General features: G+C 33.7%; 3 protein-coding genes and 1 pseudogene across 5 annotated transcripts; 3 read left to right on the forward strand and 1 right to left on the reverse strand.

Moving 5' to 3' along the window:
• Positions 1-15,260: 15,260 nt before the first annotated feature.
• LOC145242011 (uncharacterized) lies at positions 15,261-46,838 on the reverse strand. 3 transcript variants are annotated; one of them, XM_080104903.1, is made up of 2 exons: positions 46,706-46,838; positions 15,261-26,038 (listed from the first exon to the last, which is right to left on the reverse strand). In XM_080104903.1, the coding sequence occupies exon 2, from the start codon at positions 25,523-25,525 to the stop codon at positions 24,152-24,154; it is 1,374 nt and encodes a 457-aa protein (XP_079961029.1). In that variant the 5' UTR covers positions 25,526-26,038; positions 46,706-46,838; the 3' UTR covers positions 15,261-24,151. The 3 variants fall into 3 exon arrangements, with proteins under 3 accessions (XP_079961029.1, XP_079961028.1, XP_079961030.1); XM_080104902.1 differs by lacking the exon at positions 46,706-46,838 and adding an exon at positions 46,304-46,619; XM_080104904.1 differs by lacking the exon at positions 46,706-46,838 and adding an exon at positions 45,634-46,157.
• On the forward strand, positions 21,904-22,041 carry LOC145243174 (U2 spliceosomal RNA; annotated as a pseudogene).
• On the forward strand, positions 43,034-113,107 carry LOC145242005 (uncharacterized). The gene is made up of 2 exons (XM_080104895.1): positions 43,034-43,110; positions 109,148-113,107. The coding sequence occupies exon 2, from the start codon at positions 110,095-110,097 to the stop codon at positions 112,117-112,119; it is 2,025 nt and encodes a 674-aa protein (XP_079961021.1). The 5' UTR covers positions 43,034-43,110; positions 109,148-110,094; the 3' UTR covers positions 112,120-113,107.
• Positions 76,954-81,122, forward strand: LOC145242006 (mRNA-decapping enzyme 1A-like). Its single transcript, XM_080104896.1, has one exon. The coding sequence runs from the start codon at positions 78,159-78,161 to the stop codon at positions 80,001-80,003; it is 1,845 nt and encodes a 614-aa protein (XP_079961022.1). The 5' UTR covers positions 76,954-78,158; the 3' UTR covers positions 80,004-81,122.
• Positions 113,108-144,179: the final 31,072 nt, after the last annotated feature.

The following is a 144,179-nucleotide window of genomic DNA, read 5'->3' on the forward strand; positions in this document are numbered from 1 at the left end:
TTATTAAGCCACTAGAAGGTGGCTGCCCAGTATTGCCCGTGCACTGGGAAAAAAACTCCCCCACCCTCCACAAAAAACAAATCAAAACAACTTTTCTTTCAGTCAAAATAGCCCGTGCTACCCCCCCCCCCAAAAAAAAACAAATGAGCCCTGGTGGCTCGGGTTCAAACGTGAAACGCAAAAGAGGGGAAAGCGTCAAAAACTTATGAGCAAACACTTTTGCCAACACGGCCATGAGTGTTTATGACATCGGAACAATACAAAATAAGCGTTGTAAACAATTTTAGTTTAATACGTGTGTGTGACATGTGAAAAAAAGAGATGCGAAAAATGGACCCCCCCCCCTTTCCAAAAAGTGGTGGGCAGTATTTAAGCATTGCAGTGGGACAAGAACCATGAAATAATCTGTAGGCAACAGAAGCAACTGTTACATTCTGATATGAAATACTTGAAGCATAAAACCTTTTTTCTAAAATTACTGGATTTGGCATTAAATAACTACAAGAGTTGCTATGCCATAGAACAAATTCAGCCAAACCTAATAGCGATAAAATAATTAACATGTTTCTATGAATAACATATGAACGTCTAATTAAACAGTAATGATGGGATTTGGGTTTTAAGTACTGATACTATTGGGAAAAGGTATGAACCCACACTTTCCACCCAGATATGGATACAATTAATCATCATGGCTGCTCCAAATCAGTGAGAAGATAGTTGTGTTCTTGTTTGGAATCAGGAAAAAAATGTTTGCGCATAAATTTTTATTTATATATATCACATACCATGCTTTGGGGTAATTGCGCCAAGTCCGGGGTAAATGCGCCAACTAACTAAAAGTGTTCTTTTGGCAATCATGTATATAAAGAGCACTTTTTTTTAGTGGGTTCAATTACCCCAAAGTATGGTGCTACTTCAATTGCATGGTATATTTTCATTTCTAATCCCAATCAGTATAAGAAAAATTTGTGTGTATTTTCCAAAAATGAACCTTTTTTTGTTTGTTTGTTTTTGTTTTTTTTTTATTTTGTTTAAAACAAAATCTTGCCACAGGACTTATGAAGAAGAACCTGAAGTCCTACCCAAGTAATATTCCTGGTGAACCAAGTGCAAAAGAGATTCAGACAATTGCACTTAAGGGAACAGCGAGGATACTAAAAAGAGCTCTCGGTTGGTTTCAATAAAAAAGCGGGGCAATGTTGGCAGCTGGTTTGGCTGCCCCATACCCAGCATTACAATCTTCAAAGGAAAAAAAAAAAAAAAAAAATAGTAATGATAAATAATGAATATTTATTGATTTTTCAAGTGTATTCTATGGTTGGATCAACACTGAAAGAAGTCGCTGAGTTTACGTATCTGGGCAGCAACATAATCTCCACAGAGAGAGATATCGGAATTCACATCTCAAAAGCATGGACCGCATTGGATGGGCTACATTCAGCATGGACTTCAAGACTGGTTGACAAACTGAAAAGGCAGTTCTTCAGGGCAGTGGTAGAGTCTGTCCTTGTTTACGGTACTACAACCTGGACACTCACCAAAAGATTGGAAAGAAAACTAGACGGCACATACTCCCGTATGCTAAGAACAATATTAAATATATCTTGGCAAAATCATCCCACGAAGCAGCAACTTTATGGCAATCTACCTACCATATCTAATACCATCAGAGAAAGACGCCTACGATTTGCCGGTCATTGTCTGAGGAGCAAGCATGAATTGGTGAGTGATGTATTGCTACGGACTCCACAACACGGCACGCAAGCAAAGGACGACCTAGATCCATGTACATCCAACAAATAGCACACGTCGCCAACTGTGAACCTGAAGATCTGAGGCAGCTGATGAAAGACAGGAAACTCTGGAGAGGAAGAGTCACATTGGTCCAGGCAAGGAGCCCATGATGATGATGATGCTATGGTGCACAAATCCATGTATTATATCTTATCGCAAGATCTTAGACGAATGGAGTAGATGTGTTAATTACTGACCTCGGCCACTTAATAGACCGTTAATTTCATTATACTTTTTTGCCCAGTTACATTATTCATATTCAGACGTGGGGATTGGACTGATCTTTGTCTGACTCCTTGTCTGAGCGTTTACCATTCTCTGTGGTCCTATCATTCAACGGTATTACTCATTGGTTTAACGAAGCACATTTTTTTTTTCAAGTGTAGTTAACAACTTTTCTATTAAAAAGACAAGATCAATTTTCTGTCTTTTTTTTTTTTTTTTTTTTTTTAAAAAGATGAGAATCTAAATTTAAGATACATCTTCCTTGTTTCTGAATTTTTGAGATGAGGATTGATAATTCATATTATTTGGATTATTTGGACTAATGTTCTTACCTTGAGTGTTATATGCACAACATTTCAGTCAATGTAAGCTCCGATGTATCGGGTATCTTGTCGAACTCGGGAACCTGCATGAAATTTTGAATGGAACCCTTCATTTAATCCACAGGATTAACATGCACTTATTCCGTAATTAATTCCCAATTGTACTTTTAGTGTTGCTCACACTGAGGATTGAATCTTCAACCTTCACAAGAGAATTACAACTTACAACTGAATTTTACCAAGTAAATTATTCACTATGACACAGGTCTTTTGCAGACAAGTTTTATTTTTGTTAAGATGTACACACACACACACACACACACACACACACAAACACATACATCTTAGCAGGGAGACCCGATGTTGCCCGGGATTGAATGATGATCAACAAGTATTTCACACTCCTATATTTTTATTGTCATCGAAATCCATGACATCGCCCGGGAGGAAGCTTCACATGCTTCCATGCAGTAACTTAGTCCAAAATATGTTATTCTACATTGCACTCTAGAGAACCTATAGTGTTTTTTTGGTTTTTTTTATTACATTTTCACCCCAAACAAGGCACATTGCCACTTTGATGTAGGTGGCTACTATTAGGGACACAGGCTACAGGGGTACTAGGTGGGGAGTTGGCCAGCAAGATATCGGTTCACGTTACACTTGAACTTCTGCATATCAGTACAGTTGGGGAAGCAGGAACCTGGCAGGGAGTTCCAAAGTCCAGCAGTTCTGGGGAAGAAACTACTGGAGTAGAAGGCTCTCTTACATCTAGGAATCTCTACTGTGAAGAGGTGGGATTGTACTGCTTGTCGGGTTTGTCGGGGGTATTTACGTAGAGGGGGTACAAGTGCTTGCAGCTCATTGGAACATACACCGTTAAAGTACTTGTAGAACAGGCAGAGGGATGCTACATTGCGTCGATGGGACAGAGGCTGAAGCTTGGATGACAGTTCAGGACCTATTAGGTTGGTGACTCTCTTTTGAACCTTGTCTAGGAGCGAGAGACTAGTAGCAGATGCAGTTTCTTTTATAAAATTATTTTAATATAAACTTCTTTCCAATTAAGAAAAAAAAAACTAAGAAATTTATGTGTGGGGTTTGAACCTACAGACTACGTCATGCATAAAAAAAACAAAAGAAAAACAAATTTTCAGGTCTTATAAAATTCTTTGCAGTTAATGAAAAAAAATTAACAAATTTAGGTGTGGAGTTTGAATCTACAAACCACGTCATGTAATAAAAAAAAGCACGCTATCAACTTGCCCACAGTAGAATTTTCATAGTCTGTTGTTCTATCATTGTTGCTAAGTAATGACATGGAAAAAAATGGCTTTAACGATGATAGATAAATTAAAATAATGGTTTTGATTATCGGTAATTATCAGGGGTATGCTGAGACAAAACTTAACTTAGATCACTCCAAGACTTATACACTAAAGTTCTGTAAATTTTAAAGAAAATCTGTTCAGCGATTTTGGAGTCTATAAGGAACGAACTCTCACACATACACACAGAGACAAAGTTGCATATATATATATATATATATATATATATATATAAGATAGGTGGTGCTTGATCAACGCTGCTGGAGAGCCATGATTTAATATACTGTTTTGTTTTTAAATCCATGAAACAGTGTTTCATGGTAAATAACTGATGATCTCTTTAAGAACATTGGTGTTCATGTAAGTAAAACTATTCAGTGATGCAGGAAATTAATTGATTTAATGACAAAATAATTTTTCAACGACGGACATTTTTTTTTATATAGTTTTAAAGAAACTTCCAAGACATATATATATATATATATACATATATATATATATTGTATTATTTATAATTAAGGGTGACCCGTGTTTTAATTTCTTTACTATGTCTGCTTAGTAGTTAATCATCGCACATCATATGTGCTGCTTTTTTGAGTCATCTTACTCTATCTGTAGTAATAAATAAAGATACACCTGAATATATATATATATATATATATATATATTGAGTTGTAAGCCATGTTTAGTTTCAGAACAGTTTCCGATGGTTAGTTGTTCTATACAAGTCCTGGAGGTGATTGGTTCTTAGTAGACAGTTCTTGAGTTGGAAGCCACAAAGCAACAGATTCTTCCCGTGTTGACATGAAAAAAACACATGCGAAGTTGCTACAGAAAAGGTTTAATTTTTATGGAGCAATTCTGGTTTCTGATTGGTTGATAGCAGAACGTGAATTAATTTGATTCGTCAGTTCCTATCAGCATCGTTTATAGATAGAATCTCCCAACTGTGAGGGACCATACCCCCATTATGCATAAAAAATATTGCAACATTATATATATGCGTGTGTGTGTGTGTGTGTGTTAGAAAAAGATTGGAGGTTAAAAGATGATCCAAATGATACAAACATTTTTGTTTTATTTGTTTTTCAAGTCAGATAGAAAGTAATTTTGTGTTCGATGAATTGTATACAATAAATTGTTTTCAATAACTGTGGTATTTCATATTAAACAATTGAAAATGGATGGACACAGCGTAAAACAGACAAGTCAAACACTTTATTGCGTTTCAGCAGTCAATAACCCCAAAAAGGGTTGATATAGCATAAAATTCAGAAGTCAAACCAAATATGATTTTAAAAAATAAAATAAACTTCCTCAAATTTTATTTTTACCTTGCAGAGAACATGACCCACTCTCTCTCTCCACCAGGTAAAGAATGTATGTACAGATGCAGGGCATGGCACTTGTCAAAAGACCAATCCGATTGCTCTGCTAGTTTTATCTTATTGTTTTTCTTTCTTCTAGATGAGTTCCTAAAAGCGTGAAAGTCTTTTCATTTTCTTCCTTTGAAGATTCTAACGCTAAGTATGGGACAGCCAACATTCCTTTGCTTTTTATTGAAACTAACCGAGAGCTCTTTTTAGTATTCTCGCTGTTCCCTTGTGTGTGTGTGTACATATGATGTATGTAATAGCTCAGTTGTTTTTATGTGTGTGTGTGTGTGTGTGTGTGTGTGTGTATGTATATATATGTTTGTATAAATGCTTATAAAGCGATCTATAACATAATACTTCAATTTCATGGTATATTTTCATTTCTCATACATGTTGTGTGATATATACATATATATATATATATATATATATATATATATATTTAAGTAACATTTTTTCATTTAAACAAACATGGAAAAATGCTGCCTAAATATACACGATTCAAATTACATGACCCTGCAGCATAACATAATACCAACACCCATGAATTCTGACCAATGTTTCTTTAAATATGTGTGTGTGTGTTGAGACGATTAATCGGAATCAGCATCAGAAAAATTTTTGCTTATTGGAAAAAATAATGGAATCGTCTCATCACTAATAGATATATTTATATATTATGTCGGCATAATATGTATTGAATACATTTGGATTTAAAAACACGCACATATTCATGTTGAAAAAATTGTATTAGCTCTGTAATATATTTTTTGTTTTGTTTTTTTTTCTTTATAACATTGAGCTTGTAAAATAATGTTTAAATAAATATTTCATTGTTTTTTTTTTTAAATGTCATTGTTTTTAAAATCTTTATTCTTATTGTTAATTTGTTTACAGAATATAAATCAAGTTCCGTCAATCTTTGTTTACATTCTTTGTCAGCTGATCTGAACTAATGTACATATTTGGAGGCCCTGCAAAAGTCTGATTAATGTTTTTTAATAATTATTAATATGAGAATATCCTGTTATTCTGAAAAGAAAATAAATAAATAAAATAAAACTAGCCAAATTCGTTTGCATATTTTAAAACTGGTAAACATTCAATCAGAAGTGACTTTTCCAGGGCATTCATATATGTAATAGCAATATACAAAAGCCATATATTGGCATGCATAGATTTATTTGTTTGAGATAATGAGGAAAAACATTTATTGGGAGGGGAGAGATGTTATATGTTCTTTATACCTAGCAATTATTGTTTTTCTTGGTTATATCAACAAATAACACTATGTATACCAATATACGGTTTTATCTTGTCTATAATGCTATTATTATACAGGGTGTCCAAAAAGTTACTGAAGGGTTTTGAACTTAAATAGATTCAATATTTTTGCTGATATCTTTCTGTAATTTTAACACAATCTGACTACGACATTGGCCATTTTTTATAACATGTAAAATTAAAAAAACCTTTATTTATGAAAAATAATCTCTTTTAAATGTTGCCCATTTTCAGCTTTGCATATTTGTGTTCCTTCCAAAACATTATTAATGACAGATTGCAGAATTTCTGTTTTGTTATTTAACGCCCTTATTTAATTCTGTGAGCTGGCAGACATCAAAATGTCAAACCACAAACACTGCAAGAACTGAAGGAAAACCATCGTGAAATAAGGGAGTTAAATCACACACTGCTTTACACAAGCTTTGAATACTTACTTCACCCTCTTCTGATATATATATATAATATATATATTATATACAATATATATATTATATATATAATAAATATATTATATATATACTATATATATATTATATATATATACTATATATATATTATATATATATATATTATATATTATATATATTATATAATATATATAATATATTATATAATATATATAATATATTATATATAATATATATAATATACTATATATAATATATATTATATATTATATATATTATATAATATATATAATATATTATATAATATATATAATATATTATATATAATATATATAATATACTATATATAATATATATTATATATTATATATATCATATAATATATATAATATATTATATAATATATATAATATATTATATATAATATATATAATATACTATATATAATATATAAAAAATATTATATATAAAACTTATATTATATATCATATATATATATTATATATAATATACTATATATATAATATACAATATATATAATATATTATATAATATATATATATTATATAATATATATATATTATATAATATATATTTTATATATAATATATATTTTATATATAATATATATTTTATATATAATATATATTATATATATATTATATATAATATATATATTATATATAATATATATATTATATATAATATATATATATTATATATAATATATATATATTATATATAATATATATATATTATATATAATATATATATTATATATAATATATATATTATATATAATATATATATTATATATAATATATATATATTATATATAATATATATATATTATATATAATATATATATATTATATATAATATATATATATTATATATAATATATATATTATATATAATATATATATTATATATAATATATATATTATATATATATTATATATAATATATATTTATATATAATATATTATATATATTATAGATAATATATATTTATATATAATATATTATATATATTATAGATAATATTATATATAATATATTATATATAATATATATATTATATACATTATATATATATTTTATATATATATTATATATATTATACACAATATATTATATATAATATATTATATATATATTATAATATATTTATTATATATAAAATATATATTATATATAAAATATAATATACATATATTATATATAATATAGTATATATAATATATATGTTATATATAATACATATATTATACATAATATATGTTATACATAATATATGTTATACATAATATATATGTTATACATAATATATATGTTATATATAATATATATGTTATATATAATACATATATTATACATAATATATATGTTATATATAATATATATGTTATATATAATATATATGTTATATATAATATAAATGTTATATATAATATAAATGTTATATATAATACATATATTATACATAATATATATGTTATATATAATATATATGTTATATATAATATATATGTTATATATAATATAAATGTTATATATAATATAAATGTTATATATAATATATATATATGTTATATATAATATAAATGTTATATATAATATATATATATGTTATATATAATATATATATATGTTATATATAATATATATGTTATATATAATATATATGTTATATATAATATATATATGTTTTATATATCATATATATGTTATATATAATATATATATTATATATAATATATTATATATAAAATATATATGTATTATATATAATATATATATATTATATATATAATATATATGTATTATATATAATATATATATTATATATAATATATATATAATATATAATATATTATATAATATATATATTATATAATATATATTATATATATAATATATATATTATACATATATAATATATATATTATATATATAATATATATATTATATATATAATATATATACAATATATATATTATATATATATTATATATATATATATTATATATATAATATATATATAATATATATATTATATATAGAATATATATTATATATATAGTATATATATAATATATATATTATATATATATTATATATATATTGTATATATAATATATATATTATACATATATAATATATATAATATATTATATATTTATAATGTATATATTATATAATATATATTATATATATATCATATAAATATTATATATATAATATATATTATATATTTATAATATATATATATCATATAATATATATTATATATATATGATATAAATATTATATATATAATATTTATAATATATATTATATATTATATATATCATATAATATATATATATATTATATATATAATATATATATTATATATATTATAAAATATATATATAATATATATTACATATAATATATATTATATAATATAACTTATATAATATATATTATATAATATATTATATATATGTATATATCATATACATATATATATCATATACATATATATATATCATATACATATATATATTTTATAATATATTATGTATATATTATATACATATATATATATATTATACATATATATTTAATATATTATATATAATATAATTTACATATCATTAAATTAATATATATAATATATATTATATATACATAATATAATATATATATATTATATATGTATATATTAGCAAATATATTATTATTATAAATCCAATATAAAATATATATATTATATATAATATATATATTATATATATATTATATGTATATGTATATATATAATATATATATAAAATATATTATATATATATTATATATAATATATTATATATATAATATATTATATATAATATATATATAATATATTATATATATAATATATTATATATAATATATTATATATATATATATATTATATATATAATATATATATATATTATATATATAATATATATATATATATATATATAATATATATTTAATATATATATATTATATGTATATAATATATATATTATATATGTATATAATATATATATTATATATATAATACATATATATATACTACATATAATATATATATATACTACATTTTATACTATATATTTTATATATCATATATATATTATATATATATAATATATATTATATATAGCATATATATAATATATATCATATATATATTGTATATATCATATATATATTATATATATAATATATATATTATATATATCATATATATATAATATATATATTATATATATCATATATATCATATATATATTATATATATCATATATATATTGTATATATCATATATATATTATATATATATAATATATATATTTATATATATCATATATATATAATATATATATTATATATATCATATATATATTATATATATCATATATATATATATTATATATTATATATATCATATATATATATATATATATATATTATATATATCATATATATATATATTATATATTATATATATCATATATATATATATTATATATTATATATATTATATATATATTATATATTATATATATTATATATATATTATATATATATCATATATATATTATATATATAATATATATATTATATATATAATATGTATATTATATATATAATATGTATATTATATATATAATATGTATATTATATATATAATATATTATATATATAATACATATATTATATATATAATATATATATAATACATATATAATATATTATATATATAATACATATATTATATATATAATATATATATAATATTATATATATATAATATATATATAATATATATATAATATATATTATATATATATTATATAGCCTCCATAGAATGGAAATAGGCACAAACTTTAATAAAGACTTTTCATATTTATCTGTGTAAGTATACTTTGATAATTATGTTTCCGTTTGAAAAAATATGGTATAATAAAATTATGGGGTGTTAGTTCGCGCCTGACCTGGAAATATGTCACAAAGTTTTTTAATATAGATCCACATAATATTGTGATAACGGTTTCAGTGTGAACAGGTATATTATGGGGTTTATCTATTTTTTTTTTTACTTTCATCGTATTTTGATTTGGTACCTCCAAATGCGAATCCATCTCTTTAGAATTCTTCCTTTACATAAGCTCTCATACTTTCATAAATCAGAGTCCATTTTCTGTAGGCTGTTTTTGAACCCAATCAACGACGGGTACTTTAGCTAGTATATATATGTATATATATATATATATATATATATATATAGATATAGATATATATATATTAGCAGGCTCCCCGCTCATAAAATATGGTTAGATATGATATTTTAATTTATGCAGATTCCGTATTTATTATTATAAATCCAATTCTCCATTGATTATTATATTGTACCCAATATATAATAGTGATTTCAAAAGTTTTTAAAAAATGACTTGGATGCCATCAGCTAGAATCAAAACCAAAGCATTTAGCTTTCTAGCAATATTTGCTACCATCTGAGCTAATGACACATATCAAAACTTTACAAATTAACCTAGTTAATTGTAGAAATATATATTTGCACATGTGTAGAGTATACGTATTATGTCAAACTACACCGGCCAAGTTTCAAATTTTTGCAATTTTATCCTCTTAGCAACTATTTTTCTGGCTAAAAACCAAATCAATTTTGTTCTACTGATCTGAATTCCATATATACCAACTTTCAAGTCTGTAGACTAAAATTGACTGAGTAGTTTGGTAGAGACCGTTCGACAGAGATATAAAGATTTACTCTCAGACGCAGCTGCAAATATTATGCGATTATGCATAATGTAAAAAATATGCATAGAATTGTGCCTAACAGTAAAATGGAACTAGTAAAACAAAGACAAAATGAACAGCAAATTAATAAAAGTTTGTTTTTAAAGGAATATGCAAATTAGTTATCTATTTTGAAGTAGCTGATATATTCACAGCTAAGTATATAAGGAAGTTGTGTTCACTTTTAAAGGAGAAAAGTGGGGTTTTAATATCAATGTCAGTGCAACAAATAACTTTATACATGTATAAATAGATGACTAGGAGTTTTCACGCAAATCAATATCATCATTAAAAATGAGTGATGTTTCCTGGACTGTCACATCGATAGTTAGGAGTAAGGACTATAATCAGATCGAGCAACTTCTAGATATGACAGAATTTCCAAACTGTTCAATTCATCACTCTTTTTGGTGATATTTCTCATGGTATACACCTTGACATTGTCTTATTGAAATAAAACATGTTTCTGATAAGACTTGGATACTTTTTAACTAATTTATGGTAAATCTGATTAAACTGCTCTTAATAAAATACAGCATCTGGTCTCCCTCTCGCCAATCTTTCACGAAAAACACCTGTCTAACTGAAACCACTGTCAGTAATTTTCTCCACTCTTTATCTGTGCCTAAATCAAAACGTAGATTCTATGAACAAAGCTTCTTTCTTAGAAGTGCACACCTGTGGAACTCTCTTCCGTTTGCCTGTTTCCCACCTGACTACAACTTGGATGTCTTCAAGTTCAACATAAACAAATTCCTGATGAATCGCCCACTTTAGTAAGACACTTTATCAAATCTCCAGTACTAACGATTACTACAATACTATCCCATTGATTACTGTACATGCAATAACCCTTATCCCCGAGTGGCTTCCGGGCCTTGATAAGTGGTAACCTCCATGTAAAAAAAAAAAAAAAAGCATTAATGGTGCAATCAGTTTGGCAGAAGATTAAAATATAAGGTTCTTCCTCAGTTCCACAAAACAGAAATCACTAATTTCCAAATTATTTTAAGAATATGGCGTAGACAAACTTTCTTTTTTTCAACCTTGTATTTAATTTGTTTTGTTAGATGTTAGACAAGTAAATCCACTCGTGAATAACAGTTGAGTGTTCAGTCAAGGTTAAAAAACTGACAAATCTGGGTGTAACAGAAATGACAAAATGAAGGCCAAGATCAGAAGAGCCTTTGAAGACTTAAATTGGAAGACAATGACAAAGGTTTGTGGCTGGTTGCAAGACTGGGCACTTCTATATTATACAAACAAAAAATATTGAAAAATATTCAATTAAAAGAAATATTACCTACGTAATTGTCATGTCTCAAATAGTAACATATCCAAAAATTACAAAAAACGACAAGATAATAAAAAAAAAGATATATAGCTATATTACACTTAATAAAAAAAAAAGAGATAAGTTGACAGGGGAGATAATTAAATTCTGTTGCTTACACCATTTGACGAACGTAATTCAAAATGTTAGACAAAATTTATTCCTCATATAAACCTTATCCAAAAGTTTTTCATTAATAATTGTCTACCTTAACGTTTTCCGTAATTTTTAGATATGTTACTATTTGTGACATGACAATTACATAGGTACCATTTGTTTTACTTGAAATTCAATATTTTTTCGTTTGTATAATATAGAAGCATCCAATGACTGTCTTAAAGCTGTCATTAAAGCGAAAGCTGGGGACGGGAGGGGGTAGGGTTAGGAAAGCCGGGGACGGGGGTGTTCATCAAATGAAATCAACACAAGTTAGAAAGACAAACTAACTCAAATTCGATGAATAAATTAAAAAAAAAAAAAAAAAAAAAAGAAAGAAAAAAGAAAGAAAGAAACTGTGTTATATTGCGAACAAATGTTAATCATATTATTTGGATTCTTCGGGCTACTGGTTTCATCTTGAGTGTTGTTTTCACAACGCTTTGATTGATGTAACGTCCAACCTTTTTTAGTTGTATTTTATCAAACTCTGGAATCTTTCTGTCAAACTTGGGAATTTTCACAAAATTTTGAAAGAAACCTCTTGCAATAGTTTTATATAAATGGAAGGTATGATTGAAGAAAATTGGAAGGTTCTACTTATAGACACTGGCAATGGGAACTGACCAATCAAATGGGGCCATGTTCTGCTGACAACCAATCAGAAACCAGAATTACTCCATAAAAATATTACATTTTTTAGAATTCTGGCACAGGATTTTTTCATGTCCACATCAGAAAGATCTTTGCTCTTTGTCTGCAAACTTTTAAAGTTCAAGACTTATACAGATAAGCTACCCACCAAAACTCTTTTTCATCTCCAGGACTTATACAACTTAGCTACCCATCGGAAACTTTTCTAAAATTAAAAATTGCTTTCAATTTAAAAGAACCCTTTATTTAGTCCATGGGGATAGTTCCTGTTCCATCAGCCATGACTGCATAGAAGTCATAACCTTCAACATCCAGAAAAGTATAACTTACAACTGAATTTTACTAAGTACTTTATCCACTACGCCAGTAGTCAGAAGAATCCAAATAATAGGAATAATCAATCTTCATCTAAAAAATTCAGAAAAATAACACATTTTAATGTTTAAATAAGTGACATTTGCGATCATTATGTGGTTTTATTAAAATACTAGATCATCCATGACCCATCTGATCAATGTTGGTACATTATACATTTGTGTATACATTACAGAATTGAAAATGAACAACACACACACATATATATATATATATATATATATATATATATATATATATATATTACTGTTCTTCTTTACATCATTTATTGATGTCTTGTGCAATGTTGAAATGTCCATAAATATTTTTTTTCTTGCTTTAATGACAAAATAAACATGGTACACAATAATAAATATAAAAAAAAAAAAAAAAAAAAAACAGCTGTTGCATGCTGGTGCTTTCTTCTTTTTATTTTTTTTTTAAATCAAACTTGTGAAGTTTAATTGAATTACTTGGCGCTATTGTTTGGTGACTACATTAATTGAATAAAACTGATTAAAAAAAAAAAGTTACGTTTAAACATGAATTGCCACAAACGTATGATATGTTGTCCGACAATTTTATTACATAGATGATAGAAGTTTTTAATCAAGTTGTACATACATAGTAGATTTGAGTTTGATGTACAGTTCTGGTCAAGATATCTCATGCTATAGAGTTCAATATAAGTGTAGAGTAAAAAATAAGTTTGAATTGAAAATCTCAAACCACCATGTCAGTCAAATGTAATATTTTACCTACTCCAGAAGGTTACTGAAAATGGGCAGTTAACATCTGACAATCCTATGGAGTAAATAAAATAAATTATTACAGCTGACTGACATGTTACTTTAAGGTTTTCAATTCAAATTTTTATGCATTATATATATATATATATATATATATATATATATATATATTTATGCAGGATACCCCAAAAAAGTTTTATTAAGAAACCCTTAATCTGCAAAGTTTCAAAGAACGCTATTCTTCTCTTCAGAGGAAAGAAAGACATTTGTAAATTAATAATTACGAATTATTAGTTGCACAGAATGTCCCCAAAACAAAACAAAACATTCTTTATGACTGCATACGGATTTCTTTTCCAGCTAAATTGGATTATTTACACTTTGGACTTACCTCGCTTGTTTGCCAACATTAAAAATCTGACCTTTTTGTTTTTATTTTATTTTTAACTTTTCTTCACTTCTTGGATTTACCATCATATCTTCATGCATTCTGAACTTTATGTATTCAGTTTGTTTTCCCATTTTCACATATTTCAACCGGTATAAACATATTACAATTTTTCTTTTTTAATGCCATAACCAACAAATTCTTAGCTAGTAATTTGCTAATGTCTTTTTTTTTACTCTGAAGAGAAGAATAGCATTCTTTGAAACTCCGTGGATTAAGGATCTATTAATAATATTTTTGGAGTATTCTCAATAACACTAAATTTCCTTGTAAACTTTTAATTTATAATCTTGATTTCTTTTCCTTATAATATATATATATATATATATATATATATATATATATATATATATATATAGATAGATATAGATATAGATATAGTGAATGGCTACACAAGTGCAATCTTATTCGGATCACAAATATCATACTGAGATGTATGATCGACACTCAATAGCATTTATATAACCATTCACCAGATCTGTTTTATTATTACTATTATAAAATTGTACTAATGTATTGAGAATGAAATAAATACTAAAATATATAGATATATATTACCAAATTTGGTTGCTTATGGTAAGTTTGGTAAATATTGAATCCCAAAAGTGCTCAATTCTATGAAAATAATAGGAATATATATATATATATATATATATATATATATATATATATATATATATAGTGTGTGTATTTAGGCAGTATTTTTTCATTTAAACAAACATTAATAAAAATAATAATTAGCTTCTGTTTAACCATCCCTTTCTTATTTTTTTCAATCTTTCTTATTGTTTTTGTGTGAAAATCAAAAGTTAATATGTTCCGTATGTGTCATGAACATTTTCAACTCGGTGTGGAATCATCTTCATGGGATGAGACGCAAATGAACAGTGAGCTGAGAAAACTAGAGAAAAAAGGGATTTTAGTAGTGGCACATGGTTAGTATAAAAACACCCCGGCGCCTTGCCATCTACGGAGTTGAAAACGTTCATAACACATATGGAACATGAATTAAAATTTTTTGATTTTCACACAAAAAAGACAAGAAAAACTGAAAAAATAAAAAAATTATAATTAAGTAGAAGCTCTGTTATTTTTAATAATGTTTGTTTATGTATGTATATATATATATATATATATATATATATATATATATATATTATCACAAATAATACTCATCATGATGATCATTAATTTGATCATCTAATGAAAATTGTTGTTTCATAGAAACACTGGAAATCCAGGCTGTTAAATATGGACCAAATCCATTCGATGGCCCAAAAAGTTATTCAACTCATTCAATAACCCTCTACTAAATTCTTGATAAAAAAAAAAAAAGAATTAAGAAAAAAAAAAGAAAGAAATTTTTAATGGAAAATTATAATTAAGAAAAAGAAATGTTTTCTTTCGCCCAATGGAACAGATTTCCAGTGTTGCCATATGTACTGATCAAATTAATGTACAGCATTTATATTATATTTATAAAATATTATGCTCTTACATGCATATAGTTGAGCACTATAATTTTCCTATACAAAAAATGCAGCATGATGCATATTATATATATATATATATATATATATATATATATATATAGGGTTCGCCATATGCATAAATATATATTTTATTTTATAACTTTGTCGATACTTATGTATATGTTTTTTTTTTTATTTCAAAGTAGAAATCACACATTTTTATTTGATATGAATTTTATATTCTTATTCAGAATTGAACCTAATAAAAAAATAGAAAAATACAGAAAAATCTTTATGATGTACATCATGGAACAAAAATGTCATATTCCAAAAATCACAGAAGTTGATCAAGTATTTTTTTTTATACTAGAAAATCATTTATTTTTACAATTTTTAGCAAATTATAGTAGCCATTACAAGACTGATTTTAAATCTCTGTAGTTCGAATTAAGTTGTGTCCATTGATTAAATATGGAAGATCAAGACACGGTCATAAAATTTGATCTTTTTAGTTAAAAAAAAAACAAACAAAAACACTTGATCAACTGACATGATTTTTGGAATATAACATTTTCATTCCGTGCCGAATACACGCATGATAAAGATATTTTTGTACATTTGTTTTTTAATTAGGTTAAATTCTGAATTTGCACCAATTTTAAAACATTTTCATTTTTATTTCAAATATACAATATTTCTACCTATCACATCTATCATGTTGAAATCAAATCAACTTACTTATGGCTAGCCCTGTATACGTATATAACACACAAAATCAATGAAGGAGATGGGAAATCTGTAATAAATACACGAGACATTAAACAAGAATGCGAGTTCGACGTTTTAGTCCCTATATATTCATCTCCCCTCAAAGGCAAAGTTAGACACAAGGTCCTTATTTTTATTTAATGGGGGGAGGAATACAGCTCCCTTAAAAAGGGGGCACTCTGGATTGGGACAAAAAAATAAAAATTGATCCAGTCTAGGAGGATTTCTCCTCTTCTGACCGAGAACAGAACAGTTACTACAATTTGATCGTCTTTTACAAACAATATTTTTTTTTTTTTTAAATGAGTATAAGAGTAAATAATCGAGATAACAAGGTCCCCAACAACATATGTGCGCATCTATGGATATATATATATATATATATATATATATAGTAGTGTGTGAATTAATAAATATCCCACATATTTTATTCAATGACATGTTTTCAAAGTAGATACATTGTACTTAACAGAAAAACCGTTTTTTCTGACAAAGGAAGAAAAATTTGTTTTCCGGGGTAGAATCTGTCTATATAACATTTATCACTAGGGCTATGACAACAGCATATTCTTTTCCTTGTGTTGATTCTCAGGTATATATCCATTGGTATCTTATGCTTTTATGTAGAATGATAGGTTCTCGATTGATTAATTGTGTCTAACTGTGTCGGATATATACCAGAGAGTCAAAACAATGAAAAGAATATGCTGTTGTCATAGCCCTACTCATCACTGGTTAGTTTTGAACTTTGAAGTGGTATTTTTATAGCTCCTTACATCAAGTGGTTTCATACCTTGTCTGAAGCAATTTCCATAAAACTGCATGCCCATACATGCAAATTGAACATTTTAACATGCCAAAAGAAATAAACGGTAAGCTGGACAACCTCTTGGAATTTGGAATATAGACTTTTTGTCATTTATTTGTATATGCTCTGTTAGTTACATCGAGCTTCATGAATTAAAGGATTAGTATAAATAAAGGATGAAATATAATTGAATAAGCATATTTTTCCCATAAACATATATATATACATTATATATATATATATATATATATATGAATGTGAGATAAGGCACACTTCCAAGAGACGTCTTTGGTTTGGCTTTACAGAAATTAAATTTGGTTAAAAGTTAACATATGGGAAACCAAAGCATTTTTTTTTTATGTCACTTACTTTTACTTATCTAAATACATTTTCAAAAAGAAATTAAAAATCACCCTTCCTTTTTCCTTGCTATTTTTCCATGTTTAAGGTTTCATACTCTTACCTCTAATACATAAATAATATAACTTCCTGATGTCTAATGAAGATTTTTTTTTGTTGTTTTTTACTAAAAACAGACAAATATTAAAATATCACCACACGAGTTGATTTGATCGTAGGCACTTTGTTCATCTCATCTCATCTACCTAAATTACTTACAAGACATTATTCTCGATTATCTTCGGTCTCTCTGTACAAGGCTTTGTCTGTACAACCTAACCTGAGGATACTTCACATTACAAGTAAACACTGACCAAATATTCAAAATAAAATTGTATTTTCAAAGTCCAAATAAAATCTCCTCGGCACTGCTATACGCTGATTCATACAAGGAATGTTGCATCTTCTACTAGAGACATTACTTCAAGCTTGATACTCCAATAGACTAGATGAATTCTTGTCTTAGAATCCAGTATAAGACCAAGAGACCACGAAAGATATACAATAACGTAGTTAACTGATCAATTGGTGAAAGGAAAATTATTTACTCAACTTTTGATTGGTAAATGCGAATTTTAATAGAACACATGACTATATATCTCTTTTCGAGATCAAGTGTTATAGTCCCTGGAAGTGGGACCCTCTAATTTCTGAGAACTGATTAAAATAAAATAAAATTACGTGAGAAAAATTGTTAAATCTAATTTATAAAAGTCACTATGTTTGTCTGTCTTTCTCCATATTTTCAAAACCCATCTCTTCAAAAATTAAAAGTCACAGAGCGGCACTAGGAGCCTCAAATGATTGAATATTTTTATGGACCATTCTTTATGGGCCTTTAGTTAAAATTGTTTTAAGGGGCCAAAAATAGGTCAAAATTGTAAAAATCGTTACACATTTTGCACATTCATCTTAGCTCATTTTTAATCAGTTCATATGTATGTCACGTTGGTACAGTGGTAACGTCACCAGCTTTGAATGCTACAGTTTTGTTTTTGGTTTCAATTCTAGCTGATGGCACCTAGATACTTTTATTAACTTTTGAAATAATGACTCTAATAATATATACAAAATCTGGACAAATTAAAAAAAATCATACTTAAGCGTATTTTATGATCGGGCATACATCTACAAGAGAAAAGCTGAATGTCTACAGGTGAAAACCTGAATGCTTACAGAAGACAGCTTTTATGCCCATTGGAGAGAACTGGAATGCCTACAGAAAATGAACTTGATTACCTACTGTGAAGAACTCGACTTCCTAGAAAACATTATCCTTGAGTGTCTAAAGTCTCTAAGTGCAGGAATTTTTCAAGAAAATCTTACATCATGATACTTGACTTTACAAGTGAATCGAGACACCATATTTAAAATAATTTGTTATTCCCAGCCAAAATATAATCACTTTGATATCGTTACTCTGCACATGATTATACAAGCAATGCTGCACATTCTTCAGGTGCGTTATCTCTATTAACAGCAACAAACTTAATACTCCATCAAATTCTGGAATCAGTTAAGACTAAGAGACCACATAAAAGAGAAATTATAATGTAGTTAAATGGTCAATTGAAGAGCAATTGCCCTAGAAAGGTTGCCTCTGTCAAGAGATTCGCTAATCCTATGAAATATAACTGTAAGCACATCTTCTGTAGATCTAGCAGAACGGAAACCATATTGTGTGTTACTAAGAAGGTTATTTTTGCTGAGATGGTGAATTGCTTCTCTATTTAACACAGATTCCAGCAACTTACTCATGACGCACAGTAGACTTATTGGTCTGCACTGAGAGTGAGATGAGCGATCACCTGAATTCTTAAATACAGGTCATACTGATGAGATTTTAAGACAACGTTTAAACAGTTTAGTAAGTATGGGCGCTAGTTCTGGTTGAAGTTTTTTTAGTACTATAATTGGAATTCTGTCATGGCCAGTTGCTTTACTGGAATCAAGATTTTTGATTAGCTTAGCAACATCATGTACAGATATTTGTATATCACATAGCGTGTTTTCTGATACAGGAGGAAATATTGGGGGTTGGCGGCCTTGGTCGCAAAGGGTAGAATTGGCTGCAAAGTTCTTGGTAAAGAGTTTGCCTTTGTATGATGCTGATGAGATTACCTCAGGTCCATTGATGATAGTTGGGATAGAGCACACGCTTCTGTTCAGGATTCTGTTTGCTATTTGCCAAAACTGGTGGGAACCAAGCCACTGCTTGCATTCTTTATTACTCTATATCGGATATGTTTGCCCTAGGAAAGAGGCCTTTTGATTTATGAGTCTTTACATTGAAGTAAAATAATACATAAATTAGGGTGAGCCAAAAGTAAAAATTGTTTAATAGAGAAAGGTAGTTTGCTTGAAGCATTGCTGATAAATAGATATTGAAGAGTATAAGAAGGCTATAGCAATGCAAGGAAATGGCTGTTGTATTATCACAACATATGAACAAAAATGGATAAACGAAAGAAGGTTTATTTGTTTCTGTTATTTTTATCGCTATATTTATTTATTTTTCAAGATAATCACAATACAAATCAGTAAATATGAAATTACTGTTTGATATAATTGTGATGTTTAAATATTTTTAGTTGCGTGCAAGTCACTCCGTCGGTCGTTCTGTCCGTAACACTTTTGTGCTTGGCCTTTTTGGTTAAGATCAAAGGTCTGTTGTTAATAGATGCTGTTCTTAGCTTTTTAAGCTTACGTCAATAAAAAATGTTTTAAAAATTGGGAGTTAAGTAGGACGTCCTCCAGTACGAAAGGGTGAATGCGGTATTATGGTGAAAGAAGATACTAGCTGGGAGAAACTTTTGATTTTGTTTAGTTCTGGAGTGACAAGGATGACCAACGACCCCCACAATCTCCCCTTTTGAGTTGGCCATGTGTCTAAGTTTTTTGTTCATTGTTGATTTTGACTGTACTTTTAACATGAATAAAGGATTTAATATCTCAAAGTGTAGTATCTGTTCCGGCAGATACTGCAAGCAAAGACCATATGTGGGGTTGCGCCCACATATAAGACCTTGGTCAATGTAGGGGCAACCCTTCATACCAATTGTCACTATCCAGCTCCACTACTCCCCGGGGAGTTGGTCCCCATTTCCCCTTCACTCCTCACATTAAAAATCGGCCTTGTGCCTAATTTGCTCAGTGGGGGAGCAAATAAATACCCTTTTCTTGGCCTTTTGGCCAAGATCAAAGTGTAGTATCTGTTCTTACTACATGCTGTACTTATGTTTGTAACTTTGTGATATAAAGTGGGGGATCACTTTTCTCTATTAATTTAATGTAAAATGATCACCCACTTTACAACCAGTCAGTCTCAAAGCCATTCAAGTCATTCTCCAGATCATTCAAGTTGTTTTTGAAGGATTCTAGTTATTTTTTAAGCATTCAAGTCATTCTTAAGGTCATTCAATTCATCCTTAAGTTCATTTAAAGTCATTCTAAGCCATTTATTTTTTTATTTATTTATGCCATTTCAGCCCATTTTTCGGTTATTTTAGTTTATCTTTAAGAATTTCATGTCAATCCTACATTAACGCATTCATTCATTACATGAAAGCACGCAACTAATGGCTATCGGCCTTGTTTAAAATAAAAGGGACCAAAGAATATCCCAAAAAAGGAAAAAAACAATTGAAAGGCGGAAATGGATGAATATGAAGTTAAAAATAACAAAAACAAATAATTTCGTTTATCCACATGTCATATCAATACAACATGTCATATCAATACATGTCATATCAATACAACAGCCGGTTCCCTGCATTGCTTTAGCCTTCTTATACTCTTCCATATCTAAAAAATGTTTATCGAAATGTAAGAGGCAGAATTCAAAGCTGTGTAAATCAAGAAGGAAAACAGTTTGAGCACTTGCGTTAATAAATAACATTTAATATTCATTAATATAATTGTCTTATTACATATAGTGGTACATATACATAATCTCTAAATAAATGTTTTTATTTGCTGCCCACTTACTTTTGGCTCACCCATTATATAAAATACTTATCTCCATGTGTTTCATCGGGAATGTGGCTCATCAGTGTGGTTGCCTATGACAGGATATATATATATGTATATATATATGATGGCAGCAAATTCGTTTTCGAACATTGCCATTACTTGATATAGCACAAAAAAAAAAAAAAAAAAAAAAAAGAAAGATATACAGAAACACAAAAACAAATCAGTGATGGGCCGCATGAAGGCGGCTTTTAAGCCCTACTAAACTCTGGCATACTTTGGCACACATTGTGCAGACATGTGCGACACTAGCAGCACGTTCTTGATGGTCACTTCTATGTATAATCAAATGCCGCTTCAAACCACCTGCTGTTTTGTACGCAGGTTAGATCTGGCAACATAAGACTGCTTTGTGGCCCACTGCGCTGATGAGTAGTCTGGTGGCTTATCAACCCAGCTCTGCTCAGACATAATCTTCCGCATACCTCACACTTCAGATATATATACATACATACATATAGAGAGAAGTTTAGCATTCTCTGATTTTCCCCCCGATTCTTTGAAAAGAAATTCTATATAATAAGCAACAAAAATTACAAGACAAGCTCGACAAGAACTATGAATTGTTATTGACAAAATAATAATAAATTGAATTTCAGATATGGATGATACCATTTTTTTTCTTAAAAAAGTTCTAAGTATCTTAAACATCATTCAATTGCTGGTCAGTTTTATCATTTAAATCTAAGAGATAAGGATCTGCCTGTCCGTCCAGGCCATGAAAATATTTTGTTTATTTAAAATTTTTATTGTCAAATTTTAAATTTGGAGAATGAAAAATAATTTTTTTTTTTTTCATTAAGGAACTCACTCCAGACAATGCATGAAGCCACTTGATGTAAGGAGCTAAAAAAAAAAAAAAAAAATTATTAGTTCAAGATTAAAATGTAGTTAACGATAAATAGATGGCTAGATTCTGATCTGGAATACAGCAATTCTCCCCTTCCCCCTGCCCTTTGTCAGAAACATCGCTCATGGAATGTGAGGATTAAAGGACAAAATAATAGAAATGAGAGTTATGAGGCTATGAAAAGTAAACCCAAGGTTCATTTTTGACTCTCACAAAAGTATTTCCATAAATATAAAAGTCAATTAAAAGAAATCCCCCCCCCCCCCATATTTTCTATAAGAACCAACAAATTCTTCGATTTTCCCTTCAGTTAATTTGCGTTTTCATTTTCTGGTGCCTATGAAACCTGCATATCCATAAATTAAAATGGCTTTCCTGTTAAATGCATTGTAGTTACTTTGAAACCATCTTATTAAATAATAATAATATATATATATATATATACATATATATATGAATGGGGATAATTATAAAATAAATAATATTTTGGAATAACAACAGAAAGAGAGAATAAATAATAAATATTGGTCATTTCTATTACTTGTCAATAATTTGGTCATCCTGTGCTACAATACAACAGTTTGGTGCAGTGGGGGCCAGAGTCCAGCCAGCTGTCCATGTAGAATTTAATGGAAATCCTCCCGCCCATGTGAATGAATTCTGGTCAAGGCCTGGCGTCGGGTTTAGAGAGATCGGCACTGCTGTCACTGGTTGGATACAGCAGGCCGTTTCCAAAGTCGTGATGGTCTGAGTTTCCTCTGGGGTCGGCGTCTGAGGATGCGGGTGAGACACGGGTTGGAGTGTCTGAAGTTGGGGCTGCGGCGATGAGTCAAGGGGCTGCGTTGGGGGAAACGGTTGAGCCTCAAGGGCCAGGTGTTGGTCTATCTGCTGGAGAGGCTGAAGCGTCTGTAAGGTTTGCGTGGAAGGAAGTTCCTGGAGTTGGGTAGACTGCGGCGACTGCGTTTCTGGTTGTAAAGGCTGTAATTGGAATTGAGAGCTCTGGGGTGAGACTTGCTCTAGCTGGAGGTGTAGGGTCGGTGGCGGTGGTAGCTGGGACAGTAGCTGGTCTAACTGCTGCGATTCGTGCATTTGCTGCTGCTGAACATCTTCATCTTGAATGGTGTGCATATGTTTATGCTTTTTTAAGTGCGCTCGTTGCGAAAATGCTTTGTTACAAATGGGGCACATAAACGGCTTTTGACCGCTATGGGTCCGCTCATGTTTGTTAAGGTACGACTTCTGCGAGAACACTTTCTGACACACCGAACACATGAACGGCTTAAGGCCGGTATGGGTCCGTTCATGCTTATTAAGGTACGACTTCTGCGAGAACGTCTTCCGACAGACAGGGCAGATGAAGGGCTTAAGTTCCGTGTGCGTCCTCTGGTGCTTGTTCAGATAAGACTTCTGTGAGAACGCCTTCGTGCAGACTGAACACCTAAAGGGTTTCTCCCCCGTATGTGTTCGTCTGTGTTTGCCCAGATGCGTTCTCTGGCTAAACGCCTTGCCGCAGATGTCACAGTGATAGGGCCTTTCTCCTGTATGTGTTCGTTCATGGTTCTTGAGTTTATCCCGTTGACTGAATGCCTTGCTGCAAAACGAACACTTGAAGTGCTTCTCAGACTCGGGGGCCAGTTCGTGTTTCGTGAGGTACGCTCGGAGTGTGAAACCTTTGCGACATACAAGGCATTTGAATGGCTTTTTGGCACTGGGGATGGGTTTCATGTTTATAAAATTATGATTAGTATGAATTATGTTATCACTGTTATTATCATTAATACCACTACCACTACTACTGCTACTACTACTATTACTATCATTACTATTATTTTCTGTTAAGGCAACAATGTTTACATTTTCAAAGGCTGTGTCTTGATTTCCAACCGAAAACAAAGGCTGTACTCCATACATTGTGCTAATGAGTTGATGCTTCGTTATTTTAGTAAAAGCAATACATTCACTGTTTTATTTTGTTATTCAATATTTTTTCCCAAGGAAAAGTTCCTTTTTATTTTTATTTTTGACAAAAACTTCTTGCACGTTTGTTGAAAACAATTAATTTCACAAGTTTAGTTCAAGCAATATATTCACTGTCTTATTTCATGCTATTCAATATTTTTCCAATGTAAAAATTCTTTTTGTTATTTTGACTTTTTTTTTTTTTTTGACAAAAACTTACACGTTGGTCAGAGACAAATAACTTCCCAGGTTAGGAAAAATTTGTTCAAGAATTTTAGTGGCGAGATAAAAAGCAATTCCGGTTATGTATTCATCGGCATCAGCATTTTTTTTTTTTTACCCCTGCTGACGTCATCAACAATGTTGCCGATATTGGTCATCTATATCTCAAGACGGAAGATCTGTTCAACCTGTCAGAGAATTCCATGGGGTTGAGGAAAAGATGCATCGTCAAGTTAATCGCACCTGCAAAATAAATTTATTTAAATTTTAAAAAAAATGGTAAAAATGCAGAGATCCATGCACATATTTTAATAAGAATAAAAAAAAGTAAAGCAAACAAAATAAATAAAAAAGTTATAAAATATTTAAAAAATAATAAAAACAAAGAAAAGCATTATTATCATCATCATCATCGTATGAATCCAAAATTTCTATTGTTGGCATTGGTTTCCTCAATATTTTTTTTTTAGTCAGAATTCTTTCTAGAAGGACATCAGTTACTTATGGGAGGGATCAACTGAAGGTTGCCAATATCCTAAGTAAAAGTGATTTTTGTGGAATGAACTGGATCCGAACGTCAGTCCATGTTATTAACCACTAGACCACTGCCGCCTCTCAAATAACACAATGAAAGTCAATTAATATTAATCTTAAATTAAAAATTATTTTCAACAACCATGTTTTGCACATTTTAAAAACAGTTTTCACCATCATCTAAAGAAGGGATTTTTCCTGAAATATTATACAAATCCAAACATTAACTAACATTGAGAGCAAGTAAGATTTGTAATTTAAAAATAATAATAACAAAAGAAAAAAAATGAAAAACTCATTTAACTTTTGTATCTGTCTTATCTTATTTTAAATTTGTTTATATCTGATACATCTCCACATTGGATCATCTATGTACACACACAGATATATATTTGTTTTTAGTATTTTTTTTTTTTTTTTTACAACCTAATCCAACATAGTTTACCCCTTAAAAAGAAATCGAAATCTACTTTTTTGGGGGCTAATACATTTCAATGACCTTAAAGATAATATAAAAGAAGGGATTTTGAAAAAAAATAATAGAAATTTAGCATTTTGGAGTGGGGAACCATTTTCCTATATAATTTTAATGTAAAATGAGCGCCCACTTCTTGGCCACATAGTGGTCAATGAGACATGTAATCATTAGCACTTTTTAAAAAAATTTTTCTTTTTACATAGGCATCACCACTTATCAAGGCCAGGAGGCCACTCGAGGATAAGGATTAAAGAGTGTACAGTAGAAATTGGACAATATAGTAATCGTTAGTAATGGAGATTCAGTAAATTTGTTAACTTATATGGAATGGCTCATCAAAAACTTGTTTACGTTAGACTTGAAGACAACCATATTGTAGTCAGCTGGAAAGCAGAAAAACGGAAGATAATTCCATAGGCGTGCAGTTCTAAGAAAGAAGCTTTGCTCATACAATCTACGCTTAGGTTTAGGCACAGATAAGAGTGGGGGAAACTAGTGATAGTGTTTTCTGCTAGACAGGTGTTTCTTGTGAAAGTTTGGCAAGGGGGGGGACCATAGGATGGAGCTCAGCCGAGCACCTGCCATGAAAATAATGATAAAGCAGAGACAAACTCGCAACATCTCTTCTGTGAGAAAGAGGTTGCAGGAAAGAGAAAAGGACATCCCCTACAAGGCCACGAAGTTTATTTTGAACTCTATCAAGGCAGGATAAGTCCTTTCTAGCAGCTCCTGCCCAGATGTGGCAACAGTACTCCATCCTTGGACGTACCTGGCTCATATAGATAGAGAATTGCATCAGCAGTGAGATATCTACAGGATTGATAGAAGGATCCCACCATTTTTCCAGTGGCCTTGGCAAACTATTACGTGTAATTATATTCATGCAGATATTCTACATCAGCGGTTCTCAACCGGGGGCGAATCGCCCCCTAGTGGGTGAAAATCAAATTTTGGAGGGCGATTTTCAATCAATTTTATCTGTGAAAAATTTTGACATTTTTGCGAGTAAATTTAAAAAAATTTTTGAAATTATAAACGCGTAGCTAAACTATTAGTGCGAAACTTTGGTCACGTGACCTATGAATTGTCAGTTTTGAATATTCAATTTATTTCAGTAAATCCGATTCTCCAGTGACATTGTCTTACAAGTGTTTACAATTTTCATTCGCTCTGTTATATTACAGATTCGTTCATATTTACATAAACAAAACACTAACTCAATATCCGGAACTAATGTCGGACGGCGACACACTGATTTGTAAACTTATTTAATGCAATAGTTGTATTCCTACAAACAGAAGGACAGTCAGACTTAGCTATCGAAATTCAAGCTCAAAAGAAAAATATACACTATCTTAGTTGGATCTTCCGTAAGTTAAATGAAGTCTCTCTTCTGCTGCAAGGAAAAATGATAACCCTGATAGACTGTAAACGGGTGATGAGAGCTTTTGTTGAAAAACTTAATATGTTTCAAATTAATTTAAAACGAAGGCAATTTGATAATATACCCGAACTAGCGGAAATCGACTTATGTGAAAATGACACTGTTATTTATTGTAACCATCTGTCAGCCATGAAAAATGATCTAGAAATCAGATTTTCCGATTTATTTGACTTCACTATTGAGCCATGGATGATTGACCCATTCGATTGTGATCCTCTCAGTGCACACGAAAATATCCAGGAGGAAATCATCGAGATAAAATGCAATGATGAATTGCAAATCAAGTTCAAAAGAGAAACTTTGTGTGCATTTTTGTAATCAAACATGTAAAATCACTGTATCCAAATTTGTGGTCACAAATGTCGAAAATCCTTTTGTGTTTCCCAACATCATATCTTGTCGAAACTGGATTCAGCGCTGTGAATCACATTTTACAGAAGGAACGAAACAGATTTGACATTATTTCTCGTGGAGATATCCGTATCTGCTTGAGTAATATTAAACCTGACATTGAATTTTTAGCGAAACATCACCAATCTCAGGGCTCACACTAGTTAGACTCTCTATATTTCTCGTAAATTTGCAATAAAATTATTTTTAATTAATTTGTTTTCCATTTGCATGTACAAAATGTTTCTAGTGTTGGTTAGTCAGAATTACAATATTTGTTATTATTTATTCTTGGAGGCGATTATGAATTAACTTAAGTCAAAAATAGCTTTTGGGGGCGATAGCCGGGAAAAGGTTGAGATGTATGTACATTCACCTAACAATTTAATGGAACAAAACATACCGTAAAAATTGAGTATAACTTAAAAATCCTATCTACAAAATAGCACGGCCCGTATCCTGCATAAGTACCAAAACCACACACACACACACACACACACACACACACACACACACACACACACACACACACACATTCATTCCATTACGTGAATTTACAAAAACAAAAACACAAAAAACATTTAGCGTTAATCAAGTTTTCATTATTATAATTGTTGTAAAATACTTTATTTGCATTAAATTAGTTTTCATTTAAAAATAAAGTTTAATTATATAATATTTATTTGTTTATTAAAAGCTCAAAAAATTATATTGAGAAATAGAATATTGTTTTATGACCAAAAATTATAAGGGGGTTCACCAAGAAAAAAAAGAAGGGAAAAGGGGTCCATGGGTCAAAAAAGGTTGAGAACCGCTGTTCTACATGATTTAAACAAAAAATTGTTTCCATATATATTTATGTATATATATATATATATATTTTTGTTTAAAATATTAGTCTATCTATCTATATATCTATAAAAGTGAACGTATCTGTGTGTCTTTCTGTGTGTTTGTGTGTGTACATTTCTCTACGCAATAACTCTGTCAATTTTAAGTCTACAGACTCGAAATTTGATATACAGGGTACTGAGATTTGAGAAAATTGATGTGATCAGTTTTCGGCCAGAAATTTGGCGATTAAGGGGTCAAAGTTCAATTTGAGAACTCTATCAAACTCCTCCAACAATTTTGGGTCTAAACACTTGAAATTTTAGATATAGGTTTCTTGGACATGGATCTAACTTAATAACTTGATTTGAGCCCAAAACAATAAATTTTAAGGGGTCATAATAGGGGTCAAAGTTTTAAAAATTGACCGCCTTTTTTTTTTTTTTTTTTGCTCAGCATACACCTCCAAATATCCGGGCAACGCTAGGCACCCATGCTAGTATTATTATAGAGTTGTGAATTTGGGTGCCATCGGCTAGAATCAAAACCGAAAGCAAAACTGTAGCATTCAAAGCTGGTGACGTTACCACTGTACCAACATGACACGCATATGAACTGATTAAAATAAACTAAGATGAATGTACAAAATGTATAACGATTTTTTTTATTTTCGACACCTTAAAAACTATTTTCACTGGCTAAAAATCCATAAACGAACGATCCATAAAAAATTCAATCATTCGAGGCCCCTAGTGCCACTCTGTGACTTTTAATTTTGGAAGAGATAGAGTTTGAAAATATGGAGATAGACAGACAGACATAGCGAGTTTTATAAATTAGATTAATGTTCAAATAATAATGATCCATTGAAAAAAAGATGAAAAGAAAAAAATAGTGGGGGTGCAGTGTACAGGATCATCTTAGTTTTTTTGTACTAACAGTCTTTAAATAATGTGACCCCCACTCTAAAATGTTACATTTCTATTATTTTTTTAAATTCCTTATCTCATATTATTTTTAAAGGTCATTGAAACATATTATCCAAAAAAAAAAGTGCATCTTGATTTCTTTTTAAGGGGTAAACTATACTGAGTTAACGTGGAAAAAAATACCAATTTTTTTTATAGATATCACTCTAGACAAGGTATAAAGCCAATTGATGTAAGGATCTAAAACAAAAAACAAACAAAAAAAAACCCACAGTACTTCAAGATCAAAATCTTGCTAAAACTTATATATGAAGGTCGTTCCAAAAGTAATGCTTCCTATTTTTTATTCTGCCTGAATGGATCAAAGGGTACCTCAAATTGCATCGTTATGATGACTCAACTTATGCATTCATGACCTGAAAGTTTCATCTCTCTGTTGCAAATATCTTGAGATTCTAATAAAGCAACTCCTGTCATGAACATGTGTCAGAAGCAGAGATGCGTCATTGAATTCCTCCATGCAGAAAAAAGTGAACTAATCAACATTCACTGCCGCAGGTTGAATGTTTACGAAGCCGATGCAGCACAGTTAGGAGATGGATTCATCGACTTCAGAGTGACGACAGAGATGTGAGTGATAAAGTGCTCTCCAGGCTTTTATCACTGAGGTATAAACATAGGCATTAAGAGTGGTGGTGACTATGTAGAAAAATAAATTCTGGAGCACAAAAGATTGCTCATTTTGATTGTACCACTTCAATCTTTGTAGCTCTTTAACGTTTTGGTTTTTGAGTTAAAAAATAGGCCTTACTTTTGGAATGACTTTCATATATACAGCATAATCACATTGACATTTTGTTAGATCACTGAAGTTAAGCAATGATGAATCTGGCCAGTACCAAATGGGTGACTATTTGGGAATAATAGGTGCTGTATGTATTGTGCTGTGACATAGAAATTTCATGGTTATTATCTGGGAACATATGGAGAAGGAGAAGCATCTAGGAGAAGGAAAACTCTGATGTAAAACTTGAGGTCTACTGTGTGCTCTGTCTTGTGGCAATCATTTGCACTGAATGAGGTTAAAAGTCTTCACCACTTTTTTTGAAAAACCATAACCATAAAATTCAAAATGTGTAATGCATTTATGGCATGGAATAAATAATTTTTACTTTTTTTTCTTTTTTGTATCAAAATTTCACCATATTTTTTTTAAATTCTAACAAGTATGTGTCATTTGAGAAAAAAAAATCACTCATTCACGTCATAAACACATTACACATTTTGAATTTACCTGAAAGCCAACATAGATTAAAAGGTAGATTTTTAAATACAAAAAGTATCTGGCCTTCGGGCTATGATCACAGTGTAGTATCTGTTCTGATGCTCAAATTAATTTGTACTTAGTCAATTTAAGGGGAAACCCTTCTATATTAAGATAATTTTTATTTTTGCCTACTACCAGAGTGCCCCTTTTGGGGGGAAGTGGTTTTCTTCCACATCAAAAAGACCTTGTGTCATATTTTTTTTTTATTAATGTTGTATGCCTCCTGTTGTATTTATAACAATGATGCCATTTGTTGCTGGTTATGAAAATTAGCAAGAATACTTTGTATGAGTATGAAAATATTAACAATAAAAAAAAATATAAGTTTACAAAAACAATATTGTAAATAATGTGAGTTTGCCAGCTTGGTCCATTCTATCTGCCAAGGGAGACAACCCTACTCTTTTAGGGTTATTTCCCTTTATTTCTACTTAGAATATATCCCTTTTTTAAGAGTTGAATTTGGTAAGTCACTGATAAAATTTCTTCCTAGTTTTCACAAGTGATAGAAGATTTTGGGGAGAGTTAATTCCTCTTTTACTTTATTGGTGACTAATCTAAAATTAAATGACAATCAGGATTAAATATTAAAATTAATATGGTTTTTAGATTTTGTTTTTAACACAGATCAATAGTTGCCTTCTGTGATTGACGAAAGAGATTTAAGTCTGTATCTTTTATTTAAAAAGCCATCTAGGTCAAAGATATGGAGAAAAATATGGCTCACTTTATATATGTTATATATAATAAACAATGGAGGTATTTTTGAGATGAGATGTTTTCATTGATTGAGATTGTCAGACTGACTTCCTCATCTTGGTTGTTATCGTCACAACGTTTCGGCCGTTTTGCCCTTCGGCCTTCATCAGGTGTTTTGTATCGAACTGGAGACCCACTGTAAAGTGAGAAAACTTAAAGAAACAGCTCACATGCTCGGACATAACAACCTACTGAGTAAACCAAGCATAGAGCTGAATGCAATTTGGACACTCCTGATAGAGAGAGAAAACCTTGAATAACAACATAGGTTTAACATTAACAAAAACCAACTAAGAATTGCCCTAGTGACATATGGCCGAGTGGTCCTAGACATTGTATCAAAGTTTACAGTTACCCAAAGGTGCTGAGTTCAATCCTGAACGAAGGCAGTAAAAAAGTAACATTCAAAACAGAGAATCAGCAACTATGTCCCAGAGCCTAGCTGGAGTCCGAACACGGTACCCCCCGTAATAATAATAATGGGTTGGGTTCGAGACTCCTAACAAACGGTTCCCCAGTTCGATACAAAACACCTGATGAAGGCCGGAGGGCAAAACGGCCGAAACGTTGTGACGATAACAACCAAGATGAGGAAGTCAGTCCGACAATCTCAATAAATGGAGGTCTATGTTAAAAATTTTGGAAAACATTTGAAATTATGTTTCTGAATTTTTGAGATGAGGTTGATAACTCATTATTTAGATTCTTGGGACTACTGTTCTCATCTCGAGTGTTGTTTTCACAATATTTTGGTTGATATAACCTCCAACCTTCTTTAGGTGTACCTTGTCGAACTCTGGAATCTTTCTGTCGAACCTGGGAATCTGCATGGAATTTCGAACGGAACCCTTTATTTAATCCATGGAAGTAGCATGCTCCTGACTGGATAGAAATCCCAAGTAATTCATCATTGCATTTTTAGTGACACCTGCACTGAGGATTGAACCTTCAAGCTCCAGATTACAAATTAATTTTACTGAGTTAAAACAAAATACACCTAAAGAAGATCAGACGTTAGATGACCCACAAGTACTTGTAGCAGCATTCACCTGGGATGGGTTGAGTCAGCCCCAATGGTGTTAACCACATCTCACGTCAAAGCCATTCACCCCTGTTGGTCAGCAGAAGAGTCAACAGCATGATCCAGTCAACCACGGTTCCAGCGACAAAAACGTAAGCCAAGTTTTAAGTTGACCACCTTGATGCTTCTTCCAAACAGTGGGTGCAATGGGTGCCATCAATTGACAGATGAATTCATCCTCCAGCCAGTGCAGCATGTGACCAAACGACTGGAGTCTCCTTTTCAGAAGGTTCCTCTGCTGAAAATGGAACTCTGAACCAAAACATATGTGAATAACACTCAAGTTGTTTGTTTGTTGTATGGTATTCATCCTAGATAAGTTGAACTGACTTCTTCCAAAGGAGGAAGTGTCATGAGGATATTGAATTCACAAGCGGTCCCCAGTCGCCTGTGAATAACACTCAAGATGAGAATAGGAATCCAAATCATATGAAATGTTTGAAAGTTTGTCGGTTTCCTTCAAGACCAATTCATCACATTTAGATTTCGACTAATTCATCTTTCATAATGGTATTAATTCTTTCTTTAATACAAGCTCAGATCAGGTAGATTTATATAAAATTTTTGCATTAGGAATATTAAACAAGATACACAATGTATTTTATTAATATTTTTTTGTCCAACATTTATTTTTAAAATATTCTTTTCTTCCTCAAAACTAAAACATTAATTTATTGGTCCCTCATGTTCATCGGACTGAACCCATGATTTTGTCATTGTCTGTTATCTATATATATATAAAAGTGAAAATGTGTGTGTGTATATATGTTCACTTTTTGTGTATGTCCGCAAAAGGCTTGTTTCCGCTTGGTTCTTGCTCGGCTCGCTCATTCTTAAAACTTTTTATATGCAGTATAAATGATAATATCTACGAGTTAACAACAGGGGTCACCTGTCTATTTAATTTGTCCGACTTTCAAAAGCTAAATATTCCACATTTTTGGATCGCTGCATGTTGCTTTCACTTTTCAGTATAAAAACAGCAAAACTGGATTCAAACCGGATGTAAACGTCACCGTCAACTCTCCCGCAGTAAACGATTTGACCTCATTAAAAACTGCGGAATAGCGTGATGGTTGACATTCACTTTCTAATCGCTCTAACTGCAACTGTCGTCGTAGCGCAGGTGTTCGGGCTCAGCCTATGGGCTTCAAGGCTCCGGGCTCGAGCCTACCTGTAACCAGCCCCCCCCCCTGTTATTTTTTTTCCCATTTTTAAAATCGCTGTTTTTTATCGTTTTTTTTTTTTAATATTTAAACAAGGTTAAGTTTCCTTTTTGTTCTTCTTTACCCCCTACCCCCAAACACACACACCTACAAACACCCGGGTAATGCCGGGTACCCCTGCTAGTCTATAATATAAATCTCACCTGTCTGTTTAAATGTATGTATGTATGTATGTCTCGCAAAAACTTTTGACAGAGGAAACAAATTTTCACGAGATCGGTATCATTTTGAAGCTCAACCCTTCGGACGACAACTATCGAAAAATTGGCCAAAAACATTAATTCCTTCACCCTCAACTGGGCACTTTTCTACAGGGAGGGGTAGCAAAAAAATCGTCCTTTCATGATAATTTAGCCAAACATGCATACGCAATATGTTCTTTCTTGAATTAGTTTAAATATTTTTTTAAAAATCTAATTTCGCTCAAGCGGTCATAGACCAATCGTTATAGTAGCAGAGTTGTTATCTGAAGATTGCATGTTCAAGCCGAGATATCAGATATATATATATATTTTTTTTTCAATTTTTAAAGTTTTAATATTAAAACAGGGTTATTTATGTCATTTTCTCGGGTTTTTTTTATTTTTTTTATTTTTCCATCGCATTTGCTGTTTTTTTGTTTTTCCGATTTTTTTTAAAGAAGTTTTAACGTTTAAACAGGATTATTTAAGCATTTCTTTTTTGTTTGCTTATTCTTTATCTTGCATGATGTTCGCTACTTTTTTTTTTTTTCCGATTTAAAAAAAAATGTTATAATTTTAAACAGGGTTATTACGTTCGCTTATTCTTTTTTTTCCATTTTGTTTTGATTTACCCCCCCCCTCACACCTCTAAACACTAAGAAGAGTTAAAAAGTAGGAGTAGCATCTTTATTTAAAATTTCTCTCTCTCTCTATTTATATATATCTCTCCCTCTCCTTCACTCTTTCCCCCTCTCTCCCCATCTTTATCATTCCCTCCTCTTCTTCTATCTGCAGATAATTTTCTTTTTCTCCCTCCATGTACCTAAAAGTAAACATAACTTCCATGAGTAAAGTTTTGTTCCAAGAACTACCCATCTGCAGAACACGATACCATGGAAGTGCTTCCCAGCTGATAATAATCTAGTCATTTTCAAGTCCAATGTTAACAAATTCTAATTTCTGGCTTATTTCAATCATTATTACTAAAACTCATGTTACTGTTTCACTGTCCTCTCAACAAATTCATTAATCCATATCCTCAAGTAGTCAAGAGGCCTTTATATGTGATGAATTGTGAGTACATTTTTTTAAATTCCATGATTCATAAAGTATAAGGAAACTTGTATGTGGAAACAATATAATGTTGATCTTCATAATTTTATATAGTCAATTTTAATTTGCATATTAACTTTATACAGTCAATGTTAGTTTGCATAATCTTTATATATATATATATATATATATATATATATATATATAAGGGCAAAATGTATATGTGTGTGTTTGTATTTTTGCAAAAACTTTCGACAGAGGCGATGGATCCTCACGAGATCAGTATCATTTTAAAGCTCAACCCTTTCGATGACAAATATCGAAAAATTGGCCAAAAACATCAATTCCTTTACCCTCAACTGGGGAGTTTTCTACAAGGAGGGGGTCACTTTTTTTTTTTTTGCGTTGCCATTTTTGCAAGTCATCATATCGGTTGGATTGACTTTACTTAATTTGAACGCTTTTGACTTCCGGTCGCGTCATGGAGACATCGATAAAACGTCAGATTTTCTTTCACTTTCATTTCTGTGTTCGCGTCACTGGTTCGAGCCTGCCTGCTATCACTTTTTTTTTATTTAGCACCTCTTTCCACCCTGGCTGCCTTACTACACAACTTACATACACCTGGGAAATGCCGGGTATCCCCCCTACCATTCCCCCCCCCACTCTCCACCTGATCTGCCTACTGTTGTTTTTACCCCACCCCCCACCCCCACCCGCTACTACCACATATATATTTTTAACACCTCTCTCCACTCGGACTTCCTACTGTTATTTTAACACTCCCCACACCCCTCTCCACACCCGAGCAACGCTGGGTATCCCCACTAGTAATGTTATAAAGTCAATATTAATTTGTATAATAACTTTATATAATAAATGTTCATAAATTCCAGATATCTGAAATACAGGTTCAACACTTATTTTCCGGCAGCTTGATACCAGAACCTCGGTAGATGAATCGTTTTGCTGGACCATACAACTCCAGCTTAATAACAACCCCTAACTAATCATACACATGTCATATCTCTAAACCACTAGAGATTACTAGAAATTTAAACAAGTTTTTTTCAGCAGTTCACCATTTCCTTTGATGGAAAAACAGTGTTGATGTTTAACACAATGGTTGTGTCTTAAATGTATCTTCAAAGTCATAACTAGAGTTAAATTTTAGTAAAATGTGATCCAGTCTCAAAATAAAGGAAGACAACCACCTGCAGAGGCAGTGTAAATAAATTGCTGGCTCATTATGCACAGAGTCATCTGCTAGCTGCCTAGTAAATCTAGCTTGATAATATCAGGATTATCACGTTCCCTCGTGATTTTGTCGGGATTAAAATGGGTGCTATATCTTTTGTTGCCTGAGAACCGCTGTTTCATGTATCAAAGCTGTTAAAAATGGCCGAAAATTTAGTTTTGTATTTTGATGAGTGTGAAAATTGAAAATCTTCCAATTTTATAAAAATTGTTTCATAGTTGTACGAGGTATGAGATTTGCATAATTTTAGGCAAACTCTAAACCGAACATATAGTTATCTCGCCGGATTTTCAAAGTTAGACCCAAATAACATTTAAGCTGACAAATTAAACTTCTTTCTAACCAACCAATTTACATGTTTTTTTTTTTTGCAAGGGAATCGCCACTTATCAAGGCCCAGAGGCCACTCGAGGATAAGTGTTATAGAGTGTACAGTGGTCATAAGGACAATATAGTAATTGTTAGAAGTGTAAATTTGGTAAATTGGATTACTTAAGGGGAACGGCTCATCAAAAACTTGTTTACATTGGACTTGAAGACGCCCATATTGTAGTCAGCTGGAAAGCAGGGAAACGGAAGACAGTTCCACAGATGTGCAGTTCTAAGAAAGAAGTTTTGTTCATGGAATCTACGTTTAGGTTTAGGCACAGATAAAGAGTGGGGGGAATTATTGATAGCATTTTTAGCCAGGTAAGTGTTTCTCATGAATGTTTGGTGAGAGAGGACTATAGATTAGAGCTCAGACGAGCACTTACCATGAAAACAATGATAAAACAGAGACAGGCTTGCAACGTCTCTTCTGTGAGAAAGAGATTGCAGCAAAGATAAAAGGGCATCTCCCACTAGGCTACAAAGTCTATTCTGAACTCTGTCAAGGCGGGATAAGGCTTTTCTAGCAGCTCCTGCACAGATGTGACAGCAATACTCCATCCTTGGACGTACCTGGCTCTTATATAGATAGAGAATTGCATCAGCAGGTAGAAATCTACTGGATCGATAGAAGGGTCCCATCATTTTTTCAGTGACCTTGGCAATAAATTTGATGTACGTATTCCATTTTAGATTAGGAGTAAAGGTCAAGCCCAGAAGCTTGTCAAAACATGGAGCCTGCCCAAGACGAGAGCCATTCATTTCAATTGATGCCAGACGGAAATCCAAACATTGATGATGTAAAGATAGAAGTTTGGTTTTAGATGCATTAAAAGTAACCAGCCACTTTTTTCCCCATTGTACCACGTGCTCAAGATCAGAGGAGAGAGAATCAGAGAGAACTTGGTCGTTTATAGCCTTTGATGTACTGCCATAGATGGTAGTGTCATCAGCAAAAATGTCTACGAATGATCTAAGGATGTGATTTAGAAGATCATTAATGTAGATCAGGAAGAGAATTGGACCCAGGATGGACCCTAAGGGACTCCAGCATTAATATTGTGAGCTTCTGATTTCGGCCCATTAACCATTATTGTTATTGTTATATTATACTAGACTACCCGTGACCCGTTGGGTCAGTATCTTATATTAGCTATGGAATTCATGTATGAGCGTGACGCTTGTGACGTAAAGAAAATAGTTTTTTTGACATAACGGAAACATTTCTATGAAAGTATATTAAAATGAAAAAAGAATATAAATAGATTTCTATGAGTCGTTCTGTTTATTATAATTGATTATTTTTGAAAAAAAAAATTTACAGTTACTGAATTATAAGTGGTTAGCCATACTTATAGGTAAATGTGCACTGAACAGATACCATAATACTTATTATAGTTAAATTCAAATTTTGGTATATCTGCAATATATTACGTTTAAGTTATTTCAAATCCCACTCTTTCCATGTTAAATAATAATTTCGAAATAATAACATTAATATTTCAGCGTCCCAATTGTTCTTTTATTTGTTTTTTTTTTTGCGTTTAAATTATCCAAATAATTTTTGTTTTTACATCGTTCATTTCTGTATTACGTTTAAGTTATTTTAAACACCACTCTTCCCATGTTAAATAATAATTTCGAAATAATAACATTAATATTTCAGCGTCCCAATTGTTCTTTTGTTTGTTTTTTTTCGCGTTTAAATTATCCAAATAATTTTTTTTTACATCCTTCATTTCTGTATTACGTTTAAGTTATTTTAAACACCACTCTTCCCATGTTAAATAATAATTTTGAAATAATAACGTTAATATTTCAGTGCGCAGGTCATGCGCAACCGGATGTCGTAAACCGGAAAGTGGGTTACATACATTGTTACAAGGTCATTTGAGTTTTATAATTATATAGATTATTGACAATATAATAACATACTTTGCCATAATTTATTTGAAAAATTACTTCGTTCAGCTTAAACTACATCTTAATTATTCAAATTAGTTGTAATTTGTAATTAACTGAAAAAGTCAGTCATTTCTCAATTATCTATATATTCCTTTTGACTCCTCCCACTTTAGGTTGATTCAACTACTCTCTAATATTTATTGATATCTCTTGGAGTATTACAAGAATCAGTAACCATTTTTTTTCAGTGTTATTGTTTAATTTACATACTGTGTGTCTACTTATACAGGGTGGGACAGAGCAACTTGCTTATTTAGAATGTCGATTAAAAATAAATAAGCCAGTTGCTCTGCCCCACCCTGTATATAAAAAGCATTTTGTTTATGTGTGTGCCTATGAATTCGTTCTCTATGGAGTCTGAAATGGCTGGGTCAATTTAAAAATTTTTTTTACACCAATGTACTTTATGTGTCTTGAAGTGTTCTTAGATAAGTTTTGTATTAGAATGCCACCGATAGCTATCGAAAATCAAAAAAATCATATTAAAGAAGGACCAACCAGATTTGATCAAATACAGTCTAAAATCACAAGTAGAAGCGTTGTGTGGCAATAACCGGATTAACGCAATACTGAGTTGAACACAACTGGTTTGTGTTCTAAGTTGAGTACACAGAGGTTGAAGGATTGAGGCTGACAGGTTTCAAACCCATTGACTCCCCTTGGCAACGAGTGCACCTGCATGTTAGCAAAGGTCACGAGGCAGGTCAGTGCATTTTGAATGTGTGCCGGGTAACAGGGGGTGCCTCCCCACACATATACTTTAAAATAAATAGGAATGCACATGTGTTTTCTAGGCAGTTTAGAGTCCACAGTTCGAGTTCAACAGTCTAGAGTGTTGCAATTCCAAGAAGATGGAAGACTTCTCGTGAGAGTGGTGAGAGATGCGGAGGGATGGCAGGTTAACAGATAGCAAAATTCCCCCCCTCCTTCTAAGGATGAGTAGAGAACAGGGACGCGACTTCAACCGTGAAGCTGAATAAAGTTCGAATCGTCCAAAGAAATGAGACTTGCATCTGCTGTTATGTATGAAAGAGCTTTTGTTCCAGGTGAGCTGACATTGAGACATAAGCCACTCGAGGACACAAGAGTCAAAAGATGCGAAGAAGATATAAAAGGTATGTTCTGCTCTGTTTTTATAAACCCCCCTCAAAAGAACTGATGCACAGTAAAGTGAACATTAATAGGCATACCCCTTACCACCACACAACAGAAGGGTCTGGTATATAAAATTAACAGTAGGTTCTTTGATAAAACGGGTGCGTTCGAAATAGATGTTTCTGTTTAGAGCACAATTAAACCATAATACTTGACTTTTGCATTTTAAACTTTAATTCAAGCTGTTATCTATAGAAATATTTTTATAAAATTAACCATAGATTCTCTACAGTGCAATGTAGACTACCATGTATTGTGGACTAAATCATAATGGGGGGGGGTCATGTGAAGCTTCCTACAGATGCAACTAAAGCAGGCAATCAATTAGATTGAAAAATGGGGGATTTCACAGATTTCGATGACAATAAAAGTATTAAAAGTGTGAAATATTCGTCCAATCCTGGGCAATGTTGGGTTTCCCTGATAATGTAAATTAAAATCTCACTTCCATTGTTTTTTTCTTTAGTCCTCACATTCCATAAACGATGTTTCTGACAAAGAGGGAAGAAGTAATCTATTTCATCTAACACTTATCATTGGAAAGTTTTTGACTTTGAAGTAGTAATTTTTTTTAGTTTCTTACATCAAGTGGCTTTATGTCTTGTCTGAGGCGATTTTCATTAAAAAAAAAAAACATCAAAATAATAAGTGTCTTTAGTTCTATCCATGAGGATAATAATATTGAAGTAAAGAGGTTTATATTGAAAAAAATGATAATATAAATCACTGGATGATTCCCCGCTTTTAAATTATGTCTTTTGGATTTTCATTTTGCTCTTATCTTCTTCTTTCTTTTTATTAATACGATATCAATGTATATTTTGTACTAGCAGGGAAACCCAATGTTGTCCCGGATTGAATGAGGATCAACAAATGCTTCACCCCCCTCCATCCTTTTATTGTCATTAAAATTGGTCAAATCGCATATTTTGTAATCAAATCGATTGATTGCCTGCTCTAGTAAGGGACTCCCCCCCACCTCTCGCAATGTACCGGAAGGAAGCTCTGCATGCCTCCACACAGTGACTTAGTCCAGAATATATTGTAGTCTACATTGCACTGCAGCGAATCTACTGTTTGTGTGGCGATAAAACTTCTCACATGCACTTGTGATGTTAGGTTGTATAAAAGTGTTAACTTTGGTAAAACTCGAACTTCCTTCTATAATCCGATTTTTTCAGTAATTTATTTTTTATACTTAACACAAGCATTCAGATACAAGACCTATGTAAGAACACTTCCAGACGCATCAAGTACTTTCGTGTGAAATATAAAAAAATTGGCCCAGCTGTTTCCGAGTCCATAGGGAACGAATTCACACACACAAAGTTCCTTTTATATAATAGTGCATGTGTATATATATAAGTTATATTCTATTTTTTTACTTTTTTATCTCTCTCTCTCTCTCTCTCTCTCTCTCTCTATATATATATATATATATATATATATATATATATACTTGTATATAAAAGGAAATTTGTGTGTGTGTGTGTGTGTGTGCGCGCGTGTGTTCCCTATGGACTCCTAAACGGCTGGGCCGATTTTTTTTAAGTTTAAAAAAAAATGTACTTTATGTGCCTGGCAGTGTTCTTACATAGGTTTTGTGTTGAAATGACTTCAATAAGTATCGATAATCGAAAAAATCCGATGAAAGAAGAAACATACGATTTTGACTAAAGTTAACACCCTTATACAACCTAACATCACAAGTGCATTTTAGAAGTTTTATTACCACACAAACGGAAAGCTTTTTATTTTGAACGCACCCCTGTCATAGCAAAGAACCTACTGTTGATTATAAAATCAACAGTAGGTTCTTTGATATGACAGAGGCACGTTCGAATGACTGTTTCCGTTTAAAGCACAACTGAACCATGATACTTGACTTTTGAATTTTAAACTTTAATTCGTCATTATATAAAAATAACTTCATAAAATCAAAAGTAGAGTCTCTACAGTGCAATGTAAACTACGATGTATTGTGAACTAAGTCACTGCTGAGAGGCATGTGAAGCCTCCTCCCGGTACACCGTGGTGGGTCCCCAACTAGAGCAGGCACTTAATCGATTAATTGAAAAATGGGCGATTTCACCGATTAACAATAAAATATGGGAGTGTGAGACATTTATTGATCATCGTTCAATCCCGGGCACACACACACACACACACACACACACACACATTATATATATATATATATATATATATATATATATATATATATATATATATATATATATATACATACACACACACACACACTCTCTGTTGTTGTTGTTGTTGTTGTTAACCTGACAAGAGAGGCAAAAGAGTAAGGCAAGCTTTCAAAAACGGGTGAGACAAATATTGAAATTTAAATGTTTCACGATAATAGTATTTTTATTATTATTATTATTATTTGTACTAATCTCATTTTTATTTAGTTTTCGTTTGCCTGTTTTGTTATTGTCGTGTGCTATGTCGACTACTGGAATAAACCAACAAGCACTCTTGCAAGGGGGGGGGGGTCGTTGGAAAATACCTGCTGGGGAGACAGTGGTTCTGGTTGTTGTCAATATGTGGAGCATTGAGCAATGTTAAGGGTGAGGGATGAGGAGTTTGTTAAAAAATGGTTCCGATAAGTTCCTCTGTAATAATGCTCTCCCATTTATATGACTCCCCACGAGGGTACTTTTAGACGCATGGTCGATTTTTACTGTAATGATGAATTCAATTCTTAAAAATAATAAATGAATAAAATAGTGATGGGGATACTCTAGGTGATAACACCTGTATAGATCGGCAATCCCTTATGATTGAGGGAGATTCATGGAAAACTGTCAATAAGACCTCCCACTTTCAAAAGGTGGAGGTTATGCATGGGAGGATGATTGCCGATTGACATTGAACAGCTACTACACTACGTGTAACATTAAAAATTACGGTGTGTATGCACTTTTGTTACCGCGCTATTTTTTCAAATCGTATTTTCAAATTAAATTCAAGTTTTACGATATATATATATATATTATTAAATTGTTAAGTGAAAGTAGACAAATAGTTAGAAAATACCCTTCCCTCCCCATATTAAGAATGGCGTTCTAAATAATAACGGTTAGAAAAGTACATAAGTACTAAAATTACGAACTAGCGAGATTTGAAAAACTAATTAAAGAGAAAAATTATGTGCGTGATTCATAGATTAACCCCCACCCCCTCATTGTTGTTATTAAAAAAAAAAAATCAATATTGTTGCAAACGATAAAATATTCAAATAAAAGGGCGAGGTATTTATTTAAATATAAAAAATAATAATTTCTAAACACTTAAATTGTATAACATGGTTACCGAAATCCCATAACCTAAATAATAAATCCGAAATACTCATACAATCATTATCCAAAATATTTATTTTATGTATTTTTTTTCTAAATTTTACGTTAAAAAAAAATAAATAAAAAAAAAGTATGATTTAATTGAAGATGTTTTTTTTTTCTCGATTATTTCAATAGTACAGGAGACGAAAAGATGCTTTATTTTCCGTAAAAAAAAATCTTACAATTTAATACTAATCATAACAGTTTAAAAAAGTAATCAATAAAACAAATGACTAGACACACGTATTTATTTTCCGATTTCACAAATAATTTTTTTTTAATTCTTATACGCTCTTGTTGTTAAAGTTAAAAAGAAAATGTCCGCCGCATTTTTTTTTAATGACTTAAAATAGTAAAATAAAAAACAACACACTTAAAGAAAAAAAAAAAAAAAAACTTTTTTTAATCCCAAGGAAAAATATACTCATTATTCATTTATGTATATTTTCGATTTAAAAATAAAATCCATCGTTCGTTATTTATTTATTATTTAAAAAACAACAACAAAAAAAACACGCACATGCTACTAAACTCGGATCGCTTTTTAGATATCTATATATAATAACTATATCACAAATCTATATCCTATATATATATATATATATATATATATATATATATATATATGCAATAAAAATTTATACAAAATAAATATAAATTAGAAAAAAAAACTGTTCTTTTTTATATTAAAGATACATAATTTAAATAAGGCGGACAAAAAGACAGGGATCATTTTCACGGAGAAATAGAGGTTCTCAAACATGCAACATCCTCATCACCGATCTCTCTCTCTCTCTCTTCGGTACCTTTAAGCATCACCTTTCAAATGTTTTACATACTTTCGATTTTCGTTCGTGAACACTATCAACCATTAAGCTATATTTTAGATAATGCCTAAAAACGAAAAAAATTTTACAAGGTGAGAGAGAAAAGAAAAAATGTTTGTTGTTTCAATATCGATTTTGCAAGACGAAATACGGAAAATATCGAATATTTTCCATTAAAAAAAATCATCTATACTATTTGATCATTTTGTGATCAAAACATGATATTATTTGATATAACAAAAAAAAAATGATCACAAAATGAGGGCAATCATATGAACCCTCACTTTTGGGCCACCGACCTCGTTAGTCAGGGATTTCCCGTGTTCTATATTAAAAAAACATTGAGGAGTTATTTTCGAACCCTTTATAAATAGATTGAAACGCCACAACAAACTGTATAAACTGTTCCCCCAACTCCAAAGAAAGATCGTGTGGTAATAATTAGTTAGGGTTAGTTTTAAAACTAAAAACGAAAAAAAAAAATCAATATTATCACAAAAAGATGTTTGTGCCGTATTTTACGATGATGCTCTTATTTATAATAATGGCTTACAAATTTACTAGAAAAACAAACATCTGTAAACAGATTTACAAAAAAAAATTGTGGCAAAGAATTTGATATTTTGTTGTTTTTTTTAAATAAAAGTGATATATGATAAATTCGTGAAATCTACCTTTTTACAGCGGCTGGATAAAAACATTTCACAAAGCTTTTCATTTTTTTTTTTTTTACATAATGAAATCAATTACTTAAATTGTTCCATTTTTAAAACCATGTCATTAAGGACGATTTTCAAATTTATTTTTTGTTGTTGTTGTTGTTTTTTTTTTATTGGCGTAATTTTAAATACGTTGTTCAAAAGATAAAAGTGATTATATTCAGGTGTTTAAATAAGTAAAAATTATATATATATATATATGTGTGTGTGTGTGTGTGTGTCAGCTTGAGTTATAAAAGCAAGGATTGACTATATTTATACATTTGTCACAATATATACAGTGTGTGGTCTTGAACAAGTTTTTTTTTTTTAGAGATAACTTTGGGTGGTGGCTACCAAAATAAATAAACACCAATTTAACGAACTTCAACTCAGTGACCAGACTTAAATGTGAATTGTTATTTTCTTGCATGTAACGTGTACTTTTAACGCTAACTTTAAATGTGTCATTGAAGTATATATATATATATATATATATATATATATATATATATATATATATATATATATATATAACGGCACGGTGATATTTTTTATAACACAAGTCTAGATTTTTTTTTTTTACGTATTTTTTCTTTCCTTCTCTCTCTCTCTCTCTCTCACACACACACATAACAGCACTTACTTTTTTTTTCTTTCGTTTTTTTTTTTTTACGTCAAAATCATTTTTGTCCTTTTTTTGGGGAACTTCCTGGACGGACCAAACGAAAACGAAGTAGTAATAAATAAAAAAAAAAATTAAAAAAATAGGAGGCCTCGCTAGTAATAAAGCCGTTTTTGATTTGTTGTTAGCGTATAATAAAAGAAAGAAAGAAAAAAAAATAGAAAGGTTAAACTAAAAAAAGGCGGCGAGGTTTGGGTTAGGGGGGAAGGAAGGAAGTGTGGAGGGAGGGGGAGATTGGATAATTGTAAATGCGTGTGTATGTATATGTATATATAGATAGATACATTTTTATATGATGCTTATGTCTTTATGCGTATGCTGTGATATGCGTGTATAAATAGATTATTGACAATTTATACATACACAAATTTGCTCTTCCACACTGGCACGCGCGCACTTCTGCTTACACAGTCAATAATCAAAGGGAAGAACGCAGCATACGCAATCGCGCACGTGTTCACGCACGCGCGCACACGCGTTTCTTAGCGCAGTTTTATTTTATTTTAGTTGAACGTGAAAAATCAATAAAAACTCGGTTTTCACAACCATTTACTCTCTCCCTCTCCTTTCTCACACATATATACATACATTTATAAAATAAAGAGTACAGTACATGGTTCATATTTTTTCTAGCATAGCGATCTAACGGATAGGGGTACTCATCTCTTTTTCAATATTAATGAATTTATGAAATAACTTATCCGTGTATGTGTGTGTGTTTCTCGCTTTTACGTGACTTACGACTTACACATTATTTTTCATTTAGCTCGCCCCCCCACCTTGTCTCTCTCTCTCTCACACACACATACATAAAATAAAGAGTGCGTGATTCATATTTTCAGTAATATAGCGATAGTGAAGAGAGACTAATTCTCTAAATTATTAATTTCTATCTTAATAGTATGAGACAACTTCTCGTGCGTATGCGTTATTCTCGCCTGTACGTGACTTGCACGTTTTTAATTTCATTGCTCAATATTAATTAACTATTTGTTAAAATAATAATTTAAAAAAATACACTAGCTGGAAATAAACTATTTTAAAACCTGGTTTTTAAAAATGATTTAATATGAAATTTAATCTACCAGAATGCATTTTGTTTTTTCGTAAACAGGTCAGCTATTTTAAGCTTGGCATTCTTCAACAATTGCACTTCATAAACAAAGACAGCGGAAATGGATACAGTTGATGAAAATACGGAACGGAAACCACCAAGCATGAAACGAAACACGAATTCATACATATTTAGAAATGTAAAAAATAAATTAAGAAATTCTTTATTTTGTTATTGTTTCGTATAAAAGTGTTGAAATAAAGCTGTATTGTTTTCTGTGAGTAATAGTTGTAAAGATAATTTAGAAAAAAATAATTAAAAAACGCAATAGGAAAATTCTGAACAATACAAATGCATCACGCACAAATAGATTAAATATATCCTGTAACTGCTTGAATAAAAGCGGATATCCACTTAATAGGAATTGTTTAATAAACTCTGTAGTATATAGTGACCAAAAAGTACCCAAATATCAATAAATTTTATATTGGCACTAGCCTGGGTGCCCGGCGTTGCCCGGGTGTTTGGAAATGTGTGTTGAGCAAAAAATAAAAAGTTGTACTAGGCAGGTAGGCTTGAACCCGTGAATGTGGAGAGAGGTGTTAAAAAAAAAAATGGTAGTAGCGTGGGAGGAAATCCAAACAACAGTAGGCAGCCAGGGTGAAGAGAGGTGTTTTAAAAAAAAAAATGGTAGTAGGCAGGCAGGCTCGAACCCTTGATACGAAGGCGGAAAAGAAAGTAAAAGAAAATCTAACGTCTTAGTTGATGTCTCCATGACGCAATCGGAAGTCAAAAGCGCTGAAATTAACCAAAGTCAATCCAATGGTGATGACTTGCTAAAAAAATCGACCTCTCCTATACAAAACGGCCGAGTTTAGGGTGAAGAAATGAAAGTTTTGGGCCAATTTTTCAATATTTGTCGTCTAAGACGTCGAGCTTCAAAATAATACCAATCTCGTCAGGATCCATTGCCTCTGTTGAAAGTTTTTACGAGACATACATACATACGTACATACATACATGATGGCAGCAAACTCGTTCTCGAGTATTGCCATTACTTAATATATCTCTGGCTCAAATGAGGCAGACATGAGCGCCATTAGCAACACGTGCCGGACGGTCACTTCTATGAACCTTCTACAGTCCTGCACATCTGCTGATGACCAGGTCCAGGCTGTGGTGAAAGAACTGACCCACTAAATTATCGCCCCATTAGCTTCCTCCCGCTTTTTGCCAAAATATTTGAGTCCTTGGTTAATCAAGCCCTAGTCCAGCACCTAACAGCTGCTAAACTCCTGACTGACAAACAATATGGATTCAGGCAAGCTCGTTCAACAGCAGATATCTTAACTGTAGTTTCTGAACGTATATACCTTTCATTGGATAAAACAGGGGAGGGTAGAGCGGTGGCCCTCGATATATCTAAGGCTTTTGACAGGGTAGGCACGATGGTCTTCTAAGGAAAATTAGATCATATGGCATCACTGGAAGAATTCATAATGTAATTAAATCCTTCTTAAGTAATAGAAAAATCAAAGTTGTCCTCGACGGTTGTACATCCAAACAATACGACATAAATGCGGGAGTACCTCAGGGGTCTATCCTTGGACCTCTATTATTCCTGATATTCATAAACGACCTCCCTGATAAAATTGTTTCGGAGATGGGTATATTTGCCGATGACACCACTCTCTATAACAGATATGAGGGGAAAACAAATGAACGCATATCCAAGGAAATGGCAGAAACACTAGAGGATGACCTCCAATCCATAGTGGAATGGGGACAAAAATGGTTGGTCACATTCAATGCTGCTAAGACTAAGCTTGTTTCCTTCAATAACTACAAGAAACCTTCTCTACCACCAATAGCAATGGCCAAGAACACATTACCTGAAAGTACTTCTTTTAAACTCCTCGGCCTAACGTTTACAGGGAATATGAACTGGAATAGATACATTGAGAGCATTGCCAAGGCTGCTGCAAGGAAGGTTGGCTCCCTCTACCGTGCTAGAAAACTACTTACGCCTGACAGTATCCTATACCTCTATAAAGCAACCATTCGCCCATGTATGGTACTGTTGTCACATCTGGGCTGGTGCATCTGCTTCTTGTCTCTCGCTCCTGGACAGGGTTCAAAAGAGAGTCGCCAACCTGATAGGTCCTGAACTGTCATCTAAGCTTCAGCCTCTGTCCCATCGACGAGATGTTGCATCCCTCTGCCTGTTCTACAAATACTTCAATGGTGAATGCTCTGAGGAACTGCAAACACTTGTACCTCCCCGACGTAACTACCCCCGACAAACCCGACAAGCTACTAAGTCTCATCCCTTTACAGTAGAGATCCCTAGGTGCAAGAAAGCCTTTTACTCCAATAGTTTCTTCCCCAGAACTGCGGGTCTTTGGAACTCCCTTCCGGGATTCTGCTTTCCCAACTTCAATGATATGCAGAAGTTCAAGTGTAATGTTAACAAACATCTTCCTACTCATCTCCCTTCATAATGACTCCGCTAATTAAGTCCCTGATAGTAGCCCCCTGCTTCAAAGTGGCACTGTGCCTTGTTTGGGGTGAAAATTGAATAATAAAAAAAAAAAAAATGCCATTTGATCCATGACTGGGACTTAGGTTGTTGGGCACCAGAGCATATACCACACACCGGTGGGTCATGTATGCCACAGCTTACAGAGCCTAAGCTCCTCTGGAGGTTTCTGTGAGGGTTACCTCACCCTTAGCCTTTGGTTAAAAGAACCTTGGCCCACAAAGCAGTGGAGGTCCAGTTATATGGGACAGGGCACTCGCCATTCATCAGAGCCCCGTCTGCGTGGCAGTGGTCATGACGTGCACGTGGGGTTGATTTGTCTGGGAGAAGCACAGTATGATGCTAAGACATCTGTGTGCTTTTAACACGTGTCCACACTAGACGTTGACCACCACATACATACATATATACATACATGCATAAATATATACATTTAAATAGAAAGGTAAGATTTATATTATAGATGGCTGGTAACACTTTGAAGGAAAGGTTCTCTAACCATAAATGCTCCTTTTAGAATCCAAACTATAAATGTAAAACATCACTTACTATATATTATAATGAACTAATTGAATAAAATTTAACACCAACTGTTAAGTCGAATATCCTGAGAAAAGTTAAAACATGTTTCTCTCTTAACTCAACTTGTTATTTATGTCTTACTGAAAACTTATATATTATAACATTTAAAGATAGGGATAAGTTACTCAACAAAAAAAACAAGCAACCTTCTAAAATTGTACGCATTATAAAAAAAAAAACGTCTCAGCAATCTAAAAATTATTCTATAAACTAAAAGTAATTATTTAAAACAAAACTTTCGTTTTAGTATCAACATTTTATCAACTTTGAACCTCAATGTGCTTCAAATCTGAATAATACTATGCCACATTAATCCATTACATTTGGTTCCACAATATACTTATAAGACAAATATATATATTTATGTACATGCTTCTATAGGCATAAATATATATATATATATATATATATATATATATATATATATATATATTATAGAAATAGAATTTCCTCTCAATTCCCTACTAATGATTTCCCTTAACTTATGTACAAAACATTATCACTGTTCATCATCATCATCATCATCATCATCATAATCATCATCATCATCAATATATTTAACTAAGGTACTTCAATATATTTAACTAAGCTACTTCAATATATTTAATTAAGCTACTTCAATATATTTAACTAAGCTATTTCAATATATTTAACTAAGCTATTTCAATATATTTAATTAAGGTACTTCAATATATTTAACTAAGCTATTTCAATATATTTAACTAAGCTATTTCAATATATTTAACTAAGCTATTTCAATATATTTAATTAAGGTACTTCAATATATTTAACTAAGCTACTTCAATATATTTAACTAAACTACTTCAATATATTTAACTAAGCTATTTCAATATATTTAATTAAGGTACTTCAATATATTTAACTAAGCTATTTCAATATATTTAATTAAGGTACTTCAATATATTTAACTAAGCTATTTCAATATATTTAATTAAGGTACTTCAATATATTTAACTAAGCTACTCCAATATATTTAACTAAGCTGTTTCAATATATGTAACTAAGCTATTTCAATATATTTAAGCTATTTCAAATATTTAACTAAGCTACTTAAATATATTTAACTAAGCTATTTCAATATATTTAACTAAGCTGCTTCAATATATTTTACAATGCTACTTCAATATATTTAACTAAGCTATTTCAATATATTTAACTAAGCTACTTCAATATATTTAACTAAGCTATTTCAATATATTTAACTAAGCTACTTCAATATATTTAACTAAGCTACTTCAATATATTTAACTAAGCTATTTCAATATATTTAACTGAGGTATTTCAATATATTTAACTAAGCTACTTCAATATATTTAACTAATGTACTTCAATATATTTAACTAAGCTACTTCAATATATTTAACTAAGCTATTTCAATTTATTTAACTAAGGTATTTCAATATATTTAACTAAGCTGCTCCAATATATTTTACAATGCTACTTCAATATATTTAACTAAGCTATTTCAATATATTTAACTAAGCTGCTTCAATATATTTTACAATGCTACTTCAATATATTTAACTAAGCTATTTCAATATATTTAACTAAGCTATTTCAATATATTTAACTAAGCTACTTCAATATATTTAACTAAGCTATTTCAATATATTTAACTAAGCTACTTCAATATATTTAACTAAGCTACTTCAATATATTTAACTAAGCTATTTCAATATATTTAACTAAGGTATTTCAATATATTTAACTAAGCTACTTCAATATATTTAACTAAGGTACTTCAATATATTTAACTAAGCTACTTCAATATATTTAACTAAGCTATTTCAATATATTTAACTAAGGTATTTCAATATATTTAACTAAGCTGCTCCAATATATTTTACAATGCTACTTCAATATATTTAACTAAGCTATTTCAATATATTTAACTAAGCTATTTCAATATATTTAACTAAGCTACTTCAATATATTTAACTAAGGTACTTCAATATTTTTAACTAAGCTACTTCAATATTTTTAACTAAGCTATTTCAATATATTTAACTAAGCTATTTCAATATATTTAACTAAACTATTTCAATATATTTAACTAAGCTATTTCAATATATTTAACTAAGCTACTTCAATATATTTAACTAAGCTACTTTAATATATTTTACAATGCTACTTCAATATATTTAACTAAGCTATTTCAATATATTTAACTAAGCTACTTTAATATATTTAACTAAGCTACTTTAATATATTTTACAATGCTACTTCAATATATTTAACTAAGCTACTTCAATATATTTAACTAAGCTATTTTAACACGTGTCCACACTAGACGTTGACCACCACATACATACATACATACATGTATAAATATATACATTTAAATAGAAAGGTGAGATTTATATTATAGATGGCTGGTAACACTTTGAAGGAAAGGTTCTCTAACCATAAATGCTCCTTTTAGAATCCAAACTATAAATGTAAAACATCACTTACTATATATTATAATGAACTAATTGAATTAAATTTAGCACCAACTGTTAAGTCGAATATCCTGAGAAAAGTTAAAACATGTTTCTCCCTTAACTCAACTTGTTATTTATGTCTTACTGAAAACTTATATATTATAACATTTAAAGATAGGGATAAGTTACTCAACAAAAAAAACAAGCAACCTTCTTAAACTGTGCGCATTATAAAAAAAAAAAACGTCTCAGCAATCTAAAAATTATTCTATAAACTAAAAGTAATTATTTAAAACAAAACTTTCGTTTTAGTATCAACATTTTATCAACTTTGAACCTCAATGTGCTTCAAATCTGAATAATACTATGCCACATTAATCCATTACATTTGGTTCCACAATATACTTATAAGACAAATATATATATTTATGTACATGCTTCTATAGGCATAAATATATATATATATATATATATATATATATATATATATATATATATATATATATATATATATATATATATATATATTATAGAAATAGAATTTCCTCTCAATTCCCTACTAATGATTTCCCTTCACTTATGTACAAAACCTTATCACTGTTCATCATCATCATCATCATCATCATCATCATCATCATCACCACTACTACTACTATTACTACTAATGGCTAATGGACCTTTCAGACTTATGGTCAATTGTAAACATTTCCCTTTAAATTACCATAAAAGAAATTCCTCTCTATAATTAATTGTTTTATACATGCTCTTAACCCTAATTTTTCAATGTAACTAAGCTATTTCAATATATTTAGCTAAGATGGACTCTATGAATTCTGACGAAGGTGGTCGGATCTCTCCTCATCTTCAGAGATTATCTTCCTAGTAGAAACAATATGTAAGTTCATTCTGGACTTACAGCAATAAATTTCCTATATACTGCTCTGGCTATAGATTGAGCACTCTAGTCTGGTTTTTTTCACCGCTGAAGAAATATATATATATATATATATATATATATATATATATATATATATATATATAAACTTGAGTTCTTTCAACCATACTTGAAACCAAAACCAAAACTCATGAAGAATTCTAGATTATTTATAAAAAAATATAGATGACTTGAGTGCCATCAGCTATAATCGAAACCGAAACCAAAACTTATAAATATATATATTATAAAGTTGCAATTTAAAAAAAATATATATATATATATCCATATGACTTGGGTGCATCAGCTTGAATTGAAACTGAAACCAAAACTTTAAAAAAAAAAAAAATATATATATATATGTATATATATATATGTATATATATATATATATATATATATATATATATATATATATATATATATATATATATATATATATATATATATATATATATATATATATATATATATATATATATATGAGAGAGAGAGGGAGAGAGAGAGTTCTTTTAGCTATAATTGAAGCCGAAACCAAAACTTATGAAGAATTCTTGATAAAATTATAAAATAATAGATTACTGGAGTGTTTTCAGCTATAATCCAAACCAAAATCAAAATTATGAAGAATTCTTGGTAAAATTATTTATTAAAGACATGGATGACTTAAGTGCCATCAGCTATAACTGAAACTAAAACTTATGAAGAATTCTTGGTAAAATAATTTATTAAAAAATGACTTTAATGACATCAGCTATAATCGAAACCAAACTAAAACTAATGATGAGTTCTTGGTAAAATTATTTATTACAAAAAATGAAATTAAACGACTTATAATATATAGATAAGATTTTAAAATTAAATCTTTATTTTTACTTCAGACTAGGTCTTTATCAACAAATTTAACCAAGATTATCTTTAATGAAACTGAACATAAAACATTCAAGAACATATCTACGTTAACTTGTAGTCGGATTACAAACAGCTGAAAAGGCCTTGCCCCCCCCCCTTTCATATTTGGCCTTCAATCGGCAAATTCAGTATTTCTGATTGCATAAAACATGTGGATGTTTTGACATAATTTAAATACCGAAAGACGCCTTCATTATGACTGATTAAACTAGCATTCCTTTTCTTAAAAAGAATCATACATGTCTAGACGTTTAATTTTAAGAAAAGGTCTCCAAAACTCTTGCTTTTCTTCAATAAAAATAACTACGCGGTCAAATTACATAATTTTTGGAATATGCCATCTTCATTCCCTGACTGATACGTATATTATATAAATGCTTCTGTATTTCGTTACTTTTAATTTCTGTCATAAAGGCAATTCTGAATAAGCACCAAAGAAATAAAATAAAATAAATTGAAAAATGCATACACAAAAAAAATGGTTTTAAAAGATGTATTCATGGATATATATTTATTTTAACAGTAATAACCTTTTGAAATTAACAGTAACACCGTTTCTTAATGGGTTTATTTAATTTTTAATTAACAACAATTTTTATTTTAATTAATTTTATTTATTTATTTTTTCTAATTATTTGTTTGTTTATAATTAAATCGGCCAGCATGTGTAACTTAGCTTGCCAGAAGTATTTTTGTTTTAATTCTTTTGAAGAGTTATACTAGCGAAAAGGGAAGATAATCCAAAATCAATGCTTGTTTTCTAAACAAATTTTTCAGGTAATTTGAAACAAGTTCAATAAAATAACGAACTATCACAACAGAAAACATTAAAAAAACGAAACATTTGTTTAATTTAATTGCAATTGTTAAAAATTAAGCAACAATATTTCAAGATAAATTATGTTTAAATTTACAAATAAGATGTTATATTCTATATTTTCAAATTATTATTTCCAAATTATTATTTTCAAATTATTATTTCCAAATTATTATTTCCAAATTAAATATTTTGGTATTTTTTTTTAGACCTGCCCCAGCATAGTATAAACACCCCCAACCACCCCATGTTAAGAATCGCTTTCAAAATAAACACCCTTCCAACCTCCCCATGTTAAGAACAGCTTTCGAAGTTGGAGGGGGGGTATTCTGAAAGCCGTTCTTAATATGGGAAGGTTTGTGTGTTTATATACGCTGGGGCATGTCGTAAAAATTTACCAATAGTTACTTTTATAATGCACAAATAAAATATAATTTAGTTTAGAATATTATATATTAATTTTAGATTATCCCCAATTTCTGCTTGTATAACCACGACCTTAGAGGGCTGTGGTATAACTTGCTTCCGAAAATGAAAACAAAAATATACTTCCGACAAATGCACTTGTGCTATTAAGCCTAAATTACCTGAATTCCTTCAGAAAATATATCTATTTAAATTATTATTATTTTTAATTAAAAAAAAATAATTAAATTTTTCCAAAAAGCACTATTATAAATGAACCCGATATTACAGTTAAAGGGATTATTTTTCATTTTTATTTTTAATTTTTAATTCTAATTTCTAAAATTTAATTTACTAAACAAAATCACTGTTTATACAGTGAATGTGTACGTATATACGAGGGGCGTGCAATATGTAATGCCCCTGACCCACTTACAGTTGTCTAATCTAGCTGAAATTTTGCATGTGCAATGATTTATATCTCTATGGGTTATGTGGCAAATTACAGCTCCGAACTAATTGTGGTTTCTGTTTTACAGGTGTTTGAACTGAGTCAGGTGTGAAATGGAGCCTGTTGAATGTCGAGCAGTGATCCGGTTTTTGTATTTGAAAGGATGCACACCACAGAAGAAAATGAAAGAAACTTATGATGATAATGCCCCATCATATGACCTTGTAAAACGCTGGCATCATGAATTCAAACATGGCCAGAAGTCTGTGGGAACAGCTCCCAGACCTGGTCGCCCTCCCCCCCTTCTGCCATTGATGAGGCATCTGTCTGTCAAGTTGAGGCTGCCATTTTGGAAGATCGGCGCATTACTATTCGCCAAATAGCCCAAGATGTCAAGATTAATACAGAGTCTGTGGAAACTATCATTAATGACCATTTGCATATGCATAAGGTGTCTGCCAGATGGATTCCCAGGTTGCTCACACCATTCCAGAAGCGAGAACGTGTCGAGTGTTCAAGGATGAATTTGGAGATGTGCCAAGAAGATGAGTCAACGTTTTTCAAGAGACTGATTACACAGGATGAAACCTGGGTCCATCACTATGATCCAGAGACCAAAGCCCAGTCAATGCAGTGGAAGCACTTGGACTCACCACCTCCAAAGAAGGTAAGGGTGCAGCCCTTCGCTGGCAAGGTCATGCTCACAGTCTTCTGGGACCAGGACGGAGTAGTAATGACAGATTTCCTGGCAAAGGGTACCACAATTACATGAGCCTATTATGCTTCACTTTTGAGGAAATTAAGGGAAGCTATCAAAATCAAGAGGCGGGGCAAGATCAGCAAAGGACAACGCTTCGGTCCACAACTCACATGTCGCCAGATCAGAAGCACGGGCGTGTGGTTATGAAATCCTGCCCTATCCTCCCTACTCTCTTGACCTTGCACCCTCTGACTTTCACCTCTTCCCAGCCACTCACACATACTGACACACACATACAGATACAGACACATACACATACATACACATACACACACATTCACACACACACAAACACATCATATCAGACCAAAGTTCCTTACTTACCTGACTTTTCACAAGGGTAAAGTTAGACAGAAGCTCGATTTTTACATGGACAAAATGCAGCTCTTGCAAAAGGGGGGTTCAAAAAGGGGCACTTTGAATAAAAAAAAATTGCTTGAGTCAAGAAGGATTTCCTCGCCTCTAAACGAGACCAGAACAGATACTACACTTTTAAATATTTATTTGCAGAAAATATTTTAAAATTTACATGTTAAACAAATTAAGCACGAAGCCATCAAAAGTGTGTGGAAAATGTATATCGTTGGTCATCCTTGGTCACAAATACTAACAAATGTCTATCCTATTCCTAACTAGAATCATTTCAGTCACCATAATACCACATTCACACTAAGAGACGCTTTACTTTAAATATTCTCAAGTTGATTTGAAATTTTATTGTTCATAAATATGCATACACAAGGATGGAATACTGTTGCCACATCTAGGCAGGAGCTGCTAGAAAAGACTTGTCCTGCCTCGATAGGGTTCAAAATAGACTTCGTGGCCTGGTGGGAGATGTCCTTTTCTCTTCGCTGCAACCTCTATCTCACAGAAGAGATGTTGCGAGTTTGTCTCTGCTTTATCGTTATTTTCATGGAAAGTGTTCGACTGAGCTTCAATCTATGGTCCCCCCTTGCCAAACTTTCACAAGAAACACTCGACTAGCTGAAAACACTATCAATAATTCTCCACACTCTTTATCTGTGCCTAACCCTAAACATAGATTCCATAATAAAAGCTTCTTTCTTAGAACTGCACGCCTGTGGAATTGTCTTCAGTTTTCCTGCTTTCCAGCTGTCTATAATATGGTTGTCTTCAAGTCCAACGTGAACAAGTTTCTGATGAGCCGTTCCACTTAAGTTAACAAATTTACCGAACTTCCATTACTATCAATTACTATATTGTCCTTTTGACTACTGTACACTCTTTAACCCTTATCCTTGAGTGGCCTATCGGCCTTGGTAAGTGGTGACGCCTATGTAAAAAAACAAAACAAACTTGAATACCTACTGACATGCTTTTATGATGACTGCTTGACAAGGGAAGATAACTCTGCATTCAACTATTTATGAGTAAGGTTCTGATACAATGTAAAACCCATGAGTTATGTTTGATTAGGGTTTTAGGTTCGGGTTCAGTGAGTGTAGATGATGATAGCCAGTCGCACAATGTAACATGACTCCCTTTAATAAGAAAAAGAATAAAAAAGATAGACATCAGAGAATTTTTATTCCGGAAATGAATAAATATGTCTTTAGAACTGTTGAAGTACGTAAAAAAAAATAAAATAATAATAATAATAATGATTATGATGATGATGATGCAAGGAGCCAGGACTATTCTTTAATGCTCAATTTGGGGGAATAGCGTAGAATCAGCTCTGTTGTCATGATATCATCCTCCCAGGCACTATCTTCTCTTTTTTGGTGAGAGTGGTGCAGTATCTGATCTTTTGTCATGATACCTTCCTCCTAGGTATTACCTCTTCAGTTTGGGGAATTAGGGATGAGCAGTGTGGTATATGTTCGTTTGTTATGATATCATCTTCTTCCTACTTTGAAGGAAAAAATATTGATGAAACCTTAAAAAGCAAACCGTTTTTTATGAAAGAGAGAGAGAGACATGGATAGGCTGAGCTAATTCAATATGCATATAAAAACATAAAAAATAATGTTGTTTAAACATATATTTGCGCATGTATAGTTAACTAACAAATTCCAATTATTTTTCTATTTTGACCATTTAGCAGCTATTTTTACCGGTTAAATAGCAAATTGAATTTGTTCCATGAGTCTAAGTCCTCTATATATCAAGTTTCAAATTTGTAAACCAAAAATTGACAAAGTAGTTTGATAGAGACTGTTCTGCACACAGACAAACAGAGAGACAAACAGACGGACAGATAAGGTCACTTTATGATATATATATATAACTACATATATCTCACGGTGTAAATATCATAAAAACAATTGCAACTATTCTTTGGATTTTTTCAGATATAAGTAAATAAGCCCAAATTCTTTTTTTCTCTTCTTTTTAAAATTAATTCTTCTGATGAAGTCAGGATGGACAATATTAAAAAAATTGAGATTATATGATTGTTTCTGTGCTACAAAACAGGTGACGTCAAGAATTGAACATTTTTAACGTGCTGAAAGAAATAAACGGTAAGATGAACAACATTTTGGAATTTGGAATATAGACTTTTTGTCATTTATTTGTATATGCTCTGCAATTATATTTAACATACATCGAGCTTCATAAATAAAAGGATTGGCATGAATAAAGGTTGAAACATAATTGAATAAACATATTCCCCAACACACACACATATATCAATCAGGTCATTCAAGAATTTTTTCGTTTATAAATAAATAAATAATAGAAAATCAAATTCTTAAAGCGATATCATTGTTTACGGATGATATCATCATCATTCAGAAAAAAAAATATAGTGTTGTATATTTTGGATTATCAATGAAAATATGGGGTCGATTTATGAAAGCAAACAGTAACTTATTTCCTATTAAAAATGCTTTTTTTTTATAAGGAAGTCACCACTTATCAAGGCCCGGAGGCCACTTGGGGATAAGGGTTATTGCGTGTACAGTAATCAATGGGATAGTATCATAGTAATCGTTAGTATTGGAGATTTGATAAAGTGTCTTACTTAAGGGGGCGGTTCACCAGGAACTTGTTTATGTTGGACTTGAAGACATCCAAGTTGTAGTCAGGTGGGAAACAGACAAACAGAAGAGAGTTCCACAGGCGTGCACTTCTAAAAAAGAAGCTTTGTTCATGGAATCTACATTTTGATTTAGGCACAGATAAAGAGTGGGGAAAATTACTGACAGTGGTTTCAGCTAGACAGGTGTTTTTTGTGAAAGATTTGCGAGAGGGGACCAGGGATTGGAGCTCAGACGAAAAAATGCTTCCATAGTTTTTTCCATAGTTTTATTTTTATGAGGTTTTGAATAAAAAGAAACAAACTTTTTGCAGCAAGAAACAGTGAGGGAATTCCAATGTCTAGCAGTTCGAGAGAGGAAGGTATTAGAGAAAAAGGCTTTCCAGTGTTACAGGACCAAAACAGTGAATACTGTGGGATTTCGCTGCTTATTGAGTAAGTATGTACATTGAGGGGGCACAAGTGCAAAGAGTTCATCAGAGCATATCGCATTAAAGTAATTTAAAAACAAACACAGTGATTCAACACTGAGGTGATAGGACAGAATATATTGTGATATTGCAGAACTTATTAGATTGGAGACACTTATTTTTGGACCCTGTCTAAGAATGAGAGACTAATGGTAGACGCATATGTAGATGTTATCATTAACAAATACAGGGTGGAACGATAAAATTGTCACCCCAGAAAAGACAACATGATTCCATTTCCTTTTGATGAAAACCGGTTTTCTTTTTTCGTTGCAGACCATCTACTAGTTGGCCAGTTGTATACAAATCCCAAGAACAATAGGAGCCTTCTATCATGTCTTAAAGTGACACAATGTTTATCGAGCAAAATCGGAGATGCGCCACTGTACAATTCATGCTCTCTACTGATTCAAGTTATAATAACAGGTCCATTGCCAGCACCCTCAAAATGCAAATCTGTATGGTTTAACACTTGAGGACACAACTCAATCCATTGGATGACTTTTCCGGCAATGGTCTTTGGTATGGTTTCAAGTGAGGGCCACATCATGCCACCTCACATCTTTGAAGTCGGCTTGAAAGTCAACACCTAAGTGTACCTGGATGTGCTGAAAAGTGTGGTGATCCTGTGGTGCAATCAGGTGGGCGCTGGCAGATCCTGGGTATGGCAGCAGGACTCACTACTGGCCCACAAGTCCAACTAGACCCAAACTTGGCTTCAGAAGGAGTACTACGACTTTGTACCCTTCTCTCACTGGCCTTCCTCCTCCCCCGACCTGAACTGCTGGACTACTTTGTTTGGTCATACGTCAAGAACATCACCAACATGACCTCCCACAACACCAAAACCAGCTTGATCGCCACTATCCGCCAAACATCCACGGCACTTGTGGAAAAGGTATGCTCCCAGTTCTGGACCCATATCGAGGCGGTGACTGAGGCTGAAGACGGCTACATTGAATAGATGTCAGCTCTACTACATAATCAAGTCATTTGAATTGATTTTTTTCAATAAAAATTTCTAAAATAAGCTGTAGTGTTGCTTTCTTTGGGGTGACAACTTTATCGTTCTACCCTGTATGTTACAAAGACAAATATCAATGTAAACAAAGATACCTTGTATAAAGAAAAGAATGTAGAAATAATTGCATTAATGGCACAGAAGCCTGTCATTAATAATAAAGGATGCATAAAAGAAAAAAGAACTGGAAAATTTGATAAGTTCTTAGACTGAAAATAATAAACTAGTCATTATCACATTATCTCCATCTGCATATAGACAGATACCACATACAAATTCAATACATCTACCCTGATAGGCACTATCTTATGTTGCTTATGACCACCATTTCTGCCACATTCACTTGTGATAATAAAATGCTATGTTACATCCAATCAGCAACACCATCACAATCGTCACGTGTACAGAGGAAGAAGTTCCTTTTTTACTCTCTCAATATTTAGTGCTACACTGCTACCAGTTGAGACCGGGTCAAATTCTATATTTTCCTATGATATTGTGCTTGCACCACCATTAACTGGTTATTATATACATACACATAACATAATCTTTCCATTTCCTGATTCAAAAATAATAAATTATCCCTTCTCAATTCCGCCCATTTTGATTGGCTGATACCTGACTATTCGCATATTCTGGAATCCACTTCTACAATAAATAAGTGAATGCCCCAGAAATTATACAATATGGCGTCGTTCTCTACAGAAGAAAATCATGGTAAAAAAATTAACTAAATTAAATATATTAACCGATTGTTGTTGTTGAAAAATAAACAAATTGAAACATATTACTGATTGGTGTCATTAAAAAACCAACAAAATTAACCGATCGTTGTTGCACTCTACAGTTTACAATCATGCTGAAAAAAAAACAAACAAACAAAATTAAAAATTAATCAACTGGCATTACTAAAATAAACAACTAAATTAAACATATTAACTGATTAGCATCACTTTCTACAGATTACAGCTATGCTGAAAAAAAAAAAAGAAATAAATAAATTAAATATATTAACCAATTAGCATCACTCTATACAGAAGACAATAACTTTTTTTGTGGGTAAATTTTTACATTAGCTCCACCTCCACAATTTTCTTTAACATAACAACTTGTATAGGTTTTTGACTATGCTGATTATGAAAATCTCATTTAAATTTGTCAGAGACAAGTACTTTTCAACGGTTAGAGGTGTCTATTCTGAAAGCCGTTCTTAATGTGGAGAGGTTGGGGGTGTCTATTCTGAAAGCCATTCTTAACATGAGAGGTTGAGGGTTAGTCACCAACAACAGCTGTACTTTAATTTTTTATGAGAGAGGGGGGGGATGCATCAACCAGGCAGTGCAGGTTAACAGGTCCTGCTAGTATACAAAAATGTACATACATTTGTTCAAAGTGTACATACATATGGTCAATTCTCCTTTACGGTTGCGATTGTTGGACAGTAATGAAGGTGGCTGAAAGTCGCTTGGAAGCAGCAGGGGTATGGTTTTTAAGGAGAATTCTTTGAATCTTATAGGCAAGAAGGAAGACAAATGAAAAAGTCATGCATAAGGCAGAGTACAGCAGATCATTACTCAATACTGTCAAAAGTTAAAGTTCTTTGGCCATTTAATGTGGGCAGACAGCTTGGAAAAAAAAGCTTTTTCTGGTGATTTTTTTTTTTTGAAAAAAAGCTTTTTCTGGTGATTTTTCCTAACATGATATTAGGAAAAATCACCAGAAAAAATAGCAGAGGAAGACAATGAACAAAGTCTACTAACAGTCTTAAGAGGGTCACTGGAAACATGACTATAGATCTTATCAGAAAGAAAATCGATGTCTGCAATAACAGACCTAATACATGATTTGGTTGGTTGGTTGGTTGGTTGGTTGTTTTACGGCATATCAACCTTTTCAGGTTATTTAATGCCGAATCCAAAGATTTTGAAGAAAAATTTTTTAATAGAATATATTTGTTGTTTTCAAGTCAGATTCTATTTAACCCATAGTTGGGACCCTAACAGGTACTACCACTCCGGGTCAAAGTGGACCTGGGAGCAATGGTAATTAAAGGGTGGCTCCACACTCCCCAAAGCTCGCAAGCTGGGGCCTCACCACTGGATATAGTTTAACCTAATACATGAAGAAGAATACAAAAATGATATTAAAAATTAAACTGGACTCTTTTAAGGACATTTTATGACCTGAGAATGTAAGCTGCATCACTAAAATGAGTTGTCAAGACAATAATTATTTAATTGCAAACAAACAACCCTCACTTTTGTATGTTCTTCTTACTACATTTTGCTACTCTATTCCCGTGTTTTGTTTTCCTTGTAACTCTTTAAACACAGTTATAACAGTTTAAAAAAAATATTTTTGCAGAATCAAGGGAAATAACTCGCAATATAATTACTTTCATTTAATTTTTGGTGAGACAATCATTATTTAATTGCAACACTTTTAAAAGGATTACCAGAAGACTTTAAAGATTTTATGGTCTTCTTTTTTTCTTTACCTTTCTTTGAAGCATGTGGTCGTACAACAGTTTAGCTTTTTTTTTTTTAACACAGTTCTTTGTATTTTTGTTGTACTCTACAAGATCATTCAAGCTCTACCAGTTGGGTAGTAGAGGGCAGACAAGACAGTGCTGCATCTTATAGTCCCCTTCTGCATAATCATAGATGGTGGGGTCAGTTTTGTAGTCTCATCTGGTTATAACAACTTTTGATCACCCTATTACTGTTCTCAGATGGTTCAGTGTTTTGCACTTGAGACAGGGTGCTTTTGAATTGAGAGAGACAAAAGAATACAAAAAGGGGGATTCCCATGTCAGTAGGAAAGGAGCCATTTTTAAAAAAATAATATTATGTTGTCTTATTCCTCATCATAATCTGAAGATTCTATTTTTGGCATTAGTTTCTCTGATATTTTTCTGATCAGAATTCTTCAACATTTTTCCAGATTTTTATACAGTTCTTTTTATTATTCTTGTATGCTTCAAAATCTGCAGCCAGTTGGATAATAGAGGGCCGACAAATCAATGTTGCATCGTATGGTTCTCCTCTCCACATTCATAAATGGTTGGGTCAACTTTATAATCTCATCTGGTTATAACAATTTTTGATCCTGCCCCTATTATTGTTCTCAGGAGATTCCGCTTGAGCCAGCATGCTTCTATATTAAGCAGGAGGACCTTAAAAGAGGATATTTTCATGTCCGTTGGAGTGAGGGTGGGAGTGGCATTATCTAGCTGTCTGGTCCACAGCTGTAATTTAATCTCTTTCTGGGATGTTGATAAAGGTTCTACATGGCTAAGGAAGTTTCTGTTTGACTTCAGTTGTTGAACTGTTGATTCTGGTCTCATGTATGAAAGGCCAATGCCAGTGAGAAGGCGCAGGTTGTTCAACTAATTAGTGATCAAACGGCTGGTGTTGTTCAATGCTGAGTCTAGTTTTTAACATGTGTTGATCTGTCCCAAGCAAGACAAGCATACTTTGCAGAGTGTTTTGTAATAATCCAATGAAGAGAAGAATTAAAATTCCTCAAATTTAAAATCTTTCTTCAAGAGAGTCAAATACATGTGGATGAAAATATCTGTGCAAAATGGACAGGAAAAACTTATCCTGCATTGACAGAGTTCAAAATAGTCTTTGTTGCCTAGTAGAGGATGCCGTTTTCTCTTCCCTACAACCTCTTTCTCACAGAACAGCCGTTGCGAGCCTATCTGTGTTTTATTGTCATTTTAATAGCAAGTGCTTGTGTGAGCTTCAATCTATGGTCCCCCCCTCACCAAACTTTCACGAGAAACACCTCGTTTTGCTGAAAACACTATCAATAATTTCACCCACTCTTTATTTGTGCCTAAACCTAAATGTAGATTCCATGAACAAATTTTCTTTCTTAGAATGGCACGCCTGTGGAACTGTCTTCCGTTTTCCTGCTTTCCAGCTGATTACAATATGGCCCTCTTCAAGTCCAATGCAAACAAGTTCTTGATGAGCCGTTCTACTTAAGTTAACAAATTTACCAAATTTCCACTAATACCAATTACTATGATTCTGATACTGTACACTCTTTAACCCTTATCCTCGAGTCGCCTCTGGATCTTGATAAGTGGTGACTCCTATGTAAAATAAATAAATAAATAGATAAAACAAAGATGCATGTGTGATGTTATAACTGTGTGAAAAACTGACAAAAATCCTTTAAAGTCTAGATGGTACAGCACAAATGAACCATAATACTAGACTTTTGTTTGTGGACTTTAATTCTAATAAGAAAAAGTACTTTCTCTTTCTTTCAATTTACAGACATCATTTTTAAATGTTGATGTCTACAATGTAAACATCATGTCGGGCAATTTTTCTCTTCTCTATGCCAAAGTGATTTTAACGCCTTTAAACTCTCAGTTTGAAAGTAATTTCGGTGTTTGCATAGATTGATGATCTTTTAAATCAATGCATTTCAGGTGAAAACATTATTACATACTTACGTGTCATGTCGAAATTAGTATAAATTCCAAAAATTATGAAAAATGATCCAGTACAAAAATAATTACAAGTAAAAATAGAATTTATCGAATTATTGAGTTTTATCGTATGTTTTAATGTTGAATAGTTGCGCGACCAATTCTGTATGGCAAACTGACTTATCTTCCTTGATTTTAATTTTAAATACAGTCTGCCATTTTTAAATATAAAATGTCAGTTTCTGATGCATTCCATTCATTTGTTGACAATACTTATCTGCCGTAATGGTTTCGCCTATATTAAAAACACTGTAATGGATGAGACCAGTCGCAAACCACTAAACAGTCAGCATGACCTTTGACCTTTTTTTAGTGCAACTCTGGCTTTGAGAAGTGTTGTGGAGCTTCCTCGGTGTCTAACCACTGAGCTGTGTGGCCAGTTGTCATAATGAATCCACTTTTCATCACGTCATAAACCATTTGAGAAATGGATTGTTTTTGTTGCGTAAATAAAGGGAGATGGCACTTTATAATGGCGTTTTTTTTGGTTGTCGTCCAATTCATGAGGCACCCATTTATCAAGATTTTTTGTCTTTCCAAATTTTCTCAAGTAATTGAAATCATTATATATGTTACGTCTAATTCAGAAGCAAGTTCTCAAACAGTTGTGCGTGGATTAGCTTTGACTAAGGCTCTTAATTGATTGTTGTCAGCATCCGATAATCGACCACTATGCTCATCATCTTCAAGACTTTCATCACCGCCACAAAATTTCTTAAACCACCATTGTGCTGCACATTCAGTAGTGGTTTCTGGGCCAAATGCTTCATTGATATCGCAAGCTGTTTCAGCAGCTTTTTGGCCTAACTTGAATTGAAATAAGAAAATTGTGCAATTTTTACTTTTTTCATCTTGCATTCAACATTTTGAAAAAAAGCCATAATTGTAAATGATTATAATTTAAATGATTAAATAGAGTGAAAAACGCTCTTCAAAATGATATATAAAGTAAAGGGATTATAATGAAAACTTAATAGAAATCAAAATTAAAAATACCGCAAGAATCTTCTTGTCAACTTAATAATCATGGAAGAATCTAAATTTAGTTAATTTGATAAAAATTTGATGACTTGAAGCAAATCAAATTAGCTGATGGAAGTCGTAGTAATGGGATAATCCAAGCTAAAGATGACTGTGAAATTGATCTTGGAGATTATAATTATAATAAAGCTCCTTTTCTAGAACTGCCTGCATCTGAAACTCTGTTCCACTGACCTGCTTTTCAGCTAACTACAACATACTCAAGTTCAAGTCCAATGTTAACAAGTTCTTGTTGAGCCTCCCCTTTAATAATTAAATTTTACCCAATTTTCACCATTAACAATCACTACACTATTTCTTCAGTGGCCACCTTATATTCATTGACCTTTATACTCGAGTGTTCTTTGGGCCTTGACAAATAATAACTTGTAAAAGATTAAAAAGATAAAATAACCTTAAAAGATCTTTTCTTTTCTTTTTTAAATCAAACTGTTGTTAAGACACACGGACTAACAATGTCACTAGTAGAATTACACCATGTGGACAAGAAAAAGAAAAAACAAAACATCTTCATTAACAAGGATGTATTTGCATCGAAATATATTCTGATTGAAGCAAATTAATTGTTTATACAAAAAAAAAAAATGTGTTGTTTCTAGCCTTTTAAATGTATTAATTTATATATGTAATTCTTATTTTCAATTGATATGCAACGCTTCAAATGCAGGTTACAATTTTCACCTTGTTGATCTTTAATATATTTCTTCAAGCAGACAACATAATTTTTCAATAAAATCACCAACTAAAAATGGAGTTTCAATCTACTTTGCAGAAAAAAAAGCATCAAATTTATATTCCCTTGACACTTGCTCCTTTGCAAGAAGCTGGTTCAACAACAACAACAACAACAACAATACCTGGCTCCTGCAGAGGCTGTTTCTGATTGGCTAAAGTCTAATATTACAACTGAGATTCTGTATTTGATCCAATCAGTAGCAAGTATTTAAGTAAAGCAAATATCGAATAAAACTTAGTAGGGGATGCCCTTTTCTCTTCCCCGCAACCTCTTTCTCACAGAAGAGACGTTGCGAGTCTGTCTCTGCTTTATCGTTATTTTCATGGTAAGTGCTCGTCTGATTTTCAATCTATGGTTCCCCCCTCGCCAAACTTTCACGAAAAACACTTGTCTAGCCAAAACCACTATCAATAATTTCCCACGCTCTTTATCTGTGCCTAATCCTAAATGTAGATTCCATGAACAAAGCTTCTTTCTTAGAACTGCACGCATGTGGAACTCTCTTTCATATGCCTGCTTTCCAGCTGACTACAATTTGATTATCTTCAAGTCCAACGTAAACAAGTTCTTGATGAACCGTCCCTCCAAGTAATCCAATTTACAAAATTTCCACTACTTATGATTACTATGCTATAACCCCATTGACTAATGTATACCCATTAACCCTTATTTTCGAGTGGCCTCAGGGCCTTGATAAGTGGTGATTCCTGTGTAAATAAAAAAAAAAAATAGAAATCTTTTATCTGGGGTTGTTGTTTCGCTTCTTTCCACAACCTGTACCCGCTATAGATGTGCATACAATCATGAAGTTGTTTACATGGCAACTGAGAAGGCTAACATGCTTGCCAGTCAGTTTGCCTCAAACTCCACATTGGACCTAGTAAGCCACTTGCTCCCTGACTTTCCTTTGTGGACAGATGCCACACTAGATGATCTGAAAATCACCCCTTCTCAGGTGCTTGATATCATAAAAAACCTAGATACCTTGAAAGCATGTGAACCCGATCTCATCTCAGCTGTGCTATTAAAAAAATGCTTCACCGAGGTTGCTCCAGTTCTCTTCAAATTTTACAACAAATGCCTTAATGAATCTTGCTTTCCTGACTGCTCGAAAACTGCTTCTGTGGTACCAGTTTTCAAGAATTCTGGTGAAAGAACTGCCCCATTAAATTATTGCCCCATTAGCCTCCTCCCGCCTTTCACCAAAATATTTGAATCCATGATTAATCAAGATCTAGTCCATCACCTTACAGCTACTAAACTTCTGACTGACAAGCAATATGGATTTAGGCAAGCCCGTTCCACAGCAGATATCCTTACTGTAATCTCTGAACGTATAAACCATTCACCGGACAAAGCAGGAGAGGGTAAAGCGTTAGCCCTAGATATATCTAAGGCCTTTGACAGGGTATGGCATAATAGTCTTTTCATGAAAACCAGATCATACGGTATCACTAGATGAATACTTAACATAATTAAATCCTTCTTAAGTAGGAGAAAAATCCAGTTTGTCCTTGACAGTTGTACATCTAAACAATATATTTTAGCGAGGTCTGTTCATTGCGGTGAATACTCAAATGGCATGTATCGTTAGCCTTTTAGATGTCAACCGATTTTATGCTCTTTGCTCTTTGTGTGAGTTGATTTATATGTCAATTTGCTTAACTCTCGCTCGATCTTGCAATTTTTTGTTTCTTGAAATTTTATGCCCTTCGTTAAATAACTTCTGTTATTTGATGAGAAATTTCGTTTATAAAACTAGAAATTTCCTTTGTATACTTTTATAAAAGCGAGAAATTTTGTTTGTTTTTCCTGGAGGTGAGTTAGTTATTATATCCTGAATTGTTTTAGCTAATGGTGCCGGCATGCTACAATACAAAATGCGTAGCTGATTATGTAGGTGGACATCGTGAATTTCAAAAAAAGCGTCCATTTGTGCAAACCATAATTTCACATCTTCTGCGAATGGCAGTAGAGATATAAAACTCATTTTTTTTTCTTTTGAAAAAAAAAAAAAACAACGAATGGACGAAATGAACAAAAGAAAATTTTACGGACTAGCTGTCCAAGAGAAATTTGCACATAAATAAAGGTTTTTTTTTTTTTTTTTTCAAAATAGGAAAAATCGTCTTTTTTAGAGTGTGTGTGTGTGTGTGTGTGTGTGTGTGTGTGTGTGTGTGTGAAAATAAAAGGAAATTTTCAGACGTTCTTCAAAACTTTCTTTGAATAAAGTAATAAAGTTTCAACAGCCTAGCATAAGAGGACAAAAATTCTTTTGTTCGTCTGTAGTACTACTTTGCAATAATTTTTTAATTGAAGGAAAAGAAATGTTATCAAAACTAAAGCAAAATATTCAATGTAGTTTAAGTTAAGACTTACAACAACGAATAATCTGTTCGTCCAAAGCAAAAAAAATTTTTTTTTTTTTTGAGCCAGTTGCTCTTTTGTAATTCCAGTAAGATGTTTAAACCGATGTTAGGTCGAATTGTGTTGTTTTTTGTACATAGATAATATGTTCGTCGAAGAAGGGGTCACCACTTTAGCAAGTTTTGTTCATCACAGTGAATACTCAGATAGCATGTGTCCGTTTGCCTTTTAGACGTCAACCAGTTTTATGCTCTTTGTTCTTTGTGTGAGTCGATTTATATATAAATTAGCTTAACTCACACTCGATCTCACGGGGAGATCTCTTCTCTGCTACAATATAAATGCGGGAGTACCTCATAATTAAATCCTTCTTAGATAGAAAAATCAAGGTTGTCATCGATGGTCATACATCCAAAAAATATGATATAAATGCGGGAGTGCCTCAGGGGTCTATCCTTGGACCTCTATTATTTCTAATATTCATAAATGACCTCCCTGATAATATTGTCTGAGATGAGTATATTTGCTGATGACACCACGCTCTATAACAGGCATGAGAGGAAAACAAATGAACACATATCTAAGAAAATGGCAGAAATACTAGAGGAAGACCTCCAATCTGTAATGGAATGGGGACATAAATAGTGGTCACATTCAATGCTGCCAAGACTAAGCTTGTTTCCTTCAATAATTACAAAAAACCTTTTCTACCACCAATAGCAATGGCCAAAGACACATCACTTGAAAGTACTTCTTTTAAACTCCTTGGCCTAACGTTCACAGGGAGCATGAGTTGGAACAGATACATTGAGAGTATTGCCAAGGCCGCTGCAAAGAAGGTGGGCTCTCTCTACCATGGTAGAAAGTTATTTATGTCTGAAAGTATTCTGTACCTCTATAAGGTCATGTATGGAGTACTGTTGTCACATTTGGGTTGGTTCATTTGTTGCGAGTCTCTCGTTCCTGGAAAGAGTTCAAAAGAGAGTCGCCAACCTGATAGGTCCTGAACTGTCATCTAAGCTTCAGCCTCTGCCCCCTCGACGAAATGTTGTATCCCTATGTCTGTCCTACAAGTATTTTAATGGTGGATGCTCTGATGAACAACGAGCCCTTGTACCTCCTTGACGTAAATACCCCCCGGCAAACCCAACAAGCAGCTAAATCCTACTCCTACACAGTAGAGATCCGTAGATGTAAGAAAACTTTCTAATCTAATAGTTTCTTTCTCAGAACCCTGGACTTTGGAACGCCCTTCTGGGTTCCTGCTTTCCCAACTGTACTGACATGCAGAAGTTCAAGTGTAATGTGAACAAACATCTTGCTGCTCAACTCCCTTCATAATATCCCTGCAACTTATGTCCCTGATAGTAGCCCCCTACTTCAAAGTGTGCCTTGTTTGGGGTGAAAATTGAATAAAAAAAATGTGCATTGTTTAAAAATGTAATGGTAGCTCCAATTGTAAGTTGATATAAAAATATCAGCAGCAGTTATGTGCAATGTTAATATCTATATTGATGTGTTTGTATGTTCGTGTATGTAAACTAGCAGGATTACCTGGGATTGCCCAGAGATGGTTCATAAGTGTTTGAATTTACTTCTTAAAAACAAATAAAGAATTTTGGAATGAAAGTGAGAAAACACGAATTAACAAACAAACTATATTTATATCAGCAATTTTACAGAAATACAAAAATATATTATTGAATAAGTTTGGAATTATTTTAGAGATGAGTAAATTGTATAATTTTTTATTTAATTATTTGAACTATCATCCTCATCTTTAGTTGTTGTTTTCATGTTTTGGATAGGAATGTTAAATCCTCCAACTACATCCGCAGCAATTGCTGCCTTCAATAGCCGTTGTCATCTCACAAATTACTCATCTCCAAAATAATTCCAAACTTATTCAATAATATCCGACAATCGGTACAGACCCGACAATTGGAAGAACAATTAGATTTATAAAACCAAAAAATCCAACCTAGATTGCCCGTGGGGCAGTGGATAGAGATGCGGAATATCTACGATTCCAGGAGAGCGTGGAGCTAGAGGCAGCGGTTTCAATCCCACCCAAAGCTGGTTAGAGGATTAGCTGACCAAACCATGGTGAGATAACAACGTCTATTGAAGGCAGCAATTGCTTTGGATGTAGTTGGAGGATGTGACATTCCTATCCCATTGTGGGGTGCTGGATATGACCTTAAACTATATCCGATGGTGAGGGCCCTAGCTTGCATTTCTTCAAAATCACCAGATTCGGCATTAAATAACCTGAAAAGGGTTGATATGCCGTAAAACAAAACAACCAACAACCAACTATCCCATTGTGGTTAACCTGATGAAGGCTAGAGGAATAATTGGTCGAAACGTTGTGAAAACAACAACTAGACGATGAGGATAGTAGTCCAAATAATTAAATAAAAAAATATACAAAAATATACTTGGAAAGGCCAAAGTTTGGTGAGAAGTTTTAAAATTCTTGTTACTTCTACATATGAACATAGCTCAGACGGTATCCGAATAATGCTGGAAAGCTATAGGTTTTGGTTTCAGCTCTAGCTGATAGCACATCAGTCATATTCCTACTAGTATTTTTATTTAAAAACATTTTTGAAATCTCTACTATATATTTAGTACAATATAATAATCAAAATTGGTTCTATAATAATAAATACAAAATTTGCATGGATTAAAATAGCATATTTAAACGTATTTTACAACCGAGCAACACCAAATAGCCATTATTATATATTAAGTACAATATATTAATTAACAGAGAATTGGCGCTTTAATAATAAATACGAAATCTGCATTAATTAAAATATCATATTTAAGCGTATTTTACGAATGGGCAACGCTGATCGGCGTGCTTGTAAATATATATATATATATATATATATATATATATATATGTGTGTGTGTGTGTGTGTGAGAGAGAGTTTACCTTCTGGATGGCATATGTTTATTGTAGGTTTTAAAGGGATTTTAACATGTCACATTCCAATCTTCTGGGATGGGAATTGGAGAGTTGAGGCAGATGTGTCACGTTGCAGGTGTCTCAGTAAGAACTCTGAATTTCTGTTCATAAAGCCACTGTCTTACAGGCTTGTAGAATTTCACACGACTGCTAAATTTGGAGTTTCATTTGAGGATTGCTAAATTTGGAATCTGAAAATTTTCATTTATTAAAAAAAGTTTTCAGTTCACATGTCTCTGTAAGAACTTGTTGTTTGGGGGAGTGACAAAGAAAGTGAATCCTAGTGATGCAGAAAAAGAGAAAGGGTAGCAATTAAAGTCGTTTGCTTTTTAGTATTCATCCGAACCACACCACAACATAAGAATTTAACAATAAAAAAAAATGAAAAAAAGAAAAGAAAAAAAAGAGTAAGCCAAACGAACAAAGAAAGAAAAGGGGTACCTAATTTTGAATTTTTTTTTAAGCAAGACTTATTGAAAAAAAAAAAAAGAAAAAAAATGCAACCAAAAATTTAACTCTTATCCTCGAGTGGCCTCTGGGCCTTGATAAGTGGTGATGTCTATGTAAAAAAAAAAAATTATATACCGAGTCTATAAAAGTAATTCTAACATTATATAGTTTGTTGGGATGCTGGTAGTCTTCAGATTCAATATGAACAAATAACAGTAAGTAATCAAACGCGGTCCATACCATTGATCAATGTTAATACTCAAATAGTGTTCCTCATCTTTTAAATGACAATCATTCTGTCTTATTAGCCCTTATGATTGAGTGGTTTTTAGTTGTGATCCAGTAATTTTAGAAAATAAGAAATTCTCTCCTTCCAGTAACTAACAGACATTATTATGATTTTTATTATTACAAAATAAAGTTTTTTGGGAGTAATACTGAATAAAAACTATTTCACTGCAAATAATAATTTGCAGTGAAATAATAATTTTGACACAGAAAGTGAATCCTAGCGAAGCAGAGAAAGAGAAAGGGTAGCAATTGAAGTCGTTTGCTTTTTAGTATTCATCCGAATTGCATTATCACAACATAAGAATCTAACAATAAAAGAAGTGAAAAGGAAAGAAGAAAGAGTAAGCCGTCGTACGATCCATGACAAAATTTTTGTCCTGAATCGCCCTGTAAGTAACCAAACGCAGTTCATACCATTGATCAGTGTTGATACTCAAGTAGTGTTCCTCATCTTTTAGATAACAATCATTCCATCTTATTAGCAACATATACTTGAGTGGCTTGTTGCAATATTTTGGACTTATAATGGGGTATGATCCCACACAGTTGGACGATTCTATTTATAAACGATGCTGCTAAGAACTGACGAATCAAATTAATTCACGTTCTGCTACCAACCAATCAGAAACCAGAATTGCTTCATAAATATTAAACCTTTTCTGGAGCAATTTCACATGTTCTTTTCCCGGGTTTCGACACGGTAAGAATATTTTGTTCTGTGGAACTGTCTACTACAAACAAGTCACCTCCCAGGACTTGTGGGTAACAGCGAACCATCTGAAACTGTTCTGAAACTCAAAATGGCTTACACTTCTAGAGGTTATGGGCCCAGTGTGCGTCTTTATTTCGATGGATCCGAATCAAAATTCGAATTGTGGCAAGTTAAATTTCTAGGATATCTACGAATCCAAAAGCTACACAAAGTACTAGAAACACAACCTGAAAATAGAAACGACCCTTACTTCATTGAAAAGAATGCAACTGTCTTTGCGGAATTAATACAGTGTTTAGATGACCGAAGTCTATCACTGGTAATGAGAGAAGCCCTGCACGACGGCTGGAAAGCATTAAACATATTGAGAGAGCATTATTTATCGAAAGGAAAACCCAAAATTATTTCTTTATACACTGAACTGACCTCTCTAAAACGAATGGAAGCCGAAACTATTACTGATTATATTATAAGAGCCAAGACAACTGCAAATTCTTTGAAAATGTCTGGTGAAGTTATAAGTGACAGTCTGTTAATTTCCATGGTCCTTAAGGGATTACCAAGTGATTTCAAGCCATTTACCACCGTGATAACCCATAAAGAAAAACCCATGACTTTTAGCCAATTCAAGGTAGCACTCAGAAGTTACGAAGAAACTGAAAAAATGATCACAGAAAAAAATGAATCCACAAATATCATGAAATTTAAAAATACACACATAAAAACACCAAAATCGAATTATACCCAAACCAGGAATAAAAAACGCAACTTTGCCAAAAGCAAGTTTTTTCCTAAGAAAAGTACAAAAATTATTTGCTATAATTGTGGACGACCTAATCACAAGAGTTTCCAATGTAGATACAGAACTCAAAATGGCGACTCCATTAAAAATGTAGAGAGCTCTGTTAGCGAAAATACATTTTTATTTTCGTGTACATTTGATGCTTCAACAAACAATAATAATTTTCTTGTCGATTGTGGGGCCACGGCACATGTGATTACAAAGAAATCTGATTTTATCAATTTTGATCCCAACTTTAAGCCACAAAATCATTTTGTAGAACTAGCTGACGGGAGTCGAGTCAATGATATCGTTTTGAAAAGAGGCAATGTGAAAATCTCGCTAAAGAACAATAAAGGTGAACTGTGTTTCTGTATTCTAGAAAACGCTCTTCTAATCCCAAAATTTAAACAAAATATATTTTCTGTACAAGCTGCCACAAAACAAGGTGCAAATATAAACTTTAGCCCCAATAAATCAAAACTGGTATACCCGAATGGAACTGTATTCGACATTAAAGAAAATGGAAGACTATATTATTTAAATAGCGTAGTCCCATCAAAAACCGCCTGCCATGATCTACAGATATGTCATAAAATTCTTGGACACTGCAATATTCCTGATATCAAAAAGTTGTCGACTGTAGTTGATGGAATGCAAATACAAACATCAAAAATCTTCGACTGCGACGTCTGTACGCAAGGGAAAATGACAAACTATCAAAACAAGATAGCAGACAAAAAGGCCAAAAATATCCTATCAATGGTGCATTGTGACTTGAACCGTCCCGTAGAACCAATGGCCAGAGAACATTATAGATATGTGTTGAATTTCGTAGATGACCATTCAGGTTTAATAATGGTTTACTTTTTAAAGAACAAATCTGATACCCTGCTAGCAACTAAGAAATATCTAGCGGACATGGCCCCCTACAGTGAAATCAAGTGTATTCGCTATGACAACGGTATGGAATTCACCAATAAAGACTTTGAACTTTTACTAATTAACCATCATATCAGGCATGAAACATCAGCTCCTAGATCGCCACACCAAAACGGGACTGCTGAACGTGCGTGGCAGACACTTTTTGAAATGGCAAGATGCCTACTCATTGAATTAAAACCAGCGAAGTTCCACTTATGAGAAGGCTCTTACTTTTTTGCATGAATATCAGCGGAAAACCCTAGGGGTGATGCTCAGAGTATATAGATTTCTATATATCCAAAAGAAAAAAAAAAAAAAAAAAAAAATCGTGTCGTCTTCTATTTCTTTTGGGATATCTTTCGACTTTATCATCATCATCATCATCATCATCCTCATCCTCATCATCATGGACACTCTCGTCTCCGTCATTTTTATTGTTTTCGTTTGTTCTAATTATTTGAGGTAATATAATTTCAGCGGTGATCCCGATCCAGTAGTTAAAAAAAAAAAAAAAACTATACTCTAGGAAAGTGTCTCTCATTTAGTTTGGCCGCATTTAGTCTGGAACAAAAATAACCAGGGAACATGTTTTACTTAACACCGCCACCCCTTCTCTTTTCTCTTAATCTTCGTCGTTTGAGTGGACATTGTTGCCGCTACCTCGTATATAATTTGCGGCCAAAATTCACCCCAGATTTTCTGTAAAACCGTATTTTTAATTCATTATTTCTTTTAATTGCCTCGATAATTTAGAAATGCTTTGACCGGATGAATGACAAAAACTTATGAGCAAATGAATTGAAAAGTGGTTTAAAAAAAAAAAGTTTACAATTTCTGAGTCTTTAAAACCACTGCATTATTTTTGGTTCCGCTCTCTTGCAAATATACACAACACATGTTATGTACATAGCTGTGAAAAGAACTTGATTTTTTAATATAATGTTGGATCGTTAATACGTAAGTCTTATTTGTGAAACAAAACCAAAGGATTGACTTTAATATGTCTTCGTTTATCAGCAGTATAGTATTTACGTTTTTTATTTAGATGACGTCAGTTAAAGTAGATGTCAATCGGCACCTGGAAAAACAGTTGTTTTAAAATCTTTTAGAAATTAACTACTCTACCTTTATAGATATATAGTGTGAGGTGGTGATTACTTTTTTGTATTTTTAGGTGTAGTTGTGTATATACATTTATATATATATGTTCTGAGTTTCTATAAGATCTTTCATTATTAATATTTTTATTTGTATAAACGAGCTAGTATTTCTTATTGTTGTTAGTTTCGTATTTCATAACGGTTTAAATTTATTGTCTAGGATTATATTTAATTTAAGATAACATTTTAGTTTAATATTATTGTATTTAAAAAAAAAAAAAAAATTAAAATCATATTTCGTCCGTCTGTTATCCTTAAAAACAAAAACTGTCCACAATTTAGAATGACACCCAATAACAGCATAATTTTTTCAAGTATTGAAGTTTATCTTACAAAGATAAAAAATATCTCATGACAAAAATAAACCGTCGGTATACAAGAACAGTAAATACATAGATTATAAATTTATTATTATTAATAATAATAAAAAAGAAGGTTGATATCGGTTTTAGATACTTTGATATACCTTGCATGCAAGGGAGACCTCATTCCATGTCCATGTCAAACTCTGGTGGGGGGAGCGCTGGTGGTTCCTCAAATGCATCTCTTGGGGGAGGCCACAACCATCCTGGTGGTGCTCCTTCTGTTCCCTCGGTGACCGCAGAGAATCGCATGAACTTAGCCGCCCTGCAACAAAAAGATCCTTACATCACGGACATTGTCGACACGGCCAAACAAGTGGCCCTTTATTTATTCAGTGCGAAAGAAAATGAATGGGAAAGGACATCTATCGAGGGCACCCTCTTTGTCTACCGGAGATCCGCATCCCCGGACAATGGTTTCATGATCTTGAATCGGCTTGGACCAAACAATTTGATCGAACCCATCACGAAAGATCTAGAATTTCAACTACATGATCCATTTTTGCTTTATCGGACAGTAAAAGCGATTTACGGAATCTGGTTTTACGATAAAGATGAATGCGCCCGGGTTGGTCAATTAATGAACGGCCTTGTTCAGTTGGCTATTACAAAGGTCCAGACCAAGACTCAGATGACCACAAGACAGAGACGTGCCTCCGAGAGTGATAGTATGGATGATCGAGGTATGGATGTTCTGAGTGATGCAACCACAGCACCCCAGGGAGCAAATGCAATGGACCCTTCCCGACCAGTCGGGATTATTCAGCTCTTATCTAAGGCCCAACATGAATACAACAAATCCAAAGAAGTTGGGAGAAAACCAGAACCGGTTTTAATCATGGATCGACCCAGCAAACCAGATGCTAACTCATTAATCCGTCCGACCCCACTATGTGGGTCGGCTACCCGAAGATATGAAAATGGTGACGGATTGTTAGATGGCATAACCAATTTAGACATTAGATCTCGTGCCACAGGAGGCCATGAACAATCCCAGATTTGCCTGGAGACTTTATTTCAGAATAATATCCCATCTAAGCCTTCTAAAATTTCAAACACCAGTCCCCTGCCAAACAATCAACGATCTTATTCCATTGGAGACAATAACGACTCTTCTCAACTGCCATCACTTTTAAAACAGTTGGGATCTACGGTCCCCATGGTTGAGGACATTGAACGACAACACCGTGCGGAGTTGGTGTTGTCTGGGTCACAGGCAGCAGCCAACTCACAGCCCTTGAGAAATGCAGATGTGCGTCAGAAGAATTTGTTGAGCTATTTTGACACAAACCAACAACAGACCCCGATTCCTCCACTGTCGACTGCCAACATTTTGGGACAAGGATCTAGTTTTCATCAAGTATCTGTCGGCCCTGCTCTGTCATCGGATCAAGTGTTTGCACTTTCCCAGTCACCAAAGACTGGACCGCTGAACCCTCATCAAGCAACGACGGATGCTCAACGCTCACATTTATTATTGAATGACTCGTCTGTTTCGAATCTTTCATCACTAAGAACCAATTCAAAGAGAAACAGTCGTGCAGATCCAACGTCAAATCTTTCGTTTGGTGGGCTCGAAAATTCCGCCAGCAATGCAAGTCGGACACATGCTGCTTCTCCGGGTAACCAGAGCCTGCTTACACCAGCTGATTTAGAAAGTTTGCACTCGACTAATGTCATGGGGGTGGGGGCCTCAGCCAGCATGAACTCTGACACTCTTCTCTCCCCCATGGCTTTTATCTCCCAACAGCAACAACGAACCACTTCTCTGTCTCGTTCATCCAATAATTCACTGGATGTTGCTGAGGTCGGAGTTGATACCCTAGCGGGTGGCCTCACCAAAGAACAGTTACAGCAGTCACTGATCTACTTGTTGAAGAATGACCCTCCTTTTTTGGCACGGATTCATGAAGCATACCTCATGAGTCTGAATTCTGAAATTACAAACTCTTGAGATTTACTCTGATGGAATGATTCAGTGTTTTTAGGGTTTTTTTTAATATTATTTTTTTCTCCTGTTTTGTTTAACTTTTAAACATCTAAAAAAAAAATTTAGTGCTTTTGCTGTATAATGGAATTTTGAATAAACACATTTCAGGTGTCATATCGAAATTAGTATAAATTCCAAAAATTATGAAAAATGATCCAGTACAAAAATAATTACAAGTAAAAATAGAATTTATTGAATTATCAAGTTTTATCACATATTTTAATGTGGAAGAGTTGTGGGACTAATACTGTATGACAAACAAACTTATCTCCCTTGGTTTCCTTGAAATCCTGCATTGAAAAAATAGAAAATGTCAGACTGTTAGTGTCTATGATTTTTTGGTGAAAAATGGAACTGTCATATCTACTTGATCATCTTTTTGCCATTTTAAAAAATTTATACTAAATTCAACATAACACATAATTACATGATCATGTTTTTACCTGAAATGCATTTGTTTGAAATTCCATTATACTGCACAAGCACTAATTTTCCTTATTTTGAATACACTCTCTAAAAAAAAAAAACAACAGTAACCAAGAAATTAACCTAAGATTTAATTTGTTTTTTTAGGTTATCTACTACTAAATTTGAAAACATGCAAAATATTTTTAATATAAAAAATGTAAGTTTAATTAGTTTATCATTTAAGATACTTTATGATATTGTAAATTTATATTATGAATTAGAAATATATATATATATATAGTACAACACTTGTTAAAATTCAAAGACTTAGATTTTTTCTTTTTTGTAACTTTTGTTTATTTTATCTTGGATTTCTTCATTACAACTGTTTCGTTAACGGGATGGCAATTTTATGATTTTATAAAATTGCCATCCTATTAACGAAACGGCTGTAATCAAAGATGAAATAAACAAAAGTTACAAAAAAAAAAAAAATGTCTTTGAATTTCAACAAGTGTTGTACTATATATGCTCTGCATCTATAAAACAGATACATTGAGCAACACTCGAAATTAACGGTGATTAAGTTTTTATCATAACAGTCTCAACCTCTTAAACGAAAACGGTATGCATTGAAATTAACAATATTTCAAAAATAAACTTATATATAAGCAGCATTCTTTCTTAAAAGCATATTTCATTGAACAACACAGACAATTAATGTCTACTCATTCTGGTTTAGATGATTTCCATCTTTCTAATTAATTTTTTTGCTTCAGGCAAGAACTGGTTGATGTAGTTGCCATAGTCACATTTGGCCTAAGTGGTTTTGAATCCGTCTTCTGGATTCATCATCAGGGTTAATTAACCCAAACTGATTTTGGAATGTTTATAGAAGTGTTTATATATATATATATATATATATATATATATATGTAATCACTTGCTATGAAAAATGTTAAATTATTCATGCCGTGTTATTCTGGGCATTTACGGATGTTATTGCTGTTCTTAAAATTTATTTTATTGATATTTGTTTTTTTTTACTTTCAAATAAAAAAGCTTTTAATATTTCAAGTTTATAATTATTAGTAGTGCTACATCAGCCAGTTCTTGTCTGAAGATAATTAAATTAGAAGGTTCGAATGGATCCAAACCAGAATGAGCAGGCGTGGATTGTCTATATTCAACAATATATATATATATATATATATATATATATATATATATATGATTGTTGAGCTGGATTAAATCTGACGATATGAAATAAAATGGAGGTGGAAGGACCTGAATACTCAACGTTTCGCCCGATTTATGCGGGCTTCTTCAAGAGGGATGGTCCCATCCCTCTTGAAGAAGCCCGCATAAATCGGGCGAAACGTTGAGTATTCAGGTCCTTCCACCTCCATTTTATTTCATATATATATATATATTTTGATCAGCCACAAAAAGCTGTTTCGCCTTAAATCTAACCCGCCATGGAAAGTGTTTCAAGCTCAAATTCAAAAGCCAACAATGTCTTATCTGTATGCTATCATGCTCGTCACAAAAGTAAGGAAAATTATAATGTTTGTTTTTATATTTGTTCACATTACTGACTGTCTAGAGGGCTCGATTCGTTTTAAGAAGAGCAATACTTTATCCTGAGTGTCAACCAAAAAGCTGTACATTTTATTGAAAACTTTTGATATATATATATATATATATATATATATATATATATATATATATATATATATATATCCATTAGTATTAAGTTGAAAATTTTGTAGTTTCAGATCCTATACAAATTGGATAGTTTGGTCTAATATCAAATGTGACTAAAAAACTACCAGCCATTGAACCACATCCGAGGGATTTCGGCTTGGCAAGATAAAAAATATTATAATAAGAAATGGCTAGAATGTTGGTTTGAGTTTTCTTTTTGATCATCTACATATAAATTTGCATGTAACGGTAATTTTTAGAAGATAGAGCAATGTAGGCATATAACAGACAGACAAACACAAACTGGAAATAAATTAAGACATAAAGGTGAAATTTTTTTTTTTAATTATATTAATAAAAGGTGGAAACTGTAAAATCCATTTTGCCTTTATATGTCTTTAATTTGTTTTCACTTTGTTTTTATTAAACCTTGGCTTTGTATTACCATTTATAAATTTCCTTTTATATACACACTAAATAATGCTTCAAGCAAACTACATTAAACTATTATATATATATATATATATATATATATATATATATATATAATAGATGAATGATTTTTATGGGTACATAATTTTATAAAACATTTGAATAACATTGGGTGCAGTGCCATTAATTGTTGAGGGTTTGCTTTTTTATAGTTTAACTTCTTTAAGAATATATGGTTAAACTATAAAAAAAAAAAAAAGCAAACTCTCAACAATTAATAATAACACTGCACCCAGTGTTATTCAAATGTTATATATATGTGTGTGTTTATGGGAAAAATATGCCTATTCTAGTTATAGTTATTATATTTCACCCTTTATACCAAGTCTTTAATTAATGAAGCTTAATGTAACTACAGAGCATATACAAATAAATGACTAAAAGTCTATATTCCAAATTCCAAGAGGTTGTCCACCTTATCATTTATTTCTTTGGGCATGTTAAAATGTTCAGTTCTTGACGGCACCTGGTTCTGCACTACAAAACAGGTGCTGCCAAGAATGAAACCTTTTAACATGCTAAAAGAAATAAACAGTAAGATGAACAACACCTTTGAATTTGAAATATAGACTTTTCGTCGTTTATGTGTGTGGGTGTGTGTGTGTAATCATCAGCATAGCTGTCATTCAAATTGAGTGTATATGTTTCCAGGGGCTTCATTTATATAAGAAAAAAAATGAATATATACGGTTCATTTGTATGTTCTTATATAAGAAGACAGTCCAACCTAAGGTCTACATTTCCTATCACAATTCAAACATACGTTATCATTTGGCAATTGTGCATTGTGGCTGATTTTTGCAGTGAACTATTCTTGCTGCTCTCAGCTTTCAGCATGATGTTCAGAGGCTATATATATATATATATGTACTATCAATACAGCGGAAAAGAAATGTTTACCCGATATAATCAGAGGTAAATTTCAATTTAATATATATATATCAATATTCGTATATTAATGAATTAATCCCAACCAACCAAATAAAAAAGCTCAATGCAGACACAATAGAAAGTAGAGTTTATTATAGAGGAAAACAAAATTAAAATTTACAATTAAATTTATTATTTCACAGAATGCTCCAAAAGTAATTTTCAAAGTCCTTATTCCGCGGAGTATCAAAGAATGCTTCTCATCAGACAGTAAGAAATTAGCAAATTATAATTCTAACAATTTCACACACACACACACACACACACACACACACACACACACACACACATATATATGAAATGTACATAATCACAATTGCACATTTCATGTGGGTACTATTATTATATAACACACGCAGTACTGTCTACAGCTTAAATTATTGATTATATACTTGTTGAGAAAGTTAGATTTTCTTTAAATTTTCAATAATTTAATCCACAAGTAGTTAAATAAATAAGAATGAGATAACCTGTTAAAAATACAAACATAGACTTAAATAAAACCAAACTTTCATTGTCAAACTTACGCAGATATAAAAATCCATACTTCTTATTTCACTCTTGTGGGTTGAGCATTCTGGTAAGAGAGATTATTGACCAGCCGCTTGTGATAATGCATAACTCTTTATAAACGAATAGAGCTCCCTAGGCAACCGATAATGAATATTCTTTTGTTGAGGTGCACAAGCATAGGAATAAGAGGCCTTGACTGCTGACAAAGCAATTTTGTTTTGACCGTGAAGCACTTATTTCTCTTGTCACATTAAAGAGCTCTGATATAATGGAATGGGTTGTCTACGGATGACTGTATATATATATATATATATATATATATATATATATATATATATATTAAAAATTGAATGTAATATATTAAAAAAAATAGTTAATTAATAAATATAAATGTTCTTGTTGAGTCTTACAGAAAGTGCTCAATATCCGTTCAGGTATAACTTTATACAAATAATAATTAAAAACAGCTTATTGTAACACTCATTATGACAAACAACTTTTAATTATGGATATTTACAAATTTGTCAGTTTCTAGTTAATTTGGTCATATACTGTATCATAAAGTGCTCAATACCAGATAGCGGGCAAATTAAATTAGAAAGTACTATCGGTGGAAATTCCATAGCAGCATCTTTCATATGTAATATATTGCTGCTGGGCATTTTGTAAACGTTTAGCATGAATGGAGATCCAGTGGTATTATTGTAGCTCTTTTGTTAAACATGTAAAATATTTATCTCAGTAATCTGGTTAATGTAGTGCCAAAATATATCTGGTTATTACTTATAGGAATCTGTGACATATTTCCATTGTATGGATGCCTGACACGAACAGAAAGCCAACAATATCATCATACCATCTTTAGACAGAACAGGTACTAACTACCCTTTGATTCCTGGCCAGAAGAATGTATATTTTAGCTTACGTATGACCCAAAAGCGACATGATTTTTTAAAATTTTTTATGTTGCGTTTTCAGTGATCGAGAGATCCTATTTATTAAAAAGGAGGATAGGTGGTTATAACATACTACAAATATTAAATTATTAGTATCTACTAGCAAAGATACCCGTGCTTCGCACGGAGCTTTGTTGCGCACTCGGGTACCAAAATCTGTGGGCACCTTTCCAGTAAGTTGATGTTGTAAGAGCAACGATTGCATAAGGTGATTAACATTTTAACTACCTCTTGTAGTGACTGAAATTCTATCAGGAACTTCACAAAACAATTTCATCAAAAAGGAAGGTTACTTGATGTTACATAGTAAATTTTTCATTGAAGTAATTTTCAACTCTTGCTTAAATTTTATCTTGCACATTCAATACTAAAAACTTACCACAATCAGATCATGTCAGTTTTTCCTCATATCCATTTCTCGAACTTTTCACTGAAGAGCCTCAGGGTAAACTACATTTCTGCTGCTTTGATTTGGAGCCAGAATGTAGAGTTTTTCTGAACTTCCTGTCCGGCTGATGGAGACGTAGAACATACCGTGACTGAAGCAGTCTGATGTCAAGTCTACGCCAATGGTGTTAAATGTCTGACCTTGACTTTTGTTTATGCTCATTGCAAAACACACCTTCACAGGAAATTGGAGTCTCCGGAATTTAAATGAAAGTTCTGAGTCCGATGGAACTAAGGGGATCCTTGGCAGTAGAACGGTTTCGCCTTTGTAGGGACCACAGGAAATGGTGGCCTCAAGTACATTGGTGTGCAATCTGGTGATAACACATCTGGTTCCGTTTGTTGTTTTTGGCGGTTCCAAGGATCGAAGAATCATGATTGGCGATCCAATTTTGAGATTTAAAATGTGTGGAGGCATTCCAGATATCTCCAAAGAGTTTTAAAACTCCACAGGGTAGTGAACAGCTTCATATTCATTAGTAGCCGAATCAACTGACTTGTATTGCTTTGTGTCTCCTGGAAATTCATCCATTATTGAATTGTTCAAATGATTCACATTGCTGTTTAATGGCGAAATAATAGCCCTCTCAGCAAGCCAATCCGGTGATTTTCCATTGTTTTGCAGGTCTGGGTACACTTTGTCTTTCAGTTGCTTCTGATTACCGACACATTTACCAAGCGCAGTTGGAATCTTAATTGTGTCAGGTGAAGAAGTGATAGGAAACTGACCATTACCGATTTGGAGAAGCAATTTTGAGAAGTCTGCTGCAGCTGTGTTATCAGAGATATAGGCTCTCATATTAGTAGTCAGTCTCTTCACTATAACGTGCCTCCAGAGATAGGATTGTTTCAAACTTGCATTGACAATGTTAGCCCTTGTGCCATTTTTAACCACTGGGAGGATTTGACGGAAATCACCGCAAAATAAGGTTGGAATGCCACCCATGGGATTCTTGTTTCCTGTGATGTCTTGCAGTGTTCGGTCAATTGCTTCATAAGCACTCTTGTGCGTCATTGGGGCTTCGTCTACAATGATTGCAGAGGTGTCTCTAATTACATTTGCCATGGCTGAGTTACCAGTAATTTTGCAAACTGGCTGATCCATTCGATGAGTATCCAAGGGTACTTTAAAAGTGCTGTGAAGAGTGCGGCCACCTTGTAGTAGAGTAGCAGCAATGCCACTGGATGCTGTTGCAAGCACAATCTTTCTCATGGATCTAATCTTTGCAAGGATCAAATTGATTACAAAAGTCTTGCCCGTACCACCTGGAGCATCAAGAAACATCATGTTTTTGTTCATTTCACCTTGTGCTTCCAACATTGCCATGAATGAATTGTAAACTTCTCTTTGAGAATCGGTCAGTTTTTCTTGCATATTTTCTGCTTGTAGGGAAAGTTCTTCAAGATTATAAGTAACTTCACGTTGATACTCTCTCGCGAGTCTTTCATCTCTCCCTTGCGTTGGTGCAGGTAATCCATAGCTTGCCAATGGTTGACCGCACATAAGGAGAACTTTTTTTTCAATTAGACAAAGAGTTTTATTGTAGATGTCCTCATTAAAATCTGCTTCTGGATTGTTAACTTCTTGCCTGTATCTGTGAAGAATGTCTTCAGATATTACATCACGAAAAGCCATCCAGATCTCAAGAGGATTGCTTGGCTCACAGGCTGTTAAAATTATCACAAATAGGCTTCGCAAATTTGAAGGTGATTGAGTGGCACTTGACTCTCCTACTGCTTGATGCAAGTGATGGTCATTTTCTAGAAAGCCTCGAGCAAGGCACGCTGCTCTGTATGTTTCAAACACCTGACCATTGTATGCTCGCAAATCTTGAAATGAAGTTGGACCAGCAACCTCATTGAGCAACAGGCGTAAGAAATAACACTCCCCTGCTTTTGGACTAATCGTGTAGATTCTCCCAATGCATGGTGCCTTCCATACATTTTCAGTACCTTCAACTTGTACCCCACGCATTCTTCTCATCCATTTCTTTGTCGATTTGTTCCAAGTGTAAAACTCAGGGACTTCTATGTATTTGAGACCCCTTGCAAAGTCATCCTCATGGCAGAGTTGAAAAAATGCTGTCAAAGTTGTGGCAGGCGGTGGACCTTGGGCTCGTTCCAGAGCAGTATCAGCTGAGAACATGACACGCTGCCCATTTTCAAGATGAACAGAAAGTTGTACAATTGGGGAGAAATGTTCATGGATGGGATGTTCCAATATCCTCCAGGCCGCCTCTGAACTGCCGACATACCTTGCATTCTGGAACTGCTGGATCTCATCCACAATGTGACTTTGTACTTGGCCTTGTTGGTTAGCTGCTCCATCAGTTCTTTGTAGTTCAAACACTGCTTGATCACATCCTTTATTCACGTATTTGAGGACATATTTGATGCTTTGGATCGAGCTGCAAATTTCTACGTTAATGTGAGCGTTGAACTGCTGAAGGAGGACCTTGTTGTACGGAACAATCCACTGGTTTGTTATTTCTTGATTAACATACCGACCATTTCTCTTCATCCTTATTGTACCAGTCTGGCCTCCATCTTCTGGTTTTCTTCGCCTGTACTTGGGGTAAGAGTCTTGGCCTTGCTCGGTACACTGAAGAAATTCTTTTGGGTATTTTTTGGAACATTTGTTGTCAATCATACATGGACAATTTGGATTAAATGGTCCACAAGGTCCATGCACCATATGTGCCATCACTTTAGCATGAAGATCAGGATCTTCCTCTTTGTCAGGGATCTCTGCAGATATGCAGAGATCCATTTTTTCTGGTAGAAGTTTGTCCTCTGGGGCCTGCCAGGTGAGGATGTGTGCATGCGGCAGTCCTCTTTTTTGATATTCAATACTGTACAGGAAAGCCCTCAACCTGCCAAATCCTCCCTTTTTAATAAATTCAAGTAACTTTTTTAGCTTCTGCCTGAAAACCCTGGCAACAATATCTGGACGATCCTGAGGGTCTTGCCCTTGAAGACAATTTTCTGTAATTTCTGTCCACTTTGGATTTGTTGTGAACGTGATGAAGAGGTCGGCTCGGCCCATTCGCCGAACATATGCCATGGCATCACTTTGACGCTCAAACATGTATCGAGGGCCTCCTGTATAAGTTGCCGGAAGTACAACTCGTTGACCAAACTGTTCTGGATTCCCATCCTCCCTAAGAATTGAATCTCTCAAGTTGCTATAATTGTCAGCTCTCAGGGTCTGTTGCTCACTCCTCAGGAACTGTAAACGTTCTGTTTCAATCTTGCAGTACACATCCACTAGCCATTGTTGAAATAGCCTTCGGTACCAGAGAAAATAGTTTCCAGGCCGAGTCATTAAATGGTACGAATAAAATTGCTGTTGGGTAACTTTTCGCCCATTGGATGCCTTCATGTAGATGTTGTAAGATGGAGAACCATAGGGGTACATTAACGGGTACATTAAAGTATCGTAGAGGGGATGTAGTTCGGAGATCCGTTTTAATGTATCATTTCTAAAACGCAAGACAATATCCCGGTTAGCTGTTGGTTCATTCTCCATTAATATTCCAATCTCATACGTTGTTGTTGGAGCATTGAATCGCCGTGGATGCTCTTCTTGCGGCCTTCGGTCTTCCCTTATGACAACTTTATGTTCTACCAAGTGTTCTTCTTCAATCCTCTCCTTTGTTGTTTTCAGCTGACAAATGAAGCTGTTGTTCTCATGTAAAAATTCAGTCAGACTTCGGAGAATGTCTCTATTGAGTCTACTGTCACGTCCCCGATTATGTAGTTCCTCTTCCAGACTATCCAAGAAGTAGACTTGAATAAACTTTGCTGTTTCATCTTCAGGTGGTAAAAGACTCCCAATTTGGTGGCAAACCTGGCCTCGAATTCTAAAAGAAGGATTCCACCCATGTACTGCCGCAATTTTGTGACCTAATGATGTCATTGCAAAACAATTGTTATAACTGCGTAGATTTTGCAGAAAATCTTTAGAGATGGGACCATTGCCGGAGAGCAAATCTTGAAGCAACTGAGGCAGTGGTGGAAAGCTATCAAGCACAACTTTGCCAGAAGAACAACAACAACCAGGGGTTTCTCCTTTAAATTTTACAGCTGAGCAATGTTGACATACTTTGTCCATTTTTCCTATATCAGCTGTAGTGAGAGAGTCATTTTTGTTGTAGAGCAATCCTTTTCTATTGCAGTGTTCTATTTCATGGTGTCTCAAAGCAGTCATTCGTTGTCTAGCTGCCTCGTTTTCTGTCAATTGCTGGGGCAAAGTCATACTCTCTCTCCATGCAGCCTCTCGTTGTTGCCCTTGGTATAGGCGAAAGCTTCGTTGGGTTTCCGATTCATTCTGATGTCGTTGAGCCACTCTCAACTGACCTTGTGTACGTCTACTTACCTCATATAATTCATTCGATCGTAATATTGCTTCTCTTTCCAGTGCATATCTTTGCCTTTCTTGAATTTCATCTTGTGATGAATTTAACCGCCTTACAGCATGTCTAGTTCTGTCAGCTTCACGTTGGGTTTCTCTTTCCAAATCTGACAGTCTTGCTCTCCGTTCTCTTTGACGTATCCTGTTAAGTTCTAGACGTCTTTCTCTATCTGAATTGTTTTCATTGGAGCGAATTGCAGCAACTCTTAGTCTATTAGCCTCCAATCTTTCCATTCTTTCTTCCTCACTTTCGTTTCTACTTCGTTTGGGTGGCATAATTTCGGTTTTAAATGGAATTGTTTAACGATATTAATGATTGTAAATTAATTAAGCGTAAAGGAAATGTATACTAACTGAAATGGACGAACTATAAATAATATTTCTGAATAGTACAATTATAAACAATTATATTGTAGCAAAAATGAATAAAAGCGACCTACTTGTGACTCATTACTTCCGGGTGTAAACGTCACAGTCTAAAAGTAATAATTAAAAAAAAAAGTAAATGTAAAATAAATGTAATACCAACTTAGGTTAACTAATATATGTAAACAGTACAATTAAAACAGTTCTATTAAAACAAATAATTACTAAGATCTAGGTAATTGTTAGTCTCATTGTTATGGTTTTAAAGAAAAAAATGTGTAAAAAAAATTCTGCTTTTGTGAGTACGTGTATTTCTTTTAAATTACATAACCTTTTTATTTTATTATTTATATCTCTTTTAAATTTATATATTTTGTTAGTAAACTGGAAGAAATTCAGTTGAATAAAACCTTGTTCGTGTTCTTTACGTTAAACTCATATTTTTATAAAAGGTTCATCCGGTTTAAAGAAAGCACTACGTTTAAATAAGACTGGAAATAACTAATTCAATATATAAATAGAAAAATGAAATAAATATAAGCTTTAAGTCTTAAGATAGTAATAATCAAAATGTAATAAATTATTTGTAGTTCAAATCTATGGTAAGACAGGCTTTCGAAATAGGCTCGACCAGAAAGATTAAATTGGAACGAAATTATAATCTCCGTGCCATTTTCAAAACAACCCCACAAAAGTAACGGTATCCTGCAGTTGGTTAAATGACAACGTTGGTTGTAAGAAAAATGTAAAAGAAAATGCGCTTATCTGTTTATTTTGAACTGTTTTATTTAATTAAAAAAAAATTGGCTATAACTGGAAGAGAGCGTTATGTTTTGGGGGTTGTTTAAAAAATAGAATGGAAATAAAGTTAGTTCCGTTTTAATTGTCTTTAATTGCGGCAAGCGCTAACAAAATCGAAAAATCACTGTTCACATTCGAAATGTTAACTTTTATAGGTTTACAGGTTTGCTGACAAGGCTGGGGGTGTTTATTTAGAAAGTCATACTTAACATGGGGAGGTTGGGATGTTTAATACAATTATTTTACTAAATTGATTTTTTTCATTTAAAAATAAAATTATTTCTTTTTTAATAAAGTTTTATTTTAAAATATTTGTTTTTGTTTATTTATATAAAATTACGATAGTTGAATTGTATTCTTTCAATTATATTGGCAAGTAAAATATAAAAGATTAAAACGGAACGAAATTGAAATTTCCATTACATTTTCAATACAATCCCAAAACATAAAGCTTTCCTCACCAAAAAATTGTTTTAGCAGTAGAAGAAATTGATAATTATGCACTGTAAGAACCAAGCTGTAATATGGGCATTAAAGTAAAATTTTATCCAACTTTTGTACTGGGAAAATAATATCTACGAAAGTATTCAGTTGCGAAGTGTTTGAATATCAGATTCGTTGTCGGCGATTATTCCGAAACCTTGTAAAAAAAATATGGGGGGGGGGGGCGTAATTCTTGTAATATGATGTTTTAAATATTTTTTTAGGTTAAATTAAGGTTTCACGATATTTTGTAAATAAGCAGATCATCTAAATAAAAAATATGAAAATTATTTGAAATTTTAAACTATTTTCAAGAGTTAACAATTTTTATTTATTTTAAACATTATTTTTTTTAGCTAAAATTGAAGTTTCACGATATAATTTTTTTTAATTGTTAGTTGGAAGCACAAAATAAGTTACAAAACATCTTTGCCTTCATGGCTTTCAAAATAGTAACGTTAATATTTCAGAACGGTACCACAAATATCGAAGGAACTGAACTGTCTATATTATTGGTAAGTGGTAAATTTTCACAATATAAATTTATAGGAATATAAACAGAACAGTGATATAAAAAATAATTTTGAAAGAAATATTGTTCACAAACCTTTTTTAATATTAATTTCAATTTTTTAATGTTGTATTAACTTAAAATCCAGCAGTTGATAGAGCAAACGTAGATATGTCTGTAGGTTTGGTAGCGTGCGGAAAGAATACGTTATTATTTCGAAAGGCATTCGTAGTGTGAGGAGGGGGGTGGGAATTTAAATAAATATTGTGAAATTTCAAGTTTAGATAAAAAAAAATGTATTAATAAAGTTATGCTTAAAATAAATAAAAATTATTGTTTATTTTTGAAAATAGGTTAAAAAAAAAGTGTTAATGCGTAAGCACCAGAAGTTAAAATTATAAACATTTTCATATTGTTATTTTTTTAAAAAGGTAAATTTAATAATAAAAATAAGTGGAAAAAAATCCAATAAAAAGAAAAATATCTATTACAGACAACATGTAATGACGTAAATCTCCGATTGCACAAACAGTAAACCTTTCAGATAATATACGTAAAGTGAAATAAATCGAATATAAAATTAAATGAAAATATATTAAATAATTAAATGTTAAATAGATTTTGTAAATAGTACAGTTGAAATGATTAGAATATTTCCAATATGTAATAAGGTTGAGGTAATTAGTTAAAGAGATTTAATATAATGTGATATGCAAATGAGCATAAGTCATTCGATATGGGGGTGGTTTGTAGAATAGTATATAAAGAAATTAGGCAAAGATTCTTATGTCTCCTATAACAGAAACATCCTAAAATGGGTTCTAATGTTTCTCTACCAGGAGAGATCTACCCTCTTACCTCCTTTATATTTCGTTGGTGATGGAGAACTGTACACACAGACAGAAACACACGAACCCTATTACTTTATAAAAATATAGATATACTAATAACTTAATATTCGTAGTATGTTATAACCTTCTATCCTCCTTTTTAATAAATAGGATCGCCCGATTGAATAATTTATAATCTGGAAACCATGACGCATGTTAAAGGTATTATCGATCGATGCTTCCGTTCAATCTCGAAAGACAAAGGATACCCCCTGTAGGGGCAGTTGCGCTTGTAATTGTGAGGCAAGGGTCGCGCAATCCCTAACCACACCTCTTCTGAATCGACTGTTTGGGTCCAGTGGCAAGGAGAAGACCAGAACAACTGGAAACAATGCCGAGATAAGCAGAGAGCACATACAACACCTGGAAGTCCCAAATGGTCACCCATTTAGTATTGACCAGGCTCAATGTTGCTTAACTTTGGTGATCTAACAGGAATCGGTGTGTCAACGTGATTATAAGGGTGTTATACTACGGTATTAATATGTAGATTATTGTGTATGGCTTACATTGACATACTAAGATTCGACTTCATGGTCTTTTCAGAGCCAAACATCTATGTTATTTATTATTTAATTGGAATTCATTATTGAGATGAGTATTATTTATTAATTTTGTTTATGCAGATTATTTATCCTCATCTTTTGCTTAGTTGTTTCATGACGTTTTCACCTGATGAAGGCCAGAGGAATAGTTGGTTGAAACGTCGTGAAACAACTGAGCAAAAAATGAGGATAATAGTCCACAATAAATAAAATTAATCTGTTATTGTCCCCCACTCCTTTTTTAAAAAATTTTTTTTCATCCCAAACAATGTATATTGCCACTTGGACATGGAGGCCTATTATTTAGGATCATGCTGACTGTGAGGAATTGAGTAGGGAGATGTCTGTTCACGTTTAAACTTCTGCATGTCCGTATAGTCAGGGAAGCAGGAAACAGAGAGGGAATTCCAAAATCTATCAGTTCGAAGAAAGAAACTATCAGGAAAGAAGGTTTTCTGGCATTTAGTGATGGCCATTTGTTAACATAGGCTAAAGATGTAAAAACCGCTTTAGCTATGAAGAGACTATAATGCTGAAGAAGTCTGAACTCTCCTTATTTGTTCTCCCATCTCGACTCTTCCTTAGATATGGTAGATTCAAAATTGTCCAAAATTAATTATTCAGTAAAAAAAGTCAGTTTTCATGAATGACACTGAAAGTTAAAAAAAAAAATAATATGCATAAAGTATTTAATTATTGGGATTCTTTGAATTACTCTTCACATTTTGAGTGTTGTTTTCACAACTTTTCTGCTGATATAATCTCCGACCTTTTTCTTTGTTGAACTCGGGAATCTTTCTGTCGATCTCATGAACTTGCACAGAATTTTGAACGGAACCCTTTATTTAATCCACGGGGGTAGTAAGCTCTTGTTTCCTCAGCTGACTGGGTAGAAGGCCTAAGTAATTCGCAATTGTATTTCAAGTATTAGTTGCACTGACGAGATTCACCTGAAGAAGGTCACAGATTACATGTTTATGACAACTTTTTTTTTTTTTACTGTGCCCACTTCTCTTCCTCTAATATAGTTGAACGGACTGATTCTCTGAATTGATTTCTTATACATATGGTATAAATTTTGTTAAAATTGGATTTGAAGATTTAAGAAGGTTCTGTCATAATGAGCTAGTTAAAAGTTGGGACACAGAAGGTAACGTAGAGCAGTGTTTCCCCAAACTACAGGACACCGTGGAGCCCCTGAGCAGAGCAAAGGTTTTTCATGGAGCACTAACAAGATAATTTCTAAAATAAATATGAAAAAGATTATTTTCAAATTTTAACACTAATGATTTTGGGGGTCCTTTACTTGAAAGGAGCAACCACATGTATCATATGTCTTTTTCCAGTAAAGAAGATCAATAATTAAATGTCTGCAACCATTTAATTTTTCCATATAAAACATTTGGTCTTCTTTAAGAAAGGGCTTCCGGAGCCCCTCAGCCTCACTTTGGGAAACCCTGACATAGAGATTCATGACCATTTCCATTATTTTGCTTAGATAATTTTATACATATCATATAAGTTTCATAAAAATAAAGTATATTTGAAATTTGAAGTTCAGCCGCTATAGTTCTGTTTGGTTAGAGTTGCACTTAGAGATAAGAACTTTTATTGTCTTCTTTGGTAAATTTTACATAAGAATACGCTTTTATATTTTCTGTAAATTATCTAACCTCACACATGCATGAACATCGAGTTATATATAGCGATATACAATTTATCAATTACAGACTATTTGTTTAGAAAACATAACATAAAACTTTCATTGCTCTTATTTTCTTCCTTAGTCTTCACACTCCGGGAGCTATGTTTCAGACAAGGGGGAAAGAATTGCTGTTTTCTTGATTATAATCTATCTGTAAAACATTGACTACTTTTTTTTTTTTTTTTTTTTTTTTTTTACCTAAAAGTAGTTTTTTTTTTTTTTTTTTTTTTTTTTTTTTTTTAAGCTAATCACATCAAGTGTCATCATGTCTTGTCTGGAGCAATTTCCATAAAAAAAAAAACAAAAAAAAACTACTTTTAGGTAACCAAAAAAAACTAAAATCTATTCTGTTACAAAATAGAATCCGTACAATTTTTCTTTATTCATTCGACATCAGTGGTCAGACAGTTTCTAATATTACACAAGCTCACTCTCCAATTCTTACAGTTCAGCAAGTTAACCATCTTCAAGTTATACTCTGTATGGTCTTGTCCAATCACTTGTTTCCAAGTTTCCCTTGGTTGGTCAAGCTTTTTTTTTCTACTTTGAAATCACCACTTATCAAGACCCAAAGGCCACTCGAAGATAAGAATGAATGTAAGGTGGTAGTGTAGTAATCGTTAATGGTGTAAATTGGGTAGAATTTGATTATTCATGAGATCGGCTCAACAAGAATTTGTTTACATTGGATTTGAAGGCTATGATGGTGTATTCCACAGGCGGGCAGTTCTGGGAAAGAAGTTTTGTACATGGAATCAATTTTAGATTGAGGTACAGTTAGAGAGTGGGGGAAATCATATATAGTGGTTGTAGCTAGTCGGGTGTTTTTAGTGAAAGTTTGGCAAGGGGGGGGGCATAGATTGGAGTTCAGTTGAGCACTTGCCATGAAACCAGCAATAGAGCAGAGACAGGCTTGCAACGTCTCTTCTGTGGGAATGAGGCTGCAGGGAAGAGAAAAGAGCATCACCTATTAGGTTTCAAAGTTGGTTTTGAACTTTATCAAAGCTGGATAGGGAACGACGAACAGCTGCTGCCAAATGTGGCAACAGTACTTCATAATTCAAGACCTTCATCCTTTTGCAATTGTTTATCTCGGAGAATAAGTACTCCACATGACCATACCAGCGTAATCAATTCATCCCTAGGATAACCTCCATGCTGGGCAAATGTAGTACTTTCAAAATCTGATTTGTTGAATTTGGTCAGATTTCACATTTCCGATCCGTCATATGGTTTTGATATTGCACTGCAATCGGGCTACAGCAGACTGTATAAGAAAATGAAGGATGTAAACTTGTGCTTGTGTAGATTGGTGATTTTTTAAACCAACGCATTTCAGGTGAAAACATTATGTACTCATGTGTCATGTCAGAATTAGTATCAATTTTTAAAAAAATTACAAAAAATAATACAATAGATGATGTGCTAGAAACATTTTAAATAAAAAATCGTCCACAATTACATTCCGAACATTTCTTGTGTTAAAAAATTGCGGTACATATTTTGCGGTACAAGATAGTCGACAGATCGATTTTTTAAATGTGTGGTTTTTAGCAAAAACGACAGTACTTACTTGTCATATTAAAAATAGTAATATGTCCAAACATTATGAAAATTCATGAAGTAAAACAACTGCTATTGTGTTTTTAGTAAAACAATTTGTCAGCCATTACATTTGCGAAAAGGAGATAAGCGTGTCCCCTGTATTTGCAATCTTCAAGGTGTTTACATCTAGGGAAAATTCAATTTCACCCAATTTTCCATAAATTACTTTTAACTATAAATAGTTTTCTACTCAATGAATTTTCATAATTTTTGAATGTATTACTATTTTCGACATGACAAGTAAGTACTGTTGTTTTTGCTTAAAACAACATATTTAAAAAATCGATTCATTGACTATCTTAACAAGCACCCATATTTATGTAAAAATGATCGATTGCAGTTACTATCTGGCATTTTCTGGGATTCAGTGATATTTTCTTTTTTTAAAATAATGTGTATGTCGTATATAATTCTACTAACATAGAGACTGGAAAAGAAAGGCTTGTTTAAGGAAGATAACTTGGTTCTTGTCCATAATTCAACTTAATTAAAATAAACAAAAATACAAAAAAAATCTTTATACGTGTTACAGAACAAAAATATATTCTAAAAATCAGTTAAATTGATCAAATATATTTTTTAACTAAGAAAATAAAATTTTATAATGAAGTGAGCCATTGTGTTTTTATCCGCCATCTTTAAGAAATAAGGGGGGAGACAACTTAATTCGAACCACTGAGATAAAGATCAGCCTTGTAATGCATACGAGTTACTATTAAAATGCTAAAAACCATGAGAAAATGATTTTCTTCCTAAAAAAAAGAAGAAAAAAAACTACTTCATCAGTTTGTGATTTTTTTGGAATATGACAGTTTCATTTCATGACAGATACATCATAAAGATTTTTGTGTATTTTTTTTTAAATTAGGTTGAACTCTGGACTTGAACCAATTTTAACCTTAGTTAAAAAAATTTGAATTATCTCCCTTACATTATGAGTTATGCTTAAAAATAAATAAATTATAAATGATGTGAATGAATTGCAGAATTACAGTAAAGCAACAGTTTAAATAATTGTGTTATATAAGTTTTACCTTCTGTCATGGTAGCCAAATAATTGTAAATTTAGTGAAAAAAAATAGGATTGTTTCTCTAATAGCTAAAATAGAGCAGTAATGAATTTTTTTTATTAACGATATTGGCTAGGATGAATCAAGTATCAAGTTGTGAAATTGTTATTTATGTCCAATTTGGGAAATCCGACCAACTTAATTTTATATGTTACATAAACGGTTCTTATTCAGCATTCAACCTAATTAAAAACAAAAATGTAGAAAATACAGACAAATCTAATTATGACACAGAACAAAGATGTCATATTCCTAAAATCATATACATTGATCAAGTAGTTACTTTAATGAAATTCTATGACGAGGGAATCAGGAACTGCCATGTTTTAGAATGCGTTGAAATTCAAATGCGGCCAATCAGTTCGACTACTGAGATTTTGTTTGTATTCAGAATAATTAAAACCTTTTTGTATACATATATTAATTGCTAAAAATCCAAAATTTTGATTTTCTTAATTAAAAAAAACAAAAAACTACTTGATCAATTTATGTGATTTTTTGGAATATGATATCTTCATTCTGTGACATCATAAAGATATTTTTTTAGTTGTTATTCTATTTTCTTTTTTCTTTTTAATTAAGTCAAATTTGAAATAAGCTTTGATGGTTTTTGGTTAAGAAAAATGATTTAGTCCGAAACTTAAAGAGTTTTAAGTCATCAAAAAGTTTAGAATTTTCATTCAAATAATTTTGAATTACTTAAAATCAGAATTAAAATCCAAAACTTGTTGAATCTTATAATATACAAGGTCATTTGAGTTTTATACTTATATATATTTGTAATATTGAACCCATGTTAAGTATTTTTTTTTTCGCGCATTGAAAATATATTTTGCCTCAAGAAAACATTTTTTAGTCAATTTTCTTTTTTTTTCTCTTTATTTTCATTTCAAAAACTACATTTTTATTCACAGACTGTTTTTTTTTTTGTCCTGATGTTTTTTGAAACAAAAATTTTCTTTTCATGTTTGTATTTTGTGTGTGTGTGTGTGTGTGTTTTTTTTTCTTTCTTTTTTACATTTTCTTTTAAGATTTAAGTAAACTTTCTACTGGGGGACTTTTTCTTCATTTTTGTTTTTTTTTTAAACTTTTAACAGCTGTGATAAAAAAATGATTGATGTAACGAGGCAGAATTTTTTTTTTAAATGAAAAAACAAAAATGCAATGCATTGATTAGATACGCACACTGACAAATATTAGCACAACAAAAGAAGAAAAAAAAATATAAATATAATTAAAAAAAACAAACAAACATTAACAGTTAAATAAAAAAAAATTTTTTGTTTCATTTTGCTTTATGTCAATTTTTGCTGAGCAAAATTTCATGCATAAAGTTGTAAAAAATAAAATGAAAATTTTAAAAAAAATGTTTTTTTTTATTTGTTAAAATTTTCTAAAATATTGCTGTGTTTCATGTTAAATATTCAGTGTTTTTAATATTGCTGTACTTGTGCAGAATTTGAACCAGGCGTAAGTAAGTGTCCGCTCGGCTTTGCTCAGAACATGACGTCATGTGCTCGGGTTTGACTGTAATCTGAGTAAGACACCGATCAGCCAATCAAATCAATGTGTGGCAAAGGAGTAGACGATATTTGGAGAAAATATTGGAAGAAAAAAATCAAGAATTTTAAGAAACAACACACCCTCAAACGGCCGTTCCTAACCACTTCATACTGCAAGTGTTATATCAGAATTTTCCTTTTCCTAGATGTTAACGTAAACAAATATTTAAGGGAACATCTCTCCTCAGAAATCAACCTGAACATTTCTGAAAAGAGACAATACTTCCTGCATAGGTATATGCTGACTTTTTAGAGATACTAGCAGGTGTAAGAAGTTTTCCAGGGTGCTTGTTAAGATAGCATCGACAGATCGATATTTTTAAAATATGATTTTAAGCCAAAACAGCAGTACTTACCATGTTGAAAATAGTATATCCAAAAATTACGAAAATTCATTGAATAGAACAACTGCTATTGTATAAAAAAAGTCTATCGCAATCAGCTAAAACAGATCATCACCATTAGAGAAGGGAGATAAGTAGGCCCCCTGTATTTGCAGCCTTCAGGGTGTTCACATCTAGGGAAAATGCAATTTCCCCCAATTTTCTAACTACTTTTAACTGTAAATAATTTTCTATTTGATAAATTTTTGTAATTTTTATTATATTACTATTTTCGACATGTAAGTACTGTTTTTGCTTAAAACAACATATAAAAAAAAAATCGATCTTTCGACTGTATCTACAAACACCTTTTCTAGCCTGGTAGAGGGAACCTACCTTTTTTACAGTAGATTTGGTAGTCTATATCTATATATATAAAAGCGAAAATGTATGTATGTACGCTTTTCCTCGATGTCCACAAAAGGCTTCTTTCAGAGAAGCGCTTGCTCGGTTCACAACTTCTTAAAACTTTTTATATCATCTATAAATTGTAATATCTCAGAGTTACCCACGGAGCTCGCCTGTCTATTTAATTTTATTAACTTTCAAACGTTAATTATTCGACATTTCCCGCATCGGCACGCGTTACATTCGGTTTTCGGTATAAAAAAAAGCGAAACTCAACTCTAATCACAGGCCGAAAGCTAGTTGTCTCAAGAGAGCTAAGTAACTTTTGTTCAATGTCGACTTCGTCATATCAGACTGTAGCTTTCATTTCGCTCCTCCCAATAAACAGGGAGCAGGTTTTTAAAAACAAACAAACCGATTTATTCACCTCATTCAAAACTGTCCCGCACAAAATGCTTACTGCTGAATACCTATCGCCGTCAATCAAAAACGCGCACCTGTTTTTTTTTTTAACACTTTACTATTTTCCAACTGTGCGTCGTGAAGGCTTTGTTTTTTTTTCACGGGCACCGTTTTTTTTTTTTTCACATTTTCGTGGTTTTTTCACATACCCCGAAAAACACCCGGGCAACGCCGGGTACCCCTCGCTAGTATATATATATATAAAAGCGAAAATGTGTGTATGTATGTTCACTTTTTGTGTATGTCCAAGAAAGGCTTTTTTCAGAGAAGCGGTCAGTCGGCTCGCAACTTCTTAAAACTTTTTATATCACATATAAATTGTAATATCTCCAAGTTAACAACGGAGCTCGCCTGTCTATTTAATTTGCTCGACTTCGGGAAGATAAATATTCAACAGTTTTCGCTCGCCGTGTGTGGATTAGGCTTCTTCCTATAATAAAAACGACACTTATTCTGGCGGTATTTTTCCGGTGGCGATCGCCGGAAATGTTCGAAAGCAATCAATATAGAAATATTTTCCTTATATCAAACAATTGCTATTCAAATTGGACAAGGGGAGCTGCCCCCCCCCCCCAAACACACATCTTGGGAAAATAAAAATAAAAACCCTGCAGTCAAAGTTGACCTCATTAAAACGTGCACCTAAAAAAAGCATTCTCGCAGTAAATGAAAAACTCTGCAGTCAAAGTTGACCTCATTAAGTCATTAAAACGGGCACCTGCCAAATCTAAGTAATTAAATAAATTCAAATGTGTTTCTGTTAGTATCTCGCGGTGGGTCAATGGTTAACGTCGCATGTTTTTTTTTTCACCACACTTTGCCTCAAGGGTTCGGGTTCGGGTTCGATCCTCATACTCACCTACCAAAACCTTTTTTTTTATTTTAACCCCCCCCCCCGGAGTTTTGATTTACCTCCAAACACCCAGGCAACGGTGGGTACCCCCCACTAGTATCTATATATATTCCAATGAGAATGTTGGACTCAGGAGGGATGTTATTCACCATGACAGTTGGTGGTTGGAAAGGTTTCTATATTTGTAAAAGAAAAGTAGTTTTGTCTTGGTAGCATTAAACGTGACTATTCAATTTTGGCTCCATTCTACCGCAAACTGGAGGTCATTTTCTAAAGATACAGTCGTCGCCTTGGATGTGTATTCATTTTGTTTGCCTAATGCTGAGCATCTAGTGCGTTATCATCAGCAAATATACCCATCTAGTGCGTTATCATCAGCCCATCTAGTGCGTTATCATCAGCAAATATACCCATTTAGTGCGTTATCATCAGCAAATATACCCATTTAGTGCGTTATCATCAGCAAATATACCCATCTAGTGCGTTATCATCAGCCCATCTAGTGCGTTATCATCAGCAAATATACCCATTTAGTGCGTTATCATCAGCAAATATACCCATTTCTGATGTGCTTGCATCAGGGAGGTCATTTGTGACAATTAAAAATAATAATGGTCTAAGTATCGATCACTAGAGCACACTTACATCAGTAGGTGTTTAGATTTATAACCATTGAGGAAAACCTGGATCTTTCTTAAAGCCGAGAAGGACTATTATATGAAATACTAGCAGGGCGCCCGGCATTGTCCAGTTGTAAAATGATATTTTAATTTAGTTAATTATTTTGTATTTATTATTATAGAACCAATTCTTTATTGATTATTATATTGTCCCCAATATAGTGATTTAAAAAAAATATGACTTGAATGACATCAGCTAGAAGCAAAATCAAAACATTTTGCTCTTCAACCTTGGTTATTACTGTTTAAGCTATTGTCAGACAGATAATAAATAAATAAATGAACTGACTTTAATGTATAAATGTATATTTGTGCATGCATAAAAGAGCACTTTCAGTCAACTTGCGCCTGCCAAGTTCCATTTTTTTTTCAATTTTAACCCCTTAGCACTTATTTTGACTGACTAAAATCCCATAAAAGAATGGTCCACAAAAAGTGCAATCATTTGATCTGTCTTATACTGCTCTGTAACCTTGCATCTTGGAGGAGATGCACTTTGAAAAAATGGAGACAGCCAGACAGACAGTGAGTTTTATAAATTAGATTTGTCCAGCAATACTATACAAGTTGATTTTTCAGACAGGACTTTCATGCTAGACGTTGTCAAAGGTCTTAGCTATATCAAGCGCTAATGCCCTAACATAACCGGCCTTATCCAGTGTGTGGTATATGCGTTTCACTATGATTATCAGGATATCCACAGTAGAAAGGGATTGCCTGTTTTATATTATCAGCTTTTCAGATGAGTGATGTCAATCTCACAAAAATAAAAACCATCATCGTTGCAAACAATAATTAATGAGAAACGAATTACCTCCCTTTATAGTTACTCTTTATCAGTTAAAAATCATTAAAACCATTTCCTCTCCAAAAATTTTTGAAACAAAAAGCATGGCTGTTTGTTTACGGTTTCAAATTTGCTGTTTTATTTTATAATTAAAAAAAAGGTCATGTTGAAAGGAGACTTAAGTTTGTTTTTTTTATATATATATATTTTTTTTTTTTTTTTGGAAATAAAAAAAAAAATGTGCAAATGAATTGATATCTGTCCCTTTATAATTTATATTAAAAATTATTCAGAAAAAAAACCCCCAAAAATGGGTTCCTGTCTACAATTAGACCTATAAAAAAAATTTTTTTTCACTTCGTGGCTTAGTGGAGGATGCCCTTTTCTCTACCCTGCAACCTCTCTCCCACAGAAGAGACGTTGCGAGCCTATCCTTGTTTTATCGTTATTTCCATGGCAGTTGCTCGTCTGAACTCCAATCTCTGATCCCCCCTCACCAATCTTTCACGAAAAACACCCGTCTAGCTGAATCCACTGTGAAAAATTTCCCCCACTCTATATCTGTGCCTAAATCAAAACGCAGATTCCATGAACAAAGCTTCTTTCTTAGAACTGCACGCCTGTGGAACTCTGTTCCATCTGCCTGCTTCCCACCGGACTACAACTTGGATGTCTTCAAGTTCAATGTTAACAAATTCCTAATGAACCGCCCCCTTAAGTAAACACTTCATCAAATCTCCACACTAACGTAATGTACTTGCAATAACCCTTATCCCTGAGTGGCTTCCAGGCCTTGATAAGTGGTGATATCTGTGTAAAAAAAAAAAAAAAAATACCTGTCACCACATGAAGATGTCATATTCCAAAAATTATGTAAATCGATCAAGCATTTTTTTTTATTTAAGAAAATCAAACTGCTCCCCCCCTCCGCGAAATGTAAATACAGAATTTTTGTTGGGGGGGGGGGTCAATGTATAGGTGCTCATTTTACGTTAAATTGTGTTCATAAACGTTGTTTTTATTTTCAGCGCCTCCGAAAACCATAAAAAAATGGTAATTTCAAAGGATTTTTTGAGGGTGAAATGATTTTTTTTTTTTTTTCAAAATCGATTGTCTGCCCTTGTTGATCCTACAATTTCCGATCATTTATAATAAAGATGGTGCAATAATCCTACAAAATGTGTCATAAAATTTGATTTTCTTAAACAAAAAAAAACTACTTGATTGATTTACGTGATTTTTGGATTATGACATCTTCGTGTGACGACATCCACGACATAAACAAGATGGCCGCGACATGATCGATCTCATTAAAGTTTGATTTTCCTCTTAAAAAAAAAATACGATCAAATTAAGTAATTTTTTTTGTATCAAAACTTTATTCTATTACGATCACATATAATATAAATTTTTTCAATATTTTCATTTTTTAATGTCTTAAACTAAACAAATACCCAAATTTTAATGTCATGAATTCATTTCTAGCAAACTTTTCAAACTTAATGATCAAGACTGGAATGCTGTATGTTTTGGTTTTAATTCTAGCTGATGGCATACAAGTCATATATGTTTTTAAAACTTTTGAAATCACTACTATATACTGGGTACAATATAATGATAGAGAATGGGCTCCATAATAATAAATACGAAATCTGTATGAATTAAAATATATTGAAGTGTATCTTATGACCGGGTCATATAATGGGTACAATATAATAACCAATAGAGAATTGGCTCTGTAATAATAAATACAGAATCTGCATGAATTAAAATATATATATATGTATTATTTTTTTTTATTCAATTTTCACCCCAAACAAGGCAAGTGCCACTTTGAAGTAGGGGGCTACTATCAGGGACATAATTTGCAGGGGCATTATGAAGGGAGATGAGTAGATGTTTGTTCACATTAAACTTGAACTGTAATATTTAAGTGTATTTTACGACCGGACAATGCTGGGCAGCCTGCTAGTTTCCACTACAATTGTCTGAAGAAGAAAAAAAGCAACCCATCTGAAAATAGAAACAAAAATGATGAAGATGGCGTAACTCCCAGATGCAATACCTACGTACGCATTATACTGCCTGCAAACCTGTGTTCAAACATTGCTATTGCTTGACTCTCAACATTTTTCAAGCATTGCCTCTCCATAAAACATTTTTTAGCAGGGAAAGGCTTTGACTAAGCGACATTCACCCTGGATGGGTTGAGCTTGCTCCTTCCATAGAACACACAGTATCCTGGATGAATGCAGACCAACACACACTGGTCTGTAACTGGTTCAATGTTACATAGTAACAATGTTACATAGTAAGAGTGTAACATGAAATCCTGATATACATCTTACTTCGACATCACACAGTACCGTGGGACTGCTCCCCAGCTGACTAAAGCATTGTCGTTTTCAAATCTAATGTAAATACGTTCTTGTTGAGCTGTCCTCTTATATAATAAATTAGAAATATCCGATGACCCCAACATACCAGTTGTTCAATTTAGACCCTAAAATCCCTTTTTTCTAATGAAAACCGATTAAAGTTTTCTACATGTCTGAATACCCTATATACCAAATTTCAAGATAAAAAATTCGTTGAGTATATAAGTTGAGAATTGTCTTCACACACACACACACACACACACACACACACACACATTCTCACTTTTATAGATATACTAGCAGTTCAGCCTGGCATTGCTCGGGCCCTATGTACTGTTCATAACTTTATATGCATATGCATATATATATATATATATATATATATATATATATATATATATATATATATATATATCGAAAAGTTTAACTCATGTCCAGGTAAACTACATCTAAAATTTCAAGTGTTTATACCCAAAATTGGCGGAGGAGTTTGGTAGAGTCTGTAAAGGTCAACTCTTTCAACTTTTACCTCTTGGCAGCCTAATTTTCGCCTAAATCTGATTAAAAAACTTGCTGAATGTCTGAATACCCTTTATATAAAATTTCAAATGTCTAGACCCAAAATTGGCTGAATAGTTTGCTAGAGTCTACAAAGGTCAAATGCTTTGAACTTTGACCCCTTTTCAGCCAAATTTTTGGCCAAAAACTGATTAAAAACCTTGCCCTATGTCTGAATACAAATGTTTAGACAAAAAATTGGCTGAGTGATTTGGTAAAGACCACAGAGGTCAAATTTTTTTAAACTTTGACCCAAATTTTTACCCTTTAACATTTATGGTTTTGGGCTCAAATTAAATTAAAAAGTTTAATCCATGTCCAAGTAACCTACATCTAAAATTTCAAGTGTTTAGATCCAAAATTGATGGAAGAGTTTGGTAGAGTTTTCAAAGGTCAAATCGTTGAACTTTGACCCTTTGACAGCCAAATTTCTGGCTGAAAACCAAATAAAAAGATTTTCCCAAATCTCAATAACCCTTATGTCAAATCTCGAGTCTGTAGACTGAAAATTGATCGAGTAATTTGGTAGGGAAATGTATACACACACACACACACACACACACACACACACACACACACACACAGATGGACAATTTCACTTTTATAGATATATAGATATAGACTATTATATAGAGATGCCACCAGAAATGTAACCCATTCAATCGTTTAATAAAATATTACAATTCTGTCTGCAATCCAACCATATTTGGAACAAATTAAATTCAGTCTATGTCTGACTTCCATGTTTTTTTTTTTTATATATATATTCTTCTGTGAACTTGATCTGCTATCTAAAGTGTTCTATAATAACTTTTATCCATTTTTTTTCAGCCTGGTCATACCACCATGTATCAGATATCAATGCCCAACAGTTTTATTACGATTTAGTGATATGTTGGTACACTTTGGTGATCGTCTCATCAGTAGGAAGTGTGGGCTTCATTCTCACTATAGCAGTGTCTCTGCATCATTTTGTTTATTTAATCGTTTGGGTGCTACTTGTGGATTTGTTCTCTTACACCTGCTCTTTTTGATAACCCAAAAGAATTGAATAAACAAGGCATCAATAAATAATTGTAATACCAAATGATATGCATAACATTGGAAGGTAGATTTATCAATACATGTCCTCGTCAGCATTAACTTTGAAAAAATTGTGTTGTATTTAGATTTTCGCCATCTCCAATTCGATCTGATGGCATACTGACTTGATCATTCTTATGACAGTTTTCTGAGCCTCACTACGTTTATAACATCGCAGGAACAACCAAACAAAAGAAAGGAAATAAAAATTCGACTCAGCATTTTTTTTTTTTTAAGTGCGAACGAAATGCATTTAATCATGGTTCCTCCCTTGTATTTACACATCCATCCTTTCTGGCACACAACTGTCTTCATTTTTTCTTCTTGTGGGATGGCTGATTACCCTCGCTAACCAGCCATCCCACAGCTGCTGCTGATTCTCTTACACGCGCCCATACGCACTCTATTACACTTCCGTCCTGGTGTATAACAAAAGTATGTTTATCATAGAATATCTCCATGAATTTCCATATATTTCTATATTTCGTTGCCGTTCATTTGACATGCTCTAAATATGCACTGCTGCATCATAAGCACATCAGGATACGACTAATTCCAGCTGTCATTACTTTTTTTTTTTTTTTACATAGGCACCACCACTTATCAAGGACAAGAGGCCACTCGAGGATAAGGGTTAAAGTGTACAGTAGAAATTGAACAATATAGTAATCGTTAGTAAATGGAAATTCGGTAAATTTGTTAACAAGTGGAACGGCTAATCAAGAACTTGTTTACGTTAGACTTGAAGACAACCATATTGTAGTCAGCTGGAAAGCAGGAAAACGGAAGACAATTCCACAGGCGTGCAGTTCTAAGAAAGAAGCTTTGTTCATAGAATCTACGTTTGAGTTTAGGCACAGATAAAGAGTGGGGGAATTATTAATAGTGTTTTCAGCTAAACAAGTGTTTCTTGTGAAAGTTTGGCGAGAGGGGACCATAGACTGAAGCTCAGTCGAACACTTTCCATGAAAATAACGATACAGCAGAGACAAACTCGCAACATGTCTTCTGTGAGATAGAGGTTGCAGCGAAGAGAAAAGGACATCTCCTACGAGACCACAAAGTCTATTTTGAACTCTATCAAGGCAGGACAAGTCTTTTCTAGCAGCTCCTGCCCAGATGTGGCAACAGTATTCCATCCTTGGACGTACCTGGCTCTTATATAGATAAAGAATTGCATTAGCAGTGAGTTATCTACTGGATTGATAGAAGGATCCCACCATTTTTCCAGCGGCCTTGGCAACAGATTTGATGTACGAGTTCCATTTAAGATCAGGAGTAAAGGTCAAGCCCAGAAGCTTGTCAAAACTTGAGGCCTCCTCAAAACCCGAGCCATTCATTTCAATTGATGCCAGATGTGGGTCAGAATGTTGATATAAAGAGAGAAGCTTCATAAATTCAGAAATAGTTTGGTGATTGTTTTGATAGATATTATCTTTAAGAGAACCTCAAATATAACAATCGTGGGTGGGATTAAAGTTTGGTGACTGTTAAGCCCATTCAGAATGCCACCTCTACTGATGAGAAGATCACAAAAGTGTCCCTGCATATCATCAAACAGCAATAAAGCAAAAGACTGTTGGCCATTCATGACTGAAACTTGGTGGACAAGTCATGTATAGATAAATATATTTATCATTAAATATGTCTATGTTCCAAAATATCTATGGTCCACCCTTGTCTGACTTTCATGAAATGCACTCATCTACCTGAAACTACTTTCAATAATTTCTCCCACTCTTTATCTGTGCCTAAACCTAAACGTAGATTCCATGAACAAAGCTTCTTTCTTAGAACTGCACGCCTGTGAAACTCTCTTCCATTTCCCCGCTTTCCAACTTACTACAATATGGTTTTCTTCAAGTCCAATATAAACAAGTTTTTGATGAGTCATCCCCTTAAGTAATACAATTTACCAAATTTCCACTACTAACAATTACTACGATATTGTCCCATTGACTACTGTACACTCATTATGTCTTACCCTAGAGTGGCCTCCGGGCCTTGATAAGTGGTCTCCTTTGTAAAACAAAAAAAAAGACACAAAAAAATTTCCATTGTAAAAAATGATAAAAATGTCTCAATAATGTTGATCCAATTTGATGCCGTATTTTTCTTTGTCTTTTATCTTTTATCCAATGTTTTTATTTCTTTTTTTGTTTTAATTTCAGAAATATCTTATTCACAAAGAAAGTTCTACAGCAAAGAGTAATGTGTTCAAATCTCAAAACGGATTCAAAAGAAAATGATGCCAAAGATCTTCCATCTGATTCCATCCTAATATTTTCCCCATGCATTCAATATGAAAAGTCGATCTGCATACAAGAATATTCCAAACTCGTTCATTTCTGAATCAGATAACATGAATATTAAAAACAACACTGACAACACTAATATCCATCTTTAAACAAATCTTTCTTTGAAAAATTTATTAAAAAATATTTTACAATATACATATATATATATAGTGTGTAGTATAATAATTCTTCACGTTCCAAATATCAAGTTTTCTCAGTTTGTTTTTTATTACTTTTCAAAAGGTAGCCATTACAATATTGTTTCGTATTGTGACTAACAGTCTGCAAAATTATGTTATTGCTGCATATTTAGTCACATGCTGTTTTACTAATGTTTAACTGAAGAAACTCATAAAAACACCATTGTGGACAACTTACATGGTTCATGTAACCGACACACTCCCATTCCTTCTCAGTTATGAAGATTTTTTAATCCATTACAATTGGTATATACAAACCGAGTACTTTTCAAGTAAATGATTAACCTATATATATATATATATATATATATATATATATATATATATATTACAGAATCCATCAGACACAATAGTTGATTTGCTTCTTCCTATTTGAAATTAGAACAGATATATAAACTTACATATTGTTAAGTCTACACACAACTACAACAATCTGTGCCAAAGAAAGTTTTGCCGACAGCAATATGAAGATGGTTCGATCTTTCCTCAATAATTTATACATAAGCGAGTATAACACACTTGGTACAATTTCTGTTTTTTAGAAAATGAACCTTGGGTTTACGTTCAGCACCGTCATCACTCTTGCTGAAAAGATTTTTTTTCTTTCTCAAATTGCTCTCAATGAATTTCTCACGACATCAAGACGTGCCCCTATCCCAGCATCCAGTCATTGATGAGAATGATTTTCCTGGTGATCTCTATGCAAAACAGTTTACTCCTATCTCTTATGCAAATCAGATGCCTGAAAGAGTTTATAACATGGAGAAGCAATATCCTGGCAAAGAGTGCAGAGTTGATAGTCACTCTAAGCAAGTCAATGTATCTACACCACAGAACAACCCCAATGTGAGTAGCGGAAATATTGATGCTGGAATAAGCAAATCCAACAACTTGGATGGCCAACAGCAGATGATGGGGGAAGTTGCAGAAAATCGAACATATTTTTGCAAATTTTGTGGTAAGCAATTTGTGCAACGATACATCCTTGAGATGCATCTTAGGACGCATACTGGAGAGAGACCGTTTGGATGTGAGGTCTGCGGCAAAACCTTTGCACGTCAAGACACACTGCAGCGGCATAGACAGATACATACCGGACAGAAGTCGTATCAGTGCGAGATTTGCTTGAAATATTTTTCGCAGAAGCATTATTTTGAATTGCACAAACGTACACATTTACCAGATAAGCAGTTCCAGTGTGAAACTTGTCACAAGCATTTTGTCCAAAAGGAATACCTTGAGATTCACCGTCGGTCACACATAGGAGAAAAACCATACCAGTGCGACTTTTGTATCCAGAAGTTTGCGCGAAAGGATACAATGATGATCCATCGGAGAATTCACACCAGGGAAAAACCATTCCAATGTGAAGTTTGTTCCAAGGAGTTTTCTCAGAGGGATAAGCTAGCTGTGCATCGGAGAACCCACGTACATCATCGACTTTACAAATGTGATGTTTGCTCGAAGGAATTTGCCCAGAAAGATTATTTGATCATCCATCAACAATCTCATTCTAGTGAAAGGCCATTTAAGTGCGATCTTTGCGATCAAAAGTTTTTCCGGAAAGATGTCCTTCAAATCCATCGACAGACTCACACAAACGAGAAGCCCTTCAAGTGTGGGGTCTGTCAAGAAGGTTTTGCTCAGCAAGACAAGCTACAACTTCACAGTCAGACACATACAGCTGAACGGCGATATTCTTGTGAATACTGTCCAAAAAGTTTTTTGCAGAAAAATATGTTAAAACTCCATCATCGGATACATAATGGCGAGCGTCCATTCCAGTGCAACATCTGCCGGAAACAGTTTTCTCAGAGCAGTTATTTACGGATACATCACCGGACCCACAGTGGGGAGCGTCCGTTTCCGTGCGACATCTGTCTTCAAAGATTTGCTCGTCGTGAGACACTCCGAATTCATCAGATGATCCATACAGGGGAGCGTCCCTTTCATTGCGAAACTTGTCCGAAGCAGTTCTACCAGCGGGACAAACTCCGGATGCACATCCGAACCCACACGCATGAACGACCATATGAGTGTGATGAATGTTCCAAGAAGTTTTCACGGAAGAACTCGTTGCGGATGCACTACCGAATCCACTCTGGTGAAAAACCATATACATGTGCTGTATGCCAACGGAGTTTCTCACAGCGGACATACTTACACACGCACAGTCGAGTACACTCCGGAGAAAGACCCTTCTCATGTGACCTGTGTAACCAGAGGTTTGCCCGCAGGGATACCCTAAAAATACATCGAAAAACACATACAGGAGAAAAACCATATTCCTGTGATGTCTGCAGTAAGACTTTCATCCAAGCAGATAAGCTTCGCCGCCATCAAGTTGTCCATAAACCTCCCATTCCAATTAATAATAAGGATAACACTGATCAAGGTCACTCTATCAGTGCGATGAGCAATAGCACTAACAGTATCAGTTCCAGTGGAAGCCATGTTGCTAGCTGTAGAAAAGATAACACCAATCAAGGTCACTGTGTCAGTAGCACTAGCAATAACACTAGCAGTGCCAGTGGAAGCCATGTTGTAGATACTGATCATAAGAGAAACAAGGAAATGCCTTCAGACAAGGTTTCTAGCTCAAATGAAATATATCCACCTCAAAATAACTTTCTGTGGTCATTGTAATATGACTGTATACACTTTATAAATTTGATATCGCGCATATTATTATTACTATTTTATTTATTTATTTATTTTAATCCTTTAAGATTTAATCCTTTGTGCATTAATCCTTTGAGATTTAATCCTTTGTGCATTAATTGTTCCTTTTTGCGAACTGTCATCCTCATCTTTATAGTTGTTGTTTCGCTACTTATTCTCTGGCCTTCTTCAGGTGATTAACTGCAACAGAATAGGAATGCTGAGTCTTGTAACTGTATCCTTAATAATTACTGCCTTCCATAGTTGTTGTTGTCTCACCACGTTTTCGCCAACTAATGTTCTGGCCTACTTAAGATGGTGAAACAACAACTTTGGAAGGCAGTACTAACAAGACTCAGCATTCCTATTTCACATCTTGTTTTGAAATGAAGCTTTGTGTCTGTCTGCAACAGAAACCATGTTTGATTTTTATAGTGTTAATTTAAAAAAAATTAATGTATAAGCAGATAAACTGCACCATCATTAGATCATCAACAAGCGTCCTATTCAATTAATGATGCTGCTCCGGTGAACAATAATTTTTCTTGTAGCTGTATAATGTCTAGCGGCAGCAGTTGTAGCAGTGCTGGCTGTAGAAAAGGAAACACCAATCAAGGTCATCGTGTCAAGGTCATTGTGGAAGCCATCTCGTAGAGTCTGGTAACCATATAAATAAAGAACTGACTTCAAGCTTTAATTTATTAGGAAGGTAAAACCAACCCACCTCTCCTAAAGGTTTCTACTTCAAATCAAATAAATCCACCTCAAAATAACTTTACACTTTATAAATTCAACATCTCACATTTTTTTTGTATGAAATGAAACTTTGATGTGTTTGCAACAGAAATAATGTCTGATTTTCATAGTGTTAATAAATCATTTTATAGGGACTTGCTGTCTGCCTATAACTAAAACTCTAAATATCATGTAAAAGTTAACATGGAATTAAACAATTCATTATATAAACAGGTCATTATATTTGTTGTTTTTTTTTAATTTAATTTAACTCATTCTGTCTATATTTTCATATTTTGTTATGTTGTTGCGGACCAGGATATAAAATAACTCGCTACAAAATAAAATAATGAAACGAATGGAATGAAGTAAACAATAACTGAATTGCGGGATGGAATAAACATGTCGTTTATTTTCTGTTGAAACTAAAATGGTTTAGGTGTAACACGTGTTCATTCAGGCGTTGACGACTACATGCGTGGAAAAGAAAGAAATGAAGTCGAGGGCAAGAAATGGCCGTCCCGCACGTAGAAAGGAAAATAGAAAGGGAATGTTTGCCTCAGCAAAACCGTGCGTTCATGATAGCAGTCGTCCACGTGGAAAAGTCTTCAAACCAAGAGCTATGGACGCCAAACTTGCCTGGTTTCGTCAACTAGGCAAAAGGGAAGAAAGAGGAAGTTGAATAGTGCTGTGGACTTTTATATCGGGGTGAGTGTTCTGACTGTGCATATCTAGAATTCCTTTCAGGGGAAGTGACGTTTCGCATGTGTGCGTACTTGTGCGCGTATGTGTGCATACATGTGTGTGTGTGTGTGTGTATGAGGACGTGTATATGCGAGCGTGTGTGTGTGCATATGTGTGTGTGTACATGTGGGTGTGTATATGTGAGGAAAAACATGTTCGAACAAGACTCCCCCTCCTGGGGAGAAAAAATAATATATATATATACAAGAGAAACGTATTTCGTTTTTGTTTTTTATGTATATATTCTTTTCTTTTTTTTTTAATAAGTTATGTATTGTTTGAAATGTTTTGGCCAATGAACTTTTCGACCAGTTTTTGTTGTTGTTTGTAGTGTGTTGTTTTTTGTAATTTCTTTGTCCGTTTCTGAGTGTGTATGTTCTTGTATTGGACTAGGAGAAATGTGTAATTGTCCATCTATGAATGCAGGTTTAAGTCCGTTTATTTCAATAGTGTCTTTTTTTTCTCTTTTTAATATGGTAAAATACTTTTTACCTCTGTCGAGAACTAAATAAGGTCCGGAATAATTGGGACATAGTGGGTTTTTTATTGTGTCGTTCCTGATAAAAACGTATTTACAGGTGTGAATATCGCTTGGAATGAAAATGCTTGTGTCAGGCATTTGGTTGGAGTAAATTTTAATCGTGACATTTTATGTTTTAAGTCGGTCACAAAAGTTATCGTTGGGGAAATGTCTGTATTGTTTTCACAGAATTGTCCTGGTAAAATCAGTGCTGATCCGAAAACTAATTCTGCAGGTGTGCTCTGCAAATCTTCCTTCCGATTTGTTTTCGTTCATAGCCAAAGATGCTTTTAATTGTCTATGAAATTGTTCCACCATACCGTTTGCGCAAGGATGGTAGGCAGTAGTCTTAATGTGCTTTGTTCCCAACAAATGGTTGAATTCAGTGAAAGGAGTTGATTGGTACTGTGAGCCCCTGTCCGTTGTGATTATGGAGGGCATTCTGAAAATCGCTATCCAATCTTGTAAAATCGCTCTGGCTATTGTTGCGGCTGATATGCCAAAAAAACAAAGCTCATATGCACACAAAATCACCTTCAGGAACTTTCAGTGTACCAGACGCTAGGTTTACTCATGTTCATATCGACTTTGTTGGCCCCTTGCCCACTTCAAAAGGACATACCCACATCCTTACTATAGTCGATAGATTCAGCAGATGGCTGACAGCAATACCAGTGATAAAAAATAAGTCCAGCGTGACGATTCATATAATCCAATTTCAAAACAGCTGAAAATTGTTTTTTTCCAAACAGTGCAGTAGTGGTTTTCTCTGGATGTCCGTATTCATATTTGGCCAAACAAAATGTTCCGCTATTAATTTCACAGTGGCACGTTTTCCTGGGTGGGACAAGTTGTGGAAGTGCTGGAAAACTTGTCGTCTGAGGCTGGGTGAAATATAAGGGCAAGGATGTTTTTGTGAAACATCACAATAGAAAGTTGTTGTTCCGAATGGTATCGGCATTTCTTTCAGCTTCAGTGAAGTTTTGTCCATTATAGCCAGGGGCGTGATATCGATTAATTGCTCTTGTGCTATTAATTCCATACTTAGTCGAGTAGAATTTAAACAAACAATTGTTGCATGAGATAAAGCATCAGCTACAACGTTTTCTTTTCCTTTTACGTACCGTATATCGGTAGAATATTGGGCTATAAAGTCCAGATGTTGAATTTCTCGTGGACTATATTTGTCGACATGTGTGTGTAGAGCAAATGTTAGATGTTTATGATCCGTATGAATGGAAAATTTTCTGCCTTCGAGGAGATGTTTAAAGTGCTTAATTGCAAGGTAAATTGCAAGTAACTCTCTCGAGAAGGTGCTATATTTAGTCTGTGCTTTGTTTAACTTGGCAGAGAAGAATGAAAATAGGGGTCATTTTTTTTGTCAGAAATTTGGTGAATGACAGCTCCTACTGCTATTTCCGATGCATCCGCCATAAGTGTAAGTTCCGTTGTATTGCTATCTTGGATATACGTAAGTTTGGTGAAGTTTACCAAAGCAGTTTCCGATTGTTCAAAGGCCTGTAGTGCAGGTCCTTCAAAAACTAACTGTTGGGTTTTGGTTCGGTTTTTTAACAGTAGCCCAAAGAGAAGTCGATCTCCAGTCAGTTGAGAGAAAACCACTACTGCACTGTTTGGAAAAAAACAATTTTCAGCTGTTTTGAAATTGGATTATATGAATCGTCACGCTGGACTTATTTTGGATATTTATATCTAAACTTTGAATATTTACAAATATTCTAAGACTAACATATATTTACAGCTGATTTATTTAATTCAATTGTTGTTGTAATGTTCAATTTTTTATAATTCTGTTTTCTTCTGAAAAACCTTTTTTTTTTGCATTTATATTGTGATTAATATTCTTTAATTATTAAAACGTAGAAAAAAAAACAACAAACTTTTTTTTAAAGTTTTTTTTTTTCTTTTCCTTGTTTGCTTCTTTCAGAATAAAAGCAAATGTTTGTGCACTTCTTGGTCTTTGTTTTGGAAAATATTCGAAGAAAAGAGTCCTACAATCAGCAAATATGGCATTAGTTGGCATAAAGATATCAAAATAATACTATCCTGGGTGCCTGGTGTTGCCCGGGTGTTTGGAGGTGTGTGTGTGTGTAAGGGGGGGGGAAGTAAAGAAATAACCCTGTTTAAATATAAAAATAAAAATAAAAATAAAATGTTAAACTTCTTTAAAAAATCGGCAAAACCAAATCAAACATAAAACTTCTTTAAAAACGAAATCGGAAAAAAAGAAAACATAAATGAAGAAAAAAAATGATGGGACGTGCTTGGAAAAGCAAAAACAAAAAAACACAGAGAAAAGCGAAAAAAATAAAAAAAAAATGGCATAAATAACCCTTCGATTCGGTTACTCCATGGTGTATTTTACTCAGTCCATTCCAGTTTTTTAATCAACTACAAAACGAAATAAAGCGAAAAAAAAAATGGTATAAATAACCCTTCGATTTGATTAACTTCATGGTGCGTTTTACACAGTAGAATTAAAATTCCATTTCAGTTTTTTTAAGCAACTACGAAGTAAAGAAAACCCAAACTGGTGTTCCTTCGTAACTGTCTCTTGTGGACTATCCTGCAACGGTGTTAAGTGGTGGCGGGGGAAGGAGGAATTTATTAGAGAGAAAAGATTTTACCACTTCCATTGATCTTAACCGATTTTGGCAGTGAACTCTCAGCAGATAGAATATAGGAATCTATGATTATTGAGGAAGTGGATAGGTAATAGGCCTATAACGCACCTTAGATACTGTGCTGCAGTTTGTGCGCATTACATTTGCATGAAATATCTTGATTTTTAATTCTATTAAGGTCAAAATCAGAGGTAAAAATGAGTTCATTTATATATATATATACTGACAAAAGGAGGGTGGACCTGTAAATTCACCTTCGTCCATTCGTCTGCCTGCACTTTTCTCAATAACTATGCCTTGGAATTTTTTGAAATTTTGCACAAACATTAAACATGATATTAGTAAAAAAGTAAAAAGCTCCCCGGGGGGGGGGGGGCTTTTGCGTTAAAATGGCTAAAATTGACACTTTTGTGCTTATTAAAAAAAACTGTTGCTTTGGATTTTTATAAAACTTTCTGAAAAGTTGTAACTAACTGATTTCTATATAATTTTATTTGTCTATACCTCACGATAACTCTTGGGTCTACCCCAGGGGCTCTTTTAAAAGCACTCCATTTTTGGGACTATTTTACCAAAGTTGTTCAAAAGTTTTTTTGTGTATGTCTATTTAGCAGTTTTGCATGATGCTGAACTCAAATTAAAGTATGTCAAGGCCTTGGGGACTTTTGTGGCTAAATGGGGGGGGCGGACAAATGATGGACTTAGTCATTTCCTTTGTTTTGCATGGTGCAAAATTCAAATTTACATATGTTAAGGCCTAAAACTATCCTGAGTGCCCGGCGTTGCCTGTTTGTTCATTTTTACCAGGATTTGACGCCCCCTGGGGACTTTTGGGACTGAATGGGGAGGGAAAATGCTGAATTTAGTCATTTTTTTATGCCTCGTTCATTGTGCACTCACGGGGGACCATGCATGCTTCACTTGTTACCGTTTTTAATCTGCTTGGTTACACATGTTTCATGAGTCATATTAATGATCGGATAATTTCATCAGACTTCACAGAAATAAATATTTAGTATAGTGAGAAAAAGAAAGAAATTAGAAAACGTACAAATTTGGATAAAAAAAAAACAGCAGCAGCAGCAGCAGTCAACTGTAAAGTCAATTTACAATTGACTGCTGCTGTTATACAGTTCATCAACGAAGTTAAAACTTCCAACGTTGTCACATGTGGAGGAAAATAAATTGAGTAAAGCGTGATTTTTCCAGATGTTGCATGATTCTACCGACCCAGTAGTGAAGAATGCCCAACCAGCATTAATATCTGGTCGAAAATTGAAAGCAAAACAATCTGTAGAGGATGCAGAATCGGCCCTTAAGATGCAAGAATAGTCAGTGCTGTGGCATGTGGGAAAGCAGGTCTAGGGCTATACATCATAACAATGGTGGTCCAAAGAACCACTGTAATGCAGAGGAAAATGGTTTCGGGAGCGTTCTTATAAAAGCCGCCTACGATATCTTACAAACACCAGTTAGCCTTCATGCCTGGGGGTTAACTACATCCGAAGCAAAGCATGTGGGAAAACTGCTAATCTCAAACATATTCTCACTTGATGCAAGAATTCCATATTGAAAATTGCTGCCAATTAGCATTACAAGTTGATTTTTTCTTTTTAGGTAATTGTTATTTTATCAACTCGCATGAAAAGAGCTATGTAAAAGATGCTTAAAACCGTTTGAATCATGCAAATACCATCAGTATTTAAAAAGTTATGAGAATTTTAAGTGCCAAAATTTAGGCTTTTCCATGGACATTTTTCTTTAGAAAAAGTGGGCTAAATTACAGACCTCAACATTTCAAGAAATTTGGTAATTTCGCCACCATTTATTTATTTTTGCAAGCTATTCTCATGAAACTTGGCACTCTTATGTAAAATTGTGTGCTCTTTCTGATTATGCAGTCAAATCTGATGTATCTCTTTACCATAAGCCATGAATTATAAATTCAGATGTACAAATTTCAATTTGTTTTAAAATGATGCATGGTATCATATAGTGGGTGTCTATTCATGAACAAAACTAAGTATCATAGTGGTATTTAAATATAGTTTTATTGAGAATAGGTATTTTCCTGCCCCCTCACCAAGTATTTAAATATAATGTTATTGAGAAGCAGCTAGCCGACGGACTTCAAACGCGTCAACATTATCCCAGAAACTACAATGACACGTGGCGAAGTTACAGGCAAAGAAGTTTAAGCAGGAACTAGTCCACATCACGAGATAAACAAGATGTTTGTTTCTACCACAGGAGATTCGGCGTCGACACGAAAAAATGCACTACACCCTGCGCGTTCAAAAAACCAGCACAGGGAAACTAACCTTCCAGCCAGTATTTACACGTCTGCCGGTTACTTCAAAAATTTCCTCAACTTTCCCAGCCATTTAAAAACATGGACCCCATCAAGCATAGAGCTAAGCACTATATTAAGACCACAGGACCGCCAGTCTATTCAGCCCGCAGACGCTTGAAACCGGATAAATACAAATTGGCAAAATTCGAGTTTCAAAACCTACTCCACATGGGAATAATACGGCCCTCGAAAAGTGCTTGGTCATCAGCACTCCACATGGTACAAAAAGCTGACAACACCACATGGCGACCGTGCAGAGATTTTAGACGCTTAAATGCAAAAACTGTTTCCCATATCCATGACTTCACTAATTGACTCCAAGGCGCCACAATTTTCTCCAAACTGGACCTCGTTAAGGCATATTTTCAAATTCCAGTCACAGAAGAAGACATTCATAAAACCGCACTGACCACACCATTTGGCCTTTACGAGTTTTTAAGGATGCCTTTCGGGCTGAGAAACGCCTGTCAAACTTTCCAGCGTTTGATTGACAAAGTTTTCAGAGGTCTGCCGTTCATATTCGCATATGTGGACGACGTTTTAATCGCCAGCAGAAACCTCAAAGAACACTGGCTACACCTTGTCGTGATAATACATACTTTGGAAGAATTGATAAACAGACTCGAAGGTGGTGTAAAATGCGTTCTTTATTGTCTAGTAGTAAACGTTGCACTGAGAAACAATGGCGGACGAGATTCATACGTCACGGGCCAAGGGGCATAACTCTAGGCGACTAATAGTCTCTTAGCCTATATTATGACATCCCTTCCCTTCCATATATATGTATATAGTCCAAGGGCGATATTTAGCCTTTATCTGATTAAGGGATAACATAGTCTCTAATATATTATTTAGCTTGTCTCCATTGTTCTAGGGTAATGGTATTGTCTCTTTTTTTTAGGATAGTGTAACCTATAAGTTCAGTTTCTGAGGAGCATTCACTCGTCTCTGAGATCTTCTTAATTCGGGGGTGAGTTTCTCAGTTCGGGTGTGAGGCGTGCCGCTGGAGTGTTGTTCGGTGGTCGGCTGTTCGATTTGTTTAGGGGGGGGGGCCTTCCTTCTGGGTGGGATCCGGTGGAGAGTCGCTGGGGCGAGGTTGGTCGGATCTATTTGCGGTTGTTGATCTCCTCCCAGCTGGTCTGAGGAACTGCCTGTTCCTTCTATAGGTGTTACCGTTCTCAGATTCAACTATGTAGGATCTGGGTGTCACGCTGGAGCGCTGAATTTTTCCAGGCTCCCATATCTTTGCTTTTTCCTGCTGGACATAGACATTCTGTCCTGCATGTAGGTGGGAGTGGTGTCTGTTATGTTTCCTGTCATAGCAGACCTTAGAATGATCTTTCTGTTTCTGTATGGCTGTCCTAGTCTGCTCATCGCCAAGTTGTTGCTTGGATACTAGGGGTGTCCGTATTTTTCGTCCGTTGAGTAACTCTGCCGGGGACTTAATGTCTGATGACAGTGGCGTGGCTCTGTAAGCCATCATTGCTAGGTAGCTGTCTTGACCAGTTTCCCCTGCCTTCGTCAAAATTTTCTTGCATGTTCCCACCATTCTTTCGGCGAATCCGTTAGACTTGGGGTAATGTGGGGACGATGTCCTGTGTTGGAAGCTGTACGTCCTGGCGAAATCCTTGAAATCTTTACTTGTAAATTGTGGACCATTGTCCGAGTACAAGATTTCCGGCACTCCTTGTTCCTCAAATATCGTCTTAATACTTCTAATAACGGATATTGATGAGGCGGACGGAAGGCGTCGTACGAAGGGGTTTCGGCTGTACTGATCTGCCACAAGCAGATATTCTTTCCCTGCCAATGTGAACAAGTCTGTGCTGACGTACTGCCAGGGATACTGGCTTGGTATTTCTGGCATGTGTGGCACTCTCGGACTATATCTTCTATGTCCTTATTTAACCCTATCCAGTACACCGCTGAACGCGCTCGTAACCTCGTTCTCTCTACTCCTTGGTGTGAAGCATGCAGCTCTTCCAGTATGCCTCTTTGCAACGAGGCTGGGATAATGATTCTCTGGCTCTTGAGTAGAATTCCATCCTGGACCCCAATCTCATCTCTGAAATTCCAGAATGGCAGGAGAATTCCTGGGCAGTCAGCCCGGTTGGAAGGCCAGCCGGTCAATACCATGCTTACAAGTTGCTTTAGGAGTGGATCCTGGGATGTTTCTGTTAATGTAGACATTGGTTACCTCCCTTGCTTCAGTTACATGGTTACCTCCCTTGCTTGTGGTGATATAAATAGGAGTCGGCCATCTTAGTTTAGTCAGTTCGTTCGTACAGTTTAGACAGACTACAAGTGTCTCAACAAATGGTAGCAGAGATATCCCTCTGTGTGCGACAAAACGGAAAAAAAAAAAAAAAAAAAAAAAAATTTTTTTTTTTTGTACAGCTTGTCTGTAGCACTAGACAGATCGGATATCGGATATGGCAACTTCGAACAAACAACCTCCATTGTTGGAGGGGGAGGATGTTTACGAGAACTGGAAACAAGACGTTGAAATGTGGTCGTTGTTCACGGATCTTTCTGAGGAAAAAAAAGGGCCAGCAGTGTTTTTGACGCTACCACCGAATATTAGAGAATGTGTCCGTGAATTGCCAACAAGTGACATCGGCGGACGAGATGGCTTGAAGATCTTAATAAAGAAACTGGATGACATATATTTAAAGGATGAACACACGCGCGCTTACATGACTTTTAAGGAATTTTACACTTATAAAAGATCGTCAGGTACCAGTATAAATGACTTTCTTGTTCGTTATGAGTTTTTGTACCAAAGATTAAAAAAATTCTACATTATTCTACCGGTTGTGGGATTGCCTCTTGGCAATAGATTTAATCACACAGTTTGCATGGATTTGAAAGAGTTCATCCACAATGAGGTGTGGATACTACATCTCATTGATGCCGCTACCAGGTATTCAGCGGCAACATTGATCAAAACAAAGAAGAAGGAGGAGATCATCAAAAACATCTTTATGATGTGGATTACCTATTTCGGATCTCCTGTTCGTTTTCTGAGTGATAATGGGGGTGAATTCAACAACGAACACTATAGACAGATGAATGAAAAACTCAACATAGAGACCTGTACTACTGCCGCAGAAAGTCCATTCAGCAACGGTACTGTAGAACGTCATAATTTGATAGTTGCTGAGGCAATGAAAAAAACAATTGACGATGAGAAGTGTGAACCTGAAATTGCCTTGGCATGGGCTATTTCTGCAAAAAATGCCCTCCTCAATTACTCTGGACACAGTCCAAATGAACTTGTATTCGGTTTCAATGTAAATACACCCTCAATTCTGACAAACCAGTTACCTGCTATGGAGTCCTCTACTACAAGTGACATGGTGAGAAAAAATTTAAATGCTCTCCATAGTGCAAGGAGAAACTTTTTGGAAGCTGAGTCCAGTGAGAGAATTAGGAGAGCTCTCAGGTCTAATGTCAGAACTTATGCTGATGAAGATTATGCTACCGGAGACCAAATCTATTATCGGAGGCAGGGTTTTAAAGGATGGCGTGGTCCAGCAAAAGTGTTAGGCAGAGAAGGCCAGTTTGTCTTAATCAGACATGGCGGAGCATTTTATAGGATGCATCCGTGCCAATTGATGAAAGTGAATAAAAACAACGAAAAAAGAACAAAAAAAGCTGAAATGCTGGGAAACACTACAGAAGGGAAGAATGAATACCTTTCAGTTGAGGAGGAGGAGTTGCAGAATCAAGTGGTAGAAAGTGAAGATATAGACAGAGAAGAAGTTGTTGATAGTTCTACCAGTTTAAGAGATAAGACTGAAAAACCTGGCCGAAATAAGACCATAACTTATAAAATAAATGGAAGTGGGGAGTGGAAGAAAGGAAAGGTTATGTCAGTACAGCCTAAATCAACTAGCAAATATAGTCATTGGATCAATATAGAACCTGAGGATGAAAACGAGGATCAAGTTTGTATCAACTGGAATCATATTGATCATTGGAGAGAAGTGCCCCAATATACTGAACAGGAAAATGTAGTCCTGCTCACCGCTGAACAAGAGCAGTCGAAAGCTGTAATGGATGCCAAGCATAAAGAAATAAAAAACATGAACACCTATGAAGTATTTGAATGTGTGCCATACACAGGTCAAAAAACAATATCCACAAGATGGGTGATTACTGAAAAATTCAAGGATAATCAGAAAACAATGAAAGCTCGCCTTGTAGCACGAGGCTATGAAGAAAATAGTAATCTGAAAACGGACTCCCCAACATGTAGCCGTGAAGCTATGCGAATGGTCATGCTAACCGCATCAATAAAGAATTGGATGCTGCAGACCATAGATTTTACCTCAGCCTTTTTGCAAGGTGGTATTTTAGAGAGAGATGTGTACCTGAGGCCACCATCTGATGTTTGTCCTAAATCTCAAGTGTGGAAATTAAAAAGATGCATCTATGGATTGAATGATGCTCCACGGGCATGGTACAAGAGAGTTACTCAGGCTTTGATTGAATTAAAAGGAGTAGCAAGTGCTTATGATAATGCATTGTTTTTGTGGCATGATATTAAAGGAAATTTGACTGGAATTCTTGCTATGCACGTGGATGATTTTGTTTTCTGTGGAAACACAGAGTTTGAAAGGGATGTGATTGCAACATTGAAAGAAAAATTTAAGGTGGGATCTCATGAAAATGGAACATTCAAATATGTTGGACTGAATGTTAATCAACAGGAAAATGGGATCACTGTAGAACAAGATCTATATGTATCTTCCATATCTCCAATAGAAATAAGCAAAGGGAGGATACTGAGGAAAAATGATGAACTGAATGAAGAAGAAAAGCATGAGTTGAAGAGACTTGCAGGTCAAATGATGTGGGTTTCAACTCAAACACGCCCTGATATAGCTTTTGATGTGTGTAAAATGAGCAACACTGGAAAGCATCCCAAAGTAAAAGCCTTATTTGAGGCGAATAAAGCCTTATCAAAATTGAAATCCACGAAGGGTTCTATAACATTTCCAAAATTGGGAAAGCCCTCAGATTTACACATTTTGTGTTATACTGATGCCTCTTATGCCAGTCTGGAAGATGGATCTTCACAGGGTGGTTTTGTTGTCTTTATTGGAGGAAGTACTGACAAAATGGCCCCCATGTGTTGGGCGTCAAAGAAATTGGACAGAGTGACAAAAAGCCCATTGGCTTCAGAGACTCTTGCTCTGAATGAGGGAGCTGATGCTGGTGTTTTGACTGCGGTTATGATACAAGAGGTATTTCAGTTATCTAAATTGCCAGACGTTCTCTGCAAGACAGATAATGCATCACTTGTGGAGACATTGAATTCCAACAATCTGGTAAGCGATCGACGATTGAGAATAGATGTAGCAAGGCTGAAGGAAATGAAGAGTAGAGGAGAGATACAGATAGAATGGATCAAGGGTTGTGATCAGGTCTCTGATTGTTTGACCAAGGCAGGAGCTTCGTCTGAGCTTCTAAGGGACTTGTTAAATCAGAAATAAATTATTCACTTGAGGACAGCAGCAATGTTAATGTAGACATTGGTTACCTCCCTTGCTTCAGTTACATGGTTACCTCCCTTGCTTGTGGTGATATAAATAGGAGTCGGCCATCTTGGTTTAGTCAGTTCGTTCGTACAGTTTAGACAGACTACAAGTGTCTCAACAGTTTCCACTCTTATATCTTCAACTCTCGTCGGCGCAAAGTTGAGGTATGAGATCATGCTATGGACGTTGAGATCGATCCCTTCAATGTGCCCACTGGGTCTGGGTGCTACTCGTGACAAGCAGTCTGCAATTGGAACTGTTTTTCCTGGGGTATATTTTACAGTAAAATCATATCCCTCGACCTTCAATAACATTCTAGCCAGTCTTGGGGGTGCTTGTGCTAGATTTTTCAATGCTATCGACTCCAATGGCTTGTGATCCGTATGAATTGTCGTTTTGTGGCCCCAAACGTAACTGTGAAATTTCTCCAGGCCAAAGACGATAGCCAACATCTCCCTCTCTATGTTTGAGTAGCGTGTTTCTGGTCCGGAAAGTGCTTTGCTCGCGAATGCTACTGGTCTGTCGTTTTGTAGCAGAGCCGCGCCTATACCCATTGAAGACGCATCTACCTGTAGCACTATTGGTTCTTTAGGGTCGAAGTATCGGAGTGTCGTATGATTTCCGATCTCTTTTTTGATTTCTTCGAATGCCTGTTGCTCCTGTGAAGACCATGTGAAGTCATTCTTCTTCGATGTTAACTCACGTAGGGGTTTTGTCAGTGTCGCGAGTCGTGGAGAGAATTTGTTCAAGTAGTTCACCAGGCCTAGGAAGCTGGTGAGCTGCTTTGCATCCTCGGGGGGTTGCATCTGTGTGATCGCCTCTATTTTCCGGGGATCTGGCTTGACACCGTCTCTTGAGATTATGTGGCCGTAGAAAGGGATTTCGGAGGTTTTCACCACAAATTTCTCTGAATTAAACCTGCAGTTTCTTTCCCTTGCTCTAAACATTAGCTGCCTCAGTGCCTTGTCATGGTCACTGCCGTCTTCCTCGAATCCGTACACTACTATGTCGTCGCATATGGATAGGACATTTTCGAGGTCTCCGAAGTTTTCCTGCATGGCTCTTTGGAACTCATCTTGGGCAGATTTGACTCCCATGGGGTACCTGTTGTACATGTATCTGCCATGTGGGGTAATGAATGTTGTGAGACGTCTCGACTTTTCGTCCAGTTTCAAATGCCAGTAGCCGGACTTGATATCGACTTTTGTGAACCATCTAGCGTTGTCTAGTTCCGCAGTGATGTCTTCGAATGTCGGAGTCGCATAGTGTGGTCTGTGCACTGCTTTATTTAAGTCTCGGGGGTCGAGGCATAGCCTGACCGATCCGTTCCTTTTAGTGGTACAGACGAATGAGTTTACCCAGGGCGTTGGGTCCTTTACAGGGGAAATTATTCCCTGGGCCTCTAAGGAGTCCAACTCCAATTTCAACTTTCCTTTTAGGGATATTGGGACTCGACGTGGTGGGTGGACAACTGGTGGTACTTCGGGGTTTAAATGGATGGTGTGTTCACCTGGCAGACAACCAATGGAGTCGAATACGTCTGGAAATTCCTCAATGATTTTCCTCCTTACTCCAAGGTTTCCCATCGTACATGGTTCCTGCACGGGGACCGGTTTCATGTCGTGCGGGGGAGTAGGCCGGGATGCTTTGTCCGTCACATGAGTTGTGTCCGTTTTTATAGCCAAGTTAAGGGTGACTAGCCCTAATTCTCTTGATGTTTGGAGTCCTATTAGTATAGGGTCTCTTGATTTCACCACGTGAAAGGTCGCTTTAACGAACTTGTCGCGGGATCTGACCCCTAAACGACAGGTCCCTTCTTGGTCTATCGTTGAGCCTCCAAACGCAATTAGCCTTATAGCTGATTTTTCCAGTGGTACTCCTTTCAGTTCCTTGAATACCTGTTTAGGTAACAGGTTGCTCATTGCACCTGTGTCGATTTTCGCGTCAACCTCTATTTGGGCTTTGCTGTTGCCTATCTTCAGTTTTGTGAAAGCTTCTGTGGTCGCTAACGGTAATTCCTTTACTGTGTGAAAGTACAGCTCCTCTGTGGAACTGTCGTCGTTGCTATCCATATGTGCTGCTGCCATGTGGATTTTATTCTTATTATATTTCCTCTGTGGCTGGAATGACTGTCTGCGTGTGTGCCCCTCGTCTCCCATTTTAGAGTGGCAAACTTTAGCAAAGTGTCCCTTTTTATTGCATTTTAGGCAGTATTTGCCTTTAGCTGGGCATTTATATTGATGGTGTTTTGTGCCACAATTACCACATGTGGTAGGTCCACTGGGCTGTCTGGCTCTAATCTAACTGCGAGTGTAGAGCTGTCTTCTACTGCTGTTGTACGTAATGCTTCCATTTGTTTACACGTGGCTTCTTCTGTCTCGACGATTCCGAGTGCTTTCTCGATCGTGAGATCGCTTCCTTCTCTTATTAGGGACTTTTGTGCAGACTGTAAATAAATACCGAATATGAATAGGTCCAACACAATGGTCTCTTCCACCGTCCGACCGTATTCACACTGTTTGGCTGTCTGACGCAGCCGACTTAGAAATGCGTGTGCCGATTCATCCGCGTTTTGTTTACATTTTAGTAGGTTGTGTCTAGCTACACGAAAGTTCGATCGCGGATTCGCATATTCCTTAAAAAATTGGATATATTTATCCAATGTCCTTTCTTCTCCCTGTCGAAAGGGAAAAGTGTCACTTATTTCCTGGCCCTCGATACCAGACCATATTAGCAAGTAATTTAACTTTGTGTCTGAATCTATGTCTTTCATTGGGCCGTCGAAATATAAATGAACTTGCCTGATAAATCGGTCCATTGATTTGGCCAAATTTGAAGTGTTCCAATCGATTGTTAGAGGTGGTAGTTGCGAATATGTATTCATCGTCGATTGCGAGAAAAATACTGACACCACGTGTGTTTTTGTATTAATTTTTTTTTAGATCCCGAAAATGTTCGTTTTTTTTTTTTTTTTTTTTTTTTTTTTTAGGGTAATATTGTTACTATTCCTTTGATTCTTTAGAGGATCCCACTTCAGACACCATGTCGTGATAATACATACTTTGGAAGCATTGATAAACAGACTCGAAGGTGGTGTAAAATGCGTTCTTTATTGTCTAGTAGTAAACGTTGCACTGAGAAACAATGGCGGACGAGATTCATACGTCACGGGCCAAGGGGCATAACTCTAGGCGACTAATAGTCTCTTAGCCTATATTATGACACACCTGGAACAAACTTTTGAAAGACTGTCACATTTCGGTCTTAAACTAAACACCAATAAATGTGTTTTTGGCCACCAGGAAGTTCAATTTCTTGGTCATTTAATTGACAAGGATGGAATCTCCCCTTTGTCTGAAAAAATAAGTGCCATTTCAAATTTCCCTCTACCGACATCTGTCAGACAAGCACGCCGTTTTGTAGGCATAATTAACTATTACCGATGCTTTTTGCCTAACTGTTCCACGTTACTCGCACTTTTAATGGACTTGTTAAAAAAAACGAACCAAAAACCAACAGTTAGTTTTGGAAGGACCTGCACTACAGGCCTTTGAAAAATCGAAAACTGCTTTGGCAAACTTCACCAAACTTATGTATATTCAAGATAGCAATACAACGGAACTTACACTTATGACAGACGCATCGGAAATAGCAGTAGGAGCTGTCCTTCACCAAATTTCTGACAAAAAAAAAATGACCCCTATTTCATTCTTCTCTGCTAAGTTAAACAAAGCACCGACTAAAAGGACAAGAAAACGTTGTAGCTGACGCTTTATCTCGCGCAACAATTGCTTCTTTAAATTCCACTCCACTAAGTATGGAATTAATAGCACAAGAGCAATTAACCGATACCACGCTCCAAGCTATAATGGACAAAACTTTACTGAAGCTAAAAGAAATGCCAATACCATTCGGAACAACAACTTTCTATTGTGATGTTTCACAAAAACACCTTCGCCCTTATATTTCACCCAGCCTCAGACGACAAGTTTTTCAGCACTTCCACAATTTGTCCCTGTAATGTGCATCCAGGAGACAAGCGCCCGCATGTTTGTGTGTTGTGTGGGTGCGTAAGAGAGACGGACGAAAAGGAAAGACTTACCTCGGGGCCGGCTCGGCGTCGCCAACCGAAAATAGAGAAAGAAAGATCAAGATGGCGGCCGCCGTCTTTTGTAAAGGATGATATCTCGCAAAGTCACATGAATTCTCGCAATATGCAAATTTGCTGCGGCAGACACTTTCAAGGTTATGTTCTTGATGGCAAAGTTCACACCGATGACCATAAGCAGGACACCGAGTCTTACGGATTTGTGCAACACTTCTCTCGCCATAGCCGTGTTTACCACAGTAAGAGCACGTTACTTGATTGTCTGTGCTTGGCGTTTGCTTTGATTTTCTATATGAACTAGCCACCTCAACCGAATGTGAATCAAGTAGCCTTGATGCTGATCGTTTTCCTGCTTCCTTAGCTTCGATGAACTGGAATACTTCTTCTAGGGACATGTTTTGATTCTTATCACCAAGCAGGTCTAATTGAATGTCAGGGTCTACAACACTTTGTGTGAGAACGTCCCACATAATTGCGTCTGTGTAGTTCACTTTTGCGTCACAGTTAGGACAGTCAATAACAAATTTATGAATGTCCGCTTGTGCCCTGATACGTGCACTGAAGTGTCACGGTCTTGTCGCATATTATGCAATGTTACACGGGCTACCATTGTGTTTTCTTCACGAACAGCCAGCTTAGAAATGGCAGCCAAGATATTGTCCACCGATTTTTCAGCTAGTTTGCCACCTGTTGTCCTGGTGAGGTCTCTGCGAAGAGGTTCGTCACAACACTCGAGCAACTGTATAACTTTGTCTTGACCGTTCAGTTTTGTTGCAGTCATGTATTCTGTCTAGCGGGATAGAAAGTATGCCCAGTCCTTGCTTGTGCCAGCGGCGGTTACAGTGGGTCACTTGACTTTCTCCATTGTTGCAGTAACAGTCGGAGCAGATCTGTGAACGGCACTGTGAGCTGTGATGAGTGCTGCGCCGATAGCTGGATCCAGGTCGTCAGTGATGTAATCACAATCAGGGATTGGACACCGTACTGCAGGCATCGTTGCGATGATCACTGTATCTTGATCATAAATAAGAGTCTGCTTTATTTGTCAATCTTTATTCAGAAACAGAAACTGCGATAAGTACACATGTGACTAATAAACAAATACGTATGCATGTACCATAATTGTCTGATAATCCTATAGTATTATGCATTGTATTCATTTTTTTATGCGAGTGCAGTATCAGTCATAGATGATTAGATTTGTTTATGGCACGCGAACACGCGTAAAAAGATGGCAGCCAAAGAATGCATAATACAACTTTTTATATCTCGATAACTACTTATTTCTGCAAATTTTCAATGCGATTTTCGTATTTGGCAAAAGTCGTTATATAAAAGAAAATTATGGAAGTGGACCTAATCTGAAAATTTATCAATACTTCTGTAAAACATATCAATTGTTTATACTTATTTCTTATTAATTTGGTGGTTTACAACCCTTTCAAAAAATTTTATTGGATTTAAAAAAAAAAAATTACTCCACCTTTTTATTTATTTAAATTTGTTTGAATTGATTTTTATTTTTAAATTTTTGCTGGTATTTATACAGTTTATGGGCCATGCTATTTTTTAGATAGGATTTTTCAATTAAATTCAATTTTTATAGTATTTTTTACTAAATAATAACGTGAAAATACAAAATATTTGATACCCCCCTCCTCCCCATGTGAAGAATTTGTTTCTAAATAAGAAACAAATTCTTCATATGGGGAGGAGGGGTATTAAATATTTTCTATTTTCACCTTATAACGTTATTATTTCAGCACGGTCCGTATTCGTTTTTATTTGTTTTGTTTTTCATTCCTCTCCCCTAAGAATAAAACATATGTTCAATATCTGCTTTTTTTTTTCATTGTTTATACGGTCCCGAGCAACGCTGGGTAGCCCTGCTAGTCTATATATATAAAAGCTAAAAATCTGTGTGTATGCATGCCAGTATTATGTTTTTTCTAAACAGTTCACTTCTGGTAAATAAGAAAAAATTACTCAACTTGAGATCAAAACCAAAATCGAAAGACAGTGATTTAAGTACGATAACTATCAGGCCAGCTGTACACGATTTTTAAAAAGTGTTTTCAAACCTACTTATTCTTAACATAAGGAATCCGTTTACATGAACGATTCATGCATGTGTATTCATGAAACAACAAACAGATAAAAATCTGATGAACTCCCCTCCCCCGCTCAAGTACCAATTTAAAAATTTTTACCACTTAGCAGCCCGTTTTTTTGGATGAAATTTAATTAAAAAGTTATCCACATGTCTGAATACACTACATACTAAATTTCAGGTCTGTAGATCAAAAATTCGTTGAGTATATAGGTTGAGAATTGTCCTCTCTCTCTCTCTCTCTCTCTCTCTCTCTCTCTCTCTCTCTCTCTCTCTCACACACACACACACACATACACACAAATTCTTACTTTTATAGATATATTATATAGATTATCGCTTGTTGCTTTTTTTATTTGCCAATTACTGATCCAAATTGTTGCTGGTGAGAAGTTTTATTTTAATAGTTGAAGTCAAAACAAATTCAGTTTATTCCGATTCTGATGTTTTTTTAATTCCTTTAACATTTGACACAATTTGCTGAAATTCTTGAATCGTTTCTTTATTTTGCGGCAAAAACATTTCGTACAATAAATAAATGTTATCATAGCTAATAAAAGTTACTTTTCTACCTACCTACATCATTGTTTATTGTTTTGTGTTTTTAAATACTTCTAAATGCTCTCCATCATCATCTCGTCTAGTGTTTGCTATAGAAAAAAAGCTTCCTTTTATGAAGAAAGTATACACAAGGAGACGTTTGCTGAGTTTTCTGCAAGGTTTTATTTGAAAAGAATTTACTCAGTAGAAAGAGTAACTAATGTTATCTTAGCTAATTATTTACTTCTTAACTTCCTAACTTAACTGAAACAAATGATGCATGCGGATAGAGACATCGAGGTAAGATTTGCTGAAATCATCAATTTGCTACATAATTGATAATGTCTCATCTGCATGGCTTCCACAGAAAGACTAATCTAAAAACCTTAGTTTTTTCTTTGCTCAAAAACATTACATAATTCATCATCTCTCTCTTTTGTCTATGGCATTTGACCTCTGCCCACTGCCTCAACTTTACATTATCCCTCTCTGGGAATGGTTCTAACATGCACTAAATGTGACCCTTGTCAAAATTCACACTAACAATCGCTGACATAGGGTTCCTAATACAAGGTGGCCCACTTAAAGGAACTACAAGCTTGTGGAACTCTCTTCCTGCTCACTGTCTTCATTCTACCTACAGCCTTAATCTTTTCGAAACAAAAGTCAATAAATATCTCCCGTCTTTATGATAAGCATTTTTTTTTTTTTACATGGTGGTCACCACTTATCAAGACCCTAAAGCCACTCGGGGATAAGGGTTATTGCGTGTACAGTAATCAATGGGATAGTATCATAGTAATCATTAGTATTGGAGATTTGATAAAGTGTCTTACTTAAGGGGGCGGTTCAGCAGGAATTTGTTTATGTTGGACTTGAAGACATCCAAGTTGTAGTCAGGTGGGAAACAGACAAACGGAAGAGAGTTCCACAGGCGTGCACTTCTAAGAAAGCAGCTTTGTTCATGGAATCTACGTTTTGATTTCGGCACAGATAAAGAGTGGGGAAATTATTGACAGTGGTTTCAGCAAGACAGGTATTTATCATGAAAGATTGGCAAGGGGGGACCAGAGATTGGAGCTCAGATGAGCACTTGCCATGCAAGTAACAATAAAACAAAGACAGCCTCGCAACATCTCTTCTGTGGGAGAGAGGTTGCAGGGGAGAGAAAAGAGCATCCCCCACCAAGCCACAAAGTCTATTTTGTACTCTGTCAAGGCAGGATAGGCTGGTTTTAGCAGCTCCTGCCCAGATGTGGCAGCAGTATTCCATCCTTGGATGTACTTGGCTTTTATATAGATAGAGAATTGCATCAGTAGTAAGATATCTTCTGGAGCGGTAGAAGGATCCCACCATTTTCCCAGAGACCTTGGCAACAGACCTGATGTACGAGTTCCATTTCAGATCAGGAGTAAAGGTCAATCCCAGAAGCTTGTCAAAACATGGAGCCTCCCCAAGACGAGAGCCATCCATTTCAATTGATGCCAGATGGGAATCAGAGCATTGATCATGTAAAGATAGGAGCTTGGTTTTAGATGTATTAAAAGTAACCAGCCACCTCATCCTCCACTGTACCATGCGCTCAAGATCAGAGGAGAGAGAATTAGAGAGAACTTTGCCATTTACGGCCTTTGATGTGTTGCCATAGATGGTTGTGACATCTGCATAGATGTCAACGAATGATTTAAGTATGTGTTTTGGGAGATCATTGATGTAGATCAGGAAGAGAGTTGGGCCCAGGATGGACCCCTGAGAAACTCCAGCATTAATACTGTGGGCCTCTGATTTCTGCCCATCAACCACTGCTCTTATGAGCCCATCAGAGAGAAGTGATTTAATAATTGAGAAAACATTTCCAGTTATACCGTAACTATATATATATATATATATATATATATATATATATGTGTGTGTGTGTGTGTGTGTGTGTGTGTATATGTATATATATGTATATATATGTGTGTATATATATATGTATATATATATGTGTGTATATATATATATGTACGTGCGTGTATTTTTTTTTATTACATTTTCACCCCAAACAAGGCACAGTGCCACTTTGTTGTAGGGGGCTACTATCGGGGACATAAGTGTCAGGGGTACTGTGTAAGAAGTTGGGCAGCAAGATGTCGGTTCACGTTGCACTTGAACTTCTGCATGTCAGTGCAGTCGTGGAAGCAGGGACCCGGAAGGGAATTCCAAAGTCTAGCTGTTCTGGGGAAGAAACTACGGGAGTAGAAGGTTCTCTTGCATCTAGGGATCTCTACTGTGAAGGGATGGGATTTAGCTGCTTGTCGGGTTTGTCAGGGTTATTTACGTCGTGGGGCACAAGTGCTTGCAGTTCGTCAGAGCATTCTCCATTAAAGTACCTGTAGAACAGGCAGAAGGATGCAACATTTCGTCGATGGGACAGAGGCTGAAGTTTAGCTGACAGTTCAGAGCCTATCAGATTGGCGACTCTCTTTTGAACCTTGTCTAGGAGCGAGAGACTAGTGGCAGATGCACCAGCCCAAATATGACAACAATACTCCATACATGGGCGAATGGTGGCCTTATAGAGGTATAGAATACTTTCAGGCGTTAGTAGCTTTCTAGCATGGTAGAGAGAACCCAGCTTCTTCGCAACGGCCCTGGCAATATTTTCAATGTAATTATGCCAACTCATGTTTCCTGTGAACATTGCTATTGGCGGTAGGGAAGGGTTCTTGTAATTATTGAAGGAAACAAGTTTAGTCTTGGCAGCATTGAAGGTGACCATCCATTTTTGTCCCCATTCCACTACGGATCAGAGGTCATCCTCTAGTGTTTCTGCCATTTCTTTAGATATGTGTTCATTTGTTTTCCTGTTGTGTCTGTTATAGAACGTGGTGTCGTCAGCATACATGCCTATTTCACAGACAATTTTGTCAGGGAGGTCATTTATGAATATTAAGAATAGCAGAGATCCAAGGATAGACCCCTGAGGCACTCCCACATTTATATCATATTGTTTAGATGTACGACCGTGAAGAACAACCTGGATTTTTCTCTTATCAAAGGAGGATCTAATTATGTTATGTATTCTTCCAGTGATGCCGTATGATCTGATTTTCTTGAGAAGACACTCATGCCATACCCTGTCAAAAGCCTTAGATATATCTAGAGCTACCGCTCTACCCTCTCCTGCTTTGTCCAGTGACTGGTATATACGTTCTGAGATTATAGTTAGGATGTCTGCTGTGGAACGGGCTTGCCTAAATCCATATTGTTGGTCAGTCAGTAGTTTAGCATCTGTAAGGTGATGGTTAATTATGGTCTCAAATATTTTGGCGAAAAGTGGGAGGAGGCTAATGGGGCGATAATTTACTGTGTCAGTCCTTTCGCCAGAATTCTTGAAAACTGGCACTACAGAAGCAGTTTTCCAGCAGGCAGGAAAGCAAGATTCATTAAGGCATTTGTTGTAAAGTTTGAAGAGAACTGGAACTACTTCGGCAGCGCACTTTTTTAATAGCACAGCTGGGATGAGATCAGGTCCACATGCTTTTGCAGTGCATCATATATGTATATATATATGTATATATATTTATATATATACGTATATATATATATGTGTGTATATATATATGTATATGTATATATATATGTGTATATATATATGTGTATATATACAATTACAATTATATATATATATGTGTGTGTGTATATATACAATTACAATGTATATATATATGTGTATATATACAATTACAATTAAATTTACCAAAATGATCCAAGATGGTAAAATTAAAGTATATTATAAATATTAAAGAATTGATATTTATAAAATTATCTCAGCCAGATGTAAAAGCTCGATAAAACCAAATAGGAAATGGAGCTTATAATATATGTATATATACATGTATATATATATATATGTATATATATATATATATATATATATATATATATATATATATATATATATATATATATATATATGTATATGTACATATATATGTATATATATGTATATGTACATATATATGTATATGTACATATATATATATATATATATATATACATATATATATATATATATATATATATATATATATATATATATATATATATATATATATATATATATATGTATATGTACATGTATATAAACTCGGGATATAATTCACAAATTAAATTCATAAATAAAAATGATAGAAACATAAACTGCATTGAAAATAAACCTATTAAGAGCGTAATAACATATAATATGGCAATGTCTGCCCGTATGCGAGTCAAGAAAAATAACCAAGAGACAAAAAAAGATAAAACCAAACTACAAATATTAGATAATAATACAAATAAACAGCAAACCAAAACCCGTAAACGTAAGAATAGACATAAGGAGACCCTATGGTTCAACCCCCCCCCCATATTCCAAAAACTTAGAGACAAACATAGCCAGAGAATTTTTTAAAATATTAGATAAGAACTTTAAAGCCCCCCATAGATATAATAAAATTTTCAATAAGAACACAATTAAAGTCTCTTACTCTACTATGCCTAACCTTCATCAAAAAATAATTAGCTCTAATAATAAGAAAATTAATAAGCTACAAAATACAACTATACAAAATATATCGGACTGTAACAGTAGAAGAAAAAATAAATGTCCCCTACAAGGCTCATGTAAAATTAAAAATGTTATCTATAGCTGCACAGTATCAAAAACTCCAAATCTACATGAACCTATTAACAGCCATAACTCAACTACCAGATTAAATAATAACACCAACTTGAACCAATCTACCGATCAATTACAAATCAACCCACCATATAATAATCCGGCACCAGACCTAACGGAAAATAATTACAATAAGCAAGAGGTAATATATTTTGGTTCCACATCTGGCCTAATAAAACATAGAATTTCAACGCATAAACATTCTTTTAAAAATAACTCTCTGTCAAACCAAACTACTCTATCCAACTATATTTGGCAACTAAAAAATAGCAATATTTCTTTCAACTTAAAATGGCGAATAATTGAGACTTGCAAATCATATAAACCAAGAGATAAATTTTGTGCACTATGTACAAAAGAGACCCTAAAAATTTTAAAATATGAAGATATAAAAAATACAACCACACTATTAAATTCAAGACAGGAGCTAATATTTACATGCAGTCATAAACGTTGGTTTAAATTTAATAAATATAAACCACCTTAAATCATTAAAAATTTCTTATTAGTAAAAATAGATTACAATTTTTTTTTTTTTAATAAATTAAGTTAGTCCAATTATCCCCCTTACACCATTTACAAATGACAATTATCTCCCCTTACAACATGTGATTACATAAACAACATTCGAAATATAAACCGTAGCGTCTTTAAATCAAAAGTACGCTAACGGAAATAATTTATTGCACAGGCGTCCCCCCCCCTTTTAAAATTCATCATTCAATGAGGTAAAAAGCTATAGCAAACATCTAAATGAGCATTTTAACCATAGTTCCTGATTTCAAAAAGCGAAAAATTAAAAGGTAAATTTCTCTCTATATTTTTTTATATATATACCTGTATATCTATGTATATATATATGTGTGTCTATTTTTTCATATATATGCATATATATTTGGAATGTGGTACTTAAAGCAAACTTATAATTTAAATTCAAATCTATATTTCACTCTATTTCTTTTCTATCTCTAACCCATATTAATTTTCTTATAAATTTTAAATCCAGACCTTTTATTTCAATTTTTTTCAGATACATCTGCCTTACTTTTAATGCTAGGTTTATTTATGGTGTCTTTTACATTTAATAAAAACCCTTCAAAATTTGCTGACGAGGAGACCTTGCTTATTAAAAAACTATATGTAATTATTGTACGTAACTTGATGTCTACCACAATAAAAAGTATTGTTTTCCGAAACGATCGTACAGATAATTGATTTTGTTGTTGTTCCTTCTTATGAAACGGATTTTTAATTTAATTATAATTTGATTTTCAAATTTTAAATTATCAATCACATTACTTAATATTGAATTAGCTCTAGGATATTTACCTATCGAGCTTATTATATATCCAAATTACAACGAGCACTTTCTCTTTCCTGTATTTTAATTAAACTAGTAATTTCACTGTTACATTGAAATAATACACTCAGCTCTTTAGACTATTGTTCTAATCTCCTTTAAATGTACATATATATATATATATATATGTATATGCATATATAAACATATATATATATATATATATATATATATATATATATATATATATATATATATAAATTCTTTGTTTCTTCTTCTCTCTTAGTTTCCCTCTCTGTCCTGCTCTAAGCAAGTCTGTCGACCTCGTCAACAGATCCCAAAACTCCATCATGACAAGTTTCAAGAAAAAATACACAATTAAACCCAGCTCTCCAACTTCCAACAGACCACCACTACCATGTCTCCTTCTCCATCATCAGGGGTCTATGTTCTAACCTTCTACAGGAGACTAAACCAGAACTGTTATTTCTAAGTGAAACTTGCATTGGACAGACCATTTCCCTAGATGAGTTTGTAATTAAAGGATACTCTAACTTCCAAATCTGACCCCCAATATCGCCATGGCCATGGAATATTAAAGATGGCTTTCCATGTGGTAGGGACATCTCCAGAGAAGATCCTAACTTACCCTATATGTGCTTCCGGGTTGCACTTGCTCACACTATTGCGTTTATATTTACTCTCTATGGCCCCACAACAACAGTTACTATCTTTAAAAGCATATCTGAGAAAATTGACCACGTCCTATCTGCTAATATTCACGTATGTGGAGACTTCAATGTTCACAATGTGGAATGATTAACTACTCAAACAAGACTGATGATGAGGGCAGGTTCTGTCATGATTTCTCCATTGCTTATGACTTCACTCAGATTGTTCATGAACCCACCCGTGTACCCGACACTGACGGCCAGTATGCGAGCCTCCTAGACCTTTTTCTCACAACTTACCCTAAACTATGTTTAGTTTCCGTTCTGTCTCCTCTTGGATCTTCCGACCACTCTGTTGTATCAATTAAGATAAAAATGAATTGTAATAAGTCCTCAGACATACCTCTCCATCATACAGTATATCAATACACTATGGCTGACTGGGATATCTTCCTTACATTTATATCAGATCTACTTCTGCGTTCCATGTTTAAAAAGGATGTGTCCTCTATAATATCAGACCTGACAGAATGGTTAATTGTAGGTATAGACCGTTTCATACCCTCAAAAAGTTCCAGCAAAAACCTAACAGTCAGCCATGGTTCTCTAAAGCCGCTTTCAGGACTGCCAGCAACCATTGTAAGAAAGTAATAAAGAATGCAAGAGAGTTGTATGCTCAGTCCGTCAAGTTCAAAATAGCTGAGCAGTAGCTTGGTTCCCACCAGTTTTGGCAAATAGCAAACAGAATCCTGAACAGAAGCGTGTGCTCTATCCCAACTATCATCAATGGACCTGAGGTAATCTCGTCAGCATCAGACAAAGGCAAACTCTTTGCCAAGAACTTTGCAGCTAATTCTACCCTTTGCGATCAAGGCTACCAACCTCCAATATTTCCTCCTATATCAGAAAACATGCTATGTGATATACAAATATCTGTTCGTGATGTTGCCAAGCTAATCAAAAACCTTGATTCCAGTAAAGCCACCGGCCCTGACGGTATTCCAATTATAGTACTCAAAAATACTTCAACCTGAACTAGCGTCAATACTTACAAAACTGTTTAAACATTGTCTTAAGGAGAATTACTTCCCATCACCCTGGAAAATCTCATCAGTATGCCCTGTATTTAAGAATTCAGGTGATCATTCATCCCCCTCTCAGTACATGCCAATAAGTCTCCTGTGCGTCATGAGTAAGTTACTGGAATCTGTGTTAAATAGAGAAATAATCAACCATCTCAGCAAAAATAACCTTCTTAGTGACACCCAATATGGTTTCCGTTCTGCTAGATCTACAGAAGATGTGCTTACAGTTATATCTCATAGGATTAGCAAATCTCTCGACAGAGGCAACCTTTCTAAGGCAATTGCTCTTGACATATCAAAGGCCTTTGATAAGGTATGGCATAAAGGTTTACTTCACAAGATCTTCAGCTATGGTATAGCTGGAAATGTCTTCTAAATTATTAAATCATTTCTCTCTGATAGGTTCATAAGAATAGTAGTTGATGGGCAGAAATCAGAAGCTCACAGTATTAATGCTGGTGTCCCTCAGGGGTCCATCCTGGCCCAACTCTCTTCCTGCTTTACATTAATGATCTTCCAAATCACATCCTTACATAATTTGTAGACATTTATGCTGTTGACACTACTATCTATGGTAGCACATCTAAGACAGTAAATGACCAAGTTCTCTCTGGTTCTCTCTCCTCTGATCTTGAGCATGTGGTACAATGGGGAAAGGAGTGGCTGGCCACTTTTAATGCATCTAAAACCAAGCTTTTATCTTTATACTATCAACATTCTGGTCCCCATCTGGCGACAACTGAAATGAATGGCTCTCGTCTTGGGGAGGCCTCATGTTTTGATAAGCTTCTGTGCTTGACCTTTACTCCTGATCTTAAATGGAACACGTACATTAAATCTGTTGCCAAGGCCGCTGGAAAAATGGTAGTATCCTTCTATCGATCCAGTAGATATCTTACTGCTGATGCAATTCTCTATCGATTTAAGAGCCAGGTATGTCAAAGGATGGAGTACTGTTGCCACATTTGGGTAGGAGCTGCTAGAAAGACTTGTCCTGCCTTGATAGAGTTCAAAATAGACTTTGTAGCCTCGTTGGAGATGTCCTTTTCTCTTCTCTGCAACCTCTATCTCACAGAAGAGATGTTGTGAGTTTGTCTCTGCTGTATTGTTATTTTCATGGCAAGTGCTCGACTGAACTTCAATCTACGGTCCTCCCTCGCCAAACTTTCACAAGAAACACTCGTCTAGCTGTAAACACTATCAATAATTCCGCCCCACCCCACACACTTTATCTGTGCCTAAATCTAAACGTAGATTCCATGAAAAAAGCTTCTTTCTTAGCCTGTGAAACTGTCTTCCGTTCTCCTGCTTTCCAGCTGACTACAATCTGGTTGTCTCAAGTCCAACATAAACAAGTACTTGATGAGCTGTTCCATATAAGTTAACAAATTTACCTAATTTTCATTACTAACAATTACTATATCGTGCAATTGACTACTTTACATTCTTAACCCCTATCCTCGAGTGGTCTCTGGGCCTTGATAAGTGGTGATGCCTATGTAAAAAAAAATAAATAAATAAATAAATAAATAAACGTATATATATATATATATATATAAATATATATATAAAAAGTGACCTTGTCGGTGTATGTGCGAAAAATCTCTATCAAATTCCTTTCTGAATATTTGGTCTACAGAGTTGAAATTTGATATGTAGGGTATTTGGACATGTAGCACACTTTCGATTTGGTTTTTAGCTGGCAAAAATTGCTGCTAATGGGTTAAAAATTGAAAACAAAACAGTTGACTTTGGCAGAGTAAATCGAATAAAACATTTTTGCACATACACAAAAGTAAACATTCATAGCTCAAAGTCACTTAATATTGTAATCTTTCATATTTATCTGTTCATTGCTCAGATGGTAATGATGCTGAAGGGATAAATAATGACTAAGGCTAATAATCAAGAAAGAATTGGCTTTATGATAAGAAGAAATCCGCATGAATTATAAGATAATATTTATGCGTATTTTACGACTGGGCAGTCTACTAGTATATAATAAGCGATATGTTTATAAAAGTGAAAGGGTGTGCGTTTGTGTGTGTGCGTGTGTGTGTGTGATGGCATTTCTCAACCTATATACTCAGCAAATTTTTGATCTGTAGACTTGAAATTTGGTATATAGGGTATTCAGGGAAATGGGAAACTTTTTAATCAGTTTTCATCCGGAAAAAACGGCTGCAAGAGGGTCAAAATTGAAAAACTGATATTTAGGAGGGTCATCAGATTTTTATCTCTTTGTCGACTGTTTCATGACTGCACATGCGTGAATCGTTCACATGACAGCTAACTTATGTTAAGAATAAGTAGGTTTGAAAACACTTTTCAAAGGATGTGGCAAGCTGGTCTAATGGTTACTGTAGTTGACTGACTGGGTTTAGGTGTATGTCTTGATCTCATATCGAGTATTTTTTTATTTACAAGTTGTGAACTGTTTAGAAAAAATATAATACTCGCATGCACATGTCTCAGTTTCTTTCCGTTTTTTTTTTACTCCATTTTTTTTAAAGGAATTTAACGTTACATTTAATATCAGGCAACGCTGGGTACATCTGCTAGTAGTAGTATCTCTCTCTCTCTTTCTCTCTCTCTCTATATATATACTAGCAAAAGTACTCATCGTTGACTGGGTTCAAAAACAGCCTACAGAAAATGGACTCTGATTTATGAAAGTATGATAGGTTATGAAAAGGAAGGGTTGTAAAGAGATAGCCTCGAATTCGGGGGTATCAAAACCAAAGCAAAATATGATGAAAGTAAAAATAAAATAGATAAACCCCATAATTTATTTTCCCATACCTGTTCACACTGAAACACTTATCACAATATTCTGTGGATCTATATTAAAAAACCTTGTTAAACTTTGTGACATATTTACATTCTATGGAGGTCAGGCGCGAACGAACACCCCATAATTTTATTATACCATATTTCTTCAAACTGAAACATAATTATCAAAGTATACTTACGCAGAGAGGTATGAAAAGTCTTTATCAAAGTTTATGCCTATTTCCATTCTATGGAGGCCAGCGCGAACGCAGACCCCACAATTTTATTATACCATCCCTATTTAAGTTAAAACATACTTATCAAAGTATTATTATGTACATCTATATCAAAAACACTTGTAAACGTTTTTTTTTTTAATTTTTAAATTTTTTATTTACATACTTTGTGGACCAGGCGTAAACGAAGACCACACAATTTTAATGAACCACCGTTCTGCAGAATCAAACATACCCATTCCTGTGTCTCGATACATCTTCTATCATTATATGCAATCAGTTTTTTAAAATAGTCAACCATATAGGAGCCTATTCGTGACCAGACACACACACACCCAGACATTCAGCTTTATATTATATATATATATATATATATATATATATATATATATGAGAATAATGGAAATAGTATTCTGACAAAATAGAGAAATAAAAAGGAACAAACCGAGTTATGTGTTCATCAACGTTTTGTCTTTACTTCCAGAGGAAGTCTCGAAATAAAGACAAAACGTTGATGAACACATAACTCGGTTTGTTCCTTTTTATTTCTCTTTCTCTCTCTCTCTATATATATATAGATAGATAGATTATTATTGTTTTATGCAGAAAGAGGAAACTCTTTTAATGAACAAATTGATGTTCAAACTTGAATGTAATTTCATTTACTTCTTTTATAGTCTTCTAGTCTTTTATAATCTTTTACTCTTTTATACTCTTCTAGTCTTTTATAATCTTTTACTCTTTTATACTCTTCTAGTCTTTTAGTCTTCTACTCTTTTATACTCTTCTAGTCTTTTATAGTCTCTAGTTTTATAGTCTTTTATAGTCTTCTAGTTTTATAGTCTTTTATAGTCTTCTAGTTTTATAGTCTTTTATAGTCTTCTAGTTTTATAGTCTTTTATAGTCTTCTAGTTTTATAGTCTTTTATAGTCTTCTAGTTTTATAATCTTTTATAGTCTTCTAGTTTTATAGCCTTTTATAGTCTTCTAGTTTTATAGTCTTTTATAGTCTTCTAGTTTTATAATCTTTTATAGTCTTCTAGTTTTATAGTCTTTTATAGTCTTCTAGTTTTATAATCTTTTATAGTCTTCTAGTTTTATAGTCTTTTATAGTCTTCTAGTTTTATAATCTTTTATAGTCTTCTAGTTTTATAGTCTTTTATAGTCTTCTAGTTTTATAATCTTTTATAGTCTTCTAGTTTTATAGTCTTCTAGTTTTATAATCTTTTATAGTCTTCTAGTTTTATAGCCTTTTATAGTCTTCTAATTTTATAGTCTTCTAGTCTTTTATAGTCTTCCAGTTTTATAGTCTTTTATACTCTTCTAGTCTTTTATAGTCTTCTAGTTTTATAGCCTTTTATAGTCTTCTAGTCTTTTATAGTCTTTTATACTCTTCTAGTCTTTTATAGTCTTTTAGTTTTATAGTCTTCTAGTCTTTTATAGTCTTCTAGTTTTATAGTCTTCTAGTTTTATAGTCTTTTATAGTCTCATACTTTTTATAGTCTTTATATATTCTCACACTAATATATATTTCTTAAAAAAAAACTAATTTTTCTATTGATTAATGATCTCATGGAAATTCCAAGGGTAAATAAAGAAAATAAATTTGAATTTTTTACTATCTTGAGACAACAAACAATTAAATTGAATTTTATCAACAGATAAGAAATATATTTTCGATAACAAATCTGAAGTTCTTTTTTTCCCATCTCTTTCATTATAGCTCTTCTGTTTTCAACATTTTATAACTTTACACTTAATTTGCATGGAGGCTTTCAACATTAAAAATGGTGCTCCTCCATTATGATATCGAAATTCAAAAATCCAAATATTGAATTTCAAGTGAAACCAATGGTACATACTTAATTGTCATGTTACAGTAATGAACATTTCCAAAAATTACTAAAAAATGTAAGGTATATGACTGAAACTTGGTGGACAAGTCAGGCATAGACTGAAGTTTATTTCTACCAAATATGGTT

This window comes from Euprymna scolopes, chromosome 21, assembly GCF_053919585.1.
Source record: "Euprymna scolopes isolate OS-2025 chromosome 21, ASM5391958v1, whole genome shotgun sequence".
NCBI classification, from domain to species: domain Eukaryota; kingdom Metazoa; phylum Mollusca; class Cephalopoda; order Sepiida; family Sepiolidae; genus Euprymna; species Euprymna scolopes.

What these genes read in the sequence shown, in the direction of transcription:
- LOC145242005 (XM_080104895.1), top strand. Translation starts at nt 110,095, where the DNA reads ATGAATTTCTCACGACATCAAGACGTGCCCCTATCCCAGCATCCAGTC.
- LOC145242006 (XM_080104896.1), top strand. Translation starts at nt 78,159, where the DNA reads ATGCAAGGGAGACCTCATTCCATGTCCATGTCAAACTCTGGTGGGGGG.
- LOC145242011 (XM_080104903.1), bottom strand. Translation starts at nt 25,525, where the DNA reads ATGTATGGAGTACAGCCTTTGTTTTCGGTTGGAAATCAAGACACAGCC.